Raw genomic sequence first — 144,179 nt, forward strand, 5'->3', positions numbered from 1 at the left:
TAAAATTTTGAGCTAGAACAGGGCTACAGTATCCCCTGCCTGTCGTACGAGACTAAAGGGGGACTTCTGGAGTTGCGGGCGGCAAGAATGGGAGCTCTAACCGCCCAGCCAGAGACCCTGGAAAGAACCGCTGTATGTAAGGCCCCATATAACATGGACGGTTCCTATGGAATAGCGTAAATAATAATTATTGTATCCTACATGAAACTTATATTTTAAATAAAGTTTCATTACAGTCCACTAATTAGAGTTTTTGTGTATGTTTCTGAAGAAAGCTTGACCAATTTAGGCACACAGTGACGAAAAAAAAGCTTTTATTAATTAAATATTAATGCTACTTTATCGTTAACATTGTTAGGTACAATTTTACGATTACAGTTATTTGTATGTCATATAATATTATTTTACGCGGGCGAAGCCGCGGGTTCTGCTCGTATAATATAGGAGTATCAGATGAGCTTGCAGTCCACCTGATGGTAAGTGGCTACTGCCGCCCATGGACTTCTGTAATCAACCCTAGATAGGATTACATATTCCTACCTGAGGTTGGCCACAGATGCGCCGCTACTCCTGAGGACTAAACTGTAACGCCTCAGAATATTATGTCTCTCTTACTCTTCAAACTAGAACACAGCAGCGTTTAACACTGCTATTATGAGGCAGAAATAGGTGTGGCGGTGGTGCCGCCGGAGTCGAACCACAAAGGGTTCTACCACCTTCAGAGCTGGTCGGCGTCTGTCGGTAATATCGCAGACCGTTAGAAGCCAGCATTACTTACCATTTGAATAAAACTCACAAGTTTCCTCAAGACCAAACGTGTTCGTGTTAAGAACATCACGTAATAAACTAATATTGTTTATCTAAGTTTAATAATACAAATCAGGTTTTAATAGTAGTTTCAAAAAGTACATAATGATAAAGTTAATAATATTATTCTTAGCCTCGACTGTTTGTGAGGGGAAAGAAGAATCTTGGTCTTGGGTCGGCAATCCATTATTAGCAGCGTATCCTTGCAATGGTTCTGAAGAAATAACCTTATCATTTGAACCTGGTTTGCCGCCAGAAGAAGAAAATCAGTACTCCGTGTCCATAGATAAGCGCGTGCCAGTTCACACAAAAGTGGAATTGCAGTTTGATTCAGAGGCATCAGTCATTTTGGTAAGGTGCTTATGTTACTTTTTATGTAATATAGGAGTAGCTGGCTACTGCTGCCTATTAACATCTGTAATCAACCACAGATAGGATTAGATATTCCTACCTGAGGTCGCCAAAGGTGCATCGTCGATCTTGAGGACTAAGCTGGAAGCTTCGGAAAAGTATGTTTACTCATCCTTTAAACCCAAAACATCAGCGCTTTAAACTGCTGTTATTAGGTAGAAATAGGTGTGGCGGTGGTACCGCCGTAGTCGAACAATCGTTTTATTAGAACCATTGTTCCATCATGTTCGGGGACTGTAACATTAAAACAGAAAACACAAACCAGAGAAGTATAACAAAAACAAATCCAAGTGTTTAAAAGCATAGCATGCTAGTTCCACAATTTAGAGGATTCGAACGACATCTCATATGTTAACATCGGACGAGCCATTTGGGCTGCAGGGCGCGCCAAAGAATGAGACATACCCTTGATAACATTACCCTCCGCTCGGGTAAAAACAGCTATTAGAGGTAAACCATTACGTTTCGCGGGTATTTTAAAGACGTCCAATTTTTCATGCCACATGTTACATTAAGATTCCTTGCTGAGCATATGCATTGAACTCACAAGTTTCCTTGTACACAGACGCGCTCGTGTCTAGATCATTAAGTAGTTAAGGAAAACATGTTTTCTTAGTTTATTAGTAAGACTTTGGTTCGAATGGTAGTAGCAAAATGTGCATAATGTTAAAGTTATTAGTATTATTCGTGGTGATGACTGTTTGTAAGGCAAAAGAAGAGACTTGGGCCTTCGTTGGTAACCCTCTGTTAGCAGCTTACCCTTGCAATGGTTCTGATGATATATCCTTGTCGTATGAACCTGGGTTACCTCCGGGGGAAGAAAATCAGTACTATTTATATATCAATAAGCAGGTTCCGGTTAGCACGAAAATAGAAATGGAGTTTGATTCAGAGGCTTCAATTATTTTGGTAAGTTTGTTTCAAATGTAAGTAACATTGTTATATACCAGTTAACAAGTTGAAGATGCACACATCATTGCAGCTATTTGTACTCTTTGGTGAGTTATTTAAAAATGTATAAATTGCATGTCTGCGGTAATAAAGCCCCGTTAATTTACGTATTTATTCACTGTATAAATTAAACAATTCTAATACTTATTGTGATTAAAAATATATGACTGGATATAAACACATTTATGCCTGCCTATATACAGGGTGAATTTTTAAAACGGGCCTTCAGGGCCAAATCCGAAACTATAAGGATTAGCGAAAAATGCTGAAAGGAGTTACGAGGCCGATTTTGATAAAAACTAAAACTGCATCATTACTTTTTTAAAATAACTTTTTCCCTAGCTGGAAATCGAACGAGTTCATTTTGAAAAAAAAATGCACCCTCTATATTATTCCACTATCTGATAGTGTTGCTTATAAGGATCAAAATCTGAAAAGTAATGATAAATGACAAACTTCTCCGACCTTAAATAATTCTCCGACCAAAGGGTACAAAAAATAGCTGCCAAAAAAGTATGCATTTTCGATTTGTTAACTTATTCAAGCCTGATACGGATATAAAGACGAATTAAAAATAACTAAAGAACTGGATATAAATAAGTCATTGATTTGACTTTCCTCAATATTAAAATAATATCGGGGTTTTTACAGAACGAATAACATTCTTCAACTATTATCACTCCTGACCACTTGATAACCTTTCAATAATGATAATAAATTGTGCATTTATTTATTGCAAGTGACATAATTGATTGTGCACTTATAGGATAACACCGGGTAAATAAGTAGTAAGGAGTATCATCTAAATATATATAACTCAAAGGTGACTGACTGACATAGTGATCTATCAACGCACAGCCCAAACCACTAGACGGATCGGGCTGAAATTTGGCATGCAGGTAGATGTTATGACGTAGGCATCCGCTAAGAAAGGATTTTGATCAATTCTACCCCCAAGGGGATAAAATAGGGGATGTAAATATTACTTCGTAACGCGAGCAAAAGCTCGTCGTAACTAAAGATAGAATTCTTTGTGGATCGACACCGGGGGAAAAATCGACAGACCTATGTCAGTTATCCGCTTCTGTGTTACTTTTTGAAGGGCTTAGATGAGTAATACATAGATTGATCACTCCTCACAAGATCAGATTACAAGAAAGTGTAACCAGTTTTGAGAATTGAAATTACTTAGGTAGTTTGTTGACTTTCCAAAAGTATTCTATATGAATCAATTTTGAATAAATGAGATTTGAATTTGAACTTGCCTAAATAAAGTTTTGCAAAGTCTCCTTTCTAAAATGTCCCTAAAATATTTGAAATATGTATTTATGTATTACGTAAGTTACGTAGTATTAGTTATTTATACGTAAATTTTCTTTTATGTTTTTTATTTGTCAAGAATTCAAAAAATAAATGATAAAATCATCCTTTTGTGGCTTTATTAAATTTCAAGGCGATGAAGTATCTTTCTACTTTACTTATCAAAGGGTAGGGGAGACAAACTTATCGGTGACGGTGGAACGTAGCCCTCAGGGGTAACAACCCATTTGTGGCTAACCTCAGGTGCAATCTAATGTTATCTGGGGGTCCATCACCATTTAGTAATTGGAGTCATAAAGTGAATTGAAAAACCCTTATCACTTAGGGGTATGTAAAATAGATAGTAGCCGATTCTCAGACCTACTATAAAATTAGGTGAAAATAGAAAAAGCCGTTTCGGAGGAGTACGGTAACTAACATTGTGACACGAGAATTGTATATATAAGATTATAAAAAAGAAACAATTTCTGTACATATTTTGATTTAAAGGGATGTAATTCAAATGAATGTTGGTTTAGGAGATAAATGGACAGAATATTCTTTATTACACACTTCAATAGATCATAACAATAACACAATTATAATAAATTAGGTTAATCGTATGCAATAGGCAGCCAATTAGTACATAGTTCTGTAACCTTAGTATGAGATTTTACGTTTTTTCAAAAATTACTGTTTTTATATTTGTTTACGTATTTCCCGTACATTTTCAATCAGCGCCTTAGTGGATTGTATCAGAACTGATTGGAATACTAAACATGATACGTTAATACTAACAATAATAATTAATACGTAAACAAAAACAGTCATTTTTGTCAAAACGTAAAAACTCATACTAAGGGTACTGAAGTCGGCGTTCAATTAACTCTTTGGATTACGACTTAAACAGCAGCTCGAATATTAGCGGCCGGTTAAAAACGAGTATGGTTCGACTAAGAACGTGCCACCGCCACAATTATTACTACCGTGATACAGTTTCGTTTTGGAAGGCATGTCGACTGACCTGTACTTGTAGCATGAGTTTTCAAAACATCCCACAATTTTACGTTACGTCTACTCAATCCATTATTCTGTTCCGTTTGCTTCAGTAGACTGAGTAAACGTAACAATAAGTAAGTGCTCAAGTCTTTTTGTCTGCTTCACATGTTCGCAAAAAAGAGACACAAAACATGAATGTTCATTTTGTCAATTTAGACATTTAATTTTACGTTACTGATACTATAATACGGATACAATCTGCTAGGGGCGCTGATTGGAATTTGTATGGGCAAATACGTAAACAAATACCAAAACAGTCATATTTGTCAAAACGTAAAAACTCATGGTAAGAGTATTGTATATGAGACGACCATTTTAGTCCTAGAGCGGAACCACATCTTTCGTCGTTTTCCTGTAGAATCTCTGTCCTGCATGGAGATGTCCCCTTCCTTCCTATAGACCTTAAAATCATACCCAGTCACATACCTTTGTATTTAAACTTAGCTGCGTATTAGAAACTAATTAGTATAATTTCATTTTCAGTCTGAAAGTACGAAATCCAATGCCAGAATATCTAGCAGGAATGGTGTTTTTACCATAAGATTCTTCCGCGAAGCAGATTCCGTAAATTTTCAAGTGAAAGGTCCGAAGCGGGGTACCATACCATATTTTAAGTCCTTGAAAATCAACACCCAGGAGTACTGCGACGAACCTAATGTGGTATGTGAAATGTCTCTTTATATTTTTATATTTATACCTAACAATAAGGCAGACGGGCTACCTGGTGGAAAGCAGTCACCGTCGCCTATGGACATTTGCAACACTAAAAGAGTCGCCAATGCATCGCTGGCTTTATGTTATTATATGATGTATATAGTAGTCTTGCAGCAGTGATAGCCTAGTGGTTAAGAAAGTCGGCCTCTTGATCGAGCGGTCCGAGGTTCAAACAAGCACGCACCTCTGTTTTTCAAAGTTATGTGCGTATTAGAAGTTAATTATCACTTGCTTAAACGGTGAAGGAAAATATCGCGAAGAAACCTGCATACCTGAGAAGTCTTTAAAAAAATGTTTAAAGGTATATCTACCAATTCGCGCTTGGCCAGCGCGGTGGACTGTGGCCTAATCCTTCTCATTCGGATAGGAGACCCGTGCCCACCAGTGGGACAGTAATGGGTTGATGATGATAATAGTCATAGTTTAGAGTGGTGATAAAAACTCGGCTCTCAATACGGGAGCACGTGGTTCGAATTTCGGATTTTTCAAAATTATATGTGTATTGGTGATTAATTATCACTTGTTTAAACGGTGAAGGAAAACATAACATTTAAAAGATGACTAATAAAAATTCTCAAAGGTGTGTGAAGTCTACGAATTCACACCTGGCCAGCACGGGGGACTATGGCCTTAACCTTCTGATTCTGAGATGTGATCCTGCTCCAATATTGGGAAAATAATGAATTTATCTATAATTTATAAATAATATAATTCATAAATGATGATGATAGTGCTAAGATTTCCTATATCGTGGATGAAATGGATACACATAAATACACAAAAACTTAAAACAGAAATCGTAGTTTATGTCTAGCTGGTGATCAAACCCGGAACCCTGTCAAACCGGTTGTATGATTACGTCTGTATGGTTCCAGTCATCTTTAAAATTAAGATCGATTATTATATGCATCTCGGAACTCGAATTTATATAAGATATAAAAACAGCGAATACATTCCGCTTAATATTTAGCTTAAAAATATTGTCCAAGTTAAATATGTGGTTTTTCCTTTTAAAAGAGTAGAAGCAAACAAGTCCAGTATGTGAAGTCCAGGATAGGTGACAAATGTCGCTTATGGACATCTTTAATCAACCCGAGACAGGATTGGAGTCTTAAATGAAGTTTACCACAGAGTTGACCTCTCAAAAAGTTAGTAGATTCTCCTTTGAATGTATAACATGGCCAGTGGTCATGCTTAACATTACTTTTATCAGGTAGCAGAAGTGTAGAATTCTGAAGAATCCTTCCAAAACAATTATACACAATTTTCGAGAATGAACCCAGCTACATAGAGTAGTTTTTGAGTTATTAAGGTTTAAAAAGCTTTTTATCGCTAAGCCATAATCGTTTGATACATTTTTGCTTTTATATTATATTAATATTTGATTATATTAATATACTTATACTATACTAATATTATAAAGAGGAAAACTTTGTTTGATTGTAATGAATAGGCTCAAAAACTACTGGACCGATTTTAAAAATTCTTTCACCATTCGAAAGCTACATTATCAACGAGTAACATAGGCTATATTTTATATGAAATATATTTGATATAGTCGCCCCCTACGATTTTTTAAAGATTCCCTCGATTTCTCTGGTCTGCCATCATCACACCCTGATTTCCTTATAATGGGACCACCTTGGAAATATTTTTTTTTCCACAAAAAATCATCAAAATCGGTTCATAAACGACGAACTTATCCCCAATCAAACATAAAAAAACGTATATACGTTCGAATTAAGAAACCTCTTCTTTTTTTGTAGTTGGATAACAACATCTTATCTTTGTAAAAGCCAGAGGTCAATTCAGGTTGATAATCTTGTACCTGCAGTATTCTAAAACAGGTATTATAATTAAGAAAACGTGACTGAATTTGTAGAAAGAGTCTATAAGAACAATACAAAAATAAAGGCTGTAGAGATTTTATATATCAAAGGGCAAGAATGCCACCAAAATCATGTACAATTTGACTAAAGTTGTAGGCTACTTCTATTTCCATATCAGAAAATATATAAAACACGCTTGCTTAACCAATTGCATAAAATATAATTAATGCCTCGCATCAATTGTCATCATCGTCATCAATCAATTTTGTTCCTCGACTGGGCCCGGACTCCTTTCAGAGTGAAGAGGCTTAGGCCACATTCTACCGAGCTAATGATTCCAATTGGTAGACCTTACATATAATGACTTTAACACGAGGTTTCTATACCCTTAAAAGAGTGATAATGAATTTCTTATAATATTCACATTATAACGAAAAATCAAGATTTAAAACTTGACTGATCGAGAAGCGGAGTTCCAACCATTAGGGTTGCTGTTCTTATTAACCAATTACTATTAAATTTTCTAGGGTTTCCTCGACAGATACATTGAGGGTTATCAAGATACTGCTGCAGTCAGTCTGAGTGTACCAGATGGATGTGGAAGACGGAAGGTTGAGCATACAGAGTTGATAGTGGCCGGACAGCTCTCGAAGCCAGGGGACTGGCCTTGGCATGTCGCGATCTACAAACGGGACAGAGCAAACATTAAATATATATGTGGGGGTACCCTTATTTCCAAGGCAGTTGTATTGACAGGTAAGATTTGTTTTCTTGGTAGCAGGTTAGGCAAGAAGTCTAGTTATATGCATAATTATGTGGAAACTACTACACTGGGAAATAGATAACCAAAAGTATAGAAAGTCTCGTGGAAGTAAATAGAGAAACGTGGAAGAAACGCTGCTGTATTCTGGTTTGACGGGTGCGGTAAGGGAGACATACTTTTACGAGGCGTTCCAGCTTAGTCTACAGGGGTAGCGGAGCATCTGAGACCGAGCTCATATACGAGTATCTAATCCTATCTGGGGTTGATTACAGATGTCCATGGGCGGCAGTAGCCACTTATCATCAGGTGGGCTGATAAAAAAAAACGCCTTATAGAAGGTAAAAGCAATTTACGTATGAATGTAGTTTGGACAGAAGCATCTTATTATTAAGTAGGTATACTTGCTCATTTGCTAATATAAATAAAAATACTGACTTCTATTTAATAATTGCCTTATTTGTTGCAGCTGCACATTGTGTTACTCTTACGGGAGTTCCCGTTGTACCAGAGATATTAAGTGTGATCCTCGGAAAATACAATCTCATCGGAGGAGATCTAGAGACTCAAGAAAGAGAGGTAATTTTGGAAACAACCCAAAGTATATTTGGAAGTTATCATGTACTTTCAACCTGATTACCTACTGGTATATACCAACCATCTGGAGTACCAGATGGTTGGTATATTAGTGTATTATGAGCCCTTTACTGTCTCAATGTTAGGTATCAGAATAAGCGCGAATTAGATATTGGATACTAAGTAATAGTTCCAGGCCTCGTCCTTTAGTAGAAAAAGACCCGTGCAAATAGGTTGGATATAAAAAGAGTTGCAACAAGACATTTGGATTTTTTTGGATTTTTGGAAAAAGTCAGTTCGATAGTTTATTTCATTTTAAAAGTAATTTCGCACATAACGGCTGACTTATATTGAGGTAACTATCTAAGTCCTCAGAAGTGGCGTCGCAACCGATCCGAATTGATCGAATTCAGGTAGAAGCTCCTGATCTACATGGAGTTGGTTACATGGGCGTAACATAACATAATGTCCAAGGGCGGCAGTGACCACTTACCATCACGTGGACTGCTTGTTCATCTGCTACACGTTACTACAACGTTATAAAAAAATGTTTTTGACTTTAAACCGATACTTTCGAATTTATATCATTATCATCAACCCATTACTGTCCCACTGCAGGATCTCCTCTCAGGATGAGAAAGATTCCACCATAGTCCACCGCCCTGATCAAGTGCAAATTGGTCGAGACCGTTGAAACGACCTTTGAATTTTTTTTTCAGATTTCTCAAGTTTTCTCACAATTTTTCCCTTCACCGTCTAAGAAAGTGATAATTAACATAATACGCACTTAACTTTGAAAAATCAGACGTGCGTGCCTAGGATTTGATCCTCAATCAAGAGGCAAAGTTTCTTAACCACTGGCATCACTGCTATATATCTTTATATCACTGGACAATTATTTCAGGTACTATCAGTGATTGCACACGAAGACTTCGCACCGAAGCGTTTCCTAGAGAATGATATAGCGCTGTTGAAACTGAAGAGCGAAGCCACCTACAGTGACTATGTGCAACCAGCTTGCATCTGGTACAGTCAGGCGTACGAACGATTGCCCACCAATAAAGTTTTTGGAACTGTGAGTAGCAAATCATTATATTTTTGTTTATAACGAGCCCTGCGATATCACCCGCGTTCAAAAGCAAAAATACTCTTACAATTACATTAAGTTTAATTTTATTGCGCGATACCCTTACTATTTTTATTAAATAAAAATATCCTACGTTATCGAAGGTGGTAGAACCCTTTGTGGTTCGACTCTGGCGGTACCCCCACCACACCTATTTCTGTCTATTAACAGTAGCGTCAAGCGTTGCTGGGTTCTGGTTTGAAGGGTGTGGTAAGGGAGAAATACATTTCAGGCGTATCGGTGGAGTCTATCACAGGTAAGAATATTTAATCCCATCTAGGGTTGATTACATATGTCCATGGGTGGTAATAGCCACTTACTTACGATTATTAGTTTGGGGGAATTCGCCTGACACAATAAAAGTGTTTCTTGCACAAAAAAAATGCGTTAGAATCATATGTGGCAAGGCTCAATGGGAGTCTTGTAAACCCCTATTTAAGATGCTACGTATATTGACTCTACCCTGTATGTATATCCTAGAAGCAGCATGTTTTGTAAAAACCAACTCGAATTTATTTGTTACGGCCTCTCAATTATATCCGCGAAAGACAAGAAATCAAAACAGAATTGTTTTACCTAAAAAACCAAGGACTACTGTATATACAAAAAACTGTTATGCTATGTGTGGTCGCATTTTTAATGCTCTCCCCGCTGATATCAAAGAATTACCTTACCATTTATTCAAGCTTAAACTTAAATCATGGCTTATGGATAAAACGTTCTATTCCATTACTGAATATTTAAATTGGCCTCAAAATAATAATGACAAATTGACATTATATGTAATAAAATGCTACGCGATATAATAATAATAATAATAATAATGTATACACATAATAATATTTTGATTGAATATGAACAGCGACATGATGACATAATGAAAATTTTACTTATCTATTTATTATACTCAAATTGGGCTGACTTATATTATGTTTCAATTTAATTCAATTTTGTAATCTTCTGTATAAATAATTATATGAATATTTGTATGTCATGATAATATGACTATCAGTTATAAGTAAACCACCTTGTTGTACCTGTATCTATTGACAAATAAACTATTTGATTTGATTTGATTTGATTTACTATCAGGCGACCTGCATGCTCGCCTGGTGCTCACTGGAACTAAGCTGGAACGCCTTGGAAAAGTATTTATTCCTTACCACACCCTTCAGACCAGAACACATCAGCGTTTAACACTGCTGTTATGAGGTAGAAATATGTGTGGCGGTGGCCGGTGGTGCCGCCGGAGTCTAAACCACAAAGGATTCTACTCATATTATTTCAAGAGTACTCATATATTCCATTACATGTTTCAGGTAGTTGGTTGGGGTTTTGACCAAACGGATACATTATCAACTCAACTACAACAATCTTCTATGCCGAAGATTTCTGATGCCAAATGCATAAAGAAGAATCCATTATTCTATGGGAACGTGCTTAATAATAATAAGAAATTCTGCGCTGGATATGCTAATGGCAAGTTGTTTGAGACGGCTGGTATTCTAAAATATTAAATTTCTCTTCTCGTGGATATCATAAGCGGTGACTAAGAAATACCTTCTAAGGAGATAAGCAGCAACATTTCAAACACATTTATAATATTGGAGTGACAAGCATGCAGTCCACCTGATGGTAAGTGGCTACTGCCGCCCATGGACATCTGTAATCAACCCCAGGGGTAGCGGCGCATCTGTGCTCCTGAGGTCGGCCACAGATGCGCTGCTACCCCTGAGGACTAAGCTGGAACGCCTCAGAAAAGTATATCTTCCTTACCACACCCTTCAAAACCGAACACAGCAGCGCCTAACATTAGGCAGAAATAGGTGTGGCGGTGGTGCCGCCGGAGTCGAACCACAAAGGGTTCTACCACCTTCAAAATCTTATCTTATTACCCTTCAAATTAGAATACAATATCGCTTAACATTGTTGATATTAGGCAAAAATAGGTGGGGCGGTTCTATCACCTTAATCTGTTGTGGTCACCAACATGTGAAAAATTAGTTCCGATACAGTCCACGTGACGCTGTATGAGCGAATACGTAAATGGAGAACGTTTTCGAGCAAATGTAAAAACTCATACTAAGGAAACAAGAGTCTTGAAGTTCATTACAGATGCATTCCTGAGACTATGTTGGAACACCTTGTTGCTGAGTACACCTTACTATTGTCTAAGATTAGAACACAGCAGCCACCTGTTGCTTAGGGCTTTGTTCATCTTACGTTGTTATTTTGCACTGTAGTTAAGATGCAACTACATATTATTAAGTGGGGATTACGGCCACTGCAATAAACTCTAGAATTTATTACAGTCTTACATGAAGCCACAGATGTGTTGCTACCAAGGACAAAGTTGGAATGCCCAGGATAAGTATGCCTTCCTTACATCTTCAATACCAGAATACAGCAAAGTACTGACATTGATAGGCAGAAATTGGCATGACGTTGCTTCTTCTGGAACTGAACCACAAAAGGCTTGCATCTAAATTTCTCTACACATTTTACAGGCACATCAGCTTGCAATGGTGACAGTGGCGGAGGATTCGTGGTGTTCGTACCAGACACAGCTAAGGATGACGCTCCAAATGCCCAAGGGTCCTGGTACGTCAGAGGCATCGTGTCGATGACAGCTTCCCGCAAGGACGTGGCCATATGCGACCCTCACCAGTACGTGGTGTTCACGGATGTAGCCAAGTACACCGGCTGGATTAAGCGTCATATGGAAAACTAAACTGTCTTTGAATAAATAGTTTTTGAGAAAATTGTCTTTGTTGAACCTATTGCTGTTCTTTTGCTGGATTAAGGAGTTCTAACAGAACGGATGCTTAAACTTAGAATACCGTGATTATTTTGGTATCATATTCAATTTGTGCGTGTAATCCAATTGTCCTTGTAGATTCGGGTCCAGCACTACGGTATCCCCTGAATATCACTACGCTTCGGTAACTTTACCATGCGTTTTCAAAACATCTTCAGTAAATACATGTTCGTAAAAAAGAAAGACAAGACAAAAAGCCATTTTGTCAATTTAGACATTTAATGCTACGTTACTAACACTATAGTTCTGATACAATCCTCTAGGGGCGCTGTTTGGAGTTTTTATAGACAAATACGAAAACAAATACCAAAACAGTCATAATTGTCAAAACGTAATAAATATAGTTCAAAAAACTAAAAAACACGCTTTTATGATAAAATCAACTAAAAAGTAGAAAATAATTTTCAATCTAGGAATGAATTAAGGAACAGTAAATTGGATAATTGTGAAAAAAGCGTGGAGTGCTCCACTTATCAATTTTCGAAAAGCACTTTTACTTTTTAGTTGATTTTATCATAAAAGCGTGTTTTTTAGTTTTTTGAACTATATTTATTTTATTAATTTTTAGTATTTGTTGTTATAGCGACCATCATTATGCATCGTCTGTAAAAAAATCAAGTGTCTATCTATTACGGTTTAAGAAATAAAGCCCTGTGACTCACGAACAGACAGCGGAGGGTTTCGTTTTATCCTTTTAGTACGGAATCCTAAAAATCATTCTAAAAGATGGCATTATAGATATGTTTCAATACATTTGAGTTATAGGGAAATAACATTATTATTTTTCATAGCTAAAAATCAATCTAGTAACTTTGCCTGTACGCTCCATAAGGCGCTTTCTCTCGCCTCGAAAATCGTTAATCCTGAGGACGATGATAAGGACAATGGTACAAAATTATTAAAATCGTGTATTGTTATCGGTTTTTGATAATTCTTTAAAATTTTGAATTAAACTGAACGTTCAAAGTGGATAAAAATCGGACTCAAAGATTCCGTTACTGTTACGTACATACATACAAACGTACAACCCAAGCTAATAAAAGCGTGTTAAAAACTCATGGTAAGGGTACTGGGCTCGCGGGTGGCAAGAGTGGGAGCTCGAACCGACCGGTAAGCTAGCCCGAAGGGCGGCGATACGAGTATGTGTGGCGCGACACGTACACGCTAGATAGTTTAGCAAGTTTTACGCCAGGGTAGAGCCCGACGGGCAAGATGCTTAGAGGACTCCGGTTGCGTTCATTTGTAGATTCCGGAGTCCTCAATGCAGCGTCGAGGACGGTCACCGGGAGGGTTTTATTGCGATAAGAATCCAAACCCACATAACCCCGTGTTGCTCCCACGGCACCATTTTAAGGTTTCTCCCTCGTTAACAAAATAAAAAACCTGTGGCACTCGGAGACTGCCGCGGTAAAGCTATTGCATAGCATTTTTAAGCTATTGCAAAGCTTTTATCGCGGGCTTTGAGCGCGGCGACCGAATCGAGAAATTCCGTAACGAAAATAAGTAACACCTTTCAACAACTCGGTTGCCTGGAGACTTGATATCCAACTATCAAGTCTCCAGGCAACCGAGTTGTTGACTGTCAATAGAAAAATATGGATATAATTGAATAAAATATTATTATACATTCCTTATTATTTTATTTGATATTGGCGACGAGATGTCAAATGAACTAAAAAACAATAAGGAAATACGAGCCACATTACGTGGGTTAATGAAACGAACCGAAAATTACATTTCGGGAATAGAAAAAATTGACATTGAAGAAATAAATATACGACTGAATTCTTTACAAGAAATTTTGAACAAATTCTACGCGATTCAAGAAAAAATTGAATGGCTTACAGAAGAAGAAAATTTAGAAGAGGAAATAAAATACAGGTACGAATTTGAAGAAATATATACAAAGCTAAAATTTAAATTTTTGAATGTACAAAAAGAAAATAATCGGCTAATACCTGAATGTTCTTTTATATCAGCAAGAGCGGAAGTTTATTTGATAAACTGTTAACTGTCAAGGCACGCTTGAGACGTACACCTAATACAAAAGAGTTATCACCTTATCAGTTAATGTTCGGCAGAGAGGTAAGAACCTATATGCATGCCTTATTTAAGAAATCCGCCCCACTATCCAGATTACATTACAATGCACCGCCAACGCAGGAGTTCGGACAAGGTGATAAGGTACAAGTCCGCAGTTACACCAACCCAAGAGTTAAATGGGAGTTCGGAGTCGTCATCCGAAGATTAGGTAGACTCCATTATGAAGTCAGAACTGAAAATGGCATACTGGTGCGCCGTCACCTTGACCAAATGCTGCCGGCGCCCCTGGTGGTGTAAGTGAAAATAGCGGTGGAGGACTGTTGGATATCAAGTCTCCAGGCAACCGAGTTGTTGACTGTCAATAGAAAAATATGGATATACTCGTAATTGAATAAAGTATTATTTTACATTCCTTATTATTTTATTTGATAACCTTCATTCGTCAACTTGAACACAGATGGCAGTAATACACATTTTTTTATAATCCGTGCAGAAATCTTAAAATTGCGTGAAGTATATTTTATATTCCCATTATAAAATTCAAAATTATATTACCATATTATCCAAATAATATGTTTTATCAACATAAGCTATGTTGAATTCTGGATTGATAAAATAACGTAAAAGAGTGTTTGTTATTAAGCTATTGCATAGCTTTTATCGCGGGCTTTGAGCGCGGCGACCGAATCGAGAAATTCCGTAACGAAAATAAGTAACACCTTTCAACAACTCGGTTGCCTGGAGACTTGATATCCAACTATCAAGTCTCCAGGCAATCGAGTTGTTGACTGTCAATAGAAAAATATGGATATAATTGAATAAAGTATTATTTTACATTCCTTATTATTTTATTTGATATTGGCGACGAGATGTCGAATGAACTAAAAAACAATAAGGAAATACGAGCCACATTACGTGGGTTAATGAAACGAACCGAAAATTACATTTCGGGAATAGAAAAAATTGACATTGAAGAAATAAATATACGACTGAATTCTTTACAAGAAATTTTGAACAAATTCTACGCGATTCAAGAAAAAATTGAATGGCTTACAGAAGAAGAAAATTTAGAAGAGGAAATAAAATACAGGTACGAATTTGAAGAAATATATACAAAGCTAAAATTTAAATTTTTGAATGTACAAAAAGAAAATAATCGGCTAATACCTGAATGTTCTTTTATATCAGCAAGAGCGGAAGTTTATTTGATAAACTGTTAACTGTCAAGGCACGCTTGAGACGTACACCTAATACAAAAGAGTTATCACCTTATCAGTTAATGTTCGGCAGAGATACCTATATGCATGCCTTATTTAAGAAATCCGCCCCACTATCCAGATTACATTACAATGCACCGCCAACGCAGGAGTTCGAACAAGGTGATAAGGTACAAGTCCGCAGTTACACCAACCCAAGAGTTAAATGGGAGTTCGGAGTCGTCCCGAAGATTAGGTAGACTCCATTATGAAGTCAGAACTGAAAATGGCATACTGGTGCGCCGTCACCTTGACCAAATGCTGCCGGCGCCCCTGGTGGTGTAAGTGAAAATAGCGGTGGAGGACTGTTGGATATCAAGTCTCCAGGCAACCGAGTTGTTGACTGTCAATAGAAAAATATGGATATACTCGTAATTGAATAAAGTATTATTTTACATTCCTTATTATTTTATTTGATAACCTTCATTCGTCAACTTGAACACAGATGGCAGTAATACACATTTTTTTATAATCCGTGCAGAAATCTTAAAATTGCGTGAAGTATATTTTATATTCCCATTATAAAATTCAAAATTATATTACCATATTATCCAAATAATATGTTTTATCAACATAAGTTATGTTGAATTCTGGATTGATAAAATAACGTAAAAGAGTGTTTGTTATTTTTAAACGTACAATTACAACTGACAGACTTGACAGCACAAAATCAAAAGGCCATTATGATTTATGGTACAAATAATTCGTGTACAAAGTGTTTTAAATATGAATAAACAAAGTGCATTTATTAATGAAAAATGCGATGTACCTGTAACATTCGGCCAAATGTCACAGGCACATCGCATTGATCCATTTATATTGCTGGTTGTTAATACTTTATGTCACTTATTAAATACTTTTCTATTTTATATTTCAGAATGTTCAGTCTTGCTTGGAGTTATGAAATGTCAGCTGATATTTGCAATGTCTTATATAATGGAGATATGATAAAATAGTGGATAAAGATGTATTAATGTAAATGTTGATGATTATGGAAGAAGATATTGTATTTCTGGAATTCCTTCTGAGCGTTTTCATAGCATAAAAAATGCTATGCAATAGCTTTACCGCGGCAGTCTCCGAGTGCCACACGTATTTTCTCCTCTCAGAATGAGAAGGATGAGGCCGTAGTCCAACGCACTAGCCAAGAGCGTATTGGTAGCCTTTCCATGAAAGTAATAATTTATTTAATTCGCATATGAACCTAATCTTATCAAAGCGTAATAAAGACAGATTATATTTTCACAATAAATTTACTATTATAATACTAATAATACGTAACGCTACCTGCGCTGAATAATACATTGAACTGAAATAAATGAAAATTTAGTAGATTCATACTTGGTCAGTTATATTTTTAACGCACCGGACTAAGCTTATAATATGAAAACGTTAGGTTGACTATTTTTTCCTGTCACAGTCCTTCCTTGGGTAGGCCAACTTGTTTACCTGTCCATACCCGCTTACCCAAGCGTTGTGAGAGGAAAGGAATAGTCAACCTAACATTTGCATATTCTATAGGCTTCATACTTTCGATTGGTATGTAATTTGTCCATAAATCAGACCAGTGAAATGTTTAAGAAAAAGAATTGCAAAAAAATCATATTCTGGACTGAAATTTGCACCCATTTGCAATATTATTATCGATTTATTTTCATATCATGGTCATCTTATATCGGAATCTTAGAATAATTTATGGTCTAAGATTCCGTTCGCGAAATCTATTCTGAACCGTAAACCTGAGTTGAAAAGATGTTTCTTATCATGACATTATGTTCTCAAGATTGCTTCAATAAGTTAGTAGTGTTATCACTTTGGTTGTGACTGGTGTGTGTAATAGTGAAGTGACATGAAAAAAACTATGAAGTTCTTAATTTTATTAATTGTGGTAAATCTTACGAGTATTTCATGTTACTCCTTATGTGGTTCTCAGATAACGGGTGAACGTATTTCGGGGGATAAGTACCTCGTTACCGTTGATTTGGATCTACGGAATGGAACATCCCTTATAATGACGTTTAATACGGAAGTCAATATCAATGTAAGTTTTTTCTTTTTTGTTTTCCGTCTTACATGACATAGGACACCGTAGGCGAACCTTTATGCATCAACGTGTCATTTTTTCTAACCTCTCCGACGGTCATGGTGTAATTTACGCGGAACAATACCGACATGTGCAGTTAAGTGGTCTAAAAACAACACGAAATCGAAGAAAACGTGTGGAGAAATATCGTTTCTTTCGTAAATGCTCTAAAACTTAATTTTTTTTTATATTTTTCGAACACGAAAATGGATGAGAGTGACAATTTCAAATGTCAAAGCTGGTTACATATTTTTGTTAGTAGTGAACAATCTTTACTAATCTATGACCACACGCTTCAGAGTCGTACCACAAAGAGTTCTACCGCCTTAACAAGGAATCTAGCCGTATCCAAAGTTTCTTCTAATTTTGAGAAGAAACTGTGAGGCTTATATAACTCCATTTTGGTGACGCAAATGAAGCTGGGTCATCTAAAAGATGGGATTTTTTAATAACGTGTCGTATTTTAAGTTTTCGTATTATTAAAATACATGAACGTAATTTGCCAAATTAATTGATAGTCTTTTGACCTTTCGAGATAACGCTTATACACACCAACGTATAAATAAATATTATTAAACTGTTACAGATTAATCGAATAGCTGTTAAAATTATACAAAATATATATTTTATATAGTACTAGAAGTGACCGCGGCTTCGCCCGCGTTTTAAAAACACACAACTGATTTTTTTTACCTTCATTGGAATGATAGTGGCGCTATTGGTCGTAACAACTCAGAAATCTTCGTGGGCTCATGCACAACAATTTTGCTAAAGATCCTCACATGATCGATTGCATAATTTACGATTCTATAAAGGACATACAGCCAAACATTCACTTTATATATATAGATTGAGATAGCGTCAATTACTACCTGTGAAAGGTATGCGATCACACATACCGCCATTCTTCCGCCGGAGTCGCTGGCCGGGTGATTCGCCCTGCTTTTAGTCGCCTCTTACAGGCGTTTGCTTATTTGTTTACGTATTTGCCCATACATTTCCAACCAGCGCCCCTAGCGGATTGTATCAGAACTGATTCGAATAATAGTATGGGAAATACGTAAACAAAAACAAAAAGTCATTTTTGTAAAAAAACGTCAAAACTCATACTAAGTGTACTGCTCGCAACAACTTCAGAGCGGACTAGCAGTTTGGCGCGGACTATATAAAGTGCTATAAAATGATGGAAATTATTTTGTCAATTATCGTTTAGAAGCTGTTTAAGAAATAACCGTTTTTTAATAGCAAACAAAATTTATTTCAGGTTGGAAAATCGGTATTTGATCAAACAGCACATAAATTGTGGGGAACATTCAAAGTATTGCGTGTTACTTACGAAGGCATTTACGACAGTACATTTGAGGTATATCCAACGATTGCTGGAGTCCAACCCGTCATTGAAAGTATGTCCATAGACAATGAACAATACTGCAGGAATTATGCAATGGTAAGAAATATCTTTTTATAAAATAAAAGTTGCAAACGCATGACACTTTTTAGGGTTCCGTACCCAAAAGGTAAAAAACGCCACCCTATTGCAAGGCGTCCGCTATCTGTCCGTCTGTCCCAGGAGTATCTCTGGAACTGTATTAGACAGAAATTTGTTATTTTTATAAAATATGTATGACGGTGTAAGCAGTGACAGCCTAATTGCCTATCGGTAATAGCTTATCGGTCTCTCGATCGAGGGGTCCGAGGTTCAATTACCAGGCATGCACCTCTGATTTTTCGTTATGTGCGTATTAGAAATTAATTATTAGTTGCTTAAACGGTAAAGGAATATATCGTGAGGAAACCTGCACTCTTGAGAGATTTATATCTAAAAGGTATGTGATGTCTACCAAGCGCACTTGGCCAGCTCGGTGGATTATGGCATAATCCTTCTCGCCTAATTCTGAGACCCGTACCCAGCAGTGGAACAATATTGGGTTGATGATAATGATGATGATGATGATGATGTATAACGGTGGCAGCTATAACAAAAAATACGAAAAATAAGAATAGCTTAAAAATGGGGGTCGCCATACAATAAACGGTTATTTTCGGCGTTTTTAGCTTTATCTAATGAACCGTAAGTGATAGATAGTTCACATTTTCACAATACATTTACTTCAATGGCTACTATGATAACAAAGAAATACTAAAAATAAAAAATAAATGAAAATTATATGGTACGCAACCCTCGGTGCACGACGGCTCACACTTGGTGCTTTTCGAAAACTGATAAATGGAGCACTCCACGCTTTTTTCACAATTATACTATTTACTGTCCCTTAATTGATTCCTAGATTGAAAATTATCTTCTGCTTTTTAGTTGATTTTATCATAAAAGCGTGTTTTTTAGTTTTCTAAACTATATTTATTATTATTTTCAACAATACTTTGTTATATGACACAACAATAGATGGCGTTGGGGTGATGAAAAATAACACGTAAACAACATAATATAATATAATTAAAATAACTATATTTAAATATGTTTTATGGTTCTTATTTGTATTTATTATAATACCAGTTATAGTAGTAATCGGATTGTAAAATTTTCAACCGTCTTCCTAATGCGGTTTAATAGTTAGATCGAAAAATGCCGAAAAAATCCGGTTTGTTGTATGGACCTTTAATATTCAACTTTATTTTATTTTTAGTATTTGTTGTTATAGAGGCCACCGTTATGCATCCTCTGTTTCATGTGTCTATCTATTACGGTTCCGGAGATATAGCCCTGTGACAGACGGACAGACGGACAGACAGCGAAGTCTTAGTAATAGGGGTCCGTTTTTACTCTTTGGGTACGGAAACCTAAAAATGAAATAAATGTTAGTTTAATACATGATTCTGAAGTCGGCGCCAAATATATATATTTCATTGGATCACGACGTACACAGCATAAAATAACACAGATAAAGTATATTTTATAAGTGGTTAAGAAACGCGACCTCTCGATCGAGGGGTTCGAGGTTCAAATCCCAGGCACGCACCTCTGATTTTCAAATTTATGTGCGTATTATAAATCATTTATCACTTGCTTTAACGGTGAAGGAAAACATCGTGAGGAAACCTGAACCTGAGAGATTAAAAAAAAATCTGAAAGGTTTGTGAAGTCTACCAATACGCACTTGGCCAGCGCGGTGGACTATGGTCTAATCCTTCGCATTCTGAGGGGAGACCCGTGCCCAGCAGTGGGACAGTAATGGGTTGATGATTATGATGCTAAAAGGTGCAATTATGATATCCATTTCAGGTGTATACCGGTCATATAGGCAGAAGAAAACCAATTGTTACAGACGTGATTTTAACACCGGAGGAGGAATGTGGCAAACGAAAGATGGAGTATACCGAGTTGGTCTTCTATGGCGAGTCCACCAAGCCAGGGGATTGGCCTTGGCACGTAGCTATATTTAAAAAAAGTTATGCCCAAAAAACGTATGCGTGTGGCGGTACACTAATAACAAGAAATATTGTTCTCACAGGTAAAATGTCTGAATCTTTTGGTGACTGATTTATGTGGACGAAAAATTCACTTGTTTTTTAAAATAATTATACCTAAACAATGAGGCTAACGGGCTACCTGATGGAAAGCAGTAACCGTCACCTATGGACATTTGCAATACCAGAGGAGTCGCCAATGCATCGCCGGCTTTGGAGGAGAGCTCTTTTTACAACATTTATGAAGAGCCTAATGTCATGGTTGAACCATTTACATCTGTAATCAACCCCAGATAAGATTTCTACCTGAGGTGGTGGATGCTTTGTGGGTCGATTCCGGCGGCACCACTGCCACTCCTGTTTCTGCCTTATAACAGCGGTGTTAAGCACTCCTGTGTTCTGGTTTGAAGGGTGTGGTGAGGGAGACTTACTTTCCCGAAGCATTCCAGCTTTCCTTAGTGGTAGCGGCGCATCTGTGACCGACCTCAGCTAGGAAACTAATCTTATCTGGGGTTGATTACAGATTGTCATGGGCGGCAGCAGCCGTTACCGCCATGTGGATAGCATGCTCGTCTGCTAATCCTATTAATATTATAAAAAAAATTCAGCCATGCTTTGGTACCGCTAAGCTGGAACGTCTCGCATAAGAGACTCCATCTTCTCCCACTGTCTAATACTTGTTACGGATTAATTGAGGACTCGCGTGGTGGAGCGGCCACTACACCGGTCTGACACGCAGTGGGTTTCGGGTTCCATCCCCAGCGCAACATATATCTCAAAGACTAATTTATATATTTGTACTGGATCTGGTTAAAGAGACGATTACACGTCTCTGTGTCCACGGCAACCACGACACACCTAGTGTGTCGAAAAAAACTCTTAGTGTGGGATTGTCTCTATAAGGACGCGTTATTTTAAAGGGTTATTGTAATTTTTCAGCGGGGCATTGCGTCACGACAATCAACGCACCTGACTCTCCTAGTAACCTGGCCGTGGTTCTAGGCAAACACACTATTACTCATGATGAAGCTACATCGCAAGAAAGAGATGTAAGTACCTACTAAATTGAAGAACCCTTTATTGTTCCACTTCAGTTGTACCTACGCTACAGCTATGTCTGCTTAACAACCGCTTTTTAAGCCTGTGTTCTGGTTTGAAGGGTGGGTCAGGGGATACATACCTTTTCCGAGGCATTTTAGCTTAGTCCTCAAGGGTAGCGGCGCATCTGTGGCTGACTTTAGGAAGGAATCTTATCTTATATGGGGTTGATTACAGATATCCATGGGCGGTGCTAGCCACCTACCAACCGGACTGCATGCTCGTCTGCTACTCCTATAATATAAAAAAAAAACCTCATTAATTTATACATTGACATTAACCTTCAATGGCATGGCATGCATTCAGAAACATATTTCATATAAAAGAACAAGTCGACCCACCCTGCCGCTACCCCTAAAGACTACACTGGAATGACTCGCAAAAGTATGCTGCCCCTACCACACCCTTCAAACCAGAACACAGTAGCGCTTAACACTGCTGTTTTTAGGCAGAAATAGGTGTGGCGGTGATGCCGCTGGAGTCGAACCACAAAGGTTCCTACCACCTTCAAAAGTCAAGATATTGTATAGAATATGTTATTTCATTTGACACCTTCAATGTACTAGATATAAATGATGCCTTTTCATATATTTTTATTTTTATTTTTATTTTAGGTACATTCAGTAATAGTCCACGAAAACTTTCGGACACCTAAATATACGGATAATGATATAGCCTTACTGAAACTGAAAACTGAAGCAAGTTACAATAATTATGTGCAACCAGCTTGCATTTGGTACGATGGAGCTTACGACAAGCTACCAACCAGCAGAATTATGGGTTCTGTAAGTTTAAAAAATATAACTACAGACTAATTCTCTATAAAAACAAAAAATCCGATAGCTTAGAAATATAATTTATATAGTTAATAATATATGAGCAGCAGCAACATGCAACTGATGTTAAGTGGCTACTGTCGCCCATGTACATCCGTAATCAACCACAGATAGCATTGGATATTACTGAGGTCGGCGACAGATGCTTCGCTACGCTAAGCTGGAACGCTTCGGAAAAGTCTGTGTACCTTACTACACCCTTCAAACCAGAGCACAGCAGCGTTTAAAACTGCTGTTATTAAGTAGAAATAGGTATGGTGGTGGTGCCGCCGGTGTCAATAATCTCAAAAGTATGAAAATCGAAATACTAGAGTTATTTACGATTATAAAAATCGTGTTTTTCCATTTTACAGTTAAAAAAGAAAACCTAATTTTTACTTTTAAATTTTCACAAATATCAGAGTAGTCGAATCATGTTCATATAAAATATATTATTAATTATTGTTCGACAAACTTTTCTGTGTGTGCCGGGGGCGCTACTGGCCATATATTTATCGTTACTATTTTTTAAGTTTGTATTTTTTTTAATTAACATAAAAACGAGGAAATTATTACTTGAGAAAATTGAGACACTTGTCATGAAGCTGGCAACAAATTATTGTTTCTGAAAGTTACCATGCCATGCCTTGAAATTATGATAGTTTTAAATTTTTTTGGTTTCACAATAAAAAAAATGTTTTTTGGTGTTTTAGGTGGTAGGTTGGGGACTAGATGAGACATTCAATCTGTCACCAGAGCTGAGGCATGCAACCATGCCAGAGGTTTCTTTTACGGATTGTGTTATGAAAAAACCCACATTCTACGCATTGATGTTGAGTAACAGCACAAAATTCTGCGCTGGATGGGGTAACGGTAAGTTTTATATAATTTATTAACAGTATTAGCGGTCCAGGGCATGCATGCCTGCCTAATACTGACTATAACCTAACCCAATCCTGGTAGTCCTAGCAGATGAGTAGATAAAACTACCTACCTTGCCTTCCAAGCCAATCTGCAGACTCGAATCGTGTCAGGAGTGTGTACAGGGGTGCTGCCACAAAGTTCAAAGAAGTACGGCTTGGTCTTCTTGAGGAGTAGTCTGCACTTCACACGCGGCACATGCGGTAGCACGGCCGGTTCACGTGGAAAAGGATTGAGAGGGCACGTACAGAACGTCTGTACGATCTCGCCGAGCGCAAGACGACGACTGGTCGCAAGAAGCGACATTGAACGACACTTCGTTGATATTTTTACATCTACCCACTTACAGTTGAAGCATTGATAGCGTGATTTTAAGTCGGCCTTTCGATTGAGGGTTCGAGGTTCGAATTTCAGGCACGCTTTTGATTTTTCAAAGTTAAGTGCGTTTTGGATATTAGTTATAGCTTGCTTTAACGGTAAAGGAAAACACTGTGAAGTGAACCTGCATACCTGAGAGTTCCTTAAAAAATGTATGTGAATTCTACTAATACGCATTTGGCCAGCGTGGTGGACTATGGCTTAACTATTCTCATTCTGAGAGGAGACCCGTGCCCAGTGGGGACAGTATTGACGACGACGAAATATTTTGAAGGTGGTAGAACCCTTTGTGGTTCGACTCTGGCAGCACCACCGCCACATCTACTCGTATTTCTGCCTTATAACAGCAGTGTTAAACGCTCATGTATTCTGGTTTGAAGGGTGTGGTAAGGGAGACATACTTTTTTGAGGCGTTCCGAGGAGCTTAGTCCTCAGGGCGGAGCATCTGTGATCGACCTGAGGTAGGAAAATCTAATCCTATCTGGGGTTGATTACAGGTGTCTATGGGCGGTAGTAGCCACTTACCATTAGGTGGACTGCATGCTCGTCTGCTACTCATATATTATAAAAAGCTTATATTTCAGGCACATCAGCTTGCAATGGAGACAGTGGAGGCGGCTACTTTGTGTTCGTGCCCGACGTAGCAAAGAACTCATCCCCTACTGCCACAGGAGCGTGGTACGTTAAGGGAATAATCTCTGTCGCGGTTGCCAAGGAAAACGTTGGAGTGTGTGACCCTGACTACTATGTACTGTTCACAGACATATCGAAATATAAGGACTGGATACGAAAACATGCGGATATTATTACTCGTACCTAAGTGAACTAAGCTAGCCCGTCTTAAAGATAAGGTATAAACTGAAAAATAACATGTATGTAAATAAAGTTTGTTTTGCAAAGCTCCGGTGATATACAATAAAATACCAAAAACTATACGGCATAGATATAAGTGACAATCAAAACTTTGAAAATAAACATAGTTCAAAAAACTAATAATTGTGGAAAAAGTGTTGGGCCCTTTTCGAACCTGATAAATGGAGCACCCCACGCTTTTTCACAATTATACTATTTACTGTTCCTTAATTGATTCTTAGATTGAAAATGATATTCTACTTTTTAGTTTATTTTATCATAAAAGCGTGTTTTAAATTTTTTTGAACTTTATTTATTTTATTAATTTTTAGTATTTGTTGTTATAGCGACCACCATTATGCATTATCTGTAAAAATATTCAAGTGTCTATCAATTACGGTTTAAGAGATAAAGCCCTGTGACACACGAACAGACAGCGGAGGGTTTCGTTTTACCCTTAGAGTACGGAATCCTAAGAATCTTTCTACAAAAGGGAATTATAGATATGTTTCAAAACATTTGAGTCATAGGGAAATAACATTATTATTTTTAAAACTAAAATAATCACGCTATAACAGTTATTGAAACTAAAAAGCAACAATTGTTGTAATCTAGTAATTTTGCGATGAACTTTCTCTAAGGCGCTCTAACAAACTCGCCTCGAAATTCGTTAATCCTGAGGACGTTGATAAGGACAATGGTACAAATTTTTTATAATCGTGTATTGTCATCGGTGTTTGATGATTCTTCAAAATTTTGAATTAAAGTGAACGTTCAAAGTGGATAGAAATCGGGTTCAAAGATTCCGTTACTTGTTACATACATACTACCCAAGCTAATAATAGCGTGTTAAAAACTGCCTGAGTGTTGGCTACTATTGCACGAGTAATACTGACATATTTACTGTTCCTACATTGATTCCTAGATTGAAAATTATTTTCTAGTTAGTTAGTTAGTTAGAATATATTTTTTAGTTGATTTTATCATAAAAACATGTTTTTTAGTTTTTAAACTATATTTATTTTTAATTAATCTCTGTTAATCTTTCAAAAAACATTCGAACTTAGTCCTCACTAAATGACTTACCATTACATGGACAAGCACGTTTACCTCTAATTACCTCTAATTTGTAAGAAATTACTTATGACACTAATTATTAAGTTTTGTACACAATATTTTTTCAATATACCATTGTGTAATCTGGTCGAAAGTGGTAAAAAAAAAGTTGAATAATTCGACTGTATTTTTTAATGAAAATATACATATTACTCCAGTACCATAACATTTATTTCATTTGTACATATATCATGTATGTATATAAACTACTCGTACTACCGTCTACACCTCTAGTTACTGTCAGGTAGCCTCATAATAACCAAATGGTGCATAGGTACTTGACGAAAACCACACAGAAGAGACGCCAGACACGGTGCCTTATTTGCGAAAAAAAATAGTGGTGCTGAGGCAATTTAACTTTGATACCTCGCTTAAAGATATAGAAGCTATACTCATTTTCAAAAAGAGGTATTACTTAAGCAAGTAATACCTCTTTTTGAAAATGAGCCCAGTAGCTGACGGTAAGTGGTATGCAGATGGACTGTAGTTAATATAAAATGCAATAAGTTCGACTTACCAGCTTATGCAATAAACTAAGAATGCAATTTGTAAATTTTGCAATTCCTACAACCTACAAACCTGGACACAGCTGCACATGACCTTGATCTTGATGTAATCGTTGATTAAGCGAGCAGTAATAGTGGCCGTCCTCAGCGCTTGGTGGAGAACTCCAGGATCTCCGATGGAATATAACTGGAGTCCTCCGAGCGCCATGCCCCAATCGGGCTCCGCCCTGTGGGAGTAGTTTACGCTCCTCCCATACACCTGGTGTTTACAATGGTACACCGTCGTCCTTCCCGAGGTTGCTTACTGGACGGTTCGAGCTCCCACTCTTGCCGCCCGCAACTCCAGAAGCCTTTTAAGCCTTATTGTCGCCTCTTACGGCAGGCGGAGGATACCGTAGCTCTATTCTAGTCCCGAGACTATGGGGACAGAGGGTTCCGTACCCAAAAGGTGAAAACGGAACCCTATTACTAATCCCCCGCTGCCTGTCCGTCTGTCGAAGGGCTCAATCTCTTAAACCGTAATTTATATTTTCCATAACTCGACCACGCAGACACGGGTCGTACCTGCCGAAGAATTGTATAAAAAATATGATTTTCTATAATACGACACGATAAATGTTTGTGGTTATAAATGAAGCCTAATCTTTAAAGTGATTAACATATTAGATTTGTTGCGATTGTCATAAATGTCCTCTTATGTCCAGTATGGGTGGAGGTAGTAAACATGTTTTGTAATAGATGGTCGCTAAGAGCGTTTGTCCACCGCCGCCGTCACAGGACCGTCATCAAGAATGAGATAATGGCGCCGAAGTAGCGGTACATACATTTACTATAGCCGTCAAAGTAAAGTCGGTCCGAAATAATCTCGTCCTCGATGACGGTGCGGTGACGGCGGTGGTGGACAAACGCCCTAAGGCTCAATTATTTTGGAGCTTGTATGTGCAAAGCATTGAGAGCGCGTTTAAGGAGACTAATTGATTGGTCTTTCTTTGTTTTTGACGAGGAGATCTTCGTTAAGTACCGACACTATAGGAACAACGCTGGGTTATCTGGGAGGTTTATTGCACTAAAATCCTCCGGTGGCCGTCCTAAGCGCTGCATAGAGGACTCCAGGATCTCCAAAGAAACGCAAGCGGGCTCCTCTAAGCGCGTTGCCCCGTCGGTGTCCGCCCTGATACGTATGAAGCTCGCCACTACATGTGGTGCCAATACCGCTACATGGTGTACGACGGTATGTTGCAACACATGCCGCCGTTCTTCCCGGGGACACTGGCCGGGCGGTTCGAGCTCCCACTTTAGCTTAGCTTTGCTTCGATCTTGCATACTCTTGAGCAACTTCATACATGGTAGTGAAAAGGTACCCTAAGGGCAATGAAATTAATAAATAGATGTGTTTAAGTTTTATGTATGGGAAGTTACTACCACTGTAAATATATAAATAGGTTTATCTTGTATATGGCTTGATAAGTATAAGGTATTGGCAAGGTAGCTGTTTCGAATTTAATTGTTAATAATAAATTAAATAATTAATTAACAAGACTTTAATTTAAGTACCCTAAAATAGGCCTAGAAATATTTCTACACTTATTCTAAGGACTAGACCTTGACAGTTTGAAGGTGGTGGAGCCACTATAATTACTCTTAGAGGTACCACCCCCACACCTATTTCAGGCGAATAACAGCGTTCTTAACCAAAGCTTTGTTGCTGGTACAAGAATGTGGTGAGAAAAACATACTTATGGGCTCGAACACAAAACTGCGATGCGACGCGATGCGAATTCGCAACGCAGAAAATTGCGATGCGAATTGCTGCGATGCGATATCGTGCGGCGTAGCGTCTCTCAGGGTGACCAACAACAACAACCACTGTGCGATGCGAATCAATTCGCAAGTTCTTGCGATGCGTCGAGGGAGCTCGCAGATTTTTGCGATGCGACGTCGCATCGCAGTTTTGTGTACGAACCCTATATGAGGAGTTCCAACTTAGTCTTCAGGGGTAGTAACCCGTCTGTAGCTAACCTCAAGTAGGAATCTAATCTTATCTGAATAGCTGCACTGTATACTCGTTTGCTACTTAATTACTATAAAAAACTATATACATAAAACAAAAATAAAACAATAAATATATAAAGGTAATGGCAAAAAATATAAACCACTGAGTTTCTTACCGGATCTTAGTTGAGGTCGCTTTCCAATCCGGTAGTACCTAACATAAAAACATTGCAACTGACAATTTGTATGTCTCCGCAGACCTTAAGCCTTACGTATATGCCAGCACTTACAAAACAAATTCTTTCATTTGATCTGAAGGTGGTAGATCCCTTGGTAGTTCGGCTCCTCAGAAGTAGCGGCGCATCGGTGGCCGAACTCAGGCAGGGATATCTAATCCTATCCGGGGTTCATTACAGATGTCCATGGGTGGTCGTAGCCACTTACCATCAGGTGGACTGCATGCTCATCTGCTACTCCTAGATTACAAAAAAATAAACCAAACAAATTTAAATGTAAAAGAAGAGCGTAGTGTATTTTATTTTATAAAATATGTTATTACTCAGTCTCAATTCGTGCTAGCGACTCAAATAAGGAAACTGGCTCCGGAAATTGCGGAAGGATGCACCGTACGTGCTGCATTTGCTTGTTATGTCTCGTCTGTAGTAGCTGTACATACAAAACTAGAATTACTGTTAGCGGCCCGGCAGAAGGTACGCCGGGCACGGACAAATTGTCGTGAACCTATATTCCCTTGGATGGGGTATCCTCATAGATTTAAGCGTGGACCGTAGGACACTGGTCAAGTACGAATTGGTTGACTTCACACACCTTTCAGAACTTTTTTTATATAGGACTGTCTTACGTGTTTTCCTTCACTTATAGCAAAAGATATATTTTTTTCACATAATTTTGGTCAAATATATAAAATCAAGGGCCTGAGATTTCCATACTTTCATATAGGCTATTACTACAGTAACCATAAACGCCTTCTACACTCACAGCCACACTAGGATTCCCTGTATCGTGGGCGCCATGTACACCCACATAGACGTATACACAAACACCCAGACCCAGAACAGATATTTAAATTCAACATTTAAATATCTGTCTAGCCGGGGATCGAACCCGGAACCCTTTGCGCATCAGACCGATATGGTGACAGCTCTGCCACGCGGGTAGTCATTGCGTATTACTGCTCGCTTAATCAACGATTACATCAAGATCAAGGTCATGTGCAGCTGTGTCCAGGTTTGTAGGTTGTAGGAATTGCAAAATTTACAAATTGCATTCTTAGTTTATTGCATAAGCTGGTAAGTCGAACTTATTGCATTTTATATTAACTACAGTCCATCTGCATACCACTTACCGTCAGCTACTGGGCTCATTTTCAAAAAGAGGTATTACTTAAGCAAGTAATACCTCTTTTACAATACAAAATTTTTAAAATCGTGTATTGTCATCGGTGTTTGATAATTCTTCAAAATTTTGAATTAAAGTGAACGTTCAAAGTGGATAGAAATCGGGTTCAAAGATTCCGTTACTTGTTACATACATACTACCCAAGCTAATAAAAGCGTGTTAAAAACTGCCTGAGTGTTGGCTACTATTGCACGAGTAATACTGACATATTTACTGTTCCTTCATTGATTCCTAGATTGAAAATTATTTTATATCACGGCGTGCGTAAATGGACGTTTTACGCACGCTTCGCGTGCGCAAAACCCCCATTTCCGACCCCGTAATATAAAATTTTATACAACACGCGGACGAAAAATGTTTTTCTGACTCGTGTGATTGCAGTCCTCGCCTGCGGCTCGGCCTGCAAACTCACACTTGTCAGAAAAAAATTTTTCGTCCTCTTATTGTAATGTACTATTCTACTTTTTAGTTGATTTTATCATAAAAAACATGTTTTTTAGTTTTTAAACTCTATTTATTTTTAATTAATCTCTGTTAATCTTTCAAAAAACATTCAAACTTAGTCCTCACTAAATGACTTACCATTACATGGACAAGCACGTTTACCTCTAATTACCTCTAATTTGTAAGAAATTACTTATGACACTAATTATTAAGTTTTGTACACAATATTTTTTCAATATACCATTGTGTAATCTGGTCGAAAGTTGTAAAAAAGTTAAGTTGAATAATTCGACTGTATTTTTTAATGAAAATATACATATTACTCCAGTACCATAACATTTATTTCATTTGTACATATATCATGTATGTATATTAACTACTCGTACTACCGTCTACACCTCTAGTTACTGTCAAGTAGCCTCATAATAACCAAATGGTGCATAGGTACTTGACGAAAACCACACAGAAGAGACGCCAGACACGGTGCCTTATTTGCGAAAAAAAATAGTGGTGCTGAGGCAATTTAACTTTGATACCTCGCTTAAAGATATAGAAGCTATACTCATTTTCAAAAAGAGGTATTACTTAAGCAAGTAATACCTCTTTTTGAAAATGAGCCCAGTAGCTGACGGTAAGTGGTATGCAGATGGACTGTAGTTAATATAAAATGCAATAAGTTCGACTTACCAGCTTATGCAATAAACTAAGAATGCAATTTGTAAATTTCGCAAATCCTACAACCTACAAAGCTGAACACAACTGCACATGACCTTGATCTTGATGTGATCTGCGTCGATTAAGCGAGCAGTAATACGCAATGACTACCCGCGTGGCAGAGCGGTCACCATATCGGTCTGATGCGCAAAGGGGGAACCCTTCTAACCGTTGCGGGTTCGATCCCCGGCTAGACAGATATTTGAATGTTGAATTTAGATATCTGTTCTAGGTCTGGGTGTTTGTGTATTCGTCTATGTGTGTGTAGTAAAAGATATATCTTTTGCTATAAGTGAAGGAAAACACGTTAGGCAGTTCTTTATAAAAAAGTTCTGAAAGGTGTGTGAAGTCAACCAATTCGTACTTGACCAGTGTCCTACGGTCCACGCTTAAATCTATGAGGATACCCCATCCAAGGGAATATAGGTTCACGACAATTTGTCCGTGCCCGGCGTACCTTCTGCCGGGCCGCTAACAGTAATTCCAGTTTTGTATGTACAGCTACTACAGACGAGACATAACAAGCAAATGCAGCACGTACGGTGCATCCTTCCGCAATTTCCGGAGCCAGTTTCCTTATTTGAGTCGCTAGCACGAATTGAGACTGAGTAATAACATATTTTATAAAATAAAATACACTACGCTCTTCTTTTACATTTAAATTTGTTTGGTTTATTTTTTTTTGTGATCTAGGAGTAGATGATGAGCATGCAGTCCACCTGATGGTAAGTGGCTACGGCCGCCCATGGACTCCTGTAATAAACCCCAGATAGGATTAGATATCCCTGCCTGAGTTCGGCCACAGATGTGCCGCTACCTCTGAGAACTAAGTGGGCGGTGCCGCCGGAGCCGAACCACCAAGGGGTCTACCAATTTCAGATCAAATGAAATGAAATTAAATTGAATATTTGCTTTGTACGTGCTGAAATATACATATAGGTACTACCGGATTGGAATGCGACCTCAGTTAAGAATATCCGGTAAGAAACTCAGTGGTTTATATTTTTTCCATTACCGTTATATATTTTACTAGCTGACCTGGCAAACGTTGTGTTGCCATATGAATAAAAAATGTTAAGGGTGAACAACCCTTATCACTTAGGGGTATGAAAAATAGCTGCTGCTGCTGCTGTTATTAGGCAGAAATAGGTGTGGAGGTGGTACCTCCCCGTTCTAGGAGTAATTATAGTGGCTCCACCACCATTAAACTATTAAGGTCTAGTCCTTAGAATAAGTGTACAAATATTTCCCTATTTTAGGGTCCTTAAATTAAAGTCTTGTTAATTAATTATTTAATTTATTATTAACAATTAAATTCGAAACAGCTACCTTGCCAATACCTTATACTTATCAAGCCATATACAAGATAAACCTATTTATATATTTACAGTGGTAGTAACTTCCCATACATAAAACTTAAACACATCTATTTATTAATTTCATTGCCCTTAGGGTACCTTTTCACTACCATGTATGAAGTTGCTGAAGAGTATGCAAGATCGAAGCAAAGCTAAGCTAAAGTGGGAGCTCGAACCGCCCGGCCAGTGTCCCCGGGAAGAACGGCGGCATGTGTTGCAACATACCGTCGCACACCATGTAGCGGGGCACCACATGTAGTGGCGAGCTTCATACTTATCAGGGCGGACACCGACGGGGCAACGCGCTTAGAGGAGCCCGCTTACGTTTCTTTGGAGATCCTGGAGTCCTCTATGCAGCGCTTAGGACGGCCACCGGAGGATTTTAGTGCAATAAACCTCCCAGATAACCCAGCGTCGTTCCTATAGTGTCGGTACTTAACAAAGATCTCGTCGTCAAAAACAAAGAAAGACCAATCAATTATTCTCCATAATCGCGCTCTTAATGCTTTCAAACATGCACATACAAGTCCCAAAATAATTGAGCCTTAGAGTGTTTGTCCACCACCGCCGTCACCGCACCATCACCGAGGACCGAGATTATTTCGGACCGATTTTAATTTGACGGCTATAGTAAATGTATGTACCGCTACTTCGACGCCATCATCTCATTCTTGATGACGGTCCTGTGACGGCGGCGGTGGTAAACGCCCTTAGCGACCATCTATTACAAAACATTTTTACTACCTCCACCCATACTGGACATAAGAGGACATTTATGACAATCGCAACAAATCTAAAATGTTAATCACTTTAAAGATTAGGCTTCATTTAGAACCACAAACATTTATCGTGTCGTATTATAGAAAATTATATTTTTTATACAATACTTCGGCAGGTACGACCCGTGTCTGCGTGGTCGAGTTATGGAAAATATAAATTACGGTTTAAGAGATTGAGCCCTTCGACAGACGGACAGGCAGCGGGGGATTAGTAATAGGGTTCCGTTTTCACCTTTTGGGTACGGAACCCTCTGTCCCTATAGTCTCGGGACTAGAATAGAGCTACGGTATCCTCCGCCTGTCGTAAGAGGCGACAATAAGGCTTAAAAGGCTTCTGGAGTTGCGGGCGGCAAGAGTGGGAGCTCGAACCGTCCAGTAAGCAACCTCGGGAAGGACGACGGTGTACCATTGTAAACACCAGGTGTATGGGAGAAGCGTAAACTACTCCCACAGGGCGGAGCCCGATTGGGGCATGGCGCTCGGAGGACTCCAGTTATATTCCATCGGAGATCCTGGAGTTCTCCACCAAGCGCTGAGGACGGCCACCGGGGGGGTTTTAGTGCGGTAAAAATCCCACATAACTCGGCGTCGCTCCCACGTCGTCGGGTATCTTTTGAAGGTTTACCCCTCGTAAACAAAAAAAAGGGTACGGAATCCTCTAAATACGGTATGAGTACAATTACTGTAGATATAAATAACGAAAGTCACAACAGATCCCAATATGTCCCGACCCTGTCTAACCCTTAACATATGTATAGACGTGAATGATTTATATAATGCCTCGACCAGCGTTGGACTATGGCTTAAATCCCACTCTGTGAAGAGACTTGTGTTCAGCACTACGCCAAAAATGAGTTCTTGATGATAATGTATGACGATATGAGGATATTTGGTTAAAAAGTCTTCAAATATGAGTAGATACAGTAGAAACGGAAACTGTAGATATTCCTGGCTTCACTTGGTTCGAGGTGTCGTCTTCTTTTCTTGGTCTTTTCGGGCCGAGGAGTATCTTCTGGAGCTGGCAGGCTGGAGCTTCCACGAAGAGATGCAGAGGTAGAGAGGCCAAGAAGGTCGTGCAGACGATACCAGAGAAGAGCATTATCTGGAGAAGAAAGGTCTTTTTATGAAATAGAAGTAGAAAGTCAGAATGCAGTCCATCTGATGGTAAGTGCCTATGTATATGATACATCCGTAATTGAGGCTAGAACCAGAGTGGTCTAACTGCATTATAATGATTTTTGACCTATTTATATTTCCGTAATTTAAAAATGTTTTATAGTCCGCGTAAAACTGCTAGTCCACTCTGAATGTAGAAATGATTCTCGTCACAATAGTAAATTGTATGACTACACCTCGTCGCCACAACTTCAGAGCGGACTATACACTTTTACTTTTCTCCATATTGTACATCATGTTTTTTGTAGTTAGGGTACTCTGGTTCTAACGACCTCAATAATTCATCCCAAAAAAGATTAGGGACCTACCAGAGTTTTGTCACAAGTGTGTTGCTGTCGAAGGATTAAGTTGGAACAAATTGGAAAAATCCTCCCACACCCATAAACCAGAATATAGTAGCGCTTAACATTGCTATTATTAGGCGTGGCGGTACCGCAGCAATCGGACTAGTAAGAGTTCTATCATTTTAGAGCTCTGGCTTTAAACCGGGGAAGTTCTGGCTTTAAGAGTGTAGTAAGGGTTACGGTGGTCATACTTTTCCGAGGCATACCAGCTTAATCCTTAGATATGGTAGGAATCTAATCTTATCTGGAGTTGTCCATGTCCATGGGCGGACCATAGCCACTTACCATCAGGACGTGGACAGCATGCTTATCTGCTCTATTCTAAAAAAACTAATATGGTTCAACCGGGGTATCAATATTTTATATTACGATAAATTGGATTTTCATAAACAAAATAGCACACCTTGAAGTTAATCTCAGAGTAAGAGATTGCAGACGGAATTCAAAGCATTATTTCGAAGTCAAATCGTAAAATAACAAGATACATTCGCTCGCAGACCACAACTTGATTTATTTATACGAGAAATTTAAAATAACTCGCATAAACCTCCGGTTACGAGTGAGACGGAATACAAAATGCATAACTCGAAAGGATTAAATTATTTTCCCACAACAGTACCCTTACCATGAGTTTACAAAACATCCCACAATCTTACGTTACGTTTACTCAATCCATTATTCTGTTCCGTTTGCTTCAGTAGACTGAGTAAACGTAACAATAAGTAAATGCTCAAGTATTTGTGTCTGCCTCACATGCTCGCAAAAAGTAGAGACAAAACATAAAGCGCTATTTTGTCAATTAGACATTTAATGTTACGTTACTGACACTATAGTTCTGATACAATCCACTAGGGGCGCTGATTGGAAGTTGTATGGGTAAATACGTAAACAAATACCAAAACAGTCATATTTGTCAAAACGTAAAAAGACGTGGTAAGGGTACTGATATTTTATATACGGAGTTCAAATTCCAATTCAATTTTGCAAATAAATAGAAGATAAGACTTATAATTTGAGAAAAGTGGGTTTATTCATACAATATTTCTATTTTAAGTTAAAGTAATAAAACTCTCACCGAGGGGTCCGAGGTTCAAATACCAGACCTCTGATTTTTCAAAGTTATGTGCGTTTTACAAATTAAATATTACTTGTATGCACAGCGTACGTTTTTTATAACATATCTTTAAAGCTTATCTCCATTGTAATCATCAAATTGTTAATATCATCCAGTGTAGGGTGTAGTTAACTACTTTTAATCGTAACGTAACTTTACTACAGTAATAAAACAACATGATGTAGTAATTAATTTGATTGCTACAATCTATAGTCTGATTCATAATTAGGTGTCCAAAATGTAAACAAAGGTGTTGACCTATCAAGAACATACGTTAGAAATGGTAGTTTCTTATTTTTGTCGATATTAAAGTAATACAACAATAATAAAATAATAATCTAAGTAAATTAAGATTAATTCACATTTTCTAAAATTTATATCACCTCAATTTCGTCCCATACAGTAATAATAATAAAAAACAAATTTTATGGTAGAAAATTAAAATGTGATAATGGTAACACAATCGGAATCCAAGACATTTCTTGTGCTGTCATTTAAGTTTCGTAACTGATATTATTCATTTTCGTGATTGTGATTGAACTGGAATATTTTCTCGTTTACATAACGCGTTTGTTAAATTGTGTATATTTGTTAAATTTTCGATTTTGTTGAGTTTGTTACAGTTTCTGTTTCTTGTTAATTTTGACAGTGACATTTCTTTGTTTACATTTTGGACACCTAATTATGAATCAGACTATAGTAGTTATTGATTATTTGAATTCGATGGACTTATATTTTGCAATGAAATAAAACGTGGAATAAGAGTACAGCCTGTACAACAGCCACCCGAGTTAAAACCCGAAGGTGTGGGTTCGATTTCCACCTATGGTCTGTTTGGTGGTAGGACTTAGCGCAGCACTCTCGCTCTAACAGGCTCTTAACTAACTACCTAGAAAACAACAAGTAGGTACATAAAAGACTCGCGCCCGTGTATGCGATTTTTAAAGGCCCAACATCATTTTAAATATGTAGTTATGAAAAGTAATCATGTAATCGTGATTACAACTACAATTAGTACTTAGTAATCAAAATGTTTAAGTACTTTTTACGATTACTTTTTGTAATCTGTAGTTATAATTACTGATTACTATATGTAATCGTAGTTAGTAATCAGTAGTTAGATTTCATTTTGCCCAACACTGATATCATCTATGTTCGGAAGAGCGGGTTGCCTACCCAGTAGGTAACACAGGTTTTCCAACCCAGTACAGGTACAACCCAGGGGCCCTTGACACTTTTTTGTTTAATACTATTTGACAGAAATACACTATTTTTATTTTTCTTACTTACAGCAGTATAATCCGTAGCGTAGAAAGATCTCCTCATTTGTCCTCCGTATGTCCTCAAAATGGTGGCATGTAGCAGCATAACACAGTAGGACAACCGGCCCAAGGGCTGTAGAGGCCCCCACTCGACCGAGCCTACCAAGATCCCTGTAAAATATATGTTTTAAAGTTAAAATAATGTAAAAATGTCAAATCAATAGCCGAAGAATTATTGAAATCTTATGCCTACAGATGGTCATAGGTATGTATGTATGTAAGTATGTATGTATGTATGTATGTATGTATGTATGTATGTATGTATGTGTGTAACGGAAATCTCGAACTCGATTTTTACCCACTTTGAACGGTCCGATTAATTTAAAATTTTGAACAATTAAGAAGAACCGATGACAATACACGATTTTAATATTTTTATCCCATTCCTCCTCATTAGGATCGTCAGGACTCAGGATTAACGATTTTCTTTGTGCGATTTTAGGGTGGTTTTTAGTTTTTAAACTATGATTATTGTCGTAATAATTATAGCTTCAATGCCAATATTCGATCAAGATAAAGCTTAGTTTAAGGTTATAACACTTAAAGGTGGTAGAACTCTCTGTTCGACTCCGGCGGCACCACCGCCACACCTATTTCTGATTAAGTTCAGCAGTTTTTTGCACTGTTGTGTTCTAGTTTGATGGGTGTGGTAAGGGAGACATAATTTTTCGAGGCGTTCCAGTTTAGTCTTCAGGGATAGCGGCGCATCTATCCGTCATCAGGTAGGAAGCTAATCTTACCAGGGGTTGATTACAAATGTCCATGGGCGGCAGTAGCCACTTACAATCAGGTGGACTGTTCGTCTGCTCTTTGTGAAAAAAGACTAGCAAAGTCGCTTAATAAAATCGTATTAAAGGTGTCAGTTTTCTTTGTTACAACACGGTAGTCTCCTGCACTCCTATTTTTACGGATATCCGGGATTCAATCTAATCCCCTTATCTTTGCACCCCTGGATCGAACTTTGCTGGACTTTTTGTGAGTATATCTGTTATATATGCGTTTGAATAAATCTATAGTATGATTGTTATGTTCATCTGCATTCTTTAATATAATTAAATGTTATCGTTTTTAATTGTAAAGTACGGACACTGTCCCTGATGGTAAGTGGTCACCGCAGCCCATGGTCGTCTGTAATCAACCATATGAGCCGAAAACAGATTCGTCGCAACTCCTAAGGGCTAGAATCGTCTCATATGTAAATCAACACTCAGCTAAGAATTGGTGCTAAGAATTGGTGTGACGTTGGTACCTTCCCGATCAAATCATATTAACTGAACTATCTTTCTATCAACGAGTTACTACCGGGTGTAGGTATTTTTTTTTTTTTTTTTTTTTTGTTGACGAGGGGGAAACCTTCAAAAGGTACCCTATGCCGTGGGAGCGACACAGGGTTATGTGGGATTCTTACCGCACTAAAACCCCCCCGGTGGCCGTCCTCGGCGCTGCGTAGAGGACTCCGGGATCTCCAACGGAACGCAACCGGAGTCCACTTGGCGCGTTGGCCCGTCGGGCTCCGCCCAGGTGAGCTTGAAACTCACCACACCATCTGGTGTTCACGACGGTATGCGACCACACATACCGCCGTCCATCCCGGGGTTGCTAGCCGGGCGGTTCGAGCTCCCACTCTTGCCGTCCGCAACCCCGGAAGCCCCCTTTTAGTCGCCTCTTACGACAGGCAGGGGATACCGTAGCCCTATTCTGGTCCCGGAACTACAGGGACAACCGGGTGTAGGTATTAGGTATTTTCCAAGAATGAGACTGGTATCATTCAGTCAAATGTTTTGCACAACTACAAGAACTTATTTAACCTAATTTATAAAGATGTAGGTTAGGAGGTAGGTTCTTAAGTATCATTTGTTTGCGTTAAAAAAAGTAATAAACATTTACATGACATAAAAATGAAAAATCAGAATATGTTTGAAATTTGAACCCTGAACTCCGTAACCTAAACGAAATAAACATAAATTTACTACTGAATCGTATAAGAAAGTAGTATTTAGTACCTAGATTTATCCCTATTCAGAAATACGCTTAACACGTCGTAATAAGACAGGAGTGGAGAATTCCCGCATTCCCGTTTTATTGTTATCCCGGATTCCGTCTAATCCCCTTATCTTTGCGGCGTGAATCGAAGTTTTATTCAAAATTTCTGGCTTTTTACGTGAAAACCTGGTGTTATATGATTACATCGACAATGTGGCGTACTCTGGCTCTATTCAGACCTTTACCTTTTGTTTTTAGTGATCTAGGACCAAAATTCAGGATATCAGATTGTCAAAGTTATGTCATAGAGAAAGTTAAGTTATTATCGAATACCTGCGATTTTATCTGCTTGGACTTTCCACATTCAGATCGTCACTATTTGTCAAATGCTCATGCAAATACGTTCAGCTGTTTTCGCATGACATACAAACTTTCACATTTATAATAGAGACGCTTAGTTATTCTAACTTAGTCTTCAGTAGCAACGAATCCGTGGCTGACTTCAGGTAAGACTCAGGATTGATGAAGACTAAGATTGAGGATATTTCTATCGATATTTATGGGCAGTGACGTAGACATTACGTTATTAATTTTTAAAAAAGCAGTGATAGCCGTGTGGTTAAGAAACTCGGCCTCTCGATCGAGAGCTTCTGATCTGAGCTTCTGATTTTTCAAAGTTACGTGCGTATTAGAAATTAATTATCACTTGCTTAAACGCTAAAGGAAAACATCGTGAGGAAATCTGCACATCTGAGAGATTTATAAAAAATCCAAGGTATGTGAAGTCTACCAATTTTAAGTTTCTGATTTAAGTTAAACATGGAGCTTGGTGGAATATGGCCTAATCCTTCTCATTCTGAGACTCGTGCGTAGCAGTGGGACAATAATGGGTCGGTGATGAGATAAAATCATACTTACTGTTACACTTATAGAAGCAACCGATGACAAACACACAAATGGCGAGCGCGAAGAAGTTTTGGTTGAGAGCGTTGAACACAGCAGCTTCCAGGGGTGACGCCTCACGTTGATGCAAGTCCCAGCCCATGAGAACCGTGCCAAACGCCACCGGAATGGAGATGATGAAGAGGAGTTTCAAAAGCTGTGGATGGATGGATCTTATCGATTTACGATTTTTAATCAAAGGGTTATGCCGTAGGTCTGCAAGCAGCGATTATCTAGTATGTAATTTCGGAATGTCACGTCGAGAGTCCTAAGATCAAATCCACAAACGTGCACCACTGATGTTTGGAAGTTATGTGCGTATCAGAAATTATTTCGTTTACTTCTACATAATAATTGGCCAAGTGCAAGTTGAACACGCATCCGGAGAGTTCCGTACTGACAAAATGTTTTTTTATGTGATTTCGTTATTATCGAGGCCATTGAAGTATATGCATTGAGAAAATTTACAGAACTTCATATTACGGATCAATAGATAAACCGCAAAATGTCGGAAAATAGCGGTTTCTTGTACGGCGACCCCCATTTAATTTCATTTTTTTTATTCTTTGTATATTGCCATATAGCGGCCACTGTTATACATATTCCGGTTTAGGCGATAGGGCTTTGTGACAGACGGACAGACAACGGAGGCTTAGTAATAGGGTTCCGTTTTTACCCTTTTGTACGGAACACGAAAAATGGTTTGACAGACTTACAAGAGAATCCCTCAAGTTCCACTTTTCGTTCTGGGCCTTGTGATAGAACCAGGCGGTCAGCACGCCCAGGTGGTAGCCAGCCCAGTTGCCTTGCGCTGACACGTAGGAGTGGTAGAAAGTGTCGTTGTACCCGAAGATATCTCTTATTGACCTAAAATCAAAATAAATATAATGAAGTGGATCGATAATAATCAATTGTTTGTTTCTTTCATTCGTCATATTTCGAATATCAAGTAAGGAGAAGATAAAAGATACTAAGCGTTAATAAGAATTTACTATGTAGGTTAAGGTATACTAATGTATGATATTATTGTTTTTTTAGATCAAATTTTATTACACGAGTTACTTAAGGTTTCGATAAAAGTAATGTGGAACAATAATCTTGGCATTGCTTCGAATTAAAAAGAATAAATAATAAGATGGTTTATAAAATTTTAATACTCATATGTGTAGTACAATTTTTCTTTTATTCCTTCTTTCATTGTAATTCCATATATTTGTAAAGTAATTCTTTTGAAATATTTCCGTTGTGGCGTTCAAACGATGAAAAGACGCTAAAAATGTTAATAGATATAAAAAAGTTTGGAAAATCCAAAAGTGCACGACTCATAATGCTCATTTAATTATGAAATATAAAAAAAAAAAAAAAACTTAAGTCGTTCAAAATTAATTGCCGAAAAAACAGCTGTAGTAGGAAGAAGGTACTGCACAAGCGCCCCTGGTGGAATAAATGTACATAATATCTATAGATATACATTCTTGTAGTTTTCGTTTTTTATTAATTGCAATTAAACGACAATGAACTAATTAATCATTCGCATTCAGTGACCTACAATCGTCGATTAGAATAAAAAAAAAAATAACTCAAATGATGGATTTTTTCACAAGTTACAGTGTTCTCAGGTTTCACACATGACGGACAGGAAATTTTTTTGACCTATTTTGGTGTTTTTTTCCAATTCGATTGCAGTAAATCAATTTTTAAAAAGTATGGAATTAATCTCCATTAAATTATCTCGACAATAGTATGCAAAATATCTTGATTCCGTGAACTATCAATGCTATAATAATAAAAATAGCCGCCAAAATGAAGCGAAAGAAATTTTTCGATCGTAAAGCAAAAAACAGTACTTACTCAGGGAAAAGACTGGTTCTTATCGGCATCAGCTTCATGAAGTAGCTCTGCAAGAAGGGTATCAGCAAGCTGATAGCCATCACGCTGAAGAGCACTGGTACCCCAGACCTGGGCCACCTCCAGATGACCAGCATCACCACCATCGTGACGAGGAAGAGCTGGGTATCTGTGCCTAAATACCTGGAAAATAATAATTTAATAACGGTTAATGGATAAAGAACTAAGTTCTAAATGGGACACAGTAGCATTGAATACTTTTGTTATCAAGTAGTGGTGCCTGCGGAATCCAATTTAAAAGTGGTAGAATACTCTGTGGTTCAAATCAGGCGACACCACCGCCACAGCTATTTCTGCCATAATAGCAGTGCTAAGCGCTGCTGTGCTCTGGTTTGAAAGGTGTGGTAAGGGAGTTATACTTTTCCAAAGCATTCCAGCTTATTCCTCAGAGGTAACTGCGCATCTGTGGCCGACCTAGGGTGGGAATCTAGTATTGTTCGGGACTGATTGTAGATGTTCATGGGCGGCCGGAGCTACTGAACATCAGATGGACTGCATACTCGTCTGTTACATCTATCTTATATATAAAATTCTCGTGTCACAATGTTTGTTACCGTACTCCTCCGAAACGGCTTTAACGATTTTCACCAAATTTTATATGCATATTCAGTAGGTCTGAGAATCGGCTACTATCTATTTTTCATACCCCTAAGTGATAAGGGTTGTTCACCCTTAACATTTTTTTATTTATACGGTAACACAACGTTTGTCGGGTCAGCTAGTATTATTATAGAAACATAAAGGTTTCTACTCCTTTCCTACCACTTTTAGAAATGTTTAAATGGGTATATTTATAGGTATTATAGTTGGTAGTATGAGATACAGAGTTTCACTGAAGAAGATACCTTCCTAAAATCCAAATCTTATTTTCCGTTCCTACGACACATAAAACAAAACAGTTGAACTAACAGAATCTAGAAACAACACGAGAAAGTGACAACACTTAACTCAATTAGAAGAATGATTACAACAAGGTACAAAGGACATAAACTAAAAATATATCTGAGGAAAAGTAGACTTTGAAGAATGAATTTAAGATCTAATTTACAATGATAGGGTTTTGTAGTTAAGGCGTTTTCTAGAAATGGTAGTGCCAATCTGCGCTTTTCAGGATCAATTTAGAAGAAAGATGAAACTTTTAAGACAGTGTAACGAATGGGTGTGTTATTAATTTTTACGTTAGCGTCAATCCATTACTGTCCCACTGTCCCTGGGCACGGATTAGGCCATAGTCCACAGCGCTGGCCAAGTGCGTATTGGTAGACTACTCGTAAATACACAGACTTGTATTTTAAACATATCTTTGAGAACTTTTTTAAGTATGCAGGTTTATTTCACTGTTAATAGAGCGAGAATTCATTTCTAATATGCATCTTTAAAAAATCAGACGTACGTGCCTGGAATTGACATGGTAAGTGGCTATTGCCGCCCAGGGACATCAGTTATCAACCGCAGATGGGATTACACTTAGATACCTGAGGTCGGTCACACACGGGCAGCCCTTAGGACTGAGCTGGAACGAAAAAGTAAGTATCCCATACCACACAATTCAAACCAGAATACAGCAGCGTTTAACACTGCTGTTATTAGACAGAAATAGGTGTGGCGGTGGTGCCGCCGAAGTCAAACGACAATTTTTTTTTCTCGATGGGGAAACCTTCAAAAGTTACCTGGTGCCGTGGGAGCGACACGAGGTTAATGGAACTTTTACCACACTGAAACCCCCCGGTGGCCGTCCTCGGCGCTACGTAGAGGACTCTCTCTTTCTGAATCATAGCACTTGTGTTAATTTCTGAATCATAGCACTTGTGTTAATAATTTATATTCTGCATTTTTCTCCACAGTGCACACAGAATTTAAAAAAATATTTTCTGAAGTTAGGTATGAAAAGAGTTCTAGACTTAGTTTTTGTGAATGGGCTATTAAAGGTATTCGTCTAAGTAGAAGTAAACTTTTCGAGCTTTATAGTGAAAGAGAGAATAACTGTAGCCCTCACTTCAATGAATATGTTCGTAAATATTCTAAAATATTTAAATCAGTTTGTATGACAGCTAAATCTAAGTTCATACATAATAAAATAAAAAATGCTGATAATAAAATTAAAACAATCAACGTCGGGCTCCGCCCAGGTGAGTTTGTATCACCACACCGTGTGTATACGACGGTGTATACGACGGAATGCGACCACACATACCGCCGTCCTTCCCGGGGACGAGTCGTCCCGGACGACAGAGGCACAGACAGCGGGCCCTACCTTTAATACAAGGTTACTACACGCTCGTTAACAGCTTAAATTTCACATAACTATCACACATGTTGATCTACATAATGAGTGTACGACATCCGTCAATCTCACATCTGACGGTTTTCGTAAGTATTACAAAATAGCTGAGTAAATAGTTTTGTCACGAACATGCGGCCTTGGTTGGGATGTAATGACGTTGGGTAACTTAGGATTTGTTGCGATGCACTTACGCTCGCTATTCTTATATCCGATTTTTGTCAAATCGAAATGTGACATTTTCTATACGAGTTAAGTAAAAAACTTTTTTTGCAATAATCCGCTTTTTGCAATATGTATGATTGTATATATTATATTTATAATACAGTATGCACCATCCTTTTTCATATGATATATGTACATACAAAATATTAAAATTAAATAATATTTTGTATATATAAAAAATATATTAAAAATCCACCACCGTATATAAATATTCGCATAAAAATTGTAGAAATTCTCAAATGTAGATGTGTGATAAAAATGGATAGATCGGTTATTAATAATAGACATAAGAATAATGACATGATAATGGCAAATAATACGTCTATTACGAATATTTGCCGACCCATACACAAAATTTCACAGGATTATACTAATTAATTATAGTTAATTTTGACACCTTACGATATCAGGTGCTAGAATTGTGTTCAGCTACTTCTGAATGATTGGGTGTATAGGTTTTTTTATATGTAATATAGGAGCAGCAGACGAGCGTGCAGTCCACCTGATGGTAAGTAGTTACTGTCGCCCATGGACAAATGTAATCAACCACAGATAAGATTACTTACCTTCCTGAGGTCGGTCACTAATACGCCCCTACCCTTGAGAATAAAGCTGGAACGCCTATATAGGAAAAGTATGTCTCACTTACCACACCCTTCAAACACACACAGCAGCGCTTACCACTACTGTTAATAGGCAGAAATAGTTGTGGCGGAGGTGCCGCCGGAGTTGACCCTCAAAGGGTTCTACCACCTTTATTTATATTTGAAATCTGGACCTGTCTATCTTTTTCTTCACTTCTATATCTGACTGTACCATATTGTATTCGTATCTACAGAGTATTTTAAACTTATTGTTCTTAAACTTAAGGCCGGGAGTGAAAGTATGTTAAAGTCTTCCACTTCCGATAATTCTAGTAATTTATTATGTAGTAATTTATTACCAATTCGATATCGTAGCCAAGTGATCGCAATTGCTTGATTTATAGTTTGAATTATCACGTGGATCTAGGTATGTCTTTATGATAAAATCTAGTAAGAAATCTGGCAAATTCAGTGTATTTGTTTCGCTGACGATTGTAACTAATCTTTTTTTTATAATATTGGTGTAGCAGATGAGCATGTAGTCCATCTGATGATAAGGGGGTACTGTCACCCATAGATATTTGTAATCAACTCCATATAAGATTAGTTTCCTACCTGAGGTCGGCCATAGGTGCGCCGCTACCCCGGAGGACTAACCTGGGTTACCTCTGAAATGTATCTCCCTTACTAAACTTCTAGAAACTTGAAATTTTGGATATTTTCTTTTTTGGGATGAATTAACCATATCGCTTTTATATATCGGTACTTAAAAGAAAAAATATTTATAATTTAATAATACAGTCAACGAAAAAAGATTAAAAATGTTAAATGGTATTTTTATTTGGCGAACATAGGTTGTTTAATATAAATTTGCCGCACGTAAAATTTGCCGCCCTAGGTTCCATCGAACTCAACATATCGTTAAATTACTACTGCCTAGTAGTGGAACATAAAAGGATAGCCAACTCACCAAGCCTGAGGGAGACACAGGTGCTCGAACGGGAAGAGATTGGGCATCAGTATGACCAGTTGCCACCAGTTGCTCCTACACATGTCGCGCTCACGCTTGACCACCGCGTCCCACATGGGCCCGGAACCCATGTGAGGTACCCATGTCATCGCTAGACCCATCACTACAAGGACCGCTGGTATTAATCTGCGAATAAAAATTGGCCATGAACATGTTATTTTACATTTTTATGAAATTTATTGACTCAACCTAGCCAAGCTTCCATGAGGCTTAGTATGAGACTGAAATAAAAAACTAGCATATAGGTTATGTTAAGTGGCCACTCCACATGAGCATTCATATCCAAGTCCATATGGAACTGGGATGCTATTAGTGGCCAATTACAGATATGCGGTACTCCTGAGGATTATGATGCTTGCCACTACCATTTCTATGTAGTTTGAAGCGGTTCTGTGGCTGCCTTACGTATTACGCGAGCATCTTAATCCTTATGTCATATTGAGTTGGTTGTCACAAATGTCCAAAGGCGACAATGATGATCAGGTACACCGCAAGGTCGTTTGTCACTCACGTAACACAGGGGTTCAAAAAGACATAGGTTACTTTCCCGAAAAAAGGTAAACTGACGGTGAACGAAGCCGCAGGTATAAGCTTGTTAATAATAAAATTGTTCGAACTGAATCCCCGCAATACACAAGAAGTAAAACTTCAAAAATCGATTGACAAACATTTTACCGTTCAAAACGCCTAATTTCATAGAGTTCTACCCGCATTATGTGAAAACTTTGACCGTTATAAGTCGGTAATAGCACTTCACCTCAAGTGCTGCCTTCAATAATTGGAACGGCTTTCTTGCTATTCAATCCGACTGCATGCCTGGCTTCGATGGCTTAGGTGAGGTGCGTTTATAGGAAACGTTACTTCGCGAATAAATTTAGGGTACGTTTATGGACTTGGGACTTTTATTGACACTTTAAGTTATACTGCTAGTAACGTTTTGAACGTTTCTGTCATGATAGTAGTGTATGTAGTTTCAGACGAATTGCAACATTATTGGTACTGAATGTTCCCTTGGGACAGTCAAGATAGTTCCACTGTATTAACACTACTTATAAGCTAATGATATCTGTATTCCTTATAGCATGTTATAGTATGTTTGTACTTTTTCACTGGTTTAATGGATAAGCTGAACTAACTGTAGGTACCTCATAAAAGTTTTACTCTACAACTATAATTCGAATATGTATTCCCTTCTTTATTTGCCCTTTCTTATTTCCTTGAGTACTCATATTGAAGTCGCTCTCAGTAATGCATTGGCTTTGAGTCTATTTCCATTTATTGTTTCACACAAATTGCACATTTTGATTTCAACATATCTAAAATATCATTAATCAGTTCTTAATTTATTAGCGTTACCTCAACCATCGATTCACGAGTGCTAACGGCACTGTCTTCAGTGTAAATTGATGCGTCTCTGCGTAAACCAGCATCTTGTACGCCATGAGGAAGCCACCCATCACGAAGAATATCTGGACTATCACTCGAGCGTTGTATAGCAGGGACTTGAAGAAATCCACGTAAGACTGGAACAAAAGATTTCGTTATATAAGATTGAACTAAAATCTAGTTTATCTGATAAGTCGTCACTGCTACAGGTTATATGTAAGTAACATAGCACTGAGATTCTACTTGTTTTTTTTTTTATAATAGAGAAGTAGCAGACGAGTATGCAGACCACCTGATGGTAAGTGGCTAATGCCGCCCATAGATATCTGTAATCAACCCCAGATAGGCTTAGATATTCCTACTTGAGATCGGCTACAGATGCACCGCTACTCCTGAGGACTAAGCTGGAATGCCTCTGAAAAGTATGTCTCCCTCACTATACCCTTCAAACCAGAACACAGCAGCGTTTAACAATCCTGTTATGAGGCAGAAATAGGTGTGGCGGCAGTGCCGCCGGAGTCGAACCACAAAGGATTCTACTACCTTTTGTCTAGGGTTGATTAAAGATACATTGCCAGTCCTGAGCACTAAGATTCTTGTATTCTGTTGCCTCAATGTATTACATCAGTCATTGGGTTTCTACATCCTTTCATCAAAACACAAGAACTACTTAACGCTAGAAATTGGTGTAGGGGGTGATACCAGCCTGTTCAATCATATTGCTGTTTATGGTACAATACCACGGTAAAATTGTAGGCATTATATTAAATTAATTGAGTAGTGATATATGATAAACAAAACGGTATGGGACAAATAAGAATGGTATGGAAGGTATATAGGATCTAATTGAAGCAGACCTTCTCTTTTATTTATATTTATTATACAGTTAACTATGGATGACGGCGACAACCTAGACGAACAAAAAGACTAAAACTAATGTTTACGCTGAATTCTCTAGTCTCGTCTCGAGTGTCTTGAAATAAATTAAGATAATACTTATGTAAGTAACTTTATTAGGAGATCTGTAGATAAGTGCTAATTGAGAACAAAACGTTCGTTTTAATTTCTTTCTTTTTCTTCTCTTACAATGTAATACTTATCATTACCTGCTATCGTGATGTTATTGCAACAGTGTATCGAAGTAGCAAAAAGGGCAAAATTTAAAAAGTGTAAGACCCTGCAATAGTTACACCATCATCTCGATCTGTTTGCGGATTTACAATAAGTACTTCAAAGGTACTAACTTTCATTTCACGAAGGCCCTTCAAATCACTTCTATTACTAATGTTATTAGATTGAAAATTGTTTATTTCCAAGCAAAGTTCCAGAGGCACTGAAATCTGCGATATTCTTTGGAATTCACTTTCTAATGATCTTTATGATTGTGATTATAAGGTTGAAAACACATTTGTGGTCGTGAGATGATATGAAAACCTATTGATTTTTGCCCAGCAAAAGTTCAAGTGCCCAAGGTTGTGTGGTAATAAAATTAATGACAGATATTGAAGGATACATTAATAGAGACGTTAATGTAATGGCTGAGGTTAGAGAAACATTAATATGTTGTCGATAATGGAGGTGCTTCGGTATAAATAAGCGATTAAATGTAATGATACTAAATAATTCATTAATTCATGAAAAAGACAACGCAAAAAGTTATCTAGAAAAAGTAAATATATAGAAGTAGTGAAGGTGCATCCATTCCACCTCATGGTAAGCTACTGCTGCCTATGGACATCTATTCAACCCCAGATAAGATTGGAGTCCTATTTGAGATCGGCCATAGATGCTTTGCTATCTCTGAGGACTAAGTTGGAACGGCTCGAATAAGTAAACCATTCAAACTGTCCATTTCAAAGTAGACCAGAGCAGCGTTTCGTTGTTGTTAAAAAGCGGAACTGTACCCTTAGTATGAGTTTTTACGTTTTTGCAAACATGGCTGTTTTTGTATTTGTTTACGTATTTGCCCATACATTTCCAATCAGTGCCCCTAGCGGACTGTATCAGAACTGATTGGAAATGTATGGAAAATACGTAAACAAATACCAAAACAGTCATATTTGTCAAAACGTAAAACTCATGGTACTCAAGGGTACGGGTGTGGCAGTGATGCCTCCGGTGGAGTCAAGCGACAAAGGGTACTATGCCCTACAAATATATCTATTTATAGAACTATCAGGCTAATAAGTTTGGTCATATTACCTAAAGCATTACAGCTAGTTAATAATCTTAAAGGCCTTTTTTATAACATAGGAGTAGCAGATAAGCATGCAGTCCGTCTGTAATCAAGCCTAGATAGTATTAGATTCCTACCTGGGGTCGGCTAAGATGCGCCGCTACCCCTGAGGACTAAGCTGGAACGCCTCGGAAAATTATGTCTCCCTTACCACACCCAGTTTCTGGCCCTCGCAAAACCTTCGATGGTCAAAACTCAAACCCAGTGGTATAAAAACCCGGACTGACGGAACCCGACTGACTCACACTAAACTATTCCAATTACCTTAAGATGTGTGTTGCCACAGTGTTGCGTTAAGCCTCCAGTTTATCAAATTAAATGGTTGCGGTTGCCAATTTGTGGTTGGCTCGTCATAGCGGTACTTTGACAATCTCTTACTCGGTCTAGTGCTTTGTAGCTTACGTTTCTACGTCATAAACCCATTACTGTCCCACTGCTGGGCACGGGTTTCCTCTTAGAATGAAAGACATCTTGACTTTGCAGTTTGCTTTGCCGTCTCAGGAATTTTCGATCAGGACACGTGTCCTGGCGCGAGTTTAACATTTTTAACCCATCACAAAAAATGCATAACGCGGCTAAAGAAGTTTTCACTTCTATAAGACACAATAATAAAAATCTTGAATATCCCTTATAGAAAGTAATATTATTTATTAAAATCAATTGATTTATGTGAAGTCGAAGCTTTATTCACCCATAAACAATGCTGTCGACAGCGCCCGCTGAGATGTTCATAGGGCAGCGATAAATCTAGATTTTATTGCCGGTCTAGATCGGCAAAACTCTATTTTTGATTTCGTTAAGCTGTTGGAATTATGTGAACATGTTATTTTTAAGAGGGGTGGCATTTGTTCGAATGAAAAATTTAAATGTGACAATTTTAAATATGTTTTTAAAAAATTTTTTTGATAGCAGCAACAGTGGTACAGGATTTTTTTTTGACATAGGAGTAGCAGACGAGAGTTCAATCTACCTGATGGAAAGTGGATAATGCGGCCCACGGATATCGGTAATTAACTCTCGATAAGATTAGATTATATTAGGGCGACCTCGGATGTGCAGCTACCTATGAGGACTTAGCTGGAGTGCCGGAAAAGTACGAGTATACCATACCAAACCCTTCAAACCAGAACATAGCAGCGCTTAACACTGCTTTTATTAGGTAGAAGTAGGTGTGATAGTGGTGCTGCCGAAGTCGAACTACAGATGGTACCAACCATCTTTATAGGTCTTAGAGAACACTGTAAGCCAACGTTCATACGTTATTGTAATATAATTGTAATGGTCAAGATCCCGATATAAGGCGACCTTCACCGAGCTGCTTAATGGATGAAACCTTTTTATAAGAAATTAAATATGTCAAAAAGTGTATTGCAAATGGGTTGTCTAAAAAATTTCCGTCCAGCATATGATTTTTTTACATTTTTTTTTCTTAAAAATTTCACTGGTCTGATTTTTGGACAAATTACATACCAATCGAAAGAATGAAGCATAAGAATATGCAAATGTTAGGTTGACTATTCTTTTCCTGTCACAACCCTTAGGTAGGCGGGTATAAACAGGTAAACAAGTTGGCCTACCCAAGGACCGTGACAGGAAAAAATAGTCAACCTAACGTTTGCTTATTATAAGGCTTCACTCTTTCGATTACTATGTAATTTTTCTATTAACGAAAAAAGTAAAATTAAAAAAAAAAAAAAAAAAAACTATTCTGGAGTGAAAATTTTTAGTCAACCCATATACAATATACTTTTTGACATATTTAATTTAATATGAAAAAAACGTTTCATCCATTAAGCAGCTCGGTGAAGGTCGTCTTATATCGGGATCTTCTACCATTAATCTTTATAGACATTATTACTATATTGTTCAAAGTAAACAGCACGATATAATTACACGACTTGATTCGCACTTTACCGTAATTTCGTAAACGTAATCACTTGTGAAATGTGATTTACCGAAGTTAGTTACTACATGGCAAATACCGGTCTTTGTGCAGGACGAAACAGGTTAGCGTGGTCTTGTGTGGAAACTGGTAGAGTGCACTTTACGAGCGTGAGCGGAAGTGGGAGCAGTAAAGGAAGGTACAGGAGGGTAGTGGTTTTCGAGTGTGTGTGTGTGTGTGTGTGTGTGTGTGTGTGTGTGTGTTTGTATGTATGTGTGTGTGTGTACGTATGTCTGTATGTATGTTTGTATGTATGCATGTATGTATGTATGTATGTTTGTGTGAATGTATGTATGTATGCATTTATTTAAGTATGGATGTTTGTCTCATTCTTTGGTATACTACAGCCCAAATGGCTCGTAGGATTCGTTTTTTAATAGGGGAGTAACATGGGCTATATTTACTGGTTAATAAAAGAACCGTTATCTAGAAAAACCGTTAATGGATACGGGTAGTTACCCTCATGAAATATAAGCTATAAACTTAACTGTTAGATTTTAGTAAATTAATTTATATTTAATACTAGCTGACCCGGCAAACGTTGTGTTGCCATATAAATAAAAAAAATGTTACGGGTGAACAACCCTTATCACTTAGGCGTATAAAAATAGATAGTAGCCGATTCTCAGACCTACTGAATATGCATATAAAATTTGTTGAAAATCGGTAAAGCCGTTTCGGAGGAGTACGGTAAATAACATTGTGACACGAGGATTTTATATATAAGATTTAAATAAAATAAATAATTTACAATGACATTTTAAATGTCACATAAGATTGATTTTACTAACGAATAAAATTTCGTAAATAAATATATATTGGTTTAAACTGTATTAATTAATTTCGTTCATAAAGAAAATTCACAGAAATAAATTTGTTATATAAGAAAATGTGCGATCGCTATTCGAACATACTGTGTTCGCTTCACATAACATTTCACTTTTACTAAGACCATTGCAATAAACTGCGGATACTGGTAAATGGTAGTGTACCTTCATAGTTTAGTAACTTCCACTTGCGACTTCGTATCGACTTTAGGTTACGAGCTAAGTGACAGTAGCAAGTTACTGTCCCACTGCTGGGCATATCTCCTCTTTGTGGGAGGGATTCAGGACACAGTCCACCGTGCTGGCCAAGTACGAATTGTTAATCATACATCGATAAGGAACCCACAATGTATTCTGTCACCATTTAAGCAAGCAATGATTAATTTCTAATACATTTATTTCAATAAATCAATTTTATTTATATACTTTAAAAAAATAAAGTGCAGCCGTGGTTTATTTTGGTGGTTTATATTCGTTTAAAAAACCAAACTTAAAAGGTCAATACAAAAGCGAAAAGACTAACCAAAGTAAAAATTCAGTGCAACAAATCTCGTCCCTACTTCGATTCAAAGTAAAACTTCTCGAGTATGAAAAGACCCTAATAAGGTTATTGACATTTGTCACGATTGCCATCTAACAAACTTCGAAACAAGTTACTTGACCATTCGTATTAAAGAATCTGAAAAAAACCCTTATTATTTTAACAATAGAGTCGGGAATTTTACTTGAGCCAAATGTTCCAGACGTATGTTTTTTAACTGAAATGAACCTTAATATTATGTAATAGAGTTTCAATTTCAATGTGATTGGGTAAAGAACATATGTTTCATGTTTTTGTTGTATGTTGTTCATTTCTTACGTATTGCTGTTGGTTTGAATTACAATAGTTGAGTGTATTTGGTAGTAACATTTGTAAGTTTGCAGAAACTGCAAGACGTGATCCCAATATTATTTTTTCCATTGTGGTTCGCTCCGGGGTTACTTCTATCGTACCATTTTAACCGACTTCCCAAAGGAAGAGAGGTTATCTATTCGTCGCGATTTTTTTTATGTATGTCCAGCGATTTTTTTATAATATGGGAGTAGAAAACGACGCAGTCTTTCTGATGGTAAGTAGCTACTGCCACTTTTGGACATCTGTACTGAGTTACTGACCCTAGATAAGATTAGATTCCTACCTGACGTTAGCTACAGATGCGCCGCTAATCGTGAACAAGATGGAATCCCTCGGAAAAATATGTCTCCTTTACCACACCCTTCTGCATAATAACAGCTTAACCCTGCTGTTATTGGTAGAAACAGGTGGGGTGGTGCCGCCGGAGTCGAACCACAGAGGGTTCTACCACCTTAGTAAATTAGTGGTACCTATTTCTACTTTATAACAACAGTGTCAAATGCTGCCAGTTTGAAGAGTGCGACAAAGGGATCCTTAGGGGTAGTATTTTTTTAATCCTGTTACAATGTATCAATTATAACAGAATCTTTACGTGGAGGTAGTATACGATATATCGTTTATCTACATTTGATTATTTGTTTTATTTATTTGGTTCACTACATTTGTTTTAATTATTTCGTTTGAATCGTTAGTTTCATTCGCTTCATGTGTTTCTTTCATTTCATGATTTTTATGAAAATTTCTTGCATTTTTCTCTTCAACTTCGCTCCTTTCATACATTTAATTTCACAATGCCTCATTGTTTGATCAGGATTCGAACTTTCCACATTATTCCACCACTACAGAACTACATAGCAACCTCAGAGCTAAATGCGATTAATTTATCTAACTTGATTAATTTTCCCAATAAATCAGCCTTCCCAAAAGTGATTAAGCGCTGCGTTTCGACCGGACGGCTTTGTTTAATTAATTAATAAATTTTCCGGATTTCAAGGGCAGAAAAATCCATTAACACTGTTGGAGCTGCTGTCTGCTTATTCCTATCGGTATGCTTATGTTTTAAGTAATTCCTTTACGGATTATTGGTATCCACGGTATCATATTAGCAACGGGCATAATTCTGTTGTTAATATCCAATCTATCCAAATTTTATTTACCAAAGATCGGGAATATTGTATGCAAAAATTACGATCTTTGGATTTGGAGATTATTATTAATATAATTGACGATACATTAGGTGTTCTTATTAACTATTTAAAAGTAGTAAGGCATCCGACTTCTTGGAGGGCTACAATCTTATTTTTAGATGATTATAGATACATTGGCGGTAGTGAGCTATCCAGATTGATTATTAAAAATGAGAGAATGTGTCTTTCCTTTATTTACCTACCACAGGCAGAGGTCAGGAGACAAACGACGAAGGCTTCTATCGCTATTATCTAGTCTTTAATTAATACTCCTTTTATAAAATTTGCCAATGTACTCGAAGTCACTAGTAAAATAAGTAACGTTTATATTACACCTTATCTTAACAGCACATTTAAGCAGAAACTGCCATTACACAGTTAATCCATGCAATGATCATTTAGTTTTGCAACAAGTAGACGAGATGTCTTTTAACTGGGACATTACTACTCGTATTATGAGCCGAGCTGCAAATATTCACGAATATGTGACACATTTCCACACATTTAATGGGTACGTGCACAAATTTGTCTCTTGTCAGGGTTCCATGACCAAGGTTAAAGTCAGGACCGCTTCGATGTGACTCAAATTTAACGAATTATGAATGAAATGAAGCAGAATCTAAATATATATAACTCAAAGGTGACTGACTGACATAGTGATCTATCAACGCACAGCCCAAACCACTAGACGGATCGGGCTGAAATTTGGCCTGCAGGTAGATGTTATGACGTAGGTATCCGCTAAGAAAGGATTTTGATCAATTCTACCCCCAAGGGGATAAAATAGGGGATGAAAATATTACTTCGTAACGCGAGTGAAGCCGCGGGCAAAAGCTCGTTTAATTATAAATAGTTTTTTATGTTACAAAATGCTTAAAATTTCCTTGTCCTGTAAATTTTTTGGGTGTTTCATCTTTATATTGAAGTAAAAAATGGCATGTGGCTCACCTGAAGGCCACTGATGTTCATGGCCATTTGTAACCAACTCGATATAGAACAGGGGCTTAGATGACATTCGGCTTCACACACAACGAACATTCCATCTACACGTTTGCATTCGTAACAGTTTGTTAATGTTTGGCAAGTGTTCGGACGCGGCGTGAGATAGTGGTTAAAGAAAGCATTTAATGTCAATTTGTTTCCACTTACCTTTTCAATGAAGTCAGGATTGGCGGTATATCCATATCCGATGAAGATCATGGAGTGAAGACCCAGAATCATCACCATGGTGTAGAATCTGATGATGAAATGACAATTTTAATTTCAGGAAAATAAGGGCACGGGTTTCCTCACAAAGAGAGTTTTAGGCTATAGTCCAAGGCGCTAGCTAAGTGCGAGTTAGTAGAGTTGTCCCTTGAAACATTTTTTAAGAAATCTCTACGTGCAGATTTCCTCACGAGCCCAGCAGTAGCTTTTTTAAGATGGTAAAACCCTTTGTGGTTCGACTCCGGCGGCACCACCGCCACACCTATTTCTGCTTCATAACAGCAGTGTTAAGCGCAGCTGTGTTCCGGTTTGAAGGAAGTGGTAAGGGAGACATACTTTTCCGAGGCGTTCCAGCTTAGTCCTCTGGTAGCGGTACATCTGTGGCCGACCTCAAGTAGGAATATCTAATATTACCTGATGTCCATGGGCGGCAGTAGCTACTTACTCGTACCATCGGTGGACTGTATGCCCGCCTGCTACTCCTATATTATAAACTAGCTGACCTGGCAAACTTTGTACCGCCTCAAAATCTATTTATCAAATATATTTCATATAAAATAAAGCCTATGTTACTCGTAGATAATGTAGCTATCGAATGGTGAAAGAATTTTTAAAATCGGACCAGTAGTTTTTGAGCCTATTCATTACAACCAAACAAACAAACAAAGTTTTCCTCTTTATAATATTAGTGTAGGAGTAATGGGTTATCGACGATAACATTAGAATAAGTAAGAATATAACAAAAATAAATAAAAGTAAAGCAGAAATAATTTCCGAACGATAATTGGGTAAAACTAATTTCAGATACAATAAAATATTCTGGTGCTTTTATGAAAAAGTCACGATCCATTTAAGTACAAGGTCGAGGAAAATATATATAATAAAAATGTTTGCGTGACTGTAAATATTTTTTCTGTAATAAATTTTCTTTTATTTGAAAAGTAGTGGTTCAGGTCAGTCCAGCGCGCTAGCCAAATGCGAATTGATAAACGACAAACACCTTTAAGATTTTTTTTCAAAAATTCTCAAGTATATAGATTTCGTCATGAAAATTTTCAGTAACCAATATTTCAGTAGCCAGTAATAAGTCAATTCGTGCGTATTAGCACATAAATTCGAAAAATGAGAAGTGCTTGTCTGTGATTTGTACCTCAAACCTACTGTTGCATGTCTAAGATTTGAACCTCGTGCCTCTCAGGCCAATTTTCAACCAATAAGCTATCAAGGCTTATCATGTCACAAGCTTGTTATTTTATAATATAGGAGTAGCAGACGAGCATGCAGTCCACCTGATGGTAAGTGGCTACTGCCGCCTATGGACATCTGCAATCAACCCCAGATTGGATTAGATATTCCTACCTAAGATCGGCCACATATGGGCCGTTACCACTGAGAATTAAGCTGGAACGCCTTGAAAAAGTATTTCTTTAACCATCCAAACCAGAACACAGCAGCGTTTAACACTGCTATTAGGAAGCAGAAATAGGTGTAGCGTTGGTGCCGCCGGAGCCGAACCACAAAGGGTTTTACCACCTTCAAAATTAATAAGCGAAGTCGGTATAACTCCTAGTCTTACAGGGAAACCAAAGCCCGTCAAATCTGAAATTATTGACAGCGTAACAGACGTGCACCCTTTAATTTATTCATAGATTTATTTTCATAATACCCGTTTTTTCGTCATTCCGATTTATAGAATGACTGACGTCGAACCATATTTTATGTTTTGAGTATTTTTAGTATTTCATCCGCATTATTTTGGCATGGTTGGGGTTAAGTTCACACTTAAATGAAGGTTTACTTTTTATTTTGCCGCAGGAAGTCATACTTCTTATGTCATAGAAAGGCGTAAAACAGTGATAGCCTAGTGGTTAAGAAAGTTGGCCTCTCATTCGGGTAATTTGAGGTTCAAATCCCAGGCCTCTGATTTTTCAAAACTATGTGTGTATAAGAATATAATAATCAATTGCTTAATCGATGAAATAAAACATATGCGGAGAGCTATATTCATGATGGTTCAAAAAAATATAATGGGTGTGTGAAGTCTACCAATTCGGACCATCGCGGTGGACTATGGTCTTACTTTCAAGACTAAACTCTTATTCTGCATCCATCCTTGGCGTTTGCAGCAAACTTCAAATTTCCACAAACGTTTGGCATGATGAAAAGCTATTTTACAAGCGCTTGCAAACCTACACAAACCAAGTCAAACACTCTATCCACACGTTTAATTTGTGATGGTATGGCAAGCATTAAATCTGGAATAATATACTGACATAGTATTGTAAAATACCATACCTCATCGCTTGAAAACATTTGAAGATGCCGCCATCAGCGCTGCCACCATACTTCAGCGCTTTCCAGTTCTTCTGTATGCAGAAGGCAAACATGTACTGGTTTCCTGCAAAATATGTTAATATAGAAAAGTCTTTCACTATAAATGTGGAACTAATCATTGTTGCATAATATAGAAACACACAAACTTAACAAAAATCTAATGTCACCAGGAATCGAACCTGAAACTTGCCATGTCAGACGTGCCGACAGAGTACCAGCATTTAAGCAATATATTGTTTTATGTGCAAATATCATGGGTATGTCCATACATACTCAATGTGTAAATAAAACATTAACTATATATTATTTATTTAAAAGAATCAAGTTTTTGCTGACACAAGCATATAAACATATCGATTTCTTTCAGTCAAAACAACATATTTGTTTACTGGATAAATTGTAAAATATTATAACTCGGAACCATAGATTAGTAAAGATTACCTCGCTCCTAACAAGAAATTGTAACCTTTTGACAATTGTCACTGTCATCTATTTTCGTGTTTGAAAAATATTAAAAAAATGTAGTTTTTAGATCATTTACGGAAGAAACGATATTTCTTCGCACTTTTTCTTCGTTTTTCGCACTATTTCGTGTCTTAACTGCGCATGTTGGCATTGTTCCGCGTAATTTACTCCATGACAGCCATTAAATGGCTGACAGAATCGTCAGCCGTTTAAGTCATTTAATGACTTCTTTCAAGTGCAAGGCGGTGAGATATCTATACTTATCTATGCTCGGAACAGAAAGAAATTTGAACCACTACGTTCCGTAGACTACACTACGCAAAGTCACACTGCGGTGACCTTTGAATATCAGAAAGGTCAAAACGTCCTCAAAATGCCCGCTCTTCTTCTACGTCAAAAATTGTCTTAACATTCCGACGACAAACGAAATCTCATCACATTTATTGCAAATGCAGATTACGAAAATAGAACTGGAATAGTTCATCTGAATACATTACATTCCATTTCAATTACGCACCACAAAGCGAAACTAGGGCTCTAATCGAAACTGGACCCTGGTACGGTTCAATGGTTAAGGGAAAATTTTGGAACGATTCCAGAGGAAATCCTTTTGCACATTATGTTCAAAAAGCCTCAACAGTTTTCAGACGGTGCCCAGCAAAACTCTATGAGGTTGTCTCCATTGTCTAGAATCGTCCGGCATAATATTATTCTGTTTAAGTGTTATGTTAGGGCAAGCAAGACGAAGAAAGTTCTACAGTGTTCGCTACTGTAGCATTTTTTCTTCTTATAGTACTTTTAGTTTGGAAGTTTTAAGCATAGAACCGAAGTTTATTTGAAAGACAAGCTTTTATAATAAAAAGTATGTAGTAAATATATTGACCGTTTTTTTTTGGCTTTAAGAAGACTATAGTTTGTTATTTATTATCTGGCTATGGCTGGCCTCATTTTTTTCCAAAAACTTAGAAATTGGTATTTCTTCTCGATAGTTTCATTCATCTATACAGCAAGAAATATTTAATTTCAAGTAAGTTTCTGGGATTCGAATGCGGATCACTAGAGTAAAATAACCTCAAGTTACTAAGCCACAGACAGTAATCTACATCCATATTAATTTTATAAAAGTGCAGTACGTGCTAATGACAGTTATAGTCTTATCTTGCAATGTAGCCTTGACACATAAGTATTTCATAAAAAAAAAAATCTGTAACACATAATGATGAAATATTTTTTTTTTGTTTTCCTATTATTATGTATGAAACGATTGGTAAGCAGCTTTTAGCATATTTTTTGGGATTAAAATATAATATGTGTTACACGGTAATAAAAAATGACGGACACAAACCGTGCCTGTGGAAACAGTGTCAGCTACAAAATACAAAATAAACCCCCAGTTCCACTCTAAATGGGCTTCCTGATTACTTATTAAATATTCTGAATAAGTTGAGTTTCCCTTTGAACTTAAAAGTTCGTTTTGTGCCATACTCCTTTATTATTTTATGAGATGTAATAGGCAACTTTGCTTTCTACACTTGTCTCATTATGTTGAATGTAACGATGGCGATTTTACTAAGATATCTAAAATCGTTAAGCCAGTAACAGACTTTGATAACATTATTCTTGCTTATTTTGACCCAAACATTGAAATTTGACGACGTCTAGTAGCGTTCCTTATTAATAATCAATCTATCCAATATTTTGTGCAAACATCGACATATGACAATTACTTTATACTAGAAATTGATATATTTAGATCTTTGCTAGAAAAAAATTGGATAGATTGAGCACGATGAGTGTAGGCAGAAATTGTCAAAATTCGAATTATGACGAGCAGCTTCATTAGTCATGTAGTCGTATTAATAATATTATAATTTTAAAAGTCTTGGGAATTTGATACATTTTTGTGACGCGAATGAATTTCTCTGTTCCTAAAAACGGAAAATTACCGTATTCTTATACTGTACCTACTCTAAACACGATGAATGCGAACTTCAAAAGCTAGTTACTAGTTCACGTTCAAACAAGTGATTCTTGAAGTTTTTCTTCCAATCTGTTTGATGCTTTACTAAATTTTAATAAGATGTACACGAAGAATAAAATATTTAAAAGAAATTTTCTTATGAATTAGAAATCGTTGTAAAATATTTTAGTACAAGGTAAAAGACGTTACGTTTGTGACATTTGCTGTGATATTTCCCACCGCAGTCGTAAAAATACAGATTGCGGAAGGTAATGTTTGTCGAGCGTATGTATGTATGTCGTATTATTAGGTATATCCTATAGTGCTTTGGCAAAGGGAGATCTCCCGCCGGGCTAGGTGATCATGCGCGGGGAGCGGCCGCGCTCCGACAGTCTCAGTTCGGAACTTGTATATATGCCAGATATTTAGAAAACTTCGATAGCGTGATTCAGAATACTCGTGGCGCCATCTCTTGTCGAGTAGCGGGAGGTCGCCACTGTGCAAACAGCTTGACGGATTAATATATGAAGTGTCTAGATTCATCTAAATTCTGAGAGTCATATAGGGTGCAGGATTTACCTTTTCAATTAAATATTTTGAAAGTGTCAAGTTTTTGATTATGGAAATAATTTATACCAGTCAATAAAGGATCCTAAATTTTGAATTTACAGAAGGAACGACGGAGTGGTTACGGGTCTCACGAAGATGGGGTTGATTCTCTGTCCAGTCAAACACCACAATGTTTCTGCCGTGTGGTGTCGGCCTCGAATAGCACCACTCCCTTTCTTCCCGTGGATGTCGTAAGAGTCGACTAAGGGACAATACCAGGAGATGGGCAGCAGCATCTTCCTGTGTAAAATAAATAACACCCACTGCGGTCACCAACACGCATGCCAGGCGCGGTGACTATGGCAACAAACCCCCTATGAAAGGTGCAGAAAAGCCACGGCCCCCAGTCCCCGGCGGCCCCGCTATTCCGGGCTATGGTAGCGGCCAAGGTAACGGCGGGGCAGGGGGTGCTAAGAATCCCCGGAAGAGAGTCGGCTACCACACACGACGACTTCTGCACCTGGCAACATACAATACCAGGACACTGAGGACCGACGAGAAGATACAGGAGCTGGAAGAAGAGATAGACAAGTTAAACTGGAGTGTTTTAGGATTATCAGAAGTCCGAAGACAGGGGGAGGACACGGTAATCCTTAAATCCGGTAACTTGTTCTATCACCGGGAGGGCGAACACCTGTCTCAAGGAGGTGTCGGGTTCCTCGTCCACAAATCCCTCGTAAACAACTTGGTAACGGTCGACAGTGTGTCGGCAAGGGTAGCGTACCTTATACTCAGAATATCTAAACGGTATTCGCTGAAGGTCATACAGGTATATGCGCCGACGTCGACACACCCAGACGATGAGGTTGAGGTTATGTATGAGGACATAAGTAGAGCCATACATACCTCAAAAACCCATTATACCGTTGTTATGGGGGATTTTAACGCAAGACTGGGCGTGCGGAATGGTGACGAACTGAAGGTGGGGCCCTTTGGAGTTGGACAACGAAACCATCGAGGCCACTTGCTTGCCAACTTCTTGGAGAGGGAAGACTTCTTTATGATGAACTCCTTCTACAAGAAGAAGGCACAGCGAAAGTGGACTTGGATAAGTCCCGATGGTACCGTTAAGAACGAGATAGACTTCATTTTGGCAGACAAACGGCACATATTTAATGATGTCTCTGTGATCAACAGGGTGAAAACCGGAAGTGATCACCGGATGGTAAGAGGCACATTAAATATCAACGTTAAGCTCGAACGGTCACGCCTGATGAAGTCTACGCTCCGCCCAACACCTGTCCAGATCCAGGGCTCCGAAGACTTTCAGATTGAGTTACGAAACCGTTTTCGCGTGCCTCAATTCTTGCGTTTCCGTGGACGATATTAACACCCAGGTTGTAGCAACTGTCCACGAGGTAGGGTCTAAGTACTTCAAGGCCCCCTCCGGTGGTAAGTCTCGAGTTCTCTCAGAGCATACTCTCGGTCTTATGCGGGAGAGACGAGAACTATGTGTGCAGTCTCCAACCTCAATGTCGAAATACAGGCTGCTTAATAAACAGATCTCCCAAAGTAGGCGACGCGATTGGCGTTCTTATAACGCTAATCGCGTAAAAGACGCTATTGAGCGAAACCGCGGCTCGAAAGTGTTCGCAGGAGATCTGTGCATTGGGCAGAGTCTGTTGACGAGGTTGAAGACCGAGTCGGGCACCACAGTTTCGTCTAAGCCCGAAGTTCTGAGAGAAATCGAGAATTACTACGGACAGCTGTATACTTCCGCACGAGTTCCAGCCCGTAAGATGGTGAACGACAAACGTGCCAAGCTGACCCGACACTACACCGAGGACCTCCCGGAAGTCAGCCTGTACGAGATTAGAGGGGCTCTCAAACAGCTTAAAAACAACAAGGCACCGGGAGATGACGGAATCACAACAGAGCTGCTAAAAGCTGGCGGGAAACCCGTACTAGTGGCGCTCCAAAAGTTGTTTGATTCCGTGATCAATAGCGGAACTACCCCGGAAGCGTGGAGCAGAAGCGTAGTGGTACTGTTCTTCAAAAAGGGCGATAAAACCCTACTGAAGAACTACAGGCCCATTGCGCTTCTGAGCCATGTTTATAAGCTCTTTTCGAGGGTCCTCACTAACCGTATTGCACGCAGGCTTGACGACTTTCAGCCTCCCGAACAAGCCGGATTCCGAAAAGGCTACAGCACCATGGACCACATACACACGCTCCGGCAGATTATACAGAAGACCGAGGAGTATAATCTGCCGCTATGTGTTGCCTATGTGGACTATGAGAAAGCCTTCGATTCTATCGAGACCTGGGCGGTGCTGGAGTCCCTTCAGCGATGCCAGATCGACTATAGGTACATCGAGGTGTTGAAGTGTGTATACAAAGCCGCCACCATGTCAGTCCGAGTACACGACCAGAGGACGAACCCTATCCAATTGCAGCGGGGAGTCAGACAAGGCGACGTCGTATCGCCGAAGCTGTTCACCGCTGCGTTGGAAGATGTGTTCAAGCTGATGGAGTGGAAAGGTCTTGGCGTTAACATCAATGGTGAACACCTCACACACCTTCGATTTGCCGATGATATAGTCATCTTGGCAGACTCGCTGAGGGACCTCAGTAAAATGCTAGGAGACCTCAACAGTGCCTCACAACGGGTGGGTCTTAAGATGAACATGGACAAGACGAAAATCATGTCCAATGTCCATGTCACACCCGTACCGGTAGTTGTTGATGGCACTCCTCTCGAAGTTGTCGACGAGTACAATTACCTGGGACAAACGATCCGGATGGGTAAGTCCAACTTTGAGAGGGAGGTCACTCGAAGAATCCAACTCGGCTGGGCTGCGTTCGGGAAATTACGGAGCATCTTCTCGTCCAAAATTCCTCAGTGCCTGAAGTCGAAACTATTCGAGCAATGTGTGTTGCCAGTGATGACCTACGGCGCCGAAACGTGGTCCTTTACCGTAGGCCTCGTTCGAAAGCTCAGAGTCGCTCAGCGTGCTATGGAGAGAGCTATGTTTGGTATTTCGCTACGAGACATGATTCGTAATGATGAAATCCGTAGACGAACTAAGCTTACCGACATAGCTCTCAAAATTAGCAGGCTGAAGTGGCAATGGGCCGGCCACATCGCTCGGAGGACCGATAACCGATGGGGAAGAAAGGTCCTCGAGTGGCGACCACGCGGAGGCAAAAGGAGTTCAGGCCGCCCCCCGACCAGGTGGACCGACGACCTGAAGAAGACGGCGGGAAACCGCTGGATTCAAAGGGCACGGGACCGGTTGGAGTGGCGCCAATTAGGGGAGGCCTATGTCCAGCAGTGGACCTCAAAAGGCTGATGGATGGATGGTCCTACAAAGCATACAAGCGAACATGAAATGTAGCCAATAATTTTGATCCATCCAACGGCTCATTGCGGTGGACATTGCTTAAGCTTGAAGATTGATTATTTATCAATACCAATCAATCAACAATTTATCAACTTCTTCCCCACTAAGTGCTATGAAAATAATGGAAACTTACCCTTTCCATTCTCCGGAGGCCAAAAGAAGTAATGAGCTGAACATCCCAAGTTGACTAACAGCAAGAGAAGCACCAAAGCCCCAACGACGTAGTCCAAAGTATCAGGTGGAATATCGTCCTTCTGGGTCTTACAATAGCGGACTGAAAGGGAATCCACCTAGTAACAAAAAAATAAAGAAATATAGAAACGCGATAGTGTTCTTTGTGATACGACTGTGGTAGTATCACAGGCTGGATTATTTGTATTTGACGCACTTGTGGCCGACTTCTGGTAGGAAACTACTCTTAGTTGGGGTTGAATATCCATGGCTGGCAGTAGCCACTTACCATGAGGTGGTCTATAACAGTAAAAAATCTTCGAAAACTTTCCTCAAAGAATCTGCACCTCTCCGCAGGTGTCCAACTTTCCCTTAAAGATCACTTTCTTCAAAAATATTGGTCAAATGAAATCGCGGACATACAAGTTTACATACATACATAGCAAATATGTCTACCAATTCGCATTTGTCCAGCGCGGTGGACTATGGTCTTATCCTTCTCACTCTGAGAGGAGACCCGTGCCTACTGTGGGACAGTAATGGTTTGATGATGACATACAAAGTCGAATACAGAACCGCTTTTTTTGGAGTCGGTTAAATCATCTTACCTGTAACCCATATCCTTCATGGATGGTGGCGTTGAAGCAGTCCCTTAATCTGGACGCAGTGGATTCAGTGTCGTTCACATGCGACAAGTTGAGGCCGCAGTGCTGAGAGCCACACACGCCTCGGTGGAGTTTACTGTGCTTGTAGTTCTTATAGGAAGTTGATGAGAAATTCTGTTGAAAGAAAGAACTATTAATTTCGCTATTTCGCGATAGTTAAGGTAGGGGTCGTCGTCATCAAGGCGGTGACGTCAGACGTCAAAATACTTGGGTAGATGATCATATTTGGGGAATAGTTTTGGGGAAATGCTTATTATTCGTATTGCCTTTAATTACAAAAATGTTTACTTATTCTATAATAAGAGCAGTGTCCAGTTTAGCTACGCCGTGGTTTGAAGGGTGGTAAGTTACATTTCCGACACATTTAGTTCCCAAAGGTTAATCCGCGTAAAACTGCTAGTTCGCTCTCAATATGGAAATGAATTGCGTCGTCATAGAAAATTGTATGATTACACCTGCTCGCAACAACTTCAGAGCGGACTAGCAGTTTGTTGCGGACTATCACAATGGGCCGGCAATGTGTAGCTGGCGGTAGGTAATGCCTTAATCTTAGCTTTCGGTTGTGTGCTGCTTATATATTATTAAAAGAAGTAAGTACTTACTTTAATAAACCTATATAGAGGCGTGTCATCTTCCAGAAGTTCAAAGTCTACGATACAGTAGACTGCTTCTGGATTTTTAAGACACAAGTCAAAATCGTCCAGCTCAGATAGAGCCGGCATTGAATGGTAGTCGAATACTGGCTCGGGGTCTGCATCTGTGGACAATAAATATTATTGAAATGTACGCTAGACTGCGGTAGGACTATTACAACTGTGTATTACTATGCTTACTATAAGGTATCATTATTCAGGTAGGATATTTTATAACTACCCATAATACCTTCGTCAAGGTTCAACGTGCCCTCTGAAGTAGGGAATCATGAAATTTTGACATTTAAATGTATACTTGCAATTTGGTTGTAGTGTAAAATAAAATAAAATAATTAGTCATTGAAGTTCAAGTTTACATAGAATTTCAAGAGCTATCTAATTTGCAAAATTTATAAATAATTTTTAAAAATAATAAACATCAAAACTCTTGGTATATTATTATTTAATAACGTCATAAAATTAAAATTATTATATAATTTTAAAATCTATTAATGATGTTAATATAATGGATATGAATTAACTTTTTAAAAGAAGTCCATAAATCTAATTATTCATAAATCAGTTACGTTAAAGATTTTGTAATTATAAATATTTTATATAATGCATTTTATTTAGCATTGCAATATAATATTTATTGTAATTAATTGTAAACATTTTAAAAATAAATGACACGAATAATATATTGATTACTATTTAGTATCCGGTAAATTAGACATTTTTAAAATTATTTATTTTCATGATAATCATTCGCTTTTAGATAGATATATATCTAAGATCGGTGGATAACTAAAATCACAAATTCATGTATAAGAAGTTATCTTGATTAATGTCAACTTGATTGAAATAGATGGTTTAATATGCTAGAATGACTTTGTTCCACCGAGGAGGCACAAGTACGCTTCTATTTCTAATGTGAGGTAATGCGTTTCAGTGGAAGAGTCTGATATTAGCTGGAAGAGTCTGATATTAGACTTATATAGTATATGAGGCGACCGACTTTTTCATCTTATAAAATTCTCGTGTCACAATGTTAGTTATCATACTCCTCCGAAACGGCTTTACCGACTTTCAACAAATTTTATATGCATATTCAGTAGGCCTGAGAATCGGCTACTATCTATTTTTCATACCCTTAAGTGATAAGGGTTGTTCACCCTTAACATTTTTTTATTTATATGGCAACACAACGTTTGCCGGGTCAGCTAGTATAATATAAGAGCAGCAGACCAGCATGCTATCCACCTAATGGTAAGTGGCAATTGCCGCCCATGTACTACTTTAATCAAGAGATAATATTAGGTTCCTACCTGAGGTCACCCACAAATGCATTACCCCTGAGGAGAATGCTGGAATGCCCCGGATAAGTAATACATCTCCCATACCACACCCTTGGTACCGGTCTACCGGTGGTACCGGTAGAGTCGAACCATAGGTTATAAGCCCTTAAGATAGACTCAATCAGTACAGTCATCATCATCACCATCAACTTATTATCGTCCCACTGCTGGGCACGGGTCTCCTCTCAGAATGAGAAGGATTAGGCCATAGTCCGCCGCGCTGGCCAAGTGCGTATTGGTAGACTTCACATACCTTTGAGATTACTTTTTTTATATAAATCTCCCAGGTATGCAGGTTTCCTCACGATGTTTTCCTTCACCGTTTAAGCAAGTGATAATTAATTTCTAATATGCACATAATTTCGAAAAATCAGAGGTGCGTGCCTGGGATTTGAACCTCGGACCGCTCGATCGAGATGCCGAGTTTCTTAACCACTGGGCTCACTCAATCAGTACAGTAGGAAATGTTAATTTATTTACTACGCTTAGTATACCTAATGATAATAGATAATAAAAAGTTGATATTATATTTTATTTATTAGTTGATATTTAATTAACGCTTAAATAAACAATTTAATCAACTGCCTTTTTCATGAATTTTAACACGCTTTTATTAGCTTCAGACGTATGTATGTTGGTATGTTGGTATGTTAGTATGTAACGGAATCTTTGAACATGATTTTAACCCCCTTCAAAACGTCGGATTAACTCGAAATTTGGCACACTTATTAAGGACCGATGACAATTCAATATTTTAAACATTAATAATTTTGTACCATTGTCCTTATCAACATCCTCAGGATTAACGATTTTCGTGGCGAGATTTTTCAAGCACCTTCAGCAAAGTTCATCGCAACTTTAGATTGCAAATAATTATTGCTATTTAGTTTCAATAGGCGTAACTTTTATATCGTGATTTTTAGTTTAGAAAATAATAATGTTATTTCCCTATAACTTAAATGTTCTGAAACATATCTATAATGCCCTCTTGTAGAATGATTTTTAGGATTCCGTACTCAAAGGTTAAAACGAAACCCTCTGCGGTCTATTTGTCTGTCGTTGGGCTTTATCTCTTAAATCGTAATAGATAGACACTTGATTTTTTTACAAACGATGAATAATGGTGGTCGCTATAACGAGAAATACTAAAAATTAATAAATAATTATAGTTCAAAAAACTAAAAAACACGCTTTTATGATAAAATCAACTAAAAAGTAGAAAATAATTTTCAATCTAAGAATCAATTAAGGAACAGTAAATAGTATAATTGTGGAAAAAGTGTGTGTGGGTGCTTTTCGAACCTGAAAAACGGAGCACCCCACACTTTTTCCACAATTATACTATTTACTGTTCCTTAATTGATTCTTAGATTGAAAATTATTTTCTACTTTTTAGTTGATTTTATCATAAAAGCGTGTTTTTTAGTTTTTTGAACTATAATTATTATATCATCATTTTAAACGATATTATTGGCGATTGATTAAATATTTTGAATAACCGTCAAAGAGTAAAATTTTGATTAAAAACCACTCATTCGTAAAAAGCGTGCATGCGTGAGCCACATAGAAATTGAAATATTGGTATTGTTAGTAAAAAATTGTCAGTAATAATTTTTTATTTATATTCATATCGTTTCATTATTCACTGGGTATGGGTCTCAGAGTGAGGAAGGTATAGGACATAGTCCTCTATGCTAACAAAGTGCAAGTTGGTAGATTTCATATACCTTTAAAAAATTAAGAACTCTGACTCTCTGACTCTGACATGTAAGTTTATTTACGTTTTCCTTAAGCTATTAAAGTGATAATTTCTAATATGTATAAAATTTCGAAAAATCAGAGATTCGTCTCGGATTAGAACCTCGGACCCCAAGATTGTGAGTACGAAATACAAGCGAGCCTTAACGTAAGGGTTCTTTCTAGCACACATGTGCGAGGAAGCTATGGTATGTACTGTACACTTACCATGAGATTTTACGTTTTAACAAATAGTATGACTATTTGGGTATTTGTTCACGTATTTTCCCATACAAATTTCAATCAGCGCCCCTAGTGGATTGTATCAGAACTATAGTGTCAGTATAGTAACATTAAATGTCTAAATTGACAAAATGGTGCTTTATGTTTTGTCTCTCTTTTTTGCGAACATATGAGGCTTGAGGCTTAAGAACAAAAAATAAGACACAGCAGTGCTTAACACTGCTGTTATGAGGCAGAAATACGTGTGGCGGTGGTGCCGCCGGAATCGAATTACAAAGGGTTCTACCACCTTTAATGGTATGGTATAGGAGATATATTTATCCGACGCGTTTGAACTTAGTCCTCAGGGGTAGCAAGTAACCATGGCTTACCTTAGATAGGACTTTAATTTTATTTCAGGTGGAGTAAGCCCATAAGCGACTGTTGCTTACTATGGTAGGCAGTCTACAAGGGCAGCAACGCACCCGTTGCCGACCTTGTTAGGACTCTAATCTTATCTGAGATTGATTATTAATGTCCATGATCGGCTCACTATCAAATAGACTGCATGGTCGTTCGCTACTTAAATATCATAAAGAAAATAGCTCGTATATCTCTGGTAAGGCAAAACTTAGTACGGAGTAACGCATGACTGATCATGACTATTTGTGCAATAATGATGCAGTTTCCTTCATTGTACAACTGCACTAAACATTGCATTGCATTTCCTGTCCTCATTTGATTTTCTGAAGAAATACAATGAAATATTTTTTTTCTATGTTTTTCGTATTGATAACTTTTATTAATGTTACCGACGGAATAATAATTATCCAATGAAAAACAAATTTCGGATATTTATATTTTTCTAATATCTTTTTATGCTTCGATTTTAAAATAATATTTTAATTTCGTAATACTCACTTATGGTATGTATATATTTGATAAATTATTTTATTTCTTATGTTTCTCCCAAGTTAGCATTTTGAATCAAAAATCTTTTATTTACGAATATATAGTTAAGCTATATCACAGCAGAATCACCAAGTTGGCTTAAAGACAGACAGACAGAAGAGATCTAAAAGGTCTTTTATAAATACGGAACCCTACTTTCGTAGAAAATATATTTTCTTTATCATCTTCATCATCAAAAGAAAGATATAAAAGATTGCGGTTGCATAACGTGTTCTTTGGTTAATTTCTATTCTTCCGCTATTTTAAATTCGGTTGTATATTGTAACAACACGTGTAATTACATATTGCTAATGAGGTAAGAATGCTTCAGACGGTGAAATTGTTGCCTATCAATGTATTCATAATCTGCTTTGCATAAAACAATTTAGATCCCACTTCTGGGAAGCTAAACTTTCTCAATAACTGCTATATAATTCAACTTAACAAATGTTCTCTAAATTATCGTAATCACTAGTTCGTAATGATGGAAAGCCACTACCGCTCATGGATATATGTACAAACATATAAAACCTTGTGGTTCGACTCCGGCGGCACCACCGCCACACCTATTTCTGCTTAATAACATCAGTGTTAAGCGCTGCTGTGTTCCGTTTTGAAAGGTGTGGTAAGGGAGACAAACTTTTCCGAGACATTCCAGCTTAGTCCTCAGGGTAGCAGCGCATCTGTGGCCGACCTCAGGTAGGTGTATCTAATCCTATCTGGGGTTGATTACAGACGTCCATGGGCGGCAGTAGCCACTTACCATCAGGTGGACTGCATGCTCGTCTGCTACTCCTATATTATAAAAAACAGGAATTCTACCTACAGCCGATCATAAATGCATTGCCACTCTTAAGGACTAAGATGGCCGCTTCATAATATGAACTATACTATCTAATCTAATATATAAAATTCTCGTGTCACAGTTTTCGTTGCCATACTCCTCCGAAACGGCTTGACCGATTTTGATGAAATTTTTTGTGCTTATCCGATATCTATGAGAATCGGCCAACATCTATTTTTCATCCCCCTAAGTGATAAGGGTTGCTCACCCTTAACATTTTTTTATTTATACGGCAATGCAACGTTTGCCGGGTCAGCTAGTATATTATATTAGTCAGTTGGCATTCACACCTTTCTACCGAAATCAACTGCTTTATTTTAGAAATAGGTGGTGGTGCCTCCTCGGACGGATCCATCTTGTCTACCATCGTTCTACCATCTGTCAATACAAATATTGGCAGCTGACATCATTTTCATAATCATCACCATGGATTAATTAATTTAGTTTGCGGGGCACTATAGGCTATAGTCTACAGTGCAGGTCAAATGTCAGTTGCTAGACCTCACACACTCTCAGTTGAACTTTCCAAATAACTGTTAGCCGTATAGATTGACTCTCAATACATGACTTCACAATTATAACAATAGATTAATTTTTAAACACCCAAGATTAAAAAAATCCAAGATAATTACAAAAATATAGTAAAATAAAGGTCCACTTCTTTTATTTTACACTACTTAGAGATAAGCTTGTAAGAAGTTTGTGTGAACTAAATCTAGGTTTAAATCTAGTGTCTAGCAAAGCGCTGACAAAGTCCTCAAATGTCTCTCTGCATTATTCATGAGGTAGAACAGATTGCGGACGTTGCGCAACGTGTTCTGTGGTTCGTTTGTTCTTCCGCTATCCTTAGTTTTGATTATACTAAGCTTTTGTATTTTTTATATAATATAGGAGTAGCAGAGGAGCATGCAGTCACCTGATGGTAAGGGGCTATTGCCACACGTGGACATCTGTAATCAACCCCAGATAGAATTAGATATCGAATGAGGTCGGCCACATATGCACCGCTACACCTGACTAAGCTGAAATGCCTCGGAAAAGCGTGTCTCCCTCACCACACCCTTCAAACCAGAACCCAGCAGCGCTTAACTGCTGCAATGAGGCAGAAATAGGTGTAACGGTGGTGCCACCGGAGACGAACCACATAGGGTTCTATCACCTAGAATAACAATTAATTATCGAATCAAGGTTGTCTAAGGGTGGATTGCAATCTGACAAACATAATATGAAGTTCAGAAATTAAGTCTCTCAAACAAAAAAGAGGCTGATCGAAAAATCAAAATGTTAAAATAATTGTCAAATGCTATTCTGGCAGGTAAAACATTGGATAGATTGATTATTAATAATAGTAAAAGTATTTTTTAGAGTAGTTCTGTCTTTTACAAAGTAACATTTCTATAAATAGACAATGTAGTGACGAGCATAAAACTTTAGATCATATCTATGATCATACTGAAATTTCAAATACGGTGTAACTGAAGGTTCGTGAGAACTCCCCTTTGGGGGATGAATAATATGACAACCCGTATCTCTGTGTTGAGTCATTCGCGAACCATTTTATAACATTTCATATTTTATAGTACGATTGAACTACATGTTAGATCTTAGCTTTGATCCAAGTACACATTAGATAAAAATGATTAGTTAGAGTGATATGATCATAGCTTTGATACTAGTGCACATTAGATAAACAACAGTGATATATAGAAAAGTGTGGTTCGAAACTTCTCATTCGAGGGGATCGAGATTTGAATCCCAGACCTCTTAATTTTCAATTTATTATCACGTGCTTTTACAGTCAAGGAAAACATCGTAAGAAAATCTGCAAACCTAGGAGTTAAAAAAGAAGTTCTTAAGGGTGTGTGAAGGTCATCTATTCACATTAGCCAGCACGGTGGTTCTAAATTCCTCACACCCCGAGATGAGACCGGTGCCCATCAGTGGGACGATTATGTCGAGGAGGAGTACTAAATCTCGTAATAATAAAAACAAGAATTGACAAATTGGCTTTCAATTAATTTAAATCAAAAACCAAAGGACTCAATATTTTAAAAGAAATAGATGTCGAATGAGGTCGGCCACAGATGCGCCGTTACGATAAGCCATAATTGTTGAGAGTATTTTCCATCTTTGAAGCTTCGTGAGAACTCGCATTCGGGGGATGAATAATGTGACATAACCCGTATCTGCTCTGTGTTGAGTCATTCGCGAACCATTTTATAACATTTCATATTTCATAGTACGATTGAACTACATGTTAGATCACAGCTTTGATGCTAGTGCACATTAGATAAACATCAATGATACTCGTAGATAGTACCTAGAAACTCGGCCTTTCATTGGAGGGCCCAATCCGAGGCACGTACCTCTGATTTAAAAAAAATATGTGCGTATTTAAACCACTTACTTAAACGATGAAGAAAAACATGGTGACGAAAATTTCACGACTGGGAGTTGTAAAAACAATTTCTTGCTGGACATGGGTCAAGGAGTGAGAAAGGTTCACCGCACAGTGCGTGTCGAAAAATTTGACATACACACATACTCTTGAAAAACATTACCCTCCAGAAGGTAGTCGGGTAAAAAATATCCTTAGTTTGAAAACATAAGCCATCCATAAGGTTTCTAATTGTTTTGTCCCTGTCGTTTCGGGACCAGAATAAGATTACGGTATCCCCTGCTTATCGTAAGAGACGATGAAAAGGGGGCTTCTGGGGTCGCGGGTGGCAAGAGTGGCAGCTCGAACCGGCCGATAAGCGATCCCGTGAACGCATACCGTCGTACACAATAGATGGTTTGGCGAGTTTATTGCTCATCAGGGAAGAGCCCGACGGGGTAAGATACTTAGAGAACTCCGGTTGCGTCCCTTTGGAGATCCCGGAGTCCTCTACGCAGCGTCAAGGACGGTCACCGGGGGGTTTTAGTGCGGTAAGAATTCCACATAACCCCGTGTCGCTCGCACGGCACCGGGTACCTTTTGAAGGTTTCCCCCTCGTTAACAAAAAAAAGGTTTCTAATTTGATACTAACGGTCACCCATCTAATTCCCAAACACGTGATTGCTTAACTTTGTAGGTACGTTACGATGTTAAGATGCGAGGAGGCGTAAGATCTGATACACAAGTACTGCACACAGTATTTCAAAACCAGAACGAATGCACAATTGATGCACATCCACAACGGTACGTGGGTCATTATACTATGAGATATTCTATTAGTTTTCAATAGACAGTGGAGCAGCGGTAATCTGGCCCTATAAATATACCTTCCCTATGTAACCTTACCCCCTGTAATCCGACATGGTCTATTATTTATTACTACTATATGTATTGAATATTTTTTGACAATATTTTTTGTAAGTTCTATAGCATTCATGAGTATTCGTAAGTTCTTTATTGTTTTGTTTTACTAAACTTGACATAAATAATGAATGTTGATTTGTACTTCAGAGTACATAACATATGTATATAAAATATAGAATCTTATCATTGCATGTGTAATTTGTCGGATTACAAGGTACTCTTTCGTAAAAAAATTCAGACTATAGGGGTCTTAGGTAGTACTCTATAATCCGACAAATTCGATAGTCCGACACTGCCCTGCAAAATGATTGTCGGATTACTGCGGGTTTACTGTATTCGTTAAGCTCTGATAGCCTGGTAGTGAAGAAACTCGGCCTCTTGATCGAAGGGTCCGAATTTCGAATCTCAAGTAAAACCACTAATTTTTCAAAGTTATGTGCGTATTAGAAATTAATTATCACTTGCTAAAAGGTGAAGGAAAACATCGTGTGGAAACCTGCATACCTGAGAAATCTAAAAAACATGTTTTCAAAGGTATGTGAAGTCTACCAATACGCACTTAGCCAGCGCGGTGGGCTATGGCCTAATCCTTATCATTCTGAGAGTTGACCCGTGCCCAGCAGTGGGATAGTAATGGGTTGATGATGATAATGATATTCGTTTCTGAATAATGTGGTAGTTATAGAAAGTTTAGTTATGAGGTATAATTATGATAGCTATGTCTTATCAGGACACTATTTCGACCAAAACATTGATAACAGGTAAAAACTCGGTCACTCAATCAGGGTTCGCGGATCGATTCCCAAACACGCACCCCTTTTTTCAAATACCCAAAGGTCATAGATATGTAAACATCTGGTAAGGCAAGTGGCAGTATCTTAAATAGATAATTATAGTTTAAAAACTACAAATGACGGTAAAATCGCACAAGGAATTCGTTAATCCAAAGATCGTTAATCCTGATTCCTGACGATCCTGATGAGGAGAATGGGATAAAATTATTAAAATCGTGTATTGTCATCGGTTCTTGATAATTGTTTAAAATTTTAATTTAATCGGACCGTTCAAAATTGGTAAAAATCGAGTTCAAAGATTCCATTACATACATACATACAGGTCAAGCTAACGAATGCGTGGAAAAAAGTTGAGATGAAATACATCTATTTTGTAACAAGACTGTGCATGTAATTGAGACGTCCTCTGTTTACTATTACCGTTTTCTAATCATAGTAGGCAATTATATAAAACATAATATACATCAATCTTTATTCTTATTTATAGGATCAAGCAAACATGCAATAAACTAACAGTGATAGTCTAGTGGTTGAAATTGGGCTCAATCGAAGAGTCCTAGGTTTAAATCCCGGGCTCTCTCCTTTTTTCACCTCTTTAAGGTTCACCTCAAGTTCCCTCAAGTTCACCTCAAGTTATGTGCATATTATAAATTAATTATCATTTGCTTTGGCAAGGAAAAACAACGTGAGGATACCAGCGTACTTGAGTTCTTTAAAAAATTATTTCTCATGGTATGTGAAGTCTACCAATACGCACTTAGGCTAAAACGTGATGCATCAATGCGATCACCAAAACGTGAAGTAGCTAGTCTGCTACGACCCTAATTGCAAACTGACAATTTGTTATTGCATGTAATTATATATCGATTATGTGGAAACAGTTCTTCACTTAGGTATAACCTTAAGCAAATGATGCACGAATAGGCTCTCAGTTGTGGGTGCTATGAACTCACACAAACATAATAGCAACTAACGTAAACACGTTACATTATATATATATAATGAATTTCGGCCTTTTTGTTAACAAAAAAACAAAAAGGATTCAAAAAGTACCCGACGACGTGGTTCGATCACACATACCCTCGTCCTTCCCGGGGTTGCTTGCTAGACTGTTCGAGCTCCCACTCTTGCCGCCTGCAACCCCGGAAGCCCCCTTTTAGTCGCCTCTTACGACAGACAGGGGATACCGTAGCCCTATTCTAGTCCCGGGACTACAGGGACATTGTGGAACTGACCTAGGCTACTTTACTTTTACTAATGATTTAAGCAGTCGGGTTTTATTATTTTTATAATGATTAGTAGTTTTCTTATTTGAATAGATAGAAATAAAGCAATATTTTTCTACTTATTATTGCTAAACATATTTGGGATTTCTTTCGTTAAAATTGAATATGAATTCTATTAAAAAAAATAATAATTACATTTAGTTAATATTTTTTACATTTAATTTTAATTTATACCCAATATTTAATTGAGGACTATAGTTGTTAGTGCGAATCAAATTGTGAAATTTACGTTTAAAATTTCGGCCAATTCGAAGGTTTGAAGGATTTGAAGGTGGTAGAACCCTTTGTGGTTCGACTCCAGGGGCACCACCGCCACACATATTTCTACCTAATAACAGCAGTGTTAGGCGCTGCTGTGTTCCGGTTTGAAGGGTGTGGTAAGGGAGACAGACCTTTCCGAGGCGTTCCAGCTTAGTCCTCAGGGGTAGCGGCGCATCTGTGGCCGACCTCAGGTAGGAATATCTATTTTCTTTTAGTTTTAGTTTGCAGTTGTAACTTACATTTTTTATCGACCACTTTGAATTTACTATTTATACATAGAAAACAAAATATTTATTTTTATTATTTGTCTAGTATTGATATTATAGTTTGTTATTGTTCTCGCACTATTATTTAATGTTTAAGGAATTTTTGACTAATTTGAATGTAATTTTATACTGTTTTGTATGTAATTTTAATTTATTAACTATTCATATTTAATTTAATTATTTTTTAATTAATTTGTTTTCTCTATACTAACGTATTAGCTTAGCCTAAAAAATAAATAAAGTTACCTCCAACCCCGGTATAGTTGTCCGCCGCAACAGCGACAACACACAATAACACAAGCCAACACATCCTGCGAGCGTCACTGCAGTACTGCAGCCTGCGCGTGCGCCGGTCACTTGTAGGGGGCTCGAGGACGCATGAAGCAATTTATCGGCAATAGGAAATAGGTAACATCTCATTAAGTTAATTTGTCACCTCTATGTTCGTATTAAAATAAATGTAAATAAACTATGGATTAAGTTTAACTAAACACGAAGCGATCATCTTTGACCTTGTGGCAACGTATTTGTACTTATTAAGTTAATTTGTCACCTCGATGTGCTTTTTTAGTGGTAGGCATGCAGTCCACCTGATGGAAAGTGGCTACTGCCGCCCGTGGACAACTGTAATCAACCCCAGATGAGATTAGATTCCTATCTGACGCAGACCACAGATGCGCCGTTACCCCCGAGGACTAAGCTGAAATGCGTCGGAAAAGTATGTGTCCCTAACCACACCGTTCAAATCAGAACACAGCAGCCCTTAACATTACTTTTATTAGGCAGATGTAGGTATGGCGGTTGTTCCACCAGAGTTGAACCACAAAGGGTGTAACCACCTTCAAACCTAATAACTTATATACATATATGTTCAAAAATATTTTTGTAAAGAACCTTCTTTAAATTTCTTATACTTTATTCAATTTAATCGATCGCCTAGGAAGTTGGATAAAAATCTAAAACGGCTGGGCGTCCAAGTGAACTTCCAGCACAAAGCCGTTCACTTCTACCTGTCGCATTCGAATTGCTTAGGACTTCGTGACGTCAGGATTCTCTTACAGCGAACTCACTTAAGATAAGAGACTTAACTTTACCAACTGTTTTATCTGGAATAACTTAAGGCCGCGGTTAAGGAGTGGATTATTCTTGTCTTTTTAGGTGCTTACTTGGAATAATTTTAAGTTAAAAATTTACGGCATCTCTATCGTTGTTTTTCTTTGTAATATAGGAGTAGCAAATATAGAGAGTGATAGCCTAGTGGTTAAGAAACTCGGCCTCTCGATCGAGGGGTCTGAGGTTCAAATCCCAGGTTCATATCACCACTAATGATTCAAAGTTATGTGCGTATTAGAAATTAATTATCACTTGCTAAAACGGTGAAGGAAAACATCGTGAAGTCTACCAATACGCACTTGGCCAGCGCGGTGGACCATGCCCTAATCCTTCTCATTCAGAGCGGAGACCCGTTCCCAGCAGTGGGACAGTAATGGGTTGATGATGATGATGATAGAATTAGCAAAGGAGAAGATTTTCGTTTCATTTGATGGTAAGTGGCCACTGCCGCATTAATGTCTGTGACCATTATGAATCGCAGAGAATTACCTGTAATATTTAAGTAAAGAAATACTTTTAGATTTTTTTTCGTAGATAAAGTGAAAATGGTAAATTTTGATCAGTTTTTCTATATAACTTTAAAAAAAATTAATGATTATAGCAAACACGACAGGGCCACAGCAGGGCCTCACGACAAGACCTTATATTTTATACGTCACATGGAAAGTGTTATTTTCTAATTTCATGTCCTTACCATTATCTTTAATCTTAAGATATATATGTGCTTAGTTCACAATAGATACTTTCAACATAATGTTGTTCAGCAGAATCGAATGGACGGACTTACGGATGAACACAAGTGATCTTACAAAGGTTCGACGCACGGAACTCTTAAAAAAGTTTGAAAATAATGCTCTTTTAAATCTGACAATATAGGAGTTCTCTGGCGTAAACTATGGGCGTAAATGTCCATAGGTGGGTACTTTACTACTAGTTAAAAGTTAGAACCGTTTCTTCTTATAATGGGTATTAGAGTAGCAGACGAGCATGCAGTCCACCTGACGGTAAGTGGCTACTGTCACTCATGGACATCTGTAATCAACCCTAGATAAATATATAATAAATGAATAAACGCTTTCTACACTCACATCCCCACACTAGGATTCCCTGTGTCGTGGGTGCCATGGACACACACATAGACAAATACACAAACACCCAGACCCAGAAACAGAAATCTAAATTCATCATTTAGATATCTGTCTGGCCGGGGATCGAACCCGGGACTCTTTGCGCGTCAGACCGGTATGGTGACCGCTCCGCCACGCGGGTCGAAAATTAGATTTCTTGAGGACAAAGCTGGAATGCCTTGAAAACGTATGTCTCTCATACCACACGCTTCAAAACACAACACAGCAACGTGTAACACTGCTGTTATTAGGTACAAATAGGTGTGGTGGTGATGCCACCGGGGTCGAACCACAGAGAGTTAGAGATACTATCACCGTTTTTTTTTCGAAATATTATGTACGCTTGCATTGTAGATGCATAAATGAAATAATCAGTTCTTTATGCAATTATAGCTTATATAACTAACAAGCGTTTGTTAGTTAGACAGACTGTATGCTAGTTTGCCGCTAACGGCAATATTGCCCCAGTTCGAATGCGGTGTAGCAACGCAGTGGTCACACGCCGTTACCCCCCCATTTGTTTACGATTACGCAAACCGACCATGACCTACGACAATTTCTCCGCATTATGTCAATATTGTGTTATCTGTAATGTTTGAAGTTAGTTGTACGAGTTAACTAATGTGCAATATTTGGGCAATATTGATTTGTTTAAGTCAATATCAAGTAATGTTTGGGTAGTAAAAATGTAATAGCATTTTTGATGCTCTACGCTTAGTGACCGTAATATCGATGTATTCCGTATTCTGCTGTATTCCGGGTTCGATTCCCCGTCTGGGTACGAATAAAAATTTACATTTTTTTACTAATAATTTCATTATAATATCCAGTGTTGTGTGTGTCGTGAATACACATAAATCACTGGATGATATTAAAAAGTGCAAAAAAAAAATATGTCCTCAAAGATATGTAAAGTCTACTACTTGGCAGTTGGCCAGCGTGGTGGACTATGTTCTAAACCCCTGTTACTCTCAGAGGAGACTCGTGCCCAGCAGTAGAGAATGGTCTGAAGTGGATAATTTTTTACACATTTTTGCACTTTTTGAATACTTTGAGAGGAGACTCGGTGACCTGAGAGGACGATAAGGTAATTTTCTACAAAACTAGTCAGCATTTAATCTACAGTTCCGAGCTCTTAAATCCTTCAGAAGTCTAAGTGCAGGCTTTGCCGCGTAATACAATGCCTAGATCTTAACCACAAAGGCCGTTAGAGAGAGACGTATATACAACTATGTAATGGGAAGAAAAGGGACAAACTATAGAGTTAAAGGGCTTGGGGTAATTAATATTTTGCAACGTTTAACTGTATTAGTTTGTTTAAACAATTTAGTTTTATTATAGTTATTCGCATAGATTACTAAAGTAAATAAGATTTAAGTTATGCTTTCTGCAGGATTACCAATAGTAGGGAATTCAGCGCGCAACCGTCACAAGAAAACGACAGGTTCAAAGACCTTTCATGGTGATCTCTACATAATAGCATATAGATTAGTATATATATTTGTTGCATAAATAAATTATTACAAGAAAGAAAAGTTAATATTTTTTTACTCATAGTCTCTTACTAGGATTCCTTGTTGTGGGTACCATGGATACATACATAGACAAATAAATAAACATATAAAACCAAAAAAATAATTTTAATTCTAAAGCTGGCGATGCATAGGCGATTCATCTGTCGTTGTAAATGTCTACAGGCGACGATGATAATTTTTCATCAGATCTATTTTATTAGGTCAAAAACAAAATAGATATTTTGTGTAAAAACACCGAGTGCTTAGTCACAGTACAGATCCTTATACTGTGGCTTAGTGTAGCCGATGTCACTCCGACAATTTTGATACAGCCAACGACGCTTCACAAATTTAGTCTGTCACGCCGTTTGGGCTACAGAGCAAGAGAAATATTAGGAAACTACTGACATATTATACTCAAAAACATTACACTCCGCAGATAGTAAAAAATAGGTTTAAAGATGTCTAGAGTAAAATCGTGGAGGATTTTACTTTCCACTTAATAAGGTCTTAAGTTCATCATTTTGCTAGACTGTACCTCTCTACCTTTACCAAGTATCATATGAGATTCCAACTTGGCTCACTTTAAGCCCGACTAAGTCCGTCAGTGAGCCTTAAGTTCAACATTACAGGCTTCGTATTAAAAGTTTCATGTAAATGAGGCGTTGAGTCTATAGGCAGGGAGCTGGCTATGTTATTGGCTATGATGTTCTAATTTTGTGCGGAAAACTTAAGAGTTAGTTAAGTTTGTTTTTAAGTTAAAAGTTAAGTTAGTACATTTGAATCAATACTATTATTTAAGTTTCACCAAATAATTTAATGATAATTAATAACGTATTTTGTGAATCAATTATTACTTTTTTAATCTTGTAACATATTTCTTTGTAGGCTATAGTTATTAATGGTACACGATATTTTCCTTTGCAGTTAAAATGTATTTGATATATGATATGGAAACCTATCCAACATTCATTAAAAGGTATGGTAAGGGGGACATACTTTTCTGAGGCATTCCAGCTTAGTCTTCAAAGGTAGCAGCAGATTTGTCTAACCTCAGGTAGGAATCTAACCTTATGTGGCGTTGATTACAGATGCCCATAGCTGGTAGTATCCACTTATCATCAGGTGATGCATGCTAGTCTGTTAGTTCTAAAAACAATATTTATTTTATAACTAAAAAAAAGAATAATTGATCTTATAGCTCATTTTGTCGCCAGCGCCCGGACTTAGTCTCCATACAAAGTTCTAGACTGTATACTTGCCTATAATTACTCTTACCGTTCTTTTCAGCTTTAAAGTTATGTTCTTCAAGGATTTCCGAAGTTTTAGTGAACCTTGACTTTTGGAAATACTTTTGAAGAAAAAAACACTATAGATATTAAATGTTGTGTAATTATTTAGTAAAGTGTTTTTATAACAAAAACTCGTCTTATTTACTTATGTATGTATGTTTCTACTGAGATTTACAGTTAATAATAAAAATAATGATGTAGAATATTTCGTGGTACAACTCTGAAGAATTGAACCCTTTGTGTTTCGACTCCGGCGGCACCACCGCCACACCTATTTCTGCCTAATAACTGCAGTGTTATGCGCTGTTGTGTTCCATTTTGAAGGGTGTGGTAAGGGAGACAGACTTTTCCGAGGCATTCCAGCTTAGTCCTCTGGGCTAGCGGCGCACTTGTGGCCGAGCTCAGGTAGGAATCTAACCTTACCATCAGCATGCATGCTTGTTTGCAACTCCTATATTATAAATAAGATCTTAGCAGATATAGTGACAAAACAAAAATCTTATTTTAATAAAATAAGATAAAAGTAAATATTAGCAGACTTATAGGCTTAATCGTAATAGGTACCGGGGCCATTATGAAAGGTAACCAATGACTTGCTAGTATGAGATCGTTTCTTGTTTGTTAGTCCATAAATCTTATCCGGCTATTATATCGGAGTGGGTTCCGTAAACATTATATAAATTGAATGAGTCGGAAAAAGAGTTTTGGCCTTAATAAAATGGACTTGTATACAAATAGAATGTAAATACATTACGATAATACTCGTACACACATATTTTAAAATAAATACAGTTAATGTATCGTTGTATTACCAAAATAAAAATTGCAAAAACTTACATGATTACAGTTTCAAGTTGTATAATATTAATTATTATTTCTAACAATTAATTCGGAGACTTAAGGTGAAATTAAGATATGCTTTCTACACGCACAACACACTAGAATTTCCTGTGTCGTGGGTGCTATGGTTACATATACGAATACAAAAACACCCAGACTCAGAACAATAAATCGAAGTTCATCATTTGGATAAGTGGCTACTACCGCCCATGGACATCTGTAATCAACCCCAGATAGGATTAGATATTCCTACGTAAGGTCGGCCACAGATGCGCCGCTACCCCTGAGGACTAAGCTGGAACCCCCTTCAAAATGGAACACCCTTCAAAATGGAACCTAACACTGCTGTTATTAGGTAGAAATAGGTGTGACTGTCCGGCTGGCAATGAACCCAGGAACTCACGTCACACCGGAATTGCGACCGCTCTGCTACGCGGATCGTAAAACGATATCATAAAGGCTTTCGCTAAGCATATAAAAATGTACAAGTTACTATTATGAAAAAACAATAAAGTTTCGTCTTTGGGCGGCGGTAGCTTTCTATCTGCTAGGTGGTCAGCATTTCCGTTAACAATTAATGTTTTCATTTATGCATCAATAAATCACCTATGCATCAATATAGATGCAAAAATAAATACAAAGAATTCTTCAATAAATGAGATATATATAAAAGCTAGCGCTATTAAAAACATTTTACGATAACTACTTATGAAATAAAATTACTTATTAATAAATAATAAATTATGCTATGCACTTATAAACATATTTAAATTAAATATATATAAAAGTATTTAAATTATATCTAAAACATACATTAAGCGAAATATTACACATAAATTAAACCAGAATTGTCCTTTTAAAATACAAATTTTACAAAAAGACGCAAGGGGTCGCAAATACCCCCGAGGCGTTCGAGATAATGATTGTACAATCGAAAACAATCAATCCGATATGTTCTGAGGAAGTAACAGAGGCGTGTTTCACTGAAATGGTGTGAACTAATAATTCAACTATATTTGAAGATGGTAGAACCCTTTGTGATTCGTTGGCACCAACCTACGTACGTATGTTGTACCTTTTGATTATTAGCAGAGTTAAGCAATGTTGTGTTTTAGTCCACACGATGAGTAAAGGGAAACATACTTACCTGAGGCGTTATAACTTAGTCTTCAAGGGTAACAAGTAACATCTGTAGTCAAACTCATGTAGGAATCTATTTTGAATCTGGTTTGAAGGGTGTGGTGAGGGAGATATACTTTTCCGAGCCGTTCCACCTTCATACTCATGGGTAGCGGCGTAACTGTGGCTGACCGCAGGCAGGAATCTAATCCTATGTGAGATTGCATACAGATGTTCATGGGCGGCAGTAGCCATTTATCATCAGGTGGAATGCATGCTTCTCTGTGACTCTTGTGTTATAAAAAAACCATAAAGATTTTTTTTTTTTTTTTTTGGCGCCCAGATGTAGGTGGAAAAAGGGCTGACCCTCTACGGAGAGGGAGGAGCAAAAAATGCGTCCAAGCACTTACAGGCCGCGACGGCCGGTGCCTGCGTCGTGTGGGGCTGACTGAAAGGTCCTCCTGAAGGGAGGACCATCCCACTAAAAACTCCTTTAAGGCATTCGTCCAAGGGGACCGTACAGCCGACATCGGATAGCGACCTCTCGTTTGCGGAGCGAGAGGCGCTAGCGGCGCTCCCTAGAGAGCTACCGCTGGATAGATGACACTGAAGGTGTCAACGTATCATGAATAAGATTAGAATCGTCGGGAAGACGATTCTCTATGGAGAGTTGTACGCCCCTGTGGGCGGCCAGAAGATTCTCCACATCGGTGGAGAGTTTGTTAGGAGCGTCGGTCAAGATATTTCTTGGCCGACGGCAATTGTAACGGGTAGGAAGAGGGGCAGCATAGTCCGCTGCACCCTTGATTAAGGGGTTGGAATGGTTTTCTGAGCGGTCGAAGAACGCTTCAGAGAATTGTCTGAGGACTTGTTGTATTGGAGCGAGCTCCAGGTCGCGGTGGAGGTCAGCGTTTCTGACATACCAGGGGGCATTAAGTGCCCGACGACAAAAGAGATTTTGTATGACCTGGAGTTTGTCTAGGATGGTGGGATTCGCGTGAGCGAAGACTGGAGAGGCGTATGTTAACACCGGTCGAATGCAAACCTTATACAGCGTTCGCTTATTCCTGGCTGACAACTTGCTGTGTCTGCCAATCATGGCGTTGAGGCGGCTCATGTAAGAGCGGGCGGTATGGGTGACCTTAGAGACGTGGGGTCTAAAGGTGAGGCCCGGGTCAAGGGTAACTCCTAGGTATTTTACTGTGGGCCTCCATGGAATGGGGGCCCCAAGTAATTTGACGGAGGGCAGGTTGTTTAAGCGCCTGCGTTTGTGGTCGAAGCGCATTGCGGAGCTTTTCTCCGCATTGACTTCGATGCGCCATTTCCTAAACCAATCTCCTAACTCGTTGACCGAGCGTTGGAGTTTGGCGAGGACAGATGACTCCTTTTGCCCTTGGATGTAAAGGGCGGTGTCATCGGCGAAGAGTGAGAGCTGCACCCCATTTTTGGGGATAGGAATATCGTTGGAGTACGATATGAATAATGTAGGAGCGAGCACTGAGCCTTGAGGGACTCCGGCTGTTACGGGGCGTGGGGGAGAGAGGATACCTTCGTGCCTGTAGCGGAAGGTTCTGTCCTGAAGGTAGGAAACCACGATGCGGACTAGGCGATCAGGAAGACCAGAATGGTATAGCTTGTATACCAGTCCTCCATGCCAGACTTTGTCAAAAGCCTTGGCGACGTCGAAGAAGACTGCTAGTGTCTTGTTACGTCTTGGATAAAACCCGCTTGTGATGTACTCGACAATGCGGTGGACTTGTTGGGGGCACGAGTGCTGGAGGCGAAAGCCAAATTGGTGAGGAATGATGAGTGGGGGAGCATCTATTGGGAAGAGGTGCCCTCTTATGTGAACGAGGATCACCCGTTCGAAAACCTTGCCCATTGCATTGAGGAGGCTAATGGGGCGGTGGTTGGAGGGAATATGTTTCGGTTTCCCAGGCTTGGGAATACCGATAACTGTTGCTGTCTTCCAGGCTGTTGGAAAGAAGCTGAGATCGAGGCAGGCATTGAAGATAATGACCAGAAGGGTCAGTGCCTGCTCGGGGAAGTGTTTGAGCGCCAGGTTGGAGATACCATCCGGACCTGGGGCTTTACGGGGTTTCAAACCGCGGATGACGGTCCGGACCTCGTCTGTAGTGATTTTAATGGGAGCAGAGGTGACAGGGAGAGAGATCTTTTTAAGGACCTCCTCCTCCACCTTGTGAATGTGGATAGGGTCGCACGGTTGAGTGCTGGGGGAGCACTGCGCAGCGATGCTATCTGCGAAGCATTCGGCCTTCTCAGCGTCTTCGAAGGCTATGCTGCCGTCGGGACGCGTGAGAGGGGGAGTGCTTGAGAAGGCTTCGGTACGAAATCGTCTAGCGATTTTGTAGAATGCCTTATGAGAAGGTTGGATATCCTCCATGAGAGAGTTCCAGTTGGAGTCCCTCAATTCGGCTAGCCGGGATCTGACTTTCCTTTGGAGGGCGTTAGCGCGCCTCCTAAGGACAGGGGTAGGATACTTGGCGGCCCATCTGAGGGCTGCGTTTTTAGTTTGGATTAGCTTCCTGACCTCGCGAGGTAGTTTGCGGTTCGGGACCTCTACCACCTTCGCGTTGTCATGAAGCGAAGTCTGAACTAGCTGGGTGAGTGAGTTCACCGTACTGTCTATTTTCTCCGGGCTAACAAGGTAGTCTGGGGGAATAGTATACGGTGAATCGGGGGCCTCTATGGCCGAGGTGAGAGGTTTCTCGTACCCTTCCCAATTAGTGAAGGTTTTCGAGGAGGTATGGGGAGTTGGATCATAGGGACCTAACTGTAGAGAGACTGGACGATGGTCTGAGCCCAGATCGTCCAGTGTTTCGATCGCTCTTGTATTGAGCGCGACGCCTTTAAGGAGGGCGAAATCCAGCACGTCGGGTTCTTGGTCTTCCCGATCGGGGTAGTGGGTTGGCGCTGTTGGAGAGAAGATATCAAAGTCCAGTGCGCGGGAAATGGTTAAGAGTTTCTTACCGTTGGTGTTAGTCAGACGACTGTTCCAAACGGTATGTTTGCAATTGAAATCTCCAAATAGTACGACAGAGTCTCCGAGCGAGAGGAGGGCCTCCAAGTCGCTTTGGAGAGGGGCTTTGTTGGCGGGGAGGTAAATTGAGGCTATGATCAGGGACGGGTGTCCTGTCATGTCTAATTTGCATATGGTGGCTTCTATATTGGTGAGCTTGGGTGTTTCCAGAGGGGTGCAATGGAAGGATCTCTTGTAGTAGATGGCAGTGCCTCCGCCACGACGGTCGTCGGCTCTGTCATTACGTACAAGCGCGTAAGAGGGGAGACTTACGCCTTTAAGGGAGGGCTTGAGGAAAGTTTCCTGAACAAGCAACAGGTCGATATCCCTGTTGCGGACGAACTCTTTGAGTTCGGGAATGCAAGGCTTAAGACCTCGTGCATTGAAGGAGATAAGCGAGACGCCTTTAGGTTTTTGACGACCGGGATGAAGGGGTTGAGTATGGACGTTACTCATTGAATGGACTTGAACAACGCTAGGTGTTCAGAGTAGATTGCGATGCGCTCCGCCTGGCTGGCGTTACGCATCTTTTGCGAGACGAGTATGATCTCGTCGAGGTTCACGCCCTTAACGCAGTCCTTAAGGAACATGATATGTTCCCTTACCGATGCGTCTTGGGTGGGACGGGGAGTGGGAGTGGCCTTAGGGGCCGGGGTTGGTGGGGCGGTCGCTGGTGCGACTTTCCTCCAACTCATGGGAGCGGTTGGGGTTTTGGAGGCCCCTAGCCGCGGGAAATTGGTCGAATTGACCGGAGGTGGGCCTGCTTTCGAGGGCTGCTTTTTAGCAACCTTCTTTTGAGCGGGACGGGGGGCTTTAGGGCAGCCACGGTAGTTAGCCGGGTGCCCTGAAGTGGTGCATAGCACGCAGGCAGGAGGGGACTCGTCTTCACGAGTTCTCTTGCACTCACGTGTGGCGTGGGGTTCTAGGCACTTGACGCACCTTGGGGGGGCAGTGCAGTTCGCCGCTGCATGGCCGTAAAGCTGGCAGCGGTGGCACTGGGCAGGGTAGCCACGCTTGTTAGGTGGATAGATCTCAGAAAGGCCACAGATTGTGAGCTCCTTCTCCTTGAAAATGTCCTTGGAGGACGGGGTCTTGGCTAGAATGGCCAGGGCTAGAGGGTATTTGACCCCGTTGCGGTTGTACAACTTGTGTACACCTTCCACGGGGAACCCTTGGTTGACTAGATCCGTTAGGATTTCGTCGGTGGGAAGCTCGTAGGGGAGACCCCTAAGGACCGCTTTGATTTTGCGGTCCTCTTCTAAAGCGTACGTGTGGTACGGGAGTTGAAGGTGAGTTAGGAGCCTAATGAGGCTCCTGAAGTCCTCGGTGGTGGGGCATGAAACGCGAATGGAGTCGCGAAGGTTACGTGCCTTGGTGTAGTGGATCTGTTTTTCCACTAGGGTTTTAGAGAAGTCGGACCATTTCGACTTATCTCTGAAGAAAATGTGTGGGGGCGGTTTGCACTTGGCAAGTGCCGGTTCGCAGCGCGTGGCCGGCTTGGCGGGCTTAGCCGCGGGGGTTGAGCTCTGGGGCTCGGTGGAGGTTTTTGGCACGGGGGCCAGAGTGGAGGCTTTTGGCACGGGGGCCAGAGCGGGGGCCGCTGGGGCTGGGGTGGCTTCGATAGAGGCCTCGGAAGAAGTCTCACTTGTCGCCTTAGCGACGCGTTTGACCGGTCGTTTCTTGGTCTTCTTCGACTTGACAGGGGTGAAACCCTGGTCGTCGTCGGAGGAGGGGGCGGTGATGAGGGTGTTCTCCGATGATTCGTCGGAGGAGGCGGGGCGTTTTAGCGAGATGGCGTCAAAGTCCATCTCGTGTCTCGGGGTGGCATCAGGGGATGCGGGTGAGTCGGTAACGGACAGGGGATCCGTTACGGACTTTAAGGGCTCGCAAAGGGAGCGGAGTTTGACAGCGTCAATGGGGCGGTTGAGCTCCTTGCTCAAGAGGGAGGACAGAGCCTCGAAAAACCTATCCGTTACCATGTAGGCCATGGTAACCAGGGATGCCTCCCTGCCGAGGCAGGGAGCTAACGGGGAGGGGGAGGGAAATGCAATTACCCCTAAGGGAAAGTAACTGCTACCGTCACCCTTGGGATAGCCCAAGTGCAGTGGGATCGGGTCTGCCGGTTTCTCTCAGACCGAGAGGTCTGAGAAGCGCACCGGGTCAACGCTAGCTGGTTTCGTTGGCACCGTTAGGTATCCACCAACTCAAACGCGTCGGGACGTGAGTTTTGTTTATTCCCAATAAATTGGCAATAAACAAAGCACGGACCGCTACCGATAAAAATCGAATAGTCGAGAACCGGCCGAAAGGCCAGACAAAAAATCTGGGTTAGCGAACACTTAGAGCGCGAGCAGGCGGGGCTGCTCGGTCTGGCGTTCAAACGCAGAGTGACCATAAAGAACTTATTGCATCAATTTATAGGGGACAACGACATTTATTGCATAATTATATAGTTGTTAGTGAGACCGTGGTCTTAAAGACCCCACAGTGGCTCCCAGAGCTGTTCTACTGTTAGAACCGTTTAATTGCCCTTCTGGGAAATCTATCGTTTTTCCTATGTCCACTTTAATCTTGTTACTGGGTATTTTTTACCCCACACTGGATTTATGTTGCGGGATAACTACGTGGCACATTAAGGGTTATGTTCTGAAAATGGTTTAAAATTTTAATTAAGTTTTTAACTAGTGATTTCATATAAATTGTATAATTCATGTATCTGTCTGTCATTCTAGAAAAAATGCATAATGAAGTATGCCAAAACAATATCTCATTTCTGTAATAAAATTTAAATTCCATTTTTAAAACCTGTGCGTTCCTTTTAATTTAAATTATTTTTATTTATGTATACGAGTACTTTATCTGGTCAGATTTCAGTATACGTATATTAAAGATAATATTATTAGAATATTAGTGATAACAATTTTAGTTTATGTCATTGCACTTAGGGTGAAAAGAAATATCGTGGTTTTATTCCTATGGCACCTTTGCCACACCTAAGAAGCAATTGCCTAATAACAGTAGTGTTAAGTGCTACTGTGTTCTAATTTGATGATTTCACAAAACAGTACCAAACGCGTGTCAGAAGCGGACTGACAGTCGCGCACGTATGCGTCCGACTCCCCCCGAGATATCGTGTCGGTGAGCGGTGTCTATGTGTGCGTTGCTCGAGCCCGCTTTGTATGAAGATTGACTTCTGTCCTTTTTATTTTGTGGTAGTATCTAAGTCTTCAAGAGTAGCAACGTATCTGGCTGCCAACAGATACGATTTTAATCGTGTTTGCAAATGAACACGACAGTACCACTCGGTTGCCACTGAACAACAAAAGCAAGCGGAGCCACGGGCAAAACTAGTTAACGCTTCACTAAGCTAAACTTAATCAAATCACACAATTCCCGCTAGTGTAAAGTCGACAAAGTTTTGGTCAACCGTTAAATTTCCAACTTGATTGTTTGAATATCGGTAACTTAGTTAGAATTGGTGTTGACTTGAACTAAATTGGTAATATAAAGGCGTTTATGTAATACAATAGGAAAAACCATTTATCCGGCGGCACTACCGCCAAATCTATTTCTGCCTTATAACAGCGGTGTTAAGTGCTGGTGCGTTTCGTTTTAACCGCCTAAAAGTTAAGAAGATATACTTATCTGAGACGTTCCAGCTTAGTTGTCAGGGATAGCAACATAACTGTGGCTCACCTTAGGTAAGATATAACGCATCTGTAGCTGATATCATATATAACTTTAATCGTGTCTGAATAACTTACAAATGACTGCGACAGTGCCACTCGGTTGTCACTGAACAACAAAAGCAAGCGGAGCCACGGGCAAAACTAGTTAACGCTTCACTAAGCTAAACTTAATCAAATCACACAATGCCCGCTAGTGTGGACTTGACAAAGTATTGGTCAACTGTTAAATTTCCAACTTGATTGTTTGAATATCGGTAACTTAGTTAGAATTGGTGTTGACTTGAACTAAATTGGTAGTATAAGGCGTTTATGTAATACATTTCAGTAGGTGGTAAAATCCGTTGTTCTTTGAGTCCAAACGCACCACGGCCATACCCATTTCTGTCTAATAGGAACAGTGTTAAGTCCTGAGTTTCGTTTTAACAGCCTAGAAGGTAAAGAAGATATACTTATCTGAGGCGTTCCATCTTAGTCCTCAGGGATAGAAACTCATCTGTGGGCAACCTCAGATGAACATAGAAGAAACAGAAAAACTTAAAATAAAAAAAAAAATCGTTTCATACGAAAAGACCTAAGAGGCATTTATAAATGAACAAGGATCGAACCCAGAACCCAGTGTGAATCAGGAAGTAATTGGTAATTGTTAGTAATTGGTAAGTAAGTAATTGGTAATTGGTAAAATAACTTCACAACGCGGGTCGTATATATATGGTAATTTGTATCGTATGTAAATGTTGCCATCAAAAAGCTTGTTTTGTTTATTTTAGCAACCAATATTAGGTTATTGACAAATTTTACCTTCGACTTTAAGAAATATACTTCACGACAAAGTTTGATAAAAGGATCGAATTTTATTAAAACCTTCCTAAAACGGTACCGGTATTAAACCTACAATCTATAGATTAACACTGGAACTAAGCCTCAAAGGCCTTAGAATGGCAAAGTTTTTTTTATCCAATTTTGGCAAAGTTCCGCACACGAGGTCTCACACAATTTATATGGAAATTTCCCTCTGTTCGCGCTCTTAGGGCAAAAACCGTTTTGGTAAAGACCGGCTAAGTTTTTTTTCGAGTTCACGACTGAATTGCTAAATAGTTTTTCAACTTTTGTTAACTTCGGCCAATCTTTATATTGAAATGGTGGAGATAAATATTATATAGGTATAATTCATTTTATTTATCAATAGCAGTGATAGCCTAGTGGTTGGAAACTCGGCCTCTTGATCGAGAGGTCCGTGGTTCAAATCCCAGGCACCTCTGAATTTTCAAAGTTATGTGCGTATTAGAAGTTAATTATCACTTGCTTAAACAACGAAGGAAAACATTGCGAGGAAACCTAAATCTTAAGAAATCTTGGAAAAAAAGATTTTAAAGGTATGTGTAGTCTACCAATTAGCCAGCGCGGTGGACTATGGCCTAATCCTTCTCATTCTGAGAGGAGACCCGCAGCAGTGGGACAGTAAAGGGTTAATGATGATGATATTTATTTTTTATTTAAACGAATTGATTTATAACTTTGTTTTATATACACATTTTACCCGACTGTGGAATGTAATGTTTTTCGAACATAATTATTCCGGGTCAGAAAATTCAAAAACTGGTCACAAAGCAAGCGTCACAGCCGAGTAGAAGAGCGAGTCAGAAGTGGGGAACATTTTGGGGGAATATTAAATTTCACTGGAATATTTGTCCCAAATTGGTAAGCAAGTTGTTATAGTTTGAAACTAATTTACATACAGAATTACTATTGTCTGTCCATTCGACGATTATGTACTTTCACTTTATCACTATAATATTTTTACTTTCACTATTTTTTTAAGCTAAAAAGTTAGCAGATTTCAGAGGGTGATGTTTTTGAGTGCATGTTTGAAGATGGTAGAACCCTTTGTGGTTCGACTCCGGCGGCACCACCGCCACACCTATATCTGCCTCATAACAGCAAGGTTAAGCGTTGTTGTATTCTGGTTTGAAGGTTGTGGTAAGGGACACATACATTTCCGAGGCGTTCCAGCTTAGTCTTCATGGGTAGTGGAGCATCTGTTCCCGAACTAAGGTAGGAATATCTAATCCTATCCGGGGTTGATTACAGATGTCCGTGGGCGGAAGTAGTCATCAGGTGGACTGCATGCTCGTCTATTCCCATATTATAAAACAGAATGTATGCCTTAGTTTTGAGCATGCCTTGCTGCCTAAGCGGATTTTAAAGTATATGGTCTCGTTTGATTCAATTAAGAGTTTTAAGAAGTTTCGTTTTGTTTTCATAATAATTCTTCTAGTGTATATTGTAGACACTGTCTCCTTTTAATTACCAAATTTTAATAACCAACTTATTATCCCGTTGCTGGGGATGGGTCATTTCTTGGAGTTTAGGCCAAAGTTGTAATGGCTAAAAGGGAATTAGTAGACTTCACATACCTTTGATATTATTTTAGAGAACTCTCTGGCATGAAGGATTCTTTGCGATATTTTTATGTATCTAAAAGCCAGTGTAAACGTAATAGTAGAATAATAATTATTTAAGTCTAATATTATTATGGAATTGTGACATTTTAATATGTAAAATTGAATATGATAAATAAAATAAAATCGCGTATCATGTGTAGCCGTTACATAGCACAATAATATTCGAAATTAATGGAACCACAAAATGTTGCTGATGATGATGACGTAGTCCACACGGAGCCGTGGGCAAAGCTAGTATATAAGGTTCTAGTCGCTAGATTACGCAACCCGGGCGCACCTCGCAGGCTTATTTCGCAAAGATAGAAAATGTTTGGTATGCACCGCTATGTAACCTAGTCTTATACTAGACTAGCGTTGCGTCTGTTTATGCATTTTCAAAAAAAAGGAGCAAATGAAGACGCAGTCCATCTGATAGTAAGTGGTAACCACGCATGGACATCTGTGATCAACCCCAGATAAGATTAGATTCCTACCTGAGGTGGTGGTTGCTAGCCTTGAGGCCTAAGTTGGAACGCCTCGGAAAAGTATCCCTTACCACAATCTTCAAACAAAAATAAACACTTTAACACTTAAAAAAAGACGCTTTCTACACTTACAACCCCACACAAGGAGTCCTTGTGACGCTAGTGTTATGGATACACACAAGGACAAATACACAATCAGACCCAGAACAGAAATCGAAAATCATAATTTAGACCTGTGGCTGGCCGGGGATCGAACTCGGAACCCAAAGTCGTAAATTAGGTATTGTAACTATAAAGTACCGTAAAGTAAAAATAGGTAAACTACGAGAGGTTTTACCATCTTCAAAAGTTACTAGGACAATGGTATCAAAGCATGATTTTATAGGAAAACAGCTGACAATTCTTTCAAATTCGTCTCTGGATCGTTTGCTGATAAAGCCTGACAATCAACGCTTATTTAATTAAGCTTCCGGGGATCCTGCTATTTTCAGCACTAAACCTTATTCCTGGGTCCCGAGGGATATTTTTTGCGTAAATATATTAATTCCGGCAGGTAACGAATGAGTCAGATTGGAGTATTTCCCACGGGAAGCGCAAATTTCGTTTCCAGCAAAACATCGGCTACTTCAATCTGGGCATGTTTTTGTACGGACAGGAAAACTGAATTCAATGATGAAATCTACGCTTAATAAGAAGAATTGAGATAAATTCTTTCCATTAAAAATATAAAGAATTTTTCTATTAACCTTACTTTGTTCTTTCGTATTCATCTCAAATTTCATATAATACTAATAGTGGTGCATATAATAATTGGTCCGTCAACTAAGGGCAAGCGCCATATTGGATTTAGAAACATATTAACTAATGATGCATTGTCATCCAAACTAAGCGTGTAGGTATGCAAAATTTCAGATCAATCCGTTGGGACTGACTTGCTTAAAATTCAGTTACATCCTCATATACGTTTGCCACGAATAAACAATTTAAGTTTCTAAGACAGAAAAAAATAACGATTCCTCACTTACTCATCATCATCAACCCATCATTGTCCTGCTGCTGGGCACGACTCTACTCTCAGAATGAGAAGGATTAGGCCATAATCCATCGCACAGGCCATGTGTAAATAAGTGAAAATAAATTCCTAATATGCAAATGACTTCACAAATTAGTGATGCGTGCCGTGCCGTGCCAATATTATTAAAATATTTCATAGCGAACCTAAGGATACACGCAAAACAGAACAAATTTCTCAAGGTCCAAAGCCTTATTCATCATTCGATAACGAAACGCGAGGACAATCTCGACGAAAACCTTTTCCAAGATGATATTTTGTCTCCGCAAAACCTTATTTTATTCTGCCTGAACGGAGCATTCCATTATGCATTTATATGAAAATCTCTAGATAAAATCGCTAACCGTACCCACATATCAACTCGTCAGGGTTCCCGACGGAAGTGAAATAACAGGAAGTACGCTTATCTCGCTCTGTTTAGGCGCAAGGCACGAGTGTGAGCGGGATGCACGACATTATGAAGCTGAATTGTGGAGCAATGTTGCTTAATATCAGGATGGTCGTGATTATGGTTGAATTAGAATTTTGTTTAACCAAATTCGGTTAATTTTGATTAATGCTCTTTTGATGTGTTTATTTATTTATTTATTTTTTTATAACTATACCTAAACGATGAGGCAGACGGGCTACCTGATGGGAAGTAGTCACCGTCGCCTATGGACATTTGCATCGTCGGCTGTGGAGGAGAGCTCTTTTTACACCTTTTTTGAAGAGCCCCATGTCATAGCGCTCCGGGAATACCTCAGAAGGAAGTTCATTCCACATCTTGCACGTCCGTGGCAAGAACGTCCATGCAAACCGAACCGTGGAGGACCGCCACAAGTCCAGTTGATGTGGATAGAACTTCATCCTTCGGCGAGTGGTGCGATGGAGGAATGGTGACGTAGGCACCAGGTCAAATAGTTCCTCGGAACACTCACCATTGTAAAGCCGGTAGAACACGCAGAGGGAACCTATGTCCCTCCGCAAGCTTAAAGGTTCTAACCGATCGGAGGTCCTGGGGTCGTTGACGATTCGGATCGCGCGTTTCTGCACGGAGTCAAGTGGGTTAAGTTGGTATTGGGGCGCCCCTGCCCAGAGATGGGAGCAGTACTCCATGTGGGGTCTCACTTGTGCCTTATACAACAGAAGGAGTATTTACCACGGAAAGGAACAATCGTTTTGTTTTATTAGGTTAATAAGTGTGGAAAAGGATTTTCTTCATACCCGTCTGCAACGCAGAGTGTTTCAAGTTCGTTCCCCGGTCAGATAGATATCAGAAAAGGTTCCCAGGCTCGATACCTGGAGAAGCATATTTTAAGATAAAATTAGATATCTATGATCGGTCCGTTTGTTTGCGTACTTGCTTTTTTTCATGTTACCTATGACATCAGATTTTAATGAAATATTACATAGAAGAATTTAGTGAGAGAACTTTTATTTCTTTCGCAAATTGTTATTCATCGTTTACGTCATATTTCTAATATCGGTGGATTTATACATTTTAGTAAGTGTTGTTTTGGCACAAGGATAATTACTCATAATTTAAATCTAGATTTGCAAACTGTAATCACTAATGTCGCTATATCCTACATTAACTCGATTAATTATATGGATAAAACCGTTTTGTGTTTCAGCTGTAAGTAGCTTAATTAAGTCTGAAGCACGTTCCCATTCCTCAATTACATCACTTTACTAGTGGGTAAATGTCACGCGTTTGAAACATAGAAGCCTTCGGTCCCGGTTGTTATCATTGAAGGCCTTAGGCCTTAGGCCTTTGGAGGTCTTATGGTCGGTTAAATCCGAAACGGATTGGCAACTATTGCAAGTCTTTAGCACTCTACATTAGAGTAGGATAGAACGCAAATGAACTGCTTCACGTTATAACTGTAATAAAGGTGTGATCGTGGTACCGTCTGAAACATACTAGTGGTACCACCATTCCCATTTAGTGGTGGTACCACTAGTATGGGACCCCGGTCCTTCGATTACTCCGATCATAACATACAGGACTGACAGCTTAACTTGCCCTCCGAATCACATACACGTCTTAGCCACTAGTGGTCACCCATCCACCAACCGAAGTTTGCAAATCAGTTACGATCACGCGCGCTCTTATAAACATCTAAGGGAGGAAACACACGAGCGACAGTTCGCGATAAACGTCGGCGTGCGCTATCACTCGTGCATTATACCCTAACGAGAAAAAACCTACAGAAAATTGTATCAACTTGCACCACCGCGGTGGAATATACGTTATACATACTACATACAAATTGTATATAAGATATAAACGTTCCTAACATAATTATGAACTCAACAGAAGATGTTAATATGAAGTGAAAGTATTAAAACTCGAGTATGCAAATGTCGCAACTTCTAAGGAGATTTGCATGAATTTCGCGAATCGGAACAAGGAAAGCCTTATTGACTTGTTAACTGCTGTGTTCGTTAGTACACATGGTGGTCTTAAATTGTATATTTTTAGAGTTCCGTACCCTCGCTGTGTGTCAGTCAGTCCATCTGTCCGTCTATCACAGGGCTCCATACAAGAGTCCGCTATTTTTCGGCGTTTTTAGCTCCATCTATTGAATCAGATCAGGTAGACAGTTCAAATTTTCACAACGTATTCACTTCTATGGTTGTTATGATAACATTTTTTATATTAAAAAAAAAACAAATGAATATTTTGTGGTACGGAACCCTCCATGTGCGAGTGCCCGTCGCATTTGGCCATTCATGTATTATATACTTACGTAGATTTACTTAAGTACATTATATGTTTACAGTTCATCGGATGTTACGAGTAAGGCTGCTGCCGCCCTTGAACATCTACCTCATGATAATCCGTGGTCTTACTGAGATATTAAAGAATCCGTTTTGAAAAGTGTGGTAAAGTTGACATACTTATTCAAGGCGTTCCAACTTAGTCCTTACGGATAGCAACGCATTTAGGCGCAGATAGGACTTTTATCTCATCCAAATAACAGGGTGAATTTTTCAAATAGGCCTTCAGTGCCAAATCGTCATTTATCATTACTTCCCAGAATTTGATCCTTATAAGCAACACTATCAGATAGTGGAATAATATAGAGGGTGTATTTTTTTCAAAATGAACTCGTTCGATTCCCGGCTAGGGAAAATTATATTTTAAAAAAGTAATGATGCAGTTTTAGTTTTTATCAAAATTGGCCTCGTAACTCCTTTCAGCATTTTTCGCTAATCCTTATAGTTTCGGATTTGGCCCTGAAGGCATGTTTGAAAAATTCACCCTGTATATGGGCGGCAGTATCTACTAACCATCATATAGCACACTTTGCTACCCCTATACAAAAACATAGTTTTTCGTAATTTAATTAAATGTGTCAAAAGTAATTTTCCATTAACTTTCCATAAGCCTAAAGACAGAGTATGGCATAACGACCGGTTAAAATGGTAGTAACCGTACAGGTAGGACCCAAGCAAACATTAGCTTTATAAACCTGACCGGCATCCAACGTTGTTTGCTTAGGTTTTGTCAAGGCAATAACTTTATTATATATACAGAGTAGGTTTAGGCAGAGGCGAAATATTTTCGAATTATGTTCAACTTATTACCGTCTTACTGCTAGGTACGGGTCTCCTTTTATAAGGAAAAGGATTAGGCCCTTATCCACTGCGTTGGCCAAGTGCTTCAAATAATTTGGAGAATTTCATTTTAAAGATCCCTTAGCTATGTAGCGTTTCTATGTAGTTACGATGTTTTTCTTCGCTGTGAAGTGAGTGATAATTAATTTCTCATATGAACTATGGCCGCCTCGATGTAGAGGCCTCGATTCAAATTATACATTATCTAATATCTATTTAATATCGTTTATATATTATCTAATATCACTTACAATCTACTTTCAAAGCATTTTCGAGTATTTGCTCAGATTGACAGAAAATGCGGTAACGTGGGAAAAATTAGTCCGGTAAACGGATACCGGATCGGAGGAAAAATGCCAAGGACGACAAACGATAGGCAAGTCGCATCAATAAAAGACAAGTGACAGAAGTTATGATGTAGCGAAAATTAAAATGGTCATAGGAGATTGAAAGAGATTATTCAGAACTTAAAAAAACCCGTTTGTGAGCATCAAAATCATATCCAAAAATGACCTGATGAAGTAATACTCGAAGATAATTTTTAAACATACTTTTTTTTAATAACTTTTACTATACGATGGAGGTTGTTATGTAGTCCAAATGATGTATAGTTTGTATATAAGAAGTTGACGAACCACGATCACCACGATACTTAAGTTTATTTACATTTTTGTAATTATAAAATCTGCAAGTTCTGTCGCAAGCTACTCTGTGGCATTACTTGATGAGTGAGGAAAGCGTAAATTTTGGTAAATTGCAAAACAGATCCGAAAGGTATTGGTTCTATATTTGTCTATTTACGCGAACTTACGCGACTTAATTTTGTGTAAGTTAAAGTGAATTTAAACGCGTGAACGTATTATTCTGTAAAAGGTTGGATGGAAGGAACAAACTTTATTTGTAAACATGTGTATAAAAAAATCAATTTATTTGTCAAACGGAGTTTGTAACTCCGTTTGATTAGACTATGTTTTTATATCTCTTTAATGTCCCTCTGCTAGGGCTGAGTCTTTACACAGAACGAAATTGTTAAGCCACTACCACGCTGACTATGTATGGATACTTTTTACACCTTTTTACACCATACAGAAACTTAAAGAACTCGATTATAAAATAAAAATATTAAACTTATTTAATCTTATATATAAATATCTCGCGTCACAATGTCAGTTACCGTACTCCTCTGAAACGGCTTTACCGATTTTCAGCAAATTTTATATGCATATTCAGTAGGTCTGAGAATCGGCTACTATCTATTTTTCATATCCCTAAGTGATAAGGGTTGTTCACCCTTAACTTTTTTTTTATATGGCAATACAACGTTTACCGGGTCAGCTAGTATCTGGATAAATTCCCTGAATCTTAGAAATACCTATTTTATCTAAAAGAAAATTTGATGCAAATATACCTCTATGTCTATATTTATCATTTATTGACATTGTTAAGATAATCAAATTATATTGTACGTTCAGTTGTGCTAATAGATCTGTAAAGCAGCTAAATAATCGCAGACAGACAGACAAAATAATTTATTTCTGTATTCTAATGTTATTTTCCTTTGCAGATATTTTCAAATTCACTAATATAGACATCAACATTAAATCTTAATTAACACATGCAGTGGAATCCAAAACCGCTGGAAAAATTAAATGAAATAATTATCATCATACCCCATAAGCGTAATTAAATAACCCTTTAACAAAAAATCCAAGAAAACATGCCATTAGTCCTTTGTTCTCACATAACCCGTAAACGCCCGTCACCGGACAGCCCTAACGACGTCGGGGTAATTAGTTATTTGACTCCTGTTTTATATAACTCGATACACACGGGTGTAGAGTTTAGAGAATTCCCAGTCGCGAACTGCGCCTGCTATACACAAGTAATATTTTATTAAATAGGAGTAGCAGACGAGATTGCAGTTCACCTGATGGTAAGTGGTTACTGTCGTCTGTAATTAACCCCAGATAGGATTAGATTCCTACCTGAGGTTGGCCACAGATGCGCCGCTGCTCCTGAGGACTAAGCCGGAACGCCTCGGAAAATAATGCCTCACATCAAACTAGAACACAGCAGTACTAACATTGTTAATAGGTAGAAATGGGTGTGGCGGTGGTGCCCGGAGTAGAATCACAAAGGATTCTATCACCTTCTAATCTTATCTGAAAAAATCTAATCTTATCTAGGGTTGATTACAGAAGTCCATGGGTAACAGCTTACAATTAAGGAGATGGCATACTCATTAGCTATCCTCGTCATTACCCTCTGTGTTGTAAAAAAAAAACAATTATTCCATTATCAAATGACCATGATCAGTTACCATGACATAGCTTTAATCAGCAAATTAGTTTGTTTTAATAAATCACATAGTAAAATAAAATTCCCAGATATAAATAAACATTTATGCGCTATAAGGCACTGTGTCACGTTACAAACCCAAATATAAACCAGCAAACACTCATTACGAAATATTTGATCAAAATATTGCTTGAAGGCCAATTTAGACAAAACGGTGCTATAACAAATATTTAATAGGAATATCAAGCGATAAACAATGAACAACATCTTTGTATTTAATTGTTCGAATATTACTAAATCCTTTATTATTTTAACGAACGGGAATTTTCGTTGACTGTGGGAATTTTAATGAATAGGAATTTGAAGCTGTCAGGTGTCAGGTGTAACATCAAAACAAGTAAATTATTTAGCAATATTTGGTATTCCTATCGAGTTTGTTAATTATTCAATTGTTTTTAAGTAATTAGAATTGCGTACCTATGGTCCTTTTTATAGTCCTCACAATTTAATAGGCCCATTTTGACACATGCCATCCTAATGTCATTAATGTTTTTAACTAACTTTGTGGTATGCAGTTTAGTACCACGTGACGGCTAGAGCTTACGGCTTCAAAAATTCGGAAAAAACCACAATCGATTAACTTTCAAATAATCGAAACTTCGAATTACTAATAAATAAATATTTATCGCTTTTTCATCATAACAGCAATACAATAATCAAGACTTTGTTTCTTAGTGAATGAAAAAGCTAAAAAAAAACATACAGTTTACGACAGCACGAGCGATGTTTTATTTAATGTTTTAAACATTTTTAAATTACACTAGAATTTATTTTCTTTTCTGCTTTTAATTAAAAATTTAGATGATTTAGAAAAGTATTAAATAAATATTCAGTTTACAAAATATGAAGTAATCTGTACAATACGATGTGGTTGTAAATCGATTTGTCGTAAAAATCGGTTTCTTTGGTTATCGATTTGTATATCACATGCTTAGTGCCGCAGCGATGGCATGTGTCAAAATGGGCCTATTAAATTGTGACGACTATAGTTTTCATGCAAAATCGGTTTGTTATGCTCCTCAAATTACATATTAACTGTATTAAACATTAGTGTTTATAAAACAATGACCAATAATAGATTTTAGTCAAGTCATTTTGTTTTTCGTATGCTTCAGAAAAACATACCATTTGGTACCTGTATAATAATAGGGTTTGGGTGCAAAAAAATTATCGAACCATATTAGTGACGTTCTCCACGTTGGATTTGGAATAACGTCACTAAAATAAATATATCATCCAAACTAAGCATGTATGTAAAATTTCAGGTCAATATATTGGGGGTTATTGGTTTAAAATTTAGTTGCAAAATTTGGCCCTTACATACATACGACCCGCGTGGCGGAGCGGCCACCATATCGGTCTGACGCGCAAAGGGTCCCGGGTTCGATCCCCGGCCAGACCGATATCTAAATGATGAATTAAGATTTCTGTTTCTGGGTCTGGGTGTTTGTATATTTGTCTATGTGTGTGTCCATGGCACCCACGACATAGGGAATCCTAGTTTTGGGGCTGTGAGTGTAAAAGCGTTTATATATTTGTTTATTTATATAAATTAAGAAGACGAGGTACATGAAAGCTTATAAAAATTCATTTACCTACGTTTTATGGTTCTAATAATCCCTAGAAAGAGTCAATGAACACAGACAGCTCAATTTTCTTTGTATTCATAACAATATTTAGCGCTACATACTTTAAATAATTTAACATTTGAACCTCCATATCACCATACCGTTTAGCAAATAAGCCCGCTCCCATATGCAAAGTGGCTAAGTAGGTAAAGCTCTTTCCATATTCATATTTTGGACTGTTGAAAGTTTGTAGAAGGCGTACTGACTAAACACGTATATATATATATGTGCATTCAAATTTAAACCAACACGAAGTCTACGCTACATTGATTTTTAGAAAGACTGAAATTGACAGATATCGTCCTAGACCATACATAGAACATCTGTAATCAACCCCAGATAGGATTAGATATTCCTACCTGAGGTCGGCCGCAGATGCGCCGTTACCTCTGAGGACTAAGCTGGAAAGCCTCGAAAAAGTCTGTCTACCTTACCACACCCTTCAAAACGGAACACAGTAGCGCCTAACACTGCTGTTATTAGGCAGAAATAGGTGTGGCGGTGGTGCCCCCGAAGTCGAACCACAAAGGGTTCTACCACCTGCAATTATTATTTATCGATGGATTGGTTTAAATTGTGGCAGTGACATAGACTACATAATATACCTTTTCAATTTACTAGTGCTTTTTAAGTCAATAATAAAAACTAAGTTTCCTACAACACAGATTATTGCCTTAACCCCATCCCTCCCTAACAAATTTATATCTACGCCACCTTTTCTACCCCTATATATATACCAATTTCATTTACTGAAATATCTATAATAGCTATTTACTAAAGCAACCTTATTTAAGTAACTTTGATAAATAGAGGGATGGACGCCTCAGGGTAGCTCTAGTTTATCGTAAACGTATTTACTATGAAAACACTGCTATCAAACAAGATCAAAGGGTTGTTATTTGTTTGTAAAAGCGAGAACTAAAGGACATTTTCCTACGTTGTTTAGTGTTAGTGTTAAAACAGTGATATCCTAGTGGTTAAGAAACTCGGCCTCTTGATAGAGAGGTCCGAGGTTCAAATCCCAGGCACGCACCTCTAATTTTTCAAAGTTATGTGCGTATTAGAAATTAATCATCACTTGCTTAAACGGTGAAGGAAAACATCGTGAAATCTAAATAAAAAAAGTTTTAAAAGGTATGTGAAGTCTACCAATACGCACTTGTCCAGCGAGGCCGACTATGGCCTAATCCTTCTCATTCTGAGAGGAGACCCGTGCCCAGCTTTGGTGAATGTTTTGAGGAACTATTCTTACATCGCACCATTTGCCGAAAGATAAAGTTCCATCCTGATGTCCAAGAACTGCTAGGGTCACTTATCACGATAAATAATAATACTTAATAAAGGAAATTTCAATATTTATCTGCGGATTAAAAAACCTACGCTTAGAGTTATGGCTGCAACCCTTTTTATGTCCCTTAGTTAAGCACGTTTCATTGGTAAATGCCTTTGCATGGTAATCCAACATATTGACCATCATGACATGACATATAAAGTAGGAATAACCGTACGAACTTAATTCAAGTTATTACTTATGAAAGAGAGATACAAATCTTGGACAAAAAAGAGTTAAATATAATGGCTATATAAATTAGAAAGAAAAAGAATAAGGCACATAACAACGTTATAGGGAAGTAAGATACCGCGATCATTCAAACTTTACCAATTTTCTGAGCTGTGAAACACGAGTTAGGTAGACTCAGATTGACCAGTTAATATAAATTGTATAGGGCAACCAACAAATTTTACAATTAAAGTTAATAGGAAGATAAACATCTTATAGGTAGAGGGATAATTTGTCCCTGTAGTTCCGGGACCAGAATAGGGCTACGGTATCCCCTGCCTGTCGTAAGAGGCGACTAAAAGGGGCTTTCGGGGTTACGGGCGGCAAGAGTGGGAGCTCGAACCGCCCGGCTAGTGACCCCGGGAAGGACGACGGTATGTGTGGTCGCATTCCGTCGTATACACCAGACGGTGTGGTGACACAAAGTCACCTGGGCGGAGCCCGACGGGGCAGTGCGCTGAGAGGACTCCGGTCGCGTTCCTTTGGAGATCCCGGAGTCCTCTACGCAGCGCCGAGGACGGCCACCGGGGGGGGGGGGTTTTAGTGCCTATTATTTGTTTTCTTTAGTGTTTTCCAAACAAGATTGAAAAAAGATGGATAAGCCCTACAACAGAGTAGGGTTGTTCAAACCTTGTTTCTGCCTCATTACAGCAGTGTTAAACACCTCTTCAACTGCTATTGAAGGGTGTGGTAAGGAAGTCATACATTTTTGAGGCGATCTAGCTTAGTCCACAGGGGCAGCAGCGCATCTGTGGCCGACGTCAGGTAGAGATTTAATCTTATCTAGGGTTGACTACAAATATATATGGATGGCAGCAGCCACTTACCATCAGGTGTACTCGTCTGCTACTCCTATATTATAGAAGCCTCCTAGCATATAATGGGGTTAAATATATAAACTTTCAAAAATTAAAAAGAATACCAAAAAAAATTCTCAATGATAATTTGAAAGTAGCAAGTGTGGGTCCCAAGCCCCGAAGGCTACAGACCGAATGATGGCACATTTTATAGCTGAAAAAAGGAAAAATATTGTAACGATTCCCAACGACTTACTTGGGAGGCTCGTGATTTTTGTGATATGTATATATGCTAACGTATATCTGGAAGTAATAACCTACTTGTTTGAAAGTCTGCTGGATCTGGTCCCAGGTGTCTTATTTGTCAAAGTTATGTGCGTGCTTAAAATTAATTATTTATGTCTTACTGTCGTGGCTTAGGAAAATATTATTATTCTGTTGAAATCTATCTATGAAAATACTTAAGTACTTATATGTCGTAGTGCGTGCGTTAAGTAAGACGCATGTGTTGTCAACCTCGTTCCGACTTCATCACGTTTCGAAGACAGTCTGTTTTGATCCGACCTTTTTTTTTTTTTGTTTACGAGGGGGAAACCTTCAAAAGGTACCCAGTGTCGTAGGAGCGACACGGGGTTATGTGGGATTCTTACCGCACTAAAACCCCCCCGGTAGCAGTCCTCAGCGTTGCCAAGAGGACTCCGAGATCTCCTACGGAACGCAACCGGAGTCCTCTGAACGCGTTGCCCCTTCGGGCTCCTCCTAGGTGAGCTTCAGGACTCACCACACCGTCTGGTGTTTACGACGGTATGCGACCACACATACCGCCATCCTTCCCGGAGTTGCTTGCTGGACGGCTCGACCTCCCAATCTTGCCGCCCGCAACCCCGGAAGCCCCCTTTTAGTCGCCTCTTACGACAGGCAGGGGATACTGTAGCCCTATTCTAGTCCCGGGACTACAGGGACAACCAGCGTATATTTGATTATTGTTGTTCTTTCGTCTATTATGACTAAATACGTCGAGTGTACTGCGACTTTTATTTCTGTGAAATACGACATCTACGATGAGCGAACCGAAGAGCAATAAACGCCCACACACCCCTTCGTTATATATATTTTTAAGGTGTGTGAAATCCCAACTCAATATAGCCGGATATCTTCTTATTCTGAGGAAACCTAAATAGGATTGATTTGGTACTAGAATTTCGTCAGACGCGTTATTACCCTGAGGCCTAAATTATAACGCCTCGTGTAATTGTTTTTTCTTACCACATTCTACAAACCGGACCAAAGCAGTGCTTAATACTATTTTTTATAATATAGTAGTAGGAAACCAGCATGCAGTCCACTTAATGGTAAGTGGCTACTGCCGCCCATGGACATCTATAATCAATTCATTATAAGATCCTGAAGTTGGCCATAGATGCGTCGCTACCACTTAGGACTAAGTTCGAACGCCTCCATAAGTATAACATCTAAAACAATAGCAAATACATTTATTTGACAACCCCATTTAGTACTACAATGTCCCTTAATATTTCCTCTCTTGAAATTAATTAAGTTTCCAAATACGTCAACAAGGCAGCAATAAAGACCACCAAGGCCTACGGCCCAGAACAAAACACTCAAGCATTCCTCAGTTGGTATCAATGAAGAAGGAATAAATTAGACTCCTAAGAATTTAGTCTGTTTTGTTTGTACAAGACTTAATATTCAGTGCTACTTGACTGGAATTTCCTGTTGAAAAAAAATATTAATGTTTTTTTTTCAACATACAGACTACGCACATACCGAGACTATACTTATGATTTAGTTTATCTTTAGGCAGAGAATTACTTACATTGCTTATTTTGTTTTGTTTTTAAATCTTACTAATATATCTACATATTTAATAAAGGCGCCATTTTGTAACTTATTTCGTAATATTTATTTAGTCAGCTATAAAGACAAGGTATATTAAATACTATGTAATTTATTTGTTACGTTACTGATTTATCTAAACCTTCGGTACAGTAAACTAAGTTCGTCAAGTCGCGTCTCCAGAGGCGAAAATGTTAATTCTGATGATGAGGACAATAGGACAAATTTATTAAAATCGTGTGTAGTCATCGGTTCTTGATAATTGTTCAAAATTTTGAATGAATTTGACCGTTCAAAGTGGGTAAAAATAGAGCTCAAACGTTCTGTAACATACCCAGATACGTACATACATAAAGGTCAAGGTAATAAAAGCTTGGTAGATTTTTTTCTAGAATAATTATTTAAGAGTACCTTTATTTGGGCTTGATTAATTATCTATATATAAGGATATGAGTATAAACTTTGAACTCCTTTTTACGAAAATTAAATTGCGGATGAACCAGTATGAAATTGCCACAGTTTACACCATTGACATTATATTTTGTATTTTGTTGCTTATTTTTTTTTTGAAATTATTCACAGAAACTACATACACATTTGACACAAACACATACTCTTTTGTTCATGGCAGTGCTTCCAGATGCACTGTGATTACAGTAGATCGACTGTATTTTTTAAATTCATACTGCGTATTGCCAATATATAGTGTAGGAATCTACAGTATTTAGTTACAATGTTGTTTTATATTGTCGAATATCGACCACTGGGCGACCGCTAGATATTCATGGGCAGCATTGTTTACCAAGTGGAATGTATGCTCATTTGTTACTCAAACACACACAATACACCAAATAACTAGGTTAATAGTATTGCATTTACGTGCTCATAAAATGTATTGCGTTAGGTGTCTATTTGGCTAGTTGTCGTTGGTTTGAGTACTCGCAATCAATCTGGTCGAGACGTCACAAATAGTTGGATGTAGTTGCTTTGCCTAGAAATCCGAATTCGTTTTCGGGTGAGTCCGAGTCACCAGCGTTAAATATGTCAGTTGGTCAAATGATTTTGAATTTGGGCTAAAGAATTTGTTCTTATTTTTTTTCATTCTACAGGAGTAGCAGACGAGTATGCAGTCCATCTGATGGTAAGTGGCTACTGTCTCGCATAGACATCTGTAATCAACCCCAGATATGATTACATTCCTACCTGAGGTCGGCCACAGATGCGCCGTTACCCCTGAGGACAAAGCTGGAACGCCTCGAAAGAGTATGTCTCCCTTACCCTTCAAACCAGAACACAGCAGCGCTTAACACTGTTGGTATACGCTCGAAAAACATCACCCTCCGCAGTCGCTAAAAAAGGCTTTCATCATATCAACAATAGGAACAGACAGTTTAATTAACATGCTATTCAGAGTTCAGAAGCGCGCAAGCCACTAACGGTCACCCATCCGATTACCAACATTGACTTACTTTGTCGATCACTTATGCTCTATATAAGCCGTAGCGTGCGCTTATAATAAATGTCCGCATCATAAAACCCTTATAGGGCAGATAGCAGATCATAAAGGTCTACATAGGCACATCGGAGCGATTTAGATAACGCGCTCGCTTATCTTCACACCACGTCACAAGGGAACAGCCGCGTGACTGTCATAGAATATGTGAGTTACCAGAAGCTCCCTTTGAGCCGACTGTGAGGTGAGTAATGTTTGTCGAGCACATGTATGGAAGTATGTCTTCTTCTTTTTAACCGACTTAAAAAAGGAGGTGGTTATCAATTCGGCCGGTATCTATTTTTTTTTACAGCATTACAGCACGGACAGTTTGACAGATTTTAACATAATTATGAGGCATTTTTAATGTAAACTGTGGTATTTTTAATGTTTAAAAAAATCCTGTAATTAAAAAAAACCAAAATACTTATTCAAGAAGATTTCAAACAAACAATATATATTTAGGATAACTATAAAATATATTTGAGTATATTTTTTACCTAATTGGCTTTTGAAAAAAAAAATATCGTATTTACATACTTAATATATTATGTACTTTTTATTCATTCGTAGAGAAAATTTTTACCTAGTAGGTATTCTCTTCAAAGTGTCTTATCTTCACAGCTCATCTAATCTATGGTAACGCTACTATTTGACATTAACGGTTAAAGTTAAACCATTAAACGAGATTACGCCATCATTTAAGATGGTCCGTTAAGAATTCGGGAACTCAAAAACAAGGACAATAGTTACTTTACTTTTACTTTGCACATTTACTTTGAAGTGGAATTTTCAGTTTGCCGGTTGATATGAAACTTTTGAGACTTCAAAAAGTCAAAATTAAATAATTGGTTACTGCGAGTCGAACGGAAGGTTCCGTACTACATATTTAATTATTATTTTCATTTTTAGCATTAGTTATGATAGCAACCATAATAGGGAGTAAAAGTTATAGGGAAAGCTTGAACTGTCTACCTATTACGGTTCAATAGATAAAGCGAAAAACTCCGAAAAATAGCGGTTTCCTGTCTGGCGACCCCTATTTATTTTTCAGTTTTTTTTTTATATTTAGTATTTGTTGTTACAGCGGCCAACGTTATATGTATTCTGTGAACATTTCAAGTGTCTATTTATTACGGTTCACGAGATAGACCCCTGTGACAGACGGACAGAAAGACGGAGTATTAGTAATAGGGTTTCGTTTTTACCCTTTGGCTACGGAACCCTAAAAAGTCTATAAAATTTTAAAACACGTACTCAATTTGTCGTAATATTCGTTGTTGTATTAAATTACATTTTTAATTTTCCTTAGAATGTAAAAAATACACAGAAGACGCATTTGAAATATATTTTGTAAGTAGAAATATTTCAACTTGGAAGAGTTACAACCTTTTTCAACTTAGATGTAGAAGAATAAATAGCTATTAATAATTAGGTTGAAGTTGGTAAATTTTTTTGTGGTTCAACTCCGGAGGCACCACCACCACACCTATTTATATTATTATTATATATTTATCCTAGGCGTTCCAACTTAGTTCTCAAGGGTAGCAATCCAAAGATGTGTATGTGTGGGACTGTGAGTGTAGAAAGCGTTCTACTCGTATAATCCGAAGCTACATCCGAAAATTCGAACGAAACTACGGATTAGTTACGTAGAAACTGAAACTATAATAATATGATTCCATTCCCTGCAGATCCATCCGATATGAAGCTGAAATTAGTGGTACATAATTGTTATTCGCGTCAGTATTATGGGTATTGCATTTGCAATTAACTCTACCGACTTAAACAGTCATTTATACCTCGAAGGGGCGACGGTCGAGTAATTCGCTTTTAATTATTATTGCGATACGAATGATCATTAGGCTTCTGTCGCAGATTACGGAATTAGTAGATAGAGCGTAGTGACTTACCGAAATAAATGCATTTTAGTTATTTTTTGAGAATATGTGTTTAGTATAGCTCTACTTGAACATTTAAATATTGTTCTAGTAGTAAATTATAATAATAGCACACACTAGGAGTCTTCCTCTGTGTGTGTTCCTTTGTGTGCCATGGACACACACAAAGACAAGCACCGAGACACAGAACTGATATGCAAATTTGTGTGGTTCAAACCCACTACTGCGTATCAGACCAGCATGTAGACTGATTCGCCAAACAGGTTGTCAAAGAATAATCAAAAGTATAAAAGTAATTATAAGCGGTGATAATAAGCGGTATAAAAGTCTGTCCAACAACTCGTCAAGAGATGGCGCTACTATTCTGAATCACGCTATCGAAGTTTTCTCAACATCGTGTATATATACAAGGTCTGAACTGTGACTGTCGGAACACAGACGTTAGCAGGCACGTTCATGTAGCATAAACACATATAATGTTATGCATAAACGAATTTTATTCATATATCTTCTCAAATGTTTTATTTCATCCAAACTATGTCTACATACTCGTACTATGGTATTTTCCATATCAAAAAATTAAAACAAAAAAATCTCTTCTAAATAATATAACTCTTCTAAAATAAAACCTTCAACGAAATTGCCACAAACTGTGGAATTTTCTAAAGAAATTCGGTCAAAACTCTCGTGACCATAAAAGCGTGCTTTCAACTTGTACGCACGTCACATATGGCCATAAGTTTTATATGTCGTACGAAAAGGACATACATATGTACCTACAGAAACTTCCCTTCCCAATGCATATACTTCCCGAAAATATAATCTTCGATTATAGAGACAGAGTAAGCCGCTGGTTTGAACGCAAGCTAAGAGAGAATATTATTTCCTAAATAAAAGTTTGTTGAAATTAGATGTATTCATTCATTGAATTATTTCGTCATATACTGGTAGCATAATAAAATTTTATCATAGGTTGAAAAAGTAGAGTGAATAATGACCTCTCGAAATCAGAAAAAATAAGCGATAACGTAGCGTCGACGTTAGACTGTCGCGGATTGGTAGAAAACACACATTTTTTTTATAATAGTCTAAATATTTAGATTTCCTTGCTGTTTTTCTTCGTACTAAATCACTTGGTAATATTTATATGGTACCAAATATCATTTCTTCGCAAGTTGTTTCGTTTACGACAAAACGCAGCAAAATAAACATGTTTTCATAGCAGTTTATTTTTTGATAAGACTCAATTGAGTAACAAATGAGCTCGCAGTCCACCTGATGCTAGTGACGTTATTGACATCTGTGACTAACTACATGAAGATCAAGTTCTAAAACTTCAACAACCCATTACTGTCCCACGCTGGGCACAGGTCTCCTCTCATAATGAGAAGGATTAGATCATAGTCCACCGCGCTGCCCAAGTGTGTATTGGTAGACTTCACATACCTTTGAGATTTTTTTTATAAATATCTCAGGTATGCAGGTTTCCTCACGATGTTTTTCTTCATCGTTTAGCAAGTATTAATTAATTTCTAATACGCACATAACTTTGAAAAATCAGAGGTGCGTGCCTGGAATTTGAACCTCGAACCCCTCGATCGAGAGGCCGAGTTTCTTAACCACTAGGCTATCACTGCTGTCAAGGAGTTCTAAGTAAAGCTGATGAATTGCCATTCCCGAGAACTACGAGTATGATGGTCGCCCCACGTGTTAGTTGTCGGTAGCCACTGTTACAAGCTAGAAATAGTCGTATAAATATCAAGATGAGTTGAACCATATGGGCATGCCCTAGCGAATTTCAGTGTAACGGTCGGACAAGGGCCTCAGGGCCGATGAGTATGACTACGTGACTTAAATGTTTAGTCAGCTGTAAAAATCCGATTGAATCAGATAACAAAACAAGGGACCTCGCAGAGACCTTTTGAAAATATTTCCTAATAGTTGAAATGGAAGGAATTTGTATGGATGGCGGCGTTTTTGGAAACACCCGAATTTGAGTTCAATGGACGAGGGAGATTTTACTTTTTAACCCCGACAAGGGTGATATAATAAGACGCCTGTGTCTGTTTGGGTTTTGTAGTTTTTAAAGATGTGGACTTAAGTATGGCTTCTTTAAAAGTAAGAAATGAAATATATGTCTATGTGTGTGTCCATGGCACCCACGACACAGGGAATTGTAGTGTGGGGCTGTGAGTATAATTTTATATTTATTTTTGTATAGGCCAACGGCGGCACTTACAAATTGTCAGTTGAAAGTTTGGAAGCATGTTGCTTACATTATAAGGCGGCGACAATAAGGCGGCGACTCAATAGTGCTTCCATGATCGTTTGTTTTTAATAATATAAAAGTAGCATACGATGCAATCCACCTGATGGTAAGTTGCTACTGCCGCCCAAGGACATCTTAAACAACCCCAGGTAAGATTATATTCCTACCTTAGGTCGACTACAGACTTGCCACTACCTTTAAGGACTAAGCTGGAGTGTCACGGAAAAGGTTGTCTCCCTTACCACACCCTTCAAACCAGAACACAGTACACACTGCAGTATAAAGTCAGAAATAGGTGTGGTGGTGGTGATTTAGGTTTCTAACTACAAAGGGTTCTAAAATCTTAAATTGAATCTAGTCAGCTTGGATGTGGAATCATAATGTTTGCAAACGTCTGCCACTTGTTTTTATTAGCGATTTACTTGTATTTTCAACATGGCAGAACATGCTCTTAGGTGTAACTAGCATCTTCTCTCAGTTCTAAGAAAAACTTGAGCCCAACAGTGGGATTCATAAGCTAGCCTTAAATCACAACGCTTCATCTTGTACGCGACGCTCAAACATTTTGCATGATAATAAATCACAGGCGTTGCATCCCTTTATGCATCATGTTATGCAAGCATGTTGCATGAAAGGTGTAAAATTGTGACAATTTGCACTTTACACATGAAATGTACCGTGAAAATTAAATCAGTCTGTATTCGCGAAACACGTTGATATCTCGCTGTGGAAGCGAACTCTGATATTGCATTTTCTGGAGTACCACAGGAGGGTTCCGTTTTTCGATTTTAAGTATGTATGTGGTAGAACTGTTTGTGTCTTTGATTATATGAATTATTTTACATTGATTTGAATATCGCAATGTCAGTTGTTGGTTATCAGTAAGGACTTAAGTTGCCTACAAATTGGGCTGATCAATGCATATTATAATATCAATCAGCATCTCATCTGTACAGCTTCTCATCTCTCAGTTGCAGAGCATCTCAGTTGTACGCTGTGTGAAGGAAAATTAATAACAGTATTTTATATAACATTAAACTTTGTTGACAATATAAGCATAACAATTTCCGCTCATTGTTTTCCGAAGCGCAAAATAACTAAGCTCTTGAGCAAAGCGTATATTATAATGATAAATTAATATGTAAAAGCTGTTATGGAAAAGGACTCATAATCCGCATGCAGATTACTCTCTTTGAATTTACCTCAAAATTTGAGAGGAATTTTGTTAAAGTTTGTTTTGTATCATGCCCACGCTATATGCTTTTAGCTTCCGTTTTAAATGAATTTACCATGGAACCATCATCATCAACCCATTATTGTCCCACTGCTGGGCACGGGTCTCCTCTCTGAGTAGGAAGGAATAGACCATAGTCCACTGCGCTGGCCAAGTGCGAATTTGTAGCCTTTACATACATTTGAGATTTTTTTTAAAATCTCAGATGTGTAAGTTTCCTCATGATATTTTCCTTCACCGTCTAAGCAAGTGATAAATAATTTTTAATACGCACATAATTTTGAAAAATCAGAGGTGCGTGTTTGGGGTGTGAACCTCGGACCCCTCGATCGTGAGGCCAAGTTTCTTAACCACTAGGCTATCACTATCATTAAATGGAACTATAGAATTTATGAAATAATATCTAACCATCATTGGAAGGTGACTATCTTAGTCTTCAGGAAGAGCTTCGGCTTAATCGGCTTCAGGTAGAACCGCTGTCCAACATAGATTTACCATTAGGTAGGAAGGTAGTAGAACCCTTTGTGGTTCGACACCGGCGGCACCACTGTCACACCTATTTCTGTCTTATAACAGCAGTGTTAGGCGCTGCTGTGTTCCGGTTTGAAGGGTGTGGTAAAGGTGACATACTTATTTATTTATGCTTTATTGAACCAAAACATAATTGTGGAACAAAAGGCGGGCTTAATGCTAAAAGCATTATCTCCCAGCCAACCTTTGGGCTGTGCAGAAAATAATAAAAGCGGTACAACAATAAAAGAAAAGAAAAACAAAAATACGTTATAAAATAAAAGCATAAGAAACAATATGTAAGAGAAAGAAGAAATACGAGAAGGAAAAGGAGAAGTGACGTAAGGTTCTAAAATACATACACAGATATAAATAAGAAGGAAAGACTAGAAAAATTAATACAAGAGTTGATTCATATACAGACCATGTTTAAAAGAAGTCCTGCATTTCATCCTTCTGATAGCCTCAGGGAGAGAGTTCCAAAAACGGATGGACTGGAGCGTGAAAGAGTTTGATATAAACCCAGAGCGGTGTAATGGAAAAGCAAGGGCAAGAGAAGCTGAGGAACGGAGCTGCCGCTCATGGGAATCCGAGAGATACCTGAATTTACAATTCAGGTATTCTGGAGAAACTGGATCGAAAAGAATAGAAAAAAGAGAGTTTAGTACACGAGACTGTCTACGCTCACGAATTGGAAGCCATTTAAGTTGGCGACGATAAGAGGAAATGTGGTCGAATTTACGTAGACAGAAAATGAAACGAATAGAATAGTTGATAAGACGTTCTAGCTTATTGAGAAGATCCTCATTTAAGTCAGTGTAGCACACATCAGCATAATCTATTATGGGGAGAACTAGGGTCTGAATTAAATATTTTTTAGTAGCCACAGGTAAAAAGTTCCTGAGCCGGTTAAGGGAGCGTAACGTTGCAAAGACAGATCGGCTTATTTCGTTAACTTGCGTAGTCCAGCTTAAGGTTGAGTCGATGTATAAACCCAGATTTTTGATTGTAGATGAGAAAGGGATGACAGTGTTTCCAAGCGTGACAGGTGAGACCGACGACATATCCAATTTATTTAATTGCCTCGAACCCCCTATGATAATAGATTGGCATTTTGTCGGATTGACACTGACGCCAAATTTATGGGACCAGGAATCAATCTTATGCAAATTGCTATTTATTACCTTTACTCCGGAATCGATGTCTAAAACTTTGACCTGTGTGTATATTTGCAGATCATCTGCATACAAATGGTAAGAACAGTCAAGAGAAAAAGTAATAAAGTTAATGAAGATGGAAAATAACAAAGGAGAGAGAATTCCACCTTGAGGTACGCCAGACGTTAAATCACACCAATCGGAAAACCTAGGGTTAACTTTGACAGCTTGCTGGCGACCTCGAAGGTAAGAGGAGAACCATTCCAGTGTTGTGGATGAGAATTTGATATGTTTCAGAGCAGCAAGGAGAATGTCATGATCAACCATATTAAACGCGTTGGAGAAATCGATAAGAACTAAAATGGTGACCATTCCATTCTCCATGCCCTCTCTGATGTCCTCAGTAACTTTGAGCAGAGCCGTTGTGGTACTGTGCCCCGGTCTAAAACCAGACTGAAACGGAGAAAGTAAGTGATTACTGAGAAGGAAGAAAGAAGTCTGTTTATGAATTGTGGCTTCGAGAACTTTGGAGAGAAAAGGCAATATAGATATAGGTCTGTAGTTATTTAGTTGACTGGGGTTAGAAATTTTCGGAAGAGGGATTACAAAAGCTTTTCGCCATATGAGAGGAAAAGACCCAGACAACATAGAGAAATTGATAATGTGAGTGATAGTGGTAACAATATTTTCAAGGAGAGGCAAAATCATTGCTCTACTCACAGCATCGAAGCCCACTGCATTAGATTTAAGAGAAGATATAATCTTCATTGTTTCATCCACAGTCACAGGAGAAAAAGAAAAAATATCAATGGAGGGTTGGGTCATGGAAGCTATTTCAGCTATGGTGCACGACTTAACTGATGGGTCAAGAGAAGAGCCTATGGAAAAATGTTTATTTAAATCATTAAGTGGAAAAATAGGTACTAAAACACCAGATGGCGATTTGCCAATGCCAAGAGAGTGAAGGAACTTCCAAATATCGGCTGAAGAAGAATTGGAGATATTGTCGTATATGTAACGACGCTTGGCTGCCCTTACCATTTGATTACAGCGGTTACGCGCTTTTTTATACAGACACCACCTCTCATCGCATCTGTCACGCTTGAACTGACGGAAAAGTTTATCACGCCGCGCCATTGCCATTCGTACGCCTCGAGTTATCCACGGAGCTGGTGGTCTTTTTAATCTAACGGCTCTCATAGGTGCGTGCTTATCAAAAAGTTCCAAAATATTTTTATTGAAAAGATAAACTTTATCATCTACAGTTTTCGCAGCTGCCACTGCGGAGAAATCTATATTATCTGCATCTAATTTTAATGAGGGTAGATCGATCTTGGTAAAGTTGCGCAGCCAAACGACTTCGGGTTTGAGTTTCGGAGGTTTAATGTTGTACGCAAGATAAAGTAAATCATGCCTTGAAAACCCAGGATACTTATCCGAGGCGTTCCAGCTTAGTCCTCAGAGGTGGCGGCGCATCTGAAGCCGACCTCAGGTAGGAATATCTAATTCTATCGGTTGTTGATTACACAATATACTCGAGCGCAAGACTATTTTACGCTTCAGAACTTTTCAATAACTTTCTAAAGGTTCATATTTAATTAATCGTGTACCTAAGTTACTTAGGAGAATAGGTGATTTGTCAACTCCACGTCAGTACTTTGAAAGGGCAAACCTTTCAGGTGAGCCACCCACGTTAGTACCTATTGACCTTTGACAAATTTACTTATATTGATACTACAACCCACGCTCGGTAAGGATTAGTCTGATATGATTTAGGGTTGCATAGATCAAAACGTAAAAGTGACACTCTTATATGATAAAGCGTGTCTTCTGTTTGTCCGTCATAGCCATAGATTTTTTTTTTTTTTATTTAATAAGTTTTTGTACACAAAATAAATCATACAATACAGAAGTCGAGTACTAGTTTTAGTACTGATTAAGTTGAAATTTTGAACACATTTGAATTTTTGTGATTCAAACACCATATAAAAATATTCATATAATAGATTCATATAAAAATAAATAAGTATTTTTTATATAAAGGTGCATTCAAGGATCAAATCGGGTAATAAATATTTTTAGACTTAAGTTTCACAAATTAAACGACAGGTTTTGTTGTGAGTGTTGTGAGAGAAACCCCATTTCCTTCCCAAAACAACTATGTAACAACATATGCTTAAATACCTTTATAAGGATAATTTATAAGAATTTTATAAGAGGGTGTTTAAGCCATAGTCTACCACTTGACTTGTCTAGACTTGACGCATCCTGGAGAACATTTTTAAGAACTGGAGAACTCTTAAGGATGTAGTAATTTGATAATTAGTAGATAATAAAACGCACAATCCTTCGAAAAATCTGATTCATGTGCCTGGGATTCGAACCTGAGACCCGCATTAAGTGGCCGAGTTTTAAACGATTCTATCACTGCTTTTATACTGTTAAATACTTAAATTTCGAAAAAAAGTTGATAGATTAATTTATGATGTCAAATAATTACAAGTAAATGACTGGGCCATAATGAGTTTATAAATAAGCGAGAACTCCCCAACGTAATTTTAAACGGTTCTCAAGATTCATTGCGAGAATTCATAAACATAAAATTTGAGACTCAATTCCTCCGTCTTCAAATCATTTTTTATTCACAAAATTAATGTTATTGCATGTTTCATGTTGTGTTCTTATTTTTGCAAATGAACTCGGGTCGTGATTATGAGATGACAAATATTTGGGTGTATTTTTCAAGATCTTCATCCTGAATGTCATTTATTTGTGATTTTGAGGAAATACATGGGTATTCTTATTTATGAGAGAGTAAATTGTCATTACCGCAATATGTCAATGGGGCATTGTGTTGTAAGATAACCTTGAAGCATCCAAGTCATGCATGTAAATTATTAATTCGAGATTTTCTCAGAAATGCTTAACTATTAGTTTATATCCATAATGATATCAATTAACAAGTGCATTAGTTCAAAGCAGTCCTTTAATAAAGTTACGGCTGGTTTGATCATGTTGAACATGCACATTACATATTGGACATTAAAGGTTGTATCTTTCCGCTTATCTATATTAAAGCAAAACGATGGAATATTCTTTAGTATTTACACAGTTGCAGGGAGAAATCAGCACCTTAGCAGAAACATACAAGAATTAGTACTATAAATTCATCAGCGGAGTTTACTTATATTCGTTATACGAGTTTTACCATAGTCGATTTTTCATTTTCCTATTCGAGATAGACAAATTTTGTGACCGTCTATATGTGTAAGTAAGTATTTATACCTTTTCGAACTTTGTATAAGATCTTTTTAGACATAAGATAACTATAACTAATTGTTTTTAAAACTTGATATATTATAGTAAATGTATGAACCAAGATGTAAATGAGGGTCGAGAACTACCTAAATGTGTACTGTCGACAAAATTAAGTTTTTTTTTTATAATATAGAAGTAGCAGATGAGCATGCAGTCCACCTGATGATAAGTGGCTACTGCCGCCCATGGACATCTGTAATCGACCCCAGATAGGATTAGATATTCCTACCTGAGGTAGGCCACAGATGCGCCGTTACCTCTGAGGACTAAGCTGGAACGCCTCGAAAAAGTCTGTCTACCTTACCACACCCTTCAAAACGGAACACAGCAGTGCCTAATACTGCTGTTATTAGGTAAAAAATAGGTGTGGCGGTGGTGCCGCCGGAGTCGAACCACAAAGGGTTCTACCACCTTCAAAAGTATTCTTTATTGAATAAATGACAAAAAAACTTGAGCAGAAATCAAACTCGGTACTTTCCATTCAAAACGGCTCACGACCACGCCATAAGGGCCGCAACTAACAACCTCGAGCAAATTTTGTATAGTTTCAAGAAAACACAATGAATCAATGCAACATTGTTACAAGGCCAGCAAGTGCCGACGTCACGCTAAATGGTCCGTGACTCGAGTTTTCGAAGCTATTAAACTGTGACCCGAGTCTAGAGACATTATTGCGGCGACAGGGATAAATTAATGTGGCCCCAGTATATATGAAGATGTGTACAAGTTTAACCTAAATTGTATATTTAAGGGACGTAGTTAGTTAGACTCGAGTCATGATACGCGTTTCAATTTCGTATGAAGTTCTCGGTTTAGATTAATTTTCAAACATAGGTCATGTTAAGGAAGAAGTAACTAAAAAAATCTAAAATCATAGATTTTGGTTAACAGATGTATGGTTAAAAATATTTTTTTGTTTTTAACAGCACTAAGAAAGTGTACTAATATATAGTACTAAAAACATTAAATAGCGTTATAAAAAGGCTTTCGGCCTATATTGTTATACGAAATACAACACGTCGTCGTCAACATGTTATATTACGTCGAATGCTTAGAATACTTAAAATTGTTACAACACTTTTTTACCTTATTATAAATTTTTGCTCTCTATTACATATTTTAAAGTGGTGTGTCATATTAGTTGAAGGTATTATTTTTTCTTACTCTAAAATCGCTTCGTCAAAAGTATTAAACATATATTACAAATACGTATTTGAAAGTTTTTTCTATACATATTTTATTACGTTATCGCCTAAAATATATAGTCTGTGCCCAAACCGTTACGGAAGACTCGTTACAATCCACAATTAAACACTCAACGTATTAACCGAGTGACCACTTAGCCCCAACTGTGATCGCCGAGCCTGATTGGCAGATAAATCTGCTTAGTACCGAGACCAAGACGCAAATAGTTCGTTGTTTGCGGTTCCAAGTGGTTCCAAGGGGAATGGGCTTTAAGCCACAGAGTAAATGGAATTGTTGGAAAAGAAAGGTTATTTTAAATGTAGGATTTGATATTTAGATGGCGTGGTGGAGCGGTCGCCTTGCCGGTCTGACGCGCAAAGGGTCCTGGGTTCGTTCCCCGGCCAGACCGAAATCTAAATGAATAATTTAGGTTTCTGTTTCTGGGCCTGGGTGTTTGTGTATTTGTCTCTGTGTGCCCATAGCACCCACGATACAGGGTATCATAGTGTCACAGCTGTGAGTGTAGAAAGCGTTTTATGGTTATATTATATTTTATCAATTACTGGTCTATCTAGACTATGTTTCATATTTAGGCTAGATTTTGTCTACAAGTACTCAGTATCGTAAGATTGATATTTTTTGGGACAATATCCTAAAAATGAAACTGGTCACAATACAGTGAGCGCTGGGATGTATTTGGGAAAAGGAAGACTTATCGAAATCATATATTCTGTACACATACTAAAAATATTTTGATGTAACATCTACAATGATATACTGAAGCTAACTTTAAAGTGTAGAACCCATTGTGGTTGGCCTCCGGAAACTCCACCGCCACAATTATTTCTGCTAAATAACAACAGTATTAAGCGCTGCTGTGTTCCGGTTTGAAGGGTGTGGTAAGGGAGATATAATTATCTGAGATGTTCCAACTTAGGGGTATCTACGCTATGGCTCACCTCAGGTAGGACTTATTTGGAGTTAATTACATGATATGTCCATTGATGTTATATGGTAGTGTAGGTACTGTCCCATACTACCATATAACGTCAAGTGGACTGCGTTCTGATTAAATATAGGAGTAGCAGACGAGCATGCAGTCCACCTGATGGTAAGTGGCTACTGCGCCCATGGATATCTATAATCAGTTCCAGATAAGATTAGATTCCTACCCGAGGTCGACCACAGATGCGCCGCTACCCCTGAGGATTAAGCTGGAATATCTTAAAAAAGTATGTCTCCTTTACCACACCATTCAAACCAGAACACAGCAGCGCTTAACACTGCTGTTATTACGCAGAAATACTCGTAGGTATAGCGGTGATGCCGCTAGAGGCGGATCACTGAGAGTTTTACCTTTAAAATTGAAAAAATATTACATTTCCAAGCGAAGCCTGGTAGAGCAATAAGTTTATTTTATGTTTGTGTCCCGTCTAGATATATCATCCCAAATGACTAGGCCGTGGAGCATCCAGCCGGAAATTGTGTAAATGTAGAGCTTACTCTACGCTTATCGTCAACGATATTAACGTATCTGGTATTTATTTAGCTGTGACCTTTTTATGTCCCATTTCTGAGTATATGCCCGTTATGACTTGGGAAGGTCAGAAAAATATATATTGTTATTTTAAATTAACATTCTACTTGGTGGTAAGTGGCTACTGCCGCCCATAGAAATCTCGTAGAATCGACCCAAGATAAGGTTAGATTCCTACCTGGGCTTGTTGGCTGTGGCAGATACGGTGCGGCCGCTAAGTTGAATGCCTTCCTTACCACAGAACACAGCAGTGCTCAACACTGTTGGTATAAGCCACTTGTTCCTTCTAGAACACAGCAGTGTTTAACACTGTAGTTGTTGGGCAATTGTTCCTTCTAGAATACAGCAGTGCTTAACACTGTTGTTGTTGGGCACTTGTTCCTTCTAGAATACAGCAATGCTTAACACTGTTGTTGTTGGGCACAAGCAGGTGATATTTTATCGTGTTGCTCCAATGCGGATGGGTTGACTTCTTCAATGTATGGCATAATGTCCTTTGTTCATCTTGAATGTCATGTTGAATATAGCATTAATAAGACAAAATATTTGACGATTAGTAAAAAAAACCAGTATGTATTCTAACGTGGAAGTTATGCAGCCAAATGTAACACATAATTGATTTTCAATATGCATTTCCGTCTATTAGTAAAAGTTAGTTTTAAAAATTGTAGCTCGCGTGTATCTAGGTAAATACACTTATTTATTAAATAAACGTTTCGCCCTTCATACAACGTCCTCCACATATCATAAACGAGTATCAGTAAAGCCTCTGTTTCAGCCTGAAGGCTGTACGCGCGTCGGACCGGAAATTGTGTGAATCTGTAGCGAGCGTAGCCTAGTCTAGATTATATTTTAGTACGAACACGTAGGCTTATATGATATAGTTATTGTTAGACATATTGCTAGGGATGTAGGGGAAATAAAAGTAATTTATGTTTAATTAAAATGTATTAAATGAAAGGTTTTCAAACTTTAAAACTATTAATAGGTCATTCAAAGGTTATGAAAAGGTTAACTAGAGATGAAACAAGATGTTTATTTTCTTCATGGTTAAAAAGTAAATTCATAGCAAAAGCCTTATTTAAAGTGTTAACAAAAGCCTTACTATAAGTAAATAAAACACTAAAGGTTAACAAAAAGTAAACATATATTTAAATTTATTTAATCATTAGTAAAATGGTAGTGTACGATGGTGCGTATTAGAAATTAATAATCTGTACATAGCTTTAAAAGAACCTTTTAAGAAACTCGGCCACTTGGTCCCGTGGTCCGAGGTTCAAATCCTAGGCATGCACCTCTCATTTTTCAAAGTTATTTGAGTATTAGAAATTAATAATTACTTGCTTAAACGGTGAAGGAAAACATCGTAAAGAAACCTGCATACCCGAGTCATTTCAAAAAAAGGTTTCAAAAGTATGTGAAGTCTACCACTACACTTGGCCAGTGCGGTGGACTATGGGCTAAACCTTTTCATTCTGGGAGGAGACCCATGCCCAGAGGAACAGTATAGGTTGATGATGAATCAGCTTTCATGCTGAAGGGAAGTGAATCTTAGGCACCCGAATTTTCTTTAAAAAAATCTCAAAGGAGTTTTGGCCAGTAGACTATGTCCTAAACCCATCTTACCCTGAGAGGAAATCCGTGCCCAGCAGTGTAACAGTAACAACACACAAGGGTTGACAAGGCATGATTTAGTTATTGTTACGAAACAAATTTGTCGTTGCGTCACCCCTAAAACAAACCCCTAGCGTATCACCCGGGGGGTGTATAGCGGAGCCGGAAATTGTGTAACCCCCTAACTGCTTTGTCAAGGGAAAAGTGTTATTGTTTATGTATTTTATGAGGGTAGTAGAAAAATCTGTAATAGCGTACCGGTATAAAGTGCCGAAAGTAGGGGGTTCGATCTGTATGTAATTTTTAATGGCAGTGATAGCCCAATGGTTGTGACATGGTCTCTCAATCGATAATCGGAAAGAAATCGGAAATGCATCCCGATTTTTTACAGTTATCCGTAAGTGATAATTAATTTCAAATACGTTCGTATTATATAATATTAGTTATTGGAAACCTATACATCTAAGGCTCCTGCCGTGCTGAGAGGAAACCCGTGCCCATCAGTGGGACAGTGATGGGTCGATGATGATGACAGATGACTTTTTTAAGGTTTCAGGCATGTATGCCTCACTATGTTTTTTTTATAATATAGAAGTAGGAGACAAGCTTGAAGTCCACCTGATGGTAAGTGCCACTGCCGTCCATGGACATCCGTAATTAACCCCAGATAGGATTAGATAATCCTACCTGAGGTCGGTTACAGATGCGCCTGAGGACTAAGCTGGAAAGCCTCGGAAAAGTATGTTTCCCTTACCACACCCTTCAAACCAGAACACAGCAGCGTTTAACACAGCTGTTATGAGACAGAAATAGGTGTGGGGGCGGTGCTGCCGGAGTGGAACCACAAAGAGTTCTACCACCTTCAAAGTCATAATCAGACATAGTTAGAGGTTCGAACCTAAAGGCACCTCGTTTAAGAGGGTGAGCTTCAAATAACTATCATACCTATTTCCCTCTCGCATCGAAATATTTACTTTACGTAGATCAGAATTGCAAACTATTGGAACTAAAAATTCGCTGAGAGCGCCCAAGTTTATTTATTTAATCGTTATTCGATGGCTTACAATTTTCACGGAAGCGTTAAGATGCTGTTTTGGTCGGAATATTTAACTTTCAGATGTTCAATTAACTAAGAAAGATTTTTTTAATTGACTAATTTTTTTTTATTTTTTTTTATTTGACTAATGACTTGTGTCGCAAAACGGTTACTAGGTAGCTACTAGATAGAAATGACGGTGGATACGCATGTTCAGGATTCAGTTTAATTCAAAATTTTGAAGAATTTTCAAAAACCAATGACAATACACGATTTTAATAACTTTGTACCATTGTCCTTATTAACATCCTAAGGATTCACGATTTTCGAGGCGAGATTGTTTATCATAAAAGCGTGTTTTTTAGTTTTTTGAACTATATTTATTTATACGCTTTATTGATCAATGAAAAGTGGTAGAATAGGCGAACTTAATGCTAAGTAGCATTTAATCGCTTAATTGACGTTATTTTTTATTTATTTTCTGGGTCTGGGTGTTTATGCACTCGTCTTGATGTTTTGTCATGGCACCTGGGACGCAAGGAATTAAGTGTCGGCCATTGGTTTATTCAGAATGAAAAAATTCACTTCGTTTAACAAGAGAATATACTTTTGAGAATGTAAGGTAGGTTTCCTCATGTTTATCTTCACCTCATGTTTATCTTAACACGGAAGACACAAATGTAACAATAACAGGAATGTCGGTTAATTTAAAATTAATTAAACATAACACGTTTATATGGGGTTGGCTTTACGAAAATAAGGGAAGCGTGGTAAGGGCTTCAAGTGTCCTTAACATCGTCATTGACACCTTATTAATTACTTTACGGTTTATACATAATCTAACATTACGTGCCAATTTAGAGATATGCTCCTGACTCCTGGAACTTAAAAATTTTGTTACCTCATATCTCTTATAACATTAACGTTACCGCCTAAAAATCTCTTTCGATATTTTTTTGATTCGATTCGATATATGTTCTGAATGTAATTTCTTCATACTTATGTCTTTGAGAACGGGAGAAGATAGAGAAGAAAAAGAGAGGAGTAAAATAGATAGATCATAAAAAAAAGAGATAAGTGTAGATACACAAAAGATACATATAGATAGATAACAGATAGAGAAAAAAGAGAAAATTATGGAGATAAAAAGAGATAAGAGAAAAAGATAGAGAAGAGAGAGACAAAGAGAGAGAGAGGGAAGATAAGAGGGGAGAATAAAACAAGGAGTGGAGTAAGAGGTAGGAACCTGGAATGCTCTGAGTGGTAGGTCGGCTGCAGTGGGGACTTTCTACAAAATTGATGTACTGTCCGCTTTATACTCTTTGATGCTGAGGCGTCGATTTCAAATTGACTCCGCTGTAACGCTTTGCAAAACTCGGGAAGCTATTTCGATTCATCTTAAAATGTATATAAGATGCTGTTTTATGATTTTACTTTACCTCGGTTTGATTTTGAATATTACTGGTATTTTTTATATAATGGACCAAACGAGCATTCTGTTTGTTTATAATATTAAAGTAGCCCAGCATTCCACCTGATGGTAAGTTGCTACTTCCGGCCATGGACATCCGTAATCAACCCCAGATAGGATTACATAATGCTACCTGATGTCGGTTACAGATGCGCCTTAGGACTAAGCTGGAAAGCCTCGGAAAAGTATGTCTCCCTTACCACACCCTTCAAACCAAAACACAGCATCGTTTAACGCTGCTGTTATTAGGCAGAAATAGGTGTGGCGTTAGTGCGGCCGGAGACGAACCACAGCGGTTTCTCTTGATGGTCTGATGTAAGGACACACATACATAAAAGCGTTGTGTTTATATTTTACCTAAGTAGTCGACCCTAAAGTAGTCACTGGTACCGTTGGTGTTCTGCCCCAAACCATTTTTCAAGGTGGTAGAACCCTTTGTGGTTTGACTCCGGCGGCAGCACCGCCACACCTATTTCTACCTAATAACAGCAGTGTTAGGCGCTGCTGTGTTCCGGTTTGAAGGGTGTGGTAAGGGAGACAGACTTTTCCGAGGCGTTCCAGCTTAGTCCTCAGGGGAAGCGGCGCATCTGTGGCCGACCTCAGGTAGGAATATCTAATCCTATCTGGGGTTGATTACAGATGTCCATGAGCGGCAGTAGCCACTTACGATCAGGGGGACTGCATGCTCGTCTGCTATTCCTACATTATAAAAAAAAAATAGAAGAACTTCTACTCTAGGTGAATCACATACCTTACTATCAATGAAGACAATATTAGAAGCAAGTGATTTGTTTTTATAATATTTCTCTTGTTTTATTTGAAGACATTTGACTTTCAGTTATCTTTTTAGATACGAATATAAGAAATAGAATACCTATTCAAAAACTTAGAACACGTCCCTAATTGGCGTTCAGAACAATGACGGTCTCAAAGCTTTGTAGAAAGGGCCTGTGATTTGTGAGAACATTTTTGGAGAACTGCCTTATTGAGAACGGTAAGCGAGAAGCGATATAATAGCCTAATGGTTGAAACTTAGCATTTTAATCAGGAGGTTTAAAGATCGAATCCTCGGCGCGCATCTCAGATTTTTGAAAATTATTTGAAAGTTTTAGTGCGTACTATTAGCGTGAAATAGGTTTTCGTTTCGGTGGTTGTGGCTGATGGATAAAACACTTTCTATACTTACAGCCCCACACTAGGATTCTCTGTGCCGTGGGTGCCATGGACACACACATAGACAAATACACAAACACCCAGACCCAGAAACAGAAATCTAAATTCATCATTTAGATATCTGTCTGGCCGGGAATCGAACCCGGGACCCTTTGCGCGTCAGACCGGTATGGTGGCCGCTCCGCCACGCGGCTCGATGCCGGCTGACTTATACCTACATGAGGCAACTATTTTAGTCCTCAAGAGTGACAAGGCATTTGTGATCGATGTCATATAGAATTTCTATGCGGAGTTTATCGCAGATGTAAATGGGCTGCAGCACTTACCATCAGGTGGATTGCAAACTTATGTTAACTGTAACAGTCGTGTGTTTTGCACAAAGAAACGCCGAGATGATATTACACACACCGTATATTACACAGGCAGAGTAACGTCCTACACCATGATCGTATCTCGAATGCCCTTTAATAATCTTCTACCCTATTTATATAATTTTATCATTGAGAGTCAAATATCGACTAATTACATTTACAATTACTTAATTACTAAAAAATAAACAAGAATGCAAATTAATAATTATAGTAATAATCACAATGTTAATATGTATTTTTTTATAGTATATGGGTAGCAGACGAGAATGCAGTCCACCTGATGGTAAGTGGCTACTGCTGCCCATGGAAATCTGTAATCAACCTCAGATAGGATTAGATATTCCTACCTGAGGTCGGCCACAGATGCGCCGCTACCCCTGAGGGCTAAGCTGGAACGCCTCGGAAAAGTCTGTCTCCCTTACCACACCCTTCAAACCGGAACACAGCAGCGCCTAACACTGCTGTTATTAGGTAGAAATAGGTGTGGCGGTGGTGCCGCCGGAGTCGAACCACAAAGGGTTCTACCACCTTCAACTATAAGTAATTCTAATATGTAATTATAATGTACAGATCAACTTTAATACGCCATATCCGTTGTAGGTCTATTGAGTAGTTGGTAACACTTATTTGTTACTTCAATCTTATGAAAAAAATCACGCTCTCTATCTCTCAACCCGAATAATATAGGAATAGTATAACTATGACCTGATACTTATAATATATTTATTAAGTTTTATGCTAATAAAAAGTTTAGTGTTCAGGATAAAAGACAACAGTAGATTAATGGTGAAATAATTTACAAGTCAATATTTTAACCAAGTTTAAGAAAATGTATAGTTTTCTGAATCTCGCCGACAATAAGACAGCTGACTTACATTTAAATCAGTCGACTTAAATTCAAGACTCTCGACTTATTTAAAAACATTACTCAATTGAGTGAGAGAGAGAATATAATTATAGTGAACAAGTTGCTCCTGGTATCATGTACAATACAAGTTCGCGAGAGATATAAAATTAATTACTAAAGATATCCTAGATAAATTCAAGGTTAAATGTAAGCATGAAGTAGTTTGAAGACACAGGGAGACAGACTTTTCCGAGGCGTTCCAGCTTAGTCCTCAGGGGTAGCGGCGCATCTGTGGCCGATCTCAGGTAGGAATATCTATTCCTATCTGGGGTTGATTACAGATGTCCATGGGCGGCAGTAGCCACTTACCATCAGGTGGACTGCATGCTCGTCTGCTACTCCTATATTATAAAAAAAACTGCTGCTCCTCGGGCATGATTACCTAGCCCAGCGGGAGATATCCTGCAGCCAAAGTACTCTCTGAAAGTTGTTCTATATTTTCGTGAAAAATACACGGTAAAATCGGTGACTTTCTAAGTTTATATAAATAAATATTTCTACATACATAACAGCAGTTTTATGCGCTGCAGTGTTTTGGTTTGGGGGACGTGGTAAGGATGACATACTTTTCCGAGGCATTCCAGCTTAGTCCTCAGGGGCCTGTAGCCGACGCCAGGAATCCAATCCTAGCTGGGGTTGATGGCGGTTGTCTGTAGGCGGCAGCGGCCACTTCCCATCAGGTGGACTGCACGCCAGTCTGCTACTACTATATTATAAAGAAAAACGATTTTTAGTTCAAAACAAGTAACTCAGACATTTTTATAATTCCAAACAAAAGCCAGACATATTAATTCTACTTATTTCTACGAGTAATTGTAAAGATTCGCACAATTGAGACCTCTGTAGAATTAATTATAGAAGTTAATTTGTTTTTGTTATAAAATAAACAATTGTTCCAAGTGCTTGGAGCAGACACCTAATGTTTTGTTCTGTGATTGCTTTGGCCTTAATAACTGTTTTCAATTTGATTTTATTAGAACAAAATTTAGTCAAAGGAACTGTAGGCTCGCCGACGGTACCTATTTCTGTCTTACAGTGTTAAGGCATATACGAGGCGTTCTATTTTAGTCTTTTGGTAGCACTTTAAAACAGTTTACGGCGTAATTGCACAAGGCTTACCATTTTAGTGTTTTGGTAGTAACGAATTTGAGGTAGACATGCATTGCATGCATTTTGATTTTAATTGCAAGGGAGTATTTTGTTTTGGGAATGTTTTTTAGAAGGCATTCCAGCTGAGTCTTAGCGCAACAACCTCGTGAACTACTAACTAGTGTTAAGTTACTTAATGATTAACCGTCGTAGAGTCAACTTACCCTGATGATGCTCCGTTTTCGAGTGAAACACGTGTTGGTGGTGGTATGTACCTATAGTGGTGTACATTTTTAATTTTTTGCATCTGCACGCATCCTTTGTGAGAGGGTATACTGCATGATTTAAAATATATACCATCATACATATTTGTAGCGGATTGTCGCGAAGTAGTTTTAATCTTAACTTAATAGCATGGATTTCCGCGAAGTAACGCCTGATACAATTAATTACTTACTATGGTAACTTATTTGTGAAACTCATTTCTAAATAAATAATAAATCCTTGTATTCAAATTACATCTAGCATGAAAAACAGATATCGTACCATCATTGAATACTAAACATTAATTAGTCTATTTACCTCCCAATTTATTCCTCACTTTTGTATTTAGATGTAATCAGTTTAATTACATGGTAAAGATTCAGGTCAAACCAGATTTAAACTTTTCGGCTAAAATTATTTTGCGAACTTAGTTTAATTATGGCTTTATCAGACTATCTACTTTTAAAACGGGCGATTTGCGTTTTGGCGATTGTATCCATACTGCATTATGTTTTGGCGATTATCTGCTTTTTCGTGGTATCGAAAAACGTATTTTAACACTAATACTGCGTCGTTTAGCATTGGCGATTCGAATTTTGGCGATTATATCGATACTGTTTCAAATTTTGGCGACCTTATGCTCATTTGCGGTATCGAAAAACATATTTTAGCATGAATACTGCATTTCTTGTCGTCAGCGATTTGAGTTTTGGCGATTGTATCGATGCTCCATCATGTTGTAACTCGCTGCGGTCTTTCGCGGTATTGAAAATGCATGTTTTGACGATTGCATTAATACCTCATCGATTCTCTCACGTTTCATTTGACTGCTCCATATAGCTTTGTTGAAACAGTATTTGTTGATATAGCGACTGTGGCAATATCAACAAATAGTAAAGCTATAAAACATAAGTGTCCATCTATTACGGTTCGAGATAGAATTCTGTGTCGGACGGACAGACAGCGGATGCTTATTAATAGGGTACCGTTTTTACCCTATGGGTAAAAAACTCTTCAAAGCAGCCAGATTGTCGATCGTCGATATTTAAAGTAGCCAGTCTGCCTACGCCCTAATTTTAAGATACCTATCGCAACTTAAATCTGCTTCGTTATTCTAGCCCATTTTTATACTTCACTCAAATTTTGAAAAAGATAATATTTTAATCAAGCTGTAACGCTAGTAATTATGTTACACGAAATCCTATTAATCATAATGGAACGTGTACAAAATCTTAACTATTTTAGAAAATCTTTCCACCAGCATTAATTAAATCCGCAAATTATTTTCGCAAAATGTAAGACAAAACAAAATATTTGAGAACGAAAATGCTAGTATTTTTGGTAGCGGTTTGAAATCTATCTCCGAAATAGATAGTCTGTTTTGAGGGACTTGCTTGAAGGTAAGCGAGTCGCGAGAAGAGAGGGAAGCGATTGGCTACAAATCGTTTTATGCCCCAGTGATAGGAACGAATTATTTCCCATTAGTTTTTGCCCGCGGCTTCGCCCGCGTTTAAAAGAAAATAATATGACATACTAACATAAATAAAACTGAAAATTCGTATCTTCATTGGAATGACAGTGGCGCCATCTGGCAAAAATTGGTCGTACCAACTCTGAAAACTTCGCGGGTTCATGGACAACAACTTTGCTAAAGATTATCACTTGATCAAATGCATAGGTCCCGATCCTATAAAAAATATATATGTAGACAAATATTAATTTCTAAATAAATAGCCTTATAAGGCTGAACACATGATGGACACTGGTTTGTGTCCATCATGTGTTCAGCCTTATAAGGCCTCTGGTAATATTAGTAGCTATTATGCAATCATAACAGAAGGGACCAATGGATCCATGTCCTTTCAAGTTTAACTTTGTATATTTGGGTGTTAATTTACGAAGTAAACAAGTAATTAATTAAAAAAATCAAAAACCCGACTGCACCAAAAAGGCTGAAGTAGAATTTCCAAAAGCAGTGAAATAGGCATTTCATTATTTTTATCCAACAAGCCTGATATGTCATAGTGTTTGCTTCAAAATTGACGATTGTTCAAATGAACTTTTAACCCTTATTTTACCCTCTACGGGGTTGATTTTTCGGAGGGGGATAAATAAGTGCGTCCTTGTTCCTGTCCAGAAAGATTTAATACAAAATTTTATAGTAGTTGCTTCAAAATTAAAGGATTTCAAAAAAACTGTTTTCCCCTATTTTACCCTCTTAAGGGTAGAATTTCCAAAAGGCCTTTCTTAGTACTTATTCAAGCTAAGTAGAGAACCTGTGTGCAAAATTTCAGAACTGTAAGATCCTTGGTTTAGGCTGTACGTTGATTTCTGAAAAATGAAAAAGTCATTTAGTTAGTCAGTCAGTCAGTCACCTTACTGTTTTATATATATACAAATATGATTTTATAATCTCCGTTTAATTTCCTTCTATTTGATACCCTACTCGATAGGTTCGGTTAACTTTTTATTTTAAATGTGTTACTATTTCGCGCCAAAAATCCGCCATGTTCGTTTGGTTCCTTTTCTTATCACAGGGCCTTTTTTTTAGCTTGACGCTTGCCACACCGTATGGTGTGCACGACGGCGGTTTGAGCTCCCACTCTTGCCGTCCGCAACCCCGGAAGCCCCCTTTTAGTAGCCTCTTACTACAGGCAGAGGATACCGTAGCCCTATTCTGGTCCCGGAACTACAGGGACAATCACAGTGCCTACTTGAGGTTCTAGTCCGTATGCATGGTCCATGTAAAAATTTTTGGTAACACACAGAATACGGCGAGACTATAGTTCATTCACGGACGTGTGGGTTAGGGCTCGTACACAAAACTGCGATGCAACGCGATGCGAATTCGCAACGCGACACGAAATGCAGCGATGCGATTTCGTGCGGCAAGGCGTCTCCCAGGGTGACCATTCCTTCGACTATCGATAAGAGTGCACTTTTGTTGTTACTTAGGAGATACAGGAAAGGGAAACAAAGAAGATTTTGGTTTTATCCATTTATTACTATTATGAATGCCGATGGGAACTATTTTCATCTAAAATATGAAGCTTTGAAACCGACAAAAATGTTTTTCTTGATTATATTAGAATGAGCATATCTTCATTCGAAGAGTTTTTAAGTATTACCATATCTTCAACGTCGTACTCTTTCATTTCTTTACATAACGTCTTCCCCACACGCTGCTTCAGAACACAACTAAAAATGGCGTCAACAAGTGTGAAGAAACATCGCAGGAATGCGCAATGCGAATCAATTCGCAAATCCTTGCGATGCGTCGAAGGAGCTCGCAGATTTTTATGATGTGACGCTGCATCGCAGTTTTGTGTACGAGTCCTTAGTCACGCAAACGTTAAGCTCGCGTGACACGAAAGCAGCCCGGAGCATCGCTAGCTATCATACTTTGCCCTAAACAACCGCGGCGCTAACTCCGCTCTTGTTAACTTTTCAATTAATCTTATCTCCTAAACTGAAACGTGGTTCAAATAAATTTCACGGTTACGCTGTATTTCTGGTTGCCTGTCCTTTGATAAATCTTCATTAATATCACAAAGGTGGCACGTGACCGTTTTGTCATGCCATAGTGAAGTATTGGACATCCGTAATTAACCCCAGATAGGATTAGATATTCCTACCTGAAGTCGGCCACAGATGCGCCGCTACCCCTGAGGACTAAGCTGGAACGCCTCGGAGAAGTATGTCTCCCTTACCACACCCTTCAAACCGGAACACAGCAGCGCTTAACGCTGCTGTTATGAGGCAGAAATAGGTGTGGCGGTGGTGCCGCCGGAGTCGAACCATAAAGGGTTCTACCACATTCAAATCTATTTCTAGCGTGAAGCACTTCTACGTTTCGGTGAAAGCGTGTGGATGCCTGCTGACGATATTAGGCGACCATTTTGCTCCAGGTTACACATTTATGATCAGCTTTAGGTAGAATTCATGTTATCTCTCTAAAGGATTTCTAAAGGACATATAGGATTCCTCAAGTTATTTAACTTCACCGTCAAAGTAAGTGATAATAAATAACCGTACATATACAAGCTGAGAAATAATAACCGGGTATCGTACGATACCGGTTTTGGATATATTATAACCGGGTGAAGCTGGAAGTTATCCGTGGCATAAATCGCCACACCTTGGCCTGCCGCCAGGGCACGCGCCGTAGTAAAATGCCCCAGTACTTAAGATACCCTTTTACAAATTGGAGACGGGTGCGTTTATATAGAAGCTGATTCTAAGGATGTTTTGAGTAACCCGTTTCATGCCTGACAATTGGCCAAGTGCAAGTCGAACTCGCATATTGCGGGTTCCGTGTCACCAATATTTTCACATTTTTTTTAATGTTAGTTATTATTTTTTAGTGTTAGTAGCCATTGAAGTAAATGCATTGTGAAAATCCGAACTGTCTAACTTTTACTGTTAAATAGATAAAGCGAAAAACTTCGCAAAACAGCGGTTTCTTGTATGGCGACTCCCATTTATTTTCAACTTTTTTATTTTTAGTATTTGTTGTTATAGCAGCCACCATTATGCATATTCTGTATCGAAAATTTCAAGTATCTATCTACTACAGTCCTAGAGAGAGAGAGAGAGGTTTGTGACAGACGGACAGACCACGGAGGCTTGGTAGTAGGGTACCGTTTTTGCCCTTTTGATACGGAACCCTAAAAATAATAAAATCAAAGCTTAAACTTTAAATATTAATAATATAACTCAAACTCATATGTCCATGATTGCTGGTACTAAATAAACTGTCTTCTTGTGTATCTTGTCATGTTTGTCATTGTTCCTAATTGTAAAGTTAGGGAATTTCCGACGCAGAAATTCTTGAAGATTGTCTCCCTAAAGTTGGTCTGGACACGCGACGTCTAAGTATGTATGGTAGCCATGATTTAAGGATAACAAAGTAATAACCCACAATATTTTATTATTTATTTATTTGTTTGTTTGTTTGTTTGTTTCTTTATTTATTTATTATTGGCAATTTTTGTCTCGATTTTTAACATTACAATAACAACGACAACAACAACATATTCTTTATTTGTACACCAAATATAAGCAACATATAAAAACAATATATGAGACAGCATACAAATAGGTGGTCTTATCGCTTACAAGCGATTTCTTCCAGACAACCTTTGGGACTTTAGTACATTTTGATTGTGTTTCGGATTATTTTTATAGACTTTTGTAAATAATTGTTCTTTTGCATTTCAATTTCTAATTTCACTTTTTCTTCATAACGAAAGAACTTGCAAAGCGTTGGTATTAATGGTGATTAATTAGTTAAATTAACAATTTGCTTTGATTTTGATTTTGAAAGATTTTTTATTCATTTTTAAGTCTTTTAAAGAATATTTTAATTATCAATTAGATAACAAAACATACTAAATTTTAATTAAAATTAAAATTTACTAATCAACCAACTCTATAGAACAGCAATCATATTTATATCAGAAGACGACCATAGTTGCGCTAGCACTATTGAAGACTCAAATTAAAGGATTTAAAGTCAAATCACCTTACCATTTTCTCAAACTAGAAAACAGCAAGCTTATACTGTTGTTATAAGGAAAATATAGGTATATCAAATAAACCATTAAAATTTCTATCCTCATGGAAACCAAACGTATGGTTACCCTACTCCATCTAGAGGCCCCTCAGACGAACTTAAACAACAAGGTATTGCCGTTACTTTGTACTGAAATTCACTTTTAATAAAAGAATATCCTTTTTAAGCAGACTTTGTTGTACTCTAGCGTATTTTGAAAAATTTAAAGCACTTCTTTAGATTTAGATTTTATTTCCTTTTAAAATGTTGGAAATACGAGCATGGAATATTTGTTTCAAAACTTAAATGTTAATGTTGTTACTTAAGTTTTAGTAATAGATTGTTCATAGTAAGGTATCGTTCCTATAAATAGACACCTGTTATCAACTCAAACAGCAATGTTAAACGCTCTAAATTCTTAGAAATCAAATTATTTTCTTTGAATTATTTGGTATTATGGTAGCGACAGCAAGGCATTCCAACTTAGTCCTTAAGGGTAGCAACGCATCCGTGGGCATTAGGTACTCCAATCCGTCAGAAGTTAATTAAAGTTATTAAGATAACTGTCTCCATTTACCATCAGGTGGACTGTATGTACTTTTGTTATTTATATATTAAAAAAATGTTTGGCAGCGAAAGCCAATAAGCCTTTCTTTTATATGTCAGCTGGTCATCTTGGCAGCATTAATAAACGATTGCTTGGCACATTTCTGTTCCAAATTCCGAACTATATTACATGGCTTTGACCACAGAAAACATTATTAATAGAAATGTCGTGAAGTAAAAAATGAGTAAGAACCTTCAAAGTAGGTAGTTTAAATGTTTTTTTTATAACATCAGAGTAGCAGACGAGTTAGCAGTTCATCTGATGGTAAGTGGCTACTGCCCCCTATGGACATCTGTCAATAATCCTAGATAGGGTTAGATATTCCTACCACAGATGCGCCGCTACGCCTGAGGACTAAGCTGGTACGCCTCGGAAAAGTATGTCTCCCTTACCACATCCTTCAAACCATAACACGGCAGCGCTTGACACTGCTGTTATTAGGTATAATGATGTTTTTTTTTTCATTTTTATCACTTCGTTTAATTATTTATGTCTGTTTTCCAATGTTAATCAATATTTTATCATCCATCAACCATCTGACATAAATATGAATTCCTTATACAACGCAATGATTCATTATTTGAGGCGCTTAGAGATCTTGCTTTTACATGTCCATTTCTACTCGACATTTAGTCTATGGTTGTAACAATATTCCAATGTTATTACAACATAAAAGTGTTTACAAGAACATTGGCAAAGTTTATTTGGCAAAGTTTGAGCTTTCGTTTGCGCTATGATATTTGTGTCTCATTCATTATTTTAAATATATATTCGTAAATAATTTATGGTGTGTTAAAATGCTTAGCACCAAAAATACAATATGTTTTTCTCTAATCATCGTTTATAATAATAATTACATAACACATTTTAAGGTAGAACCGTTTGTGGTTCGTCTCCGGTGGCACCACCGTCACACCTACTTCTAGCTAATAAGAGAAATGTTAAGCGCTGCTGTGTTTAAAGGGTGTGGTAAGGGAGTTATACTTTTTCGAGGCGTTCCAGCTTAATCATTAGGCGTAGCGGCGCATCTGTGACCGACCTCAGGTAGGGATCTAATCCTATCTGCGGTTGATTGGATGGATGTCGATGTGCGATAGTAGCCACTTAACATCTGGTGGTCTGAATGCTCATCTACTATTCCTATATTATAAAAAGGTAGACTACACACTCATTGGATACTTCAAGCTTATATAAATAAAAACTTATTCATCTGCAAATCTCCAGAACCAACTCTTCTCGTCACTCGAAAACAATGTTAACTCGTTAATACTGATCCAACATTCAATTAAGATGATCCGAAACCTTGATTCATCCATTGTTTGATACTGATTAATTAATTTGGAAAGGCAAACATTGTTTCAATAATGCCAATATGTGATCTGTACTCAGGAGGAAAATTATTTATAAATTAGGGATGGCGATTCTTTCCGAAAAAGATCGATTCTTGAATCGATTCGAATCGAAATGTAATACATCGATATAAAAATCGAGTTCCAAGTAATAGATTCTCTAACAATCGTACTTCGATGTTTTCAGCCAAAACGGGGGAAAATAGCGAGAATAAAATTCAACAGGACCAAACAAGCGCTGATATAAGTATCTGTCAGCAAAAAAATGTCTGTAACACATTTAACCAACTTCGAAAATATCGACTTTCGATTTTCTAGGATGAAAGATCGATTCACGGAACAGATCCATTACTGAAAATTGATTAAAATAATCGGTGTTTTGGCCCAAAAGATCGATTCTTCGATTAATCGATCTCAGATCGCCATCCCTATTATAAATTTCATGTTGAATTGAGATGAATTAATTAGTGATGAAATCAGCGTTGTGTTCTTGTTTCAAGGGTAAGAGTTTGAAGAGGCGTTCCTACTTAGCCTTTAGAGGTAAGGAATTAAGATATGTCAATATCAGGTAGGATTGTAATCTGTTTGCAATTGTTTTTTTTTTTTTTTTATAATATAACAATAGAAGACGAGCATGCAGTCCACCTGATGTGGCTACTGCCGCCCATGGACATCTGTAATCAACCCCAGATAGGATTAGATATTCCTACCTGAGGTCGGCCACAGATGCGCCGCTACCCCTGAGGACTAAGCTGGAACGCCTCGGAAAAGTCTGTCTCCCTTACCACACCCTTCAAACCGGAACACAGCAGCGCCTAACACTGCTGTTATTAGGTAGAAATAGGTGTGGCGGTGGTGCCGCCGGAGTTGAACCACAAAGGGTTCTACCACCTTTAAATTACAAATGTTCGTGGCAGTGTCGACTTGCGATTGAGTTGACACAAAACTTAGTCTCCAGGGGTAAGAGCGAATCAATTGCTGACCTGAAATAGGACATTTTATACATGTTTGAAGGTGGTAGAACCCTTTGTAGTTCGACTCCAGCGGCACCACCGCCACACCTATTTCTGCCTAATAACAGCAGTGTTAGGCGCGGCTGTGTTCCGTTTTGAGGGGTGTAGTAAGGGAGACATGCTTTTCCGGGGCGTTCCAGCTTAGTCCTCAAGGGGAGCGGCGCATCTGTGGCCGACATCAGGTAGGAATATATAATCCTATCTGGGGTTGATTACAGATGTCAATGGGCGGCAGTAGCCACTTACCATCAGGTGGACTGCATGCTCGTCTGTTACCCCTATATTATAAAAAAAGAAAAAAATGTAGGAAACGAGCATGCAGTTCACCTGATAGTAAGTGGCTACTACCACTCTATCTATCTATTTCAGATAAGATAAGATTCCTATCTAAGTTGGTCATAAGTTGGAAGCTTTAGGATAAGTATACTCCCACACGCTTCAAACGGGAACACAGCAGCGCCTTACACTGCTGTTGTTATGCAGAAATAGGTGTGGCGGTGGTACCGCCGGAGTCGAACTACACAGGGTTTTACCACCTATACTTATTACTTCTATTTTTCAAAAAGGAATGAAAGTTACTTACTGCAACTTAGTAAAACATTGTTAAAATTATATTAAAACTTTGAAAATAAAGTATTTAAATCGTAAAACTCTTATTGCAGTAGTCTAATTTATGTCATTTACTGCTATAACACAATTACTTAATATAGTGTCTTGTGAGCTAAACACAATAATTAAGTATTCTGTTTTAGAGAATGTTGGGATTTTACGAGTAAAATGTGTCTGCAACATATTTATTAGATCAAATATTGTTCACAAAAAGTTAGTATTTCGAGGAAACATGAGCGTAAGGGTCGAATATTATGTTATGACAGCTTTCAGTGTAATCCTATTACGGATATTGTATTTTAACCACATTATGGTACAAAATTGAAAGCGGCTATGTATGTACTCTTTTAAATAAACGTCACTAATATGCACTCTAGCGGGCCTGGTAAACTTTCTGCCCGTACAATTGATATTTAAAAAAAAATCTGACTGGGGTTTTCTATTTTTTAACTCCAATTTAGAATATTTTTTTCTATACGTATCTGATGCTTATTGATAGACTCAACGCGAACCTCGTCACGAATAATTTCTGCACCGTTACGTTCATTGATAAAATTGATTCGTATAATATATTCTTAACTTACTACGATTACGAAAAATCGAATTTGAGTAGAGTATACTTTAAAGGCCTGAATTAAATTAGCACATTATTGGGTATATATTGGCATACATAAATTGGAAAATGAAAGATATAATAAAATAAACTAATTTCACCATCGGCCCTACAAAGTAAGCTAAAATACTCTAAGTATCTAAAGCAATGACAGTAACGAAACTGACAACAACATCATCTGGGCTTACACACGCGTCTTTTTACAACCCTTCAAAAGTTTTCTTGTCTATGAAATATGTATAATAGTATCTTACCTTTATGTGTAAGTAATCAGAATATGTAATGTACATAAGCTTTAAGAGTAATAATGGGTTTATTTTTTATTTGTTTTGGGTTGATTTATAATTTTAATGGAAAATAAAGTACGCAAAATGGAAACCTATGCATAATAGTGTTATCATTCGAAAGAGCTGATATAAAGCTTTGTAGCAAATATGTTGAGTATAAAAATATAACGTTAAAATAAAATAATATGACAATGGGATGTTTGGTTTTCTTGAAATATGTCTATTAATAATTCAGGCTGGAATACTCATTCTGCGTACTAAAAGTTTGAAACTTTGGTCTAAATATATTTTCACCATAATCTGTTGATAGTTATATTTTAGAATTACACACATATACATAATAATAATTTAACTTAATTCATAATAATATGGATGGATTTTTGATAGAAATTACTCACTGTCGTTTGAAGGAGAACTACGAGTATCTTGTATATTTTTCGACGATCTCTGTGTAGAGTAGGAGCTCTAGGAGCCGTAGGAACGGTGACGTCATTTTATGTCTGTATTATTGTTAACCACAATTGTATTCTGATTTAAAAAGTAGTAGGTAGTTACGTGATAGCCTTTTTTTTGTTCACGAGGGGGAAACCTTCAAAAGGTACACGATGCCTTGGGAGCCACACAGGGTTATGTGGGACTCTTACCGCACTAAAACCCCCCCGGTGGCCGTCCTCAGCGCTGCGTAGAGTCGGGCTCCGCCCAGGCGAGCTTATCGTTAGTTACGTGATAGCCTAGTGGTTAAAAAACTCGGCCTCTCGATTGAGGGGTGCGTGGTTCAAATCCCAGGCACGCACACACCTCTGATTTGCAAAAAATATGTGCGTATTAGAAAATAATGAACACTTGCTTAAACGGTAAAGAATATATCGTGAGGAAACCTGCATACCTGAGGGACTTATAAAAAAAATCTCACAGGTATGTGAAGTCTACCAATACGCACTTGACCAGCGCGGTGGACTATGGCCTAATCCTTCTCATTCTGAGAGGAGACCCGTGCACAGCAGTGGGACAATAATGGGTTGATGATGAGGTAGTTACGTAGACAGAAGTCGTTAAAGCTTAGTCCATAGAAGTACTGTGAAGGACTAAGTTATAACGTTCTTTTTCAACGTGACCACTTACCATCGCAACTACTCGTTTGTAATTCAATTCCATTTTTAAATTTATACATCTATACATATAAATCAAATTGGAGTGTCTGTTTTTAATATTGAAATAACCGCTTTTTACTACATGCATATGAATATTCATACGGTACATAAACCAAAATAACATTTTTTACAAAATTTGTCTGTCTGTCTGTCTGTTTGTTCTGGGTTATCTCTGAAATGGCTGGACCGATTTTGACGGGACTTCTATTGGCAGGTAGCTGATGTAAAGGAGTAACTTAGGCTACTTATATTTTAGAACAACCTGTGCCCCGCGGTTTTACACGCGTTATTTCTTTTTAACACGGGTAAAACCGCGGGGCACAGCTAGTAAAAAAAATATATATATTTTTGTGTAATAGATTTCAAAGGTATATTCATATTCAATTATTCGAACTATCTAAAACTAAACATTCTAAAAATAAATTTCGAATCTCTAAGGAAAAATACCGGTAGAAGTTAACCCGTTAAAGTAAATACACACTCATTTGTCTTACATTCTTTGCACGCTCCATAAATTTTCAAGAAACACGTGTTACGTCTAATTCTTTACCCGAGATGAAGTATGCGGCGTTTCTCATAACATACTTTATTCTCGTTAAATTTACACAGTGTAGATTTTAACCGTGGAAAGTAAAGTAATGTCTGGCGGTTGGCAGGTGAATGGGTGGCTACGCTAAATATATGTGATTTTAGAGTTAGTTGAGTAGTCGTCGTCATTAATTTCCCACTGATAGACACGGGTCTCCTCTCAGAATGAGAAGGATTGGGCCATAGTCCACCACGCTGGCCAAGTGCGTATTAGACTTCATATACTATTTTTGTGATATTTTTGAAGTCAGTGCAGTCCACCTGATAGTAAGTGGTTACTGACGCCTATGAGAATCTGTAATCAAATTAAGATAAGTTTAGTATTCTACCTAAGATTGACCACGAATACATTTTTACCTCTGACACTGATTTCTTTTTGTGGAGATGCCTCGGATAAGTATGTCTCCCTTACCACACCCTTCAAGCTAAAACACAACAGCGCTTAACACTGTTGTTATTAGGCAGAAATAGAATGCGGTGTTGCCGGCATTGAACCACAAAAGGCTCAACCATCTTCAACATGAAATACTTGCTATTTATTACCATATTATTATAGGTATAATTTATTGTTAATTATAACTATTATATTATTATAAAATTTCGCTATCTTTTGAATACATTCAACAATACTCATGCTCTCAATCTTCTTGACAGCCCTGGAAATAAGGCGTTGTGCAATACGTAATTTCTTTGCATGAATATTTAAATGTTCCCAACTCGATTATGACGTGTGTCACACGCTTTTAATATTTATGAGATTGAATAACAACATACAGGGATTTCTTCGCGGGATATAAAATTTGAAGAATTTTATTATCTCACAAAACATTTTCCATTTTCAAAGTAGAGCCCTTTGTGGTTCAACTCCGGCGGCACCACCGCCTCACCTATTCCTGCCTATTAACAGCAGTATCAAGCGCTGCTCTGTTCTGTTCTGTTTGAAGGGTGTGGTGAGGAGACATACGTTTTCGAGGCGTTTCAGCTTAGTCCTTTAGGGTAGCCGCGCATCTGTGGTCGACCAGACGTAGGAATATCTAATCTTACCTGGGCTTGATAGCATATGTCTATGGACGGCAGTAACAACTTACCTTCAAGTGGACTGCATGCTCGTGGGCTACTGCTATTATAAAAGAAGAAACACGAGGTTTATGTATATAAATATAAACATATGAGAATATAATATTGAGTGTTAACTGCCAAATACCATTAATACCATTATTGGTTTTCTTACCAACTCCATATAGACCAGGAGTTGTATTTGAAGCAGATCATACTGTAGTGGATTCTGGATGCACCACTGCCATACCTATTTCGGCCTAATATTATGGAATGCTGTATTCCGGTTTGAAGGGGTGTGGTAAGGGAGACATACCTTTGCGAGGCGTTTCCAACTTAGTCTTCAGAAGGTATAACACAACTGTTGCCAACCTCAGGTACGAATGTAATCCAATATCGGGGGTTGATTGCTAATTTCCATGGGCGGCAGTAGCCACATGCCATCTGATGGACTGCTAGCTCGTCTGCTACTCGTATAATATAAAAAATGTTAATAAATCGTATTTGTAATACAGGTAAATAGCGATATTCTTGTAGTTATCCTGCTACGAAATACGACGTCTTGGGCTGACGTCTCCCAACTAACGACGTGAGGGGATTTGCATGCGATTCTCCGACGTGTCCTTCTCACAATAGACGTAAGTCTACGTCACAATAGGTCGGCGATCCGAACTCTTAAGTCTTCCCTTGTCAAAAATTGTTAAGTTAGTTTTCTGAATTAAGGTTGTCATTTATGATTTCTTCCCAAAATCTGATATATATAGATGACACTATCCTATGGTGGTATGGTACAGAGTCTATTTTTTCCGAAACTGAACTCATTCGATTCCCAATTAGGGAAATAGATAAAAAAGTTGCAGTTTTAATTATCATCAACATCGTCCTTGTAACATTTCAACATTTTTCGCTATTTCCTATAGTGTCGAATTAAGCCCTGAAGGTCCATTTTCAAAATTCACCCCGTATACACAGGTAAATAGATATTCTTATATAGCAACCCTGCTACGAAATACGACGTCTTGGGCTGACGTCTCCCAACTAACGACGTGAGGGGATTTGCATGCGATTCTCCGACGTTTTCCCCTCACAATAAACGCCATAGTTCACTCTCCTTACTAATACTGATATAATAGAGACTTTCAGATGCCAATAAAACGGATCGACTATTATTTAGATCGGAGCCTTTGAAGTTCCTTTGTATACCCATTTCCGTGATTTCATTAGTTCTCTATTAAGTTTATCACTGCCGTCAATGGGTATTGGTTCTGCAATGTACACATACTGAAGAAATGAATGAATGAATGAATGAATGAATGAATTTATTTATTTGTAAAAGCATGCGTTTATAAAGTAGTTCATACATAGTAATTGCGTTCGGCATACTCTACCGGTTGATCCGGTGTACAAATCTTTGTTTTATTCTTATAAATAAACATTAATTTACATACTTACTTGTCCATTACAATTTACATATAAAATTTAAAGTGTTATAAATATTTATTACAATATATTGTCACTATAATTAAATCATGTCATTTATTAAATTATATTTATAAGCAATTACTTTAATTTGTCATCAAAAAAGTCCTTAACACTATAATACTGTTTGTTTAATAATATATTTATTAGTTCATATTTAAATTTTGTCAATTGTAATTTTTTCAGTCTGTCCGGCAAATGATTATATATTTTTATTGCCATACAATATGCATTTGTTTTAAATTGTTTTATTCTTTGTACAGGTAACCATAATTTGTTTTTATGTCTACATCTATTTTGACCAACATCGCGGTTTGTTTGAAACAGTTTAATACAATTAATAAGACTGCAAAAACTATAGAATTGGACCTATTTCTGGACACCACACGTAGCCTTAAAAATAACTATTTGCAACCTCTGGATAACATGAAAATTAATTAAATTGAGATTTAATTTTTTGATATATTT

At 38.2% G+C, this 144,179-nt stretch overlaps 3 protein-coding genes across 6 annotated transcripts; 2 read left to right on the top strand and 1 right to left on the bottom strand.

Moving 5' to 3' along the window:
- Window positions 1-814: 814 nt before the first annotated feature.
- On the top strand, window positions 815-12,294 carry LOC140755070 (chymotrypsin-like elastase family member 2A). Of its 2 annotated transcripts, none has more exons than XM_073090259.1 (7): window positions 815-1,158; window positions 5,011-5,187; window positions 7,598-7,826; window positions 8,300-8,409; window positions 9,311-9,481; window positions 10,852-11,011; window positions 12,040-12,294. In XM_073090259.1, the coding sequence occupies exons 1-7, from the start codon at window positions 913-915 to the stop codon at window positions 12,261-12,263; spliced, it is 1,317 nt and encodes a 438-aa protein (XP_072946360.1). In that variant the 5' UTR covers window positions 815-912; the 3' UTR covers window positions 12,264-12,294. The 2 variants fall into 2 exon arrangements, with proteins under 2 accessions (XP_072946360.1, XP_072946359.1); XM_073090258.1 differs by lacking the exon at window positions 815-1,158 and adding an exon at window positions 1,741-2,127.
- A 4,824-nt stretch (window positions 12,295-17,118) lies between these two features.
- LOC140755071 (chymotrypsin-like elastase family member 2A) lies at window positions 17,119-26,420 on the top strand. Of its 3 annotated transcripts, none has more exons than XM_073090263.1 (8): window positions 17,119-17,188; window positions 17,583-17,690; window positions 18,997-19,179; window positions 20,974-21,202; window positions 22,098-22,207; window positions 22,871-23,041; window positions 23,785-23,944; window positions 24,955-26,420. In XM_073090263.1, exons 2-8 carry the CDS (start codon window positions 17,661-17,663, stop codon window positions 25,188-25,190), a joined length of 1,119 nt encoding a protein of 372 aa, XP_072946364.1. In that variant the 5' UTR covers window positions 17,119-17,188; window positions 17,583-17,660; the 3' UTR covers window positions 25,191-26,420. The 3 variants fall into 3 exon arrangements, with proteins under 3 accessions (XP_072946364.1, XP_072946363.1, XP_072946362.1); XM_073090262.1 differs by lacking the exon at window positions 17,119-17,188 and adding an exon at window positions 17,388-17,445; XM_073090261.1 differs by lacking the exon at window positions 17,119-17,188 and having other exon boundaries at window positions 17,466-17,690.
- A 6,270-nt stretch (window positions 26,421-32,690) lies between these two features.
- Window positions 32,691-77,703, bottom strand: LOC140755153 (nose resistant to fluoxetine protein 6). Its single transcript, XM_073090363.1, has 13 exons — window positions 77,585-77,703; window positions 66,289-66,443; window positions 65,630-65,800; window positions 64,984-65,140; window positions 58,434-58,536; window positions 56,082-56,169; window positions 47,816-47,982; window positions 46,400-46,585; window positions 42,283-42,462; window positions 41,148-41,298; window positions 40,408-40,588; window positions 37,475-37,617; window positions 32,691-34,652 (listed from the first exon to the last, which is right to left on the bottom strand). The coding sequence occupies exons 1-13, from the start codon at window positions 77,646-77,648 to the stop codon at window positions 34,455-34,457; spliced, it is 1,944 nt and encodes a 647-aa protein (XP_072946464.1). The 5' UTR covers window positions 77,649-77,703; the 3' UTR covers window positions 32,691-34,454.
- Window positions 77,704-144,179: the final 66,476 nt, after the last annotated feature.

This window comes from Epargyreus clarus, unplaced genomic scaffold (assembly GCF_041222505.1).
Source record: "Epargyreus clarus isolate Ecla_fem2 unplaced genomic scaffold, WU_Ecla_fem_2.2 ptg000032l, whole genome shotgun sequence".
Lineage (NCBI taxonomy): Eukaryota > Metazoa > Arthropoda > Insecta > Lepidoptera > Hesperiidae > Epargyreus > Epargyreus clarus.

Bases quoted from the DNA above. Each gene is read 5' to 3' on its own strand.
- LOC140755153 (XM_073090363.1), bottom strand. From the start codon at position 77,648: ATGTGTTGGCTTGTGTTATTGTGTGTTGTCGCTGTTGCGGCGGACAAC. The intron at 47,983-56,081 runs GTAAGTGGAAAC...CTTTTGTTCCAG, and splicing joins ATCCTGACTTCATTGAAAAG to TCTTACGTGGATTTCTTCAA. The intron at 41,299-42,282 runs GTAAGTACTGTT...TTTTGATTTTAG, and splicing joins AGAACCAGTCTTTTCCCTGA to GTCAATAAGAGATATCTTCG.
- LOC140755071 (XM_073090261.1), top strand. From the start codon at position 17,499: ATGAAAAAAACTATGAAGTTCTTAATTTTATTAATTGTGGTAAATCTT. The intron at 17,691-18,996 runs GTAAGTTTTTTC...AATTTATTTCAG, and splicing joins ATACGGAAGTCAATATCAAT to GTTGGAAAATCGGTATTTGA. The intron at 23,945-24,954 runs GTAAGTTTTATA...CTTATATTTCAG, and splicing joins CTGCGCTGGATGGGGTAACG to GCACATCAGCTTGCAATGGA.
- LOC140755070 (XM_073090258.1), top strand. From the start codon at position 1,873: ATGTGCATAATGTTAAAGTTATTAGTATTATTCGTGGTGATGACTGTT. The intron at 8,410-9,310 runs GTAATTTTGGAA...CAATTATTTCAG, and splicing joins TAGAGACTCAAGAAAGAGAG to GTACTATCAGTGATTGCACA. The intron at 9,482-10,851 runs GTGAGTAGCAAA...TACATGTTTCAG, and splicing joins CCAATAAAGTTTTTGGAACT to GTAGTTGGTTGGGGTTTTGA.